The sequence below is a fragment of the Trachemys scripta genome, chromosome 4 (genome assembly GCF_013100865.1).
Source record: "Trachemys scripta elegans isolate TJP31775 chromosome 4, CAS_Tse_1.0, whole genome shotgun sequence".
Lineage (NCBI taxonomy): Eukaryota > Metazoa > Chordata > Testudines > Emydidae > Trachemys > Trachemys scripta.
Window position 1 is genome coordinate 33790547 of NC_048301.1, and position 144179 is coordinate 33934725.

At 42.3% G+C, this 144179-nt stretch overlaps 2 protein-coding genes across 3 annotated transcripts; one reads left to right on the plus strand and one right to left on the minus strand.

Annotated features, from left to right (window-relative positions):
* Positions 1-22290: 22290 nt before the first annotated feature.
* On the minus strand, positions 22291-36259 carry GPR65 (G protein-coupled receptor 65). The gene is made up of 2 exons (XM_034769006.1): positions 36008-36259; positions 22291-23816 (listed from the first exon to the last, which is right to left on the minus strand). The coding sequence occupies exon 2, from the start codon at positions 23672-23674 to the stop codon at positions 22667-22669; it is 1008 nt and encodes a 335-aa protein (XP_034624897.1). The 5' UTR covers positions 23675-23816; positions 36008-36259; the 3' UTR covers positions 22291-22666.
* A 9569-nt stretch (positions 36260-45828) lies between these two features.
* GALC (galactosylceramidase) lies at positions 45829-103498 on the plus strand. Of its 2 annotated transcripts, XM_034769000.1 has the most exons (17): positions 45829-46090; positions 47402-47470; positions 50897-50960; positions 54059-54172; positions 56765-56904; positions 60068-60106; positions 72995-73125; positions 78900-79055; positions 81314-81438; positions 82456-82583; positions 84454-84543; positions 86137-86226; positions 87685-87829; positions 90267-90447; positions 95713-95876; positions 97296-97372; positions 102195-103498. In XM_034769000.1, exons 1-17 carry the CDS (start codon positions 45878-45880, stop codon positions 102336-102338), a joined length of 2070 nt encoding a protein of 689 aa, XP_034624891.1. In that variant the 5' UTR covers positions 45829-45877; the 3' UTR covers positions 102339-103498. The 2 variants fall into 2 exon arrangements, with proteins under 2 accessions (XP_034624891.1, XP_034624893.1); XM_034769002.1 differs by lacking the exons at positions 95713-95876; positions 97296-97372; positions 102195-103498 and adding an exon at positions 93195-93258.
* Positions 103499-144179: the final 40681 nt, after the last annotated feature.

The window sequence follows — 144179 nt, forward strand, 5'->3', positions numbered from 1 at the left end:
GCCTCCAGAGGGAGGTGCGCCGCATCCTGTTTGGGGAGGCTTAGCCTCCCCTGGCCTATTATACCCGCCGCCTATGGGTATGAGGTACAGTAGCCAGGGCTAGTGCCACTTGGAACACGTGCTACAAGCTGCCTTGAGCACGAGATCAGCACACACAAATGCCCTCTTCTGCCCCCCTGCAGAGGCTGTGGCTGCTCGTGTTCCAAGTGGGTGGCAGCACTGGCCACTGTGTTTCACATAAAACTGGCTACCGAGCCCCCTTGAACTGCTATTCTGACATGGCACTGCCATGCTATGAGCTGCATTGAGCATGAGACTGGCACATGTGGATGCCTGGTTCTGCATCCCCACTGTTGGAAAAATCATGGTATTGGGCTAATTTCAGGATTTCTGTGCAGTCCATGAAATCACGATTTCTCATTACTCCATTTGCGAGTACCAAACTCTTCTGACCACACCCAGGTCACTAGTTCTAACCCTTAAAAGGACAGGAAAATATAGTCCTGGCATTCCCCATTCTTCTATCAAAAATAGTTCTCTTTACATTAAAAGACTCTAACGTACATATTCTAACTTATCAATGCTACGTGTGGAGTCTCTTGCCCCATTTATATTATGCATAGAGATCATATCTTTGCAGTGTCAGTATCAGATATTGGAATCTAAGTCATAGTAATGACAAATCCTTATTAAACAAACTTTAAAGTGGCCTTTGATCAGCCAGACCCTGCCCTTTCCCACCTTCTCTGGAGAGGCTCGGAACCATTCTTGTGCTCAGTGAACACAGGGACTATGAGTGTGCCTAGCCCGTGTGCAGGGGCATGAAGGATATGTATGTGGGATTAGGTTTCTTGTGCCCCCCAGATCAGGCTCAAGCATATCTGATCCCCTGTTAATTTGGGGATTTCCATTATTCCAGGGCTTTGGAGCTGTGCTCCGGCTCTGCTCCAGCTCCAGGCAAAAACCTGCAGCTCCACTGCTCTGGAGCTGCTCCGAGTTCCAGCTCCGGGCTCCACTCCAATTCCTGTATTCAAAGTCCCAAATTCAGCGTGTGACTTTCACTCTGATCCAGGCTCCTTAGTTGTGCCTGCTGTGGGGATCAGGCGGGTAAATAATGTGCTCAAAACTGATGTGTTTTTGAAAGGCATTAGAGGAACAGTGGATTGTGCTTTCCTATCAAACAGGAGGAAGGAACGAAATAATTGGCCAGGACCATGCTAAGGACCCTCACTGAGATGTCCTGATTCCTTAGAAGGCTCACGTTGTTACCCCTACAGAGCTCTGTTTGCACAAAGCTGCTCAGTTTCCATAACTTGCAGTGCTGGAAGTGCAAACATCACAGTAGCTCCATGAGATCATAATAAGCTGGGGGTCTCAGGCAGCGGCATGTTTGACTGCAGGCATGTGTCACCATGAAAGGCCAAACAGTCCCTGATTTGCCAAAGAGATACAAAATAGTAGGCTTGAAGTGTTCCTATTGATCATACCTCCTACATGTCTCCAGAAGTCCTGCTTTATGCATTCTTCTGCATTCAAACCAGCCTGCTCACATTTGCTGCTTGCTGAAGTATGGCTGTGAAATCCTTTGAGACGATAAGCATACTGCTGGCATTACTTCTCAGAAAGAGAACGTTTGCTTTTCTTTTCTTTGTTGCAACAAACAGGGCATGCTGACAAAGCCTGAAACAAAATATATATTGAGGTGGAACCAGTGGAAACCGCCCTTCCTTCATGCTCTTGGGGCAATGGGAATTATTACTACTGCTTCTTAGGCTATAGGTGAGGGAATGCTATCTACCATAATAATTCAGTTAAGCACAAAACCAAAAACCTGCAACTCAGTGACATAACTGAGGTGGGCTCCATTGTTCAAGTGTTTATGCAGAAAATAAAAAGAAATAAGAACATACGTACTGCATTTTGACAACTAGTCCATTTCTTGCACCTGCTGTGACCATAAGATATTAAATAATGCATAAGCTTGGAAGGATTGGAGTTTTATTGGTAAATGTTGATTTCACTGTACACCACAAACTGACAAAATATTTCCATTGTTAATAATAGAAATGTACAGATAGGCAAAAATGCTGCTTGAGAACTTTGAGTCAAAAGTCAGTGATTTAGACTTTCAAATCAGGCTTGTTACAAACGGATGAGTGAGTGAAGAGTAAAAACAAGTATGATTTGTTGATTGAAGGATACGTATATTTTGATATGTATTGTTGACAATTTCGGTTTTAATAGTTTATAAAACTTTGCCTTTCTGGATCTCAGTGTCTACTGTCATTAAATAATTGTCTGAGCCCTCCATAATTTCCCACAACTGTGAATATTTCAATAGATAAAAAGCTTAAATAAATGTTGATATTATCCATTGACATTATAAAATAAAAACTGAATTCTGCCCAGACTTAATGCTGCAGTGAACAGGATGTACAAGTGGAAAGCAGCCACGTGTCTTTATGAGAGGGTGTTGCTATAAAGAGAGAGAGAGGGGAAAAGAGAACATTATAAAAACCTAGTTACCTCTGTAGGTATCATGATCTGTTTGCCCTGTATCAAGCAGTGTAATAACACTATTAGATATTTGTCTGCATATTGTTTTGTGCTTTCAAAGTGCTGTTCAAACTTTGACTAATCTTCACACCACTCCTGTGAGATAATTAAGTAAATTATATCTCAGTTTTACTAATGGGGAAACCAAGACCGTTAATCTAATTCTACCCTCATTTACTCCCAAGCAACCCCTTTGACCTCAGTGGCATTGCAAATGTAAAAGCCAGGCCAGAACTTGGCAAAGCCAAGTTAAAATGGGGTTATATTCTGAAAGGGGACTAAAAGTGGAACTGTCTGTCTTTGATAGGGTTATTGTATCTTTTCATGTTCATATTTGCTGACGTAAGTGGGTTTTTTTGTTTTGTTTTGTTTTTTTACTCCTGTTACTGCTGCAAAACCACAGCTATTAGTGAAATAGCTGGAGTTTATTCTGGTTCGTGCAACATCAATACTTGATGACAAAGTTCAAAATGAGGAGAATGGGTTTGCTTGGGTATAAATGAGCGCAACAAATACCTCTCAGAATCTTTCTTACTTGTGTTGATGCGTGAGTCACACAGAATATACTTTGGCTGCAGATCATAAATTTAAGTGTCAGCTACAAGGTCAAATGCAAATAAATTGTGTGGTTAGTAAAAGGCAGTGTAGTCGACAATACTTGAAAAGTGCTAGGTAATGTGTGTTAAAGAGAATACTCACAGATTCCAAGACCAGAAGGGATTATTGTGGATCATGCTGTGTGACCTCCTACATAACACAGATCATAGACCATCCCCAACATAATTCTTAGATATGTCTTTTAAAAAAAGAACACCCAATCTTGATTTTAAAAATTGTAAGTGATGGAGAAGCCATCAAGACTGTTTGGTGATATAGGACAAAACTTCCAGAATGAAGGTTAAATCTGGGTGAGGCCATGGAGGAAGGGAAAGGAGTTAGGAAGGAAGGGCACATAGGATCATAAGGTGACAAGAATGTGAAATGAGCATGTAAGGAGCTATTTATTACTTGTATTTCAGTAGCATCTGGGGCACAGCACAAGGTGCTGTACGGATGCGTAGTAAACAGTCCCTGTTCTGAAGATCTCACAACCTAGTTTATGACAGGACACAACAGGTGGATGGAGCTAGACAAGTTGGTAAGTTGAGGTAATAGTAAAGCAAATAGTCTGTCCTGTACTAAATAGCTCAATATCTCCCTTTCTATGGTTAGCTGGTAGTGCTTTGTAGGTATTATGCCCAAGGTAAGTTTAAAGGAAGAATGTGAAGGCGCATGAGGTAGTGTCTTTGCAGATCTGTCCATTAGATCTGCGGGGCTGTTCTGTACTTCCCTAGATTCTGTTGCCCTCCTCTGTTTCTCCTTTGCTCACAATATGGATTTTCAGTTGAATCAATTATCTTATCTATGGGCCTCAGATACCATGGTAATGAGTGTGATATAATTTGCCTAGATAGAACATTGTGTGGGTTCAAAGCCTCATACCATAAGTAATGCAGTTTATAGACACCCAGACAGGAAATGGGTGGTCACTGCTTTGTTTTAACAGAGATTCCTGTGCAGAATTCAAATGTCATCTAATGTGCTGCTAATATTAGAACAGTCATCCTTGAGACTGGGTGAAGCATCTCTCCCAGGTGATCATGATTCATATGGAATCTGTGCATTGCAAAGTGAATCAACCCATGTGATTCAACAACAGGAGGGACAAAAACTCTGAACACAAAGTAGTTTCACCAATCTCCATAAGTTGTGCAAAACAAAGCCAGTTTTTTAACAGCTAGTTTTTACCAACAAAAGACGATCTTCTTCTCCCTGCCAATTTTCCTTCTCCCTCTCTTTGCACAGAGGAAGAAGCATCCTGTTTTAAATAGGCTGTTATTCCTGCCTGACACAGCACACCTGCAGTTATTCATACTGTGTTTTTCCCTATATAATTATTAACATGATGTAATGACTCAGCTCGATTTCTCTCATTATCTTCTTCGAATGAAAGCCAAATGAACTGGCAGAGAGTTACCAGAGAGCTAAAGTGGTGTGTGAGAGACCACTGAGGTGCCAAAAGGTTATGGTTCTGTTCTACTGAACCTCTGAGTAAATATGTGACAGACATGTTCCAGCAAGTTTGCATCAAGCTGAGTGCCAGGTGACAACTAGCATTTAGAAGTTTAAAGCTTTGCTGAAATAAAAGCGTAACAATAGTTGTGAGCTGGTGGAATGGGTCAGAATTCTTAGTAGCAGCACAAGTGGGGATTAGTATCCAAAGGCCAGATCCACAGCTGTGTAAATTTGCGTAGGGCCAGTGACTTCAGTAGATCTATGCTAAGTTGAGGATGTGGCCCTGAAGCTTTTTTCTCCTGATTCTGAGTGTACCCCAAAGAAGTTACAAAATGAGCCTCTCTGTCCCACACCACCATTCAGGCAGGTTAAACTTCAACTTTCTAGCACCTGGATATTGACCTCTGCCTTCTCTAAAGGCCTCTTTCATGAATGCTTCTACATTGCTTTCTCGGCTTCCTCTCAGTGCCTGTCTGGACCTCCAATCCCCATCTCTCCTTTATTACTCCGCTCTAAACATTTGTGTGAGACTTATGCCAGGAATTAATGTCTTGGAAACCAAGTAGGGCCTGTGCAGACGTGTGGGAGTAGATAGGGTTTCAAGTAAATGAAACAGGATGGGGAGCTCTCACCATATCTGCCGAGGAAGAGGGGGAATAAAGACAAGAAAAGTAGCTTCTGTGGATGGGGAGGGGCCATCATTATTTACATGGGGAAATTGCCCTACAGCTATTTCAGAAGCTCCCCTTGGGGACATGCTGTTACGGAATAAAAGTAACTTTATTGTAGAATAATTACTCTACTCACACAACAGAGTAGCTATTCTGGAATAAACTCACTTTTATTCCATAATAGTGTATCCACACAGGGGAATTATTCCAGAATAGCTAAATTATACCAGACTCACTATAGCAGAAAAGTTATTCCAGAATAGCTGTGCTGGTCAGTTTCCACTGTGTAAACAAGGACTTAGTGTATATCATGAATGGACCATTATACAGTCTTTTGTAGATATTTTTTAACATCATGTTATCCTACAGCAGCTAGATTGATGCAAATTTGTGAAAGAGCCTCCGACCTGGTGTTTGCCAATTAGTTTGTGGATTAATTAGGCTATAATGCAAACATTTGAAACTAATACCATTCATGGTATTACAAAAGTTGCTCCATAGTAAATAAAAGTTTCTTTAATATATTCAGTATTATATTAATTGTAATCCTATTGCATGGGTGAGCAGATCAACATTTTTATTGTCTTCCTGGAAGATGTGGCACTGAATATTAAATGGGAGATTGCACTTGTGGCTTGTTGCTTCTGTAAATGGACTTTTGTCTAAAACACATGATTATCCAATCATTTGAGTAACCACAGCCAGAGACATCTTTAAAATGCAATTAAAAAAAAAAACAGCAACCTTCTAGTCTTCTATAGAAAATTATGGATAAGAAAAATCAGGCCGTGAAACAGTTTAAAGTTCTGCAGCTAAACAATAACATTAACATGAGAGGGGGAAATGGATGTACGTGATATGGTCTGAGAGAAAAATGATTTTGAGTAGACAAGGAGGAACAAAGGAAAAGAAACGTAGCAAGTTTTGACAAAAAGTGACATAAAACTCATACAGCACAATCCAACCTATACTGGAAAATATCTGGATTCAGGTGTCAGGTGAGGACTTTGTCCTCACCCACAACTATTTCACATTTGGGGACAATATATACCTTCAAGTCAGCGGCACTGCTATGGGTACCCGCAAGGCCCCACAGTATGCCAACATTTTTATGGCTGACTTAGAACAATGCTTCCTTAGCTCTCGTCCCCTAACGCCCCTACTCTACTTGCGCTACATTGATGACATCTTCATCATCTGAACCCATGGAAAAGAAGCCCTTGAGGAATTCCACCATGATTTCAATAATTTCCATCCCACTATCAACCTCAGCCTAGATCAATCCACACAAGCGGTCCATTTCCTGGACACTACTGTGCTAATAAGCGATGGTCACATAAATACCACCCTATACCGGAAACCTACTGACTGCTACACTTACCTACATGTCTCCAGCTTCCATTCAGGACACACCACACGATCCATTGTCTACAGCCAAGCCCTAAGATATAACCGCATTTGCTCCAAAGCCTCAGATAGAGACAAGCACCTACAAGATCTCTATCAAGCATTCTTAAAACTACAATACCCACCTGCTGAAGTGAAAAAACAGATTGACAGAGCCAGACGAGTACCCAGAAGTCACCTCCTACAAGACAGGCCCAACAAAGAAAATAACAGAACACCACTAGCTGTCACCTTCAGCCCCCAACTAAAACCTCTCCAGCGCATCATCAGAGATCTACAACCTATCCTGAAAGATGATCCTTTACTCTCACAGATCTTGGGAGACAGACCTGTCCTCGCTTACAGACAACCCCCCAACCTAAAGCAAATACTCACCAGCAACCACACATCACTGAACAAAAATACTGACCCAGGAACCTATCCTTGTAACAAAGCCCAATGCCAACTCTGTCCACATATCTATTCAAGTGACATCATCATAGGACCTAATCACATCAGCCAAACCATCAGGGGCTCATTCACCTGCACATCTACCAATGTGATATATGCCATCATGTGCCAGCAATGCCCCTCTGCCATGTACATTGGCCAAACCGGACAGTCTCTACGCAAAAGAATTAATGGACACAAATCTGACATCAGGAATCGTAATACTCAAAATCCAGTGGGAGAACACTTTAACCTGTCTGGCCATTCAATGACAGACCTGCGGGTGGCTATCTTACAACAGAAAAACTTCAAAAACAGACTCCAATGAGAGACTGCTGAGCTGGAATTGATATGCAAACTAGATCCAATCAACTCAGGATTGAATAAGTACTGGGAATAGCTGAGCCATTACAAACATTGAATCTATCTCCCCTTGTAAGTATTCTCACACTTCTTATCAAACTGTCTGTACTGAGCTATCTTGATTATCATTTCAAAAGTTTTTTTCTCTTACTTAATTGGCCTCTCAGAGTTGGTAAGACAACTCCCACCTGTTCATGCTCTCTGTATGTGTGTATATATATCTCCTCAATATATGTTCCACTCTATATGCATCTGAAGAAGTGGGCTGTAGTCCACGAAAGCTCATGCTCTAATAAATTTGTTAGTCTCTAAGGTGCCACAAGTACTCCTGTTCTTTTTGTGGATTCAGGTGGATTCAAAGGGGCAGATCCTCAGGTGGTGTATGCTGGCATAGCTTGATTGGGAGCTTCCAGAAGTCTCTTGTTAAGATTGAATTGCCAAACTAGAAGGTGGACTGGGATGGTTTGACTGGCCTACTCCCAGGATGAGTAGATGGACATGCATGCTCTGCTTGAGCTACCATGATAAAAATAGCAGTGTAGCCAGGGTAACCTGGGCAGTGGCTCAGATTAGCCACCTGAATTCAAATCTGTCTGAATATGTACTCGGTCAGCTAGCCTGAGCTACCACCCATGCTACCCCAGCTACACTGCAATTTTTAGCATGTTAACTCGAGGAGAGCTAGCGTGTCTGTCTACCCAGAGTAGGTAGCATAGGCCCAGATGCAGTGTAGACATACCCTTGCCGTGTCATTCTGGTACAGATGGAGTAGCCGATAATGTATATAACCTGATGTTAAAATAGGAGCACAATAAAGCTCAGATTCTTTCTTAAGGCATGAGTCTCCACTCCCAATTGGTAAGCGACAGATGTTAATGAAATCCACCACATTGGGTATTCTTCTTGCTTCTTTTTCATATATCCTCAGGCAACATTATATGGAAGAAATACAAGAAGGGGTATTTTTAAAACTAGTCATTTTTATATTTGTTTCCATGTGGCAGCTTACTTTTGCTAAAACCACCTTTTCTACATTACTCATTGGTTTCTTCAGATCAATCTGCTAGGTGAGAGAGAAAAATAAAACACTGATGCCAGGACACACAAGAGAAGCGTGTTACTAGTAGAGATCAACCCATCCCAAGTTACAGTGTTGCAGCCTGATCCGATTTGGCACAGTATCAAACCTTGGAGGTGGTTGTGTTACCCGCAAAAAATTCTCTGTTCCTGACCCACTCTAGAGGCACCCACCTTTACCCAGTTCCTAGGGCACAGGGCATACTCCTCTGCATTGTTTATGGGGTCTTTTACCAGTGAAAGAGCCTTACACAGTAATATCCTACTTAACCTCTATTTATTAACAATCACCAAAACCAGAATGCACACATTACACACCCTGTGCTCACCACTCCCAATAAGACAGATGGACTTTTCTTGATGGCCAGTCAGGATCAGGTCCATCCGGGGGACTCCAGTTTCTGCATGGTGTCATTGGCAGAGTGTTGAGGTCTGGCAGCTCTGATCTTTGGGGCTGAATCCTGGAGTTGGTTCTCAAAGAATCTCCTTTTGGACGCCAGTTTATATAGTGAAACTTGAGGCCTGCTTAGCTATACTTTAACCAATTATTTTACTAACCAGTCCTAACATATTGTAACAAACTTCTCTAACCAATCCTACCCCACCACCTTAATTAATTTACACCTAGCAAAATAAATTAGACAGAAGCAATCAAAGAACCAGACAGAGGCCATACGTACAATAGGGAAGTGGGGACCATAAAGATGAAACAATAAAGAAATGAGGAGTTCACAACCACAACTACTGATAAGTGATTTCTTGCCAGACAGAATGCGATCAAACTAAGTTTTCTTTAACCATCTTAAGATCTGTTTCTTTATCTGGTGATAGTAATGCTGTTAGGACAGGCTCTCCTTTTTTACAGCCTGATATTACATTGTTTTTATGTAATTTAAATGGAAAGTGAGGCTGTGACTTCCTGCTTCTTAGTTCATGGCTGCTGCTCTCTTAATATGGCTGCAGACAAAGGCCTTATCCTTATAGTTGGGCCTGAGGTTTTTGTTAACTTTCGAGCAAAGCCATCTTTAATCTTACCCCTTGATGCCAGCTGTGCAGATGTGTCTAGTCTGTCCCTGTCAAGATAGTGCTGTAGAGCAGGCCAAGGCATTTATTTGCTAAACATGCAGGGTGTGATTCTCCACTGCATTTCCTCTTGTGCAATCACTTAGGCTACGTCTTCACTGGGGGGGAGTCGATTTAAGATACGCAAATTCAGCTACGTGAATAGCATAGCTGAATTTGACCTATCGGAGCCGACTTACCCCGCTGTGAGGACAGCTGCAAATCGACCTCCGCGGCTCCCCCATCAACGGCGCTTACTCCTACCTGCGCTGGTAGAGTACAAGTGTCGATTCGGGGATTGATTGTCGCGTTCCGACGAGACGCGATAATTCGATCCCCGAGAGATTGATTTCTACCCGCCGATCCAGGTGGGTAGTGAAGACGTAGCCTTAGATCTGTGCTAAGGGGGTGTAATAACACCAGTGTGCATGGAGAACGTTTTACATCTACCTAGCCCAGTTCAGAAAGAATGACAGAGGGCAACTGAGAAGGAGAGAAGGAATTTGAGGAAGAGAGAAGGGAAAAAGGAGGGAGTGAATGCCAAGGAGGAGCAAAAAAGAGGAATAAGAAAACAATCAGTAAGTGAAACTGAAGGTTTTCAAAGTGATCTCTTTGATCAGCTTTACTTCTGAAATATTTACAAACATAACAATTCATTTGTGTCATTTGGCTTTCTCTTTTGTCTGAGGTCTATATTGCTAGCATGAACATCACTTCATGAACCTAGTCAGTAACTCCAACTATTGACATTAGAATAGTCACATTCTGGTCTCTTGGCATCATTTCCAGCATACCTGTAGTAATGACAGCACATGGTGCTTTTTCTGTATGTTACCATCTAGTGCAGGGATCGGCAGCCTTTGGCACACGGCTTGCCAGGGTAAGCACCCTGGCAGGCAGGGCCAGTTTGTTTACCTGCTGTGTCCGCAGGTTCGGCCGATCGCGACTCCCAGCGGTTCGCTGTCCCAGGCCAACGGGGGCTGCAGGAAGCGGCGCGGGCCAAGGGATGTGCTGGCCGCCGCTTCCCACCGCCCCCATTGGCCTGGGACGGCAAACCGCGGCCAGTGGGAGCCGTGATCGGCCGAACTTGTAGACGTGGCAGGTAAACAGCCCGGCCCACCAGGGGGCTTACCCTGGCGGGCCGCGGGCCAAAGGTTGCCGATCCCTGGTCTAGTGGCTAGTCCATAGAAGAGATATGGGGCTGGCTACTGCTACTAGCTAGAGGAGTTTCATATATTCATACATTATAAGGCTAGAAGGGAACACTGATGATTTTATCTGACCTCCTATGTAACTCAGGTCACAGAACTTCCCTGAATTAATGTCTTAGCTCAAGGTGCAGAGGCCTGTGCTATTGCAGGTAGGGGACCAGGGTTTTAGTTCCAGTTTGTAGTATATGTGTGAGGTTATATATTAACTCTGTCTGTGCAGCTTGTGTATCTCGTTACAACAGAGTCTGGGAAAAAACTTTTCAGGAAAGATGAATGCTGCCAGACTGGCACCTTATGGACTGTCCTTTGTAAGGAGCAGCATGGAGGTTCCCCCTTGCTCCACCGGCAAAATAAGCTGCTGCAGCCCATTTTCTGGGGCAGCTTACTTTTCCCTCCATATTTACTTTTCCCTCCATGTTTATTGGGGTGGGGAGGAGGAGCAAAGAGGTGAATGTAAGGCTCTTTCCACTCCCTGCCCCTTCAGGCCAACCTGTACCAGCTCAGGACGGAGCCTAAGGCATCACTACTGAATGATGCAACATTCCCTCCTTAATATGAGACAAGGTGCACTGCACCAACAGTATTTCCAGACTCTCCTGTGGTGCAAGAGAGAGGAGTTTGGAATTGCCTTTCACTTCGTTAAGTTAAAAGTTTTTCTGCTGTTACAGTCACGCCATAGTCTTTAAATCTGTGCTAGATGGAGCAAAATTGCCCCCTACTGATCACAGCGTCTCAGTTCACTCATTTAATTCCTTGAGTTGCTGTAGTGTATTTTCAAATACAGAAGAGTACAATGGTCTTTACGTATATATTTGGTGACACCTTTCATAGTCAAAGTATTACATGCTTTGCAATAATGAGTTAGGCATGAAATTTGTTAAAGTGATAGAAATGCAGGTGTTGCCCCTATTAAACAGAAAATGATATGTTATCTCTGTGACAAGGTGGGTGAGGTCATATCTTATTGGACCAACTTCCATTGGTAAGTGAGACAAGCTTCTAAGCCACATGGAGTTTTTCTTCAGGATCTCTTAGATCTATGTCAGTGATTTTCAACCTGTGGTCCGTGGACCTCTGGGGGTCCACAGACTATGTCTAAGATTCCCAAAGGGGTCCACACCTTGATTCACAATTTTTAGGGGTCTGCAAATGAAAAAAAAAAGGTTGAAAACCACTGATCTATGGAATCTATGTTATCTCAAGCAGAGAACGAAGCTACACCATCTCATCCCCTTACAAAAAAGTTTTGGCTCATATGCAGTGTTGCAAATCCAATCATCAGCAATAATATTGGGCTAGTCCATGAAAATTAGGGAGTGACAGTGATAAGCAGTCTAGGAGCTCATTTCATACTGGTGGGCACGGCATAAAACTTTGGAACTGTTACCACCAAGTGGTTGGTGACCTTGGAGGGATCCAAAAGAAATATCAGACCCAAAGCCCTCCACCTCCAAAATGAATAGTTTTCAGTTGCTGCTGGTTTCTAAACTACTGCCCAAATGTACTTGTAACTTTCCACAAAATTAAGCCTTTCTGCCCAGAGTATGAGTTGTTAATTTGGTTATGAAATACATCACCACATTTATTGTTTATACATAGAGCCCTGTGTTGATACAAGAATGTGGATCTGCATCCAATTCACATTTATGATAATTAAAGTGTATCCAACCCATGATCCAACTGCACTCCACCTTTTATATGGATCCACATCCGCACTAGTACCCTTTAGAGCAGCAGTTCTCAACTGGGCATCTGTGGTCCCCTGGGGGGCGTCGAGCCAGTTTCAAGTGGTCTGTGGCCCCGCAGGATAGAAGCCCCGAGCCTCAGTGCCCCCTGCGGAGCTAAAGCCCTGAGCTCTGGCAATCCCACCCATGGGGCTTTGGGCTTTAGCCCCATGGTTGGCACCAGGGCTTGGGGTTCCAGACTTCAGCCATGCGAGGGACACTGGGTTTTAGTTCGGAGGGGGGGATGGGGCTCAGGGCTTCAGCCCTGAGGAGAATACCAGAAGGGGGCACTGGGCTCAGGACTCAAGGCTTTATCCTCGTGCCGGACCTCCTAAAACACGGCCCTCCAGGGGGGCGTGGACCTCCAGTTGAGATCTGCTGCTTTAGAACTCTGCGTGGATAAAAATATGTGGATCTGCATCGGATTGGTGATCCGTAAAGATGGTAAACAAAGAAATGCATTTGCAGATGCAGATATTCCTGGATATAAAGCGGATATCCTTGGATTGGCACAGCTCTATTTATACATGACAAATTCCCGCAATAGCTGCAGATTTCAATGCAACCTAAACTGGAGTTAACAACGAATCCTCCATAATACATTGCAGTATGGTACTACTTCTGTTGTTCCCATAGCAACATATGTACTGGATTGAAATAATTCTGCTGTGCTCTAAAGACCTTTGCAGATTGGGAGGGAAGATTACAGGAGCACATGTCAACATAAATGCTCAGGAAATTGCATATTACATATCTGATGTTTCTGGTGCTATTTCTATAATAACAAAACTTGTTTATCTTTGCAAACAAAATGTGTGAAGAAAAATAAAACTGTGAGAGACAAACAATACAGGTTTGCACTCTCGGCTGAAATGCACCTGGTGAAAAGCTTTCCACATCACCTAAGCCACATGCAAGTCTACTGTCTGCAAGCCATGCAGGGATGGCTTTTTCCCTGTCTGCCAGGGCGGCCACAGAAGTATCAGCATAGGTCTATGGCTTGGCTTCCCAGGCATTTCCCTGTCTACAGCATGAAGTCCTCCTGGGCTAGATGGTTCTCCATTTCCCCTGAACTCTGCCACCTGGGATGGCAATAAAGAACCTCTTTGGAGACCTGTTACAGAGGTGGCAGCAGCTGGAGGGGGTTGGGTCTGAAGGTTGCTTGCACTCTCTGGCATTGGCAGTGTCCATGTTGTTTCAAGTGCCATAGCCTGCGGTGGAGGAAGCTGAGGGGAGGAAGTGGCTGAGCTCCGCAGTCAGGAGCATGTCTAGTGGTGTGGGCTCCAGGGAATTTTCCATCTGGCACGTTGCCCTTCTGGCATCATTCCCCTCATGGAGATTAGGGAGGGGGAGCCACTAGCCCTTGGATTTGGCTTTGTCAACCCTGCCTGCCTCCTTTGTACCATGGGGGTGGGGGTGGGGGTGGGCGGAAGGTGGTGCTACCAAGATGATGCCTGCATCTTACCCAGCAGAGACATCCTCACCAATTCTGACTGGCAACTTTCCTGCCTAGGCGATAGGGGACAAGGGTTATGTCTACACAGAATTTTAAAATGTGGCAGTTAGTCTCAGAGCCTGGGTCTATAGACTCAGGCTCGCAGGACTTGTGCTACTGTACTAAAAACAGCTGTGTTGACGTTCAGGCTTGGGCTGGAGCTCCGGCTATGAAGTCCACCTCCTTCTCCAGGCTTCAGAGCCGGAGCTCCAGCCTGAGCCGCAATGTCTGCGCAGCTGTTTAGTGCCGTAGTGCAAGCCTGAGGCTGTAGACTCAGGCTCTAAGACTCACTGCCATGGGTTGTAAAACACAGTGTAGGCATACACAAGGTGACGTACCCAGATTGGGTTTAGAGAGGGAATTGCACTCTGCCCCCACAGCCAGCTGCGCTCTCCAACAAGGCACTTAATGGTGGGGTAGGGAGCACAGGTGCAGGAGTCGTAGACCGTTCCCTTGGGGGGCACTGCCTTTTCCTGGCCTACCTCTCTCCCTGTAGCCTCCAAGGGCACCAGCTGCTGCAAACACCTCAGAAGGGGAAGCAGAGCTGAAGGGACGATCTCGTCATAACACAAATGCAGCTCTGGGATACGGCTGGGAACTGGACAGACAAACTATTGAGCTGAGCTGACAGTCGGAAATTTGAAATCAAAGGTTGAAATTTTTCTCAGAAAGCTCTGCAGCGAGGAGGAGGTCAGCTTAACCAGCCACCTGCTGCTAGCGAAGCAGCAAGAGCAGGCAGGAGCTTTAGGGAGTGGGGCACTCTTTGCTGCCAGTGACTGACAGGTCGGGCTCTGCCCCAGTGCCAGCTGAAATACCTGTCATAGTGGGTCTGTGGACCTTAACGTGATGAAGAATACTAACATCACAGCTGGTGCTAACTGGCACGCTCACTGGCAGTCTCTGCTGTAAGCCAAGGGGCATGGATGTCACCCTTTCAACTCAGGTGGCAGCACAGGACAGAGACTCATTTGCAAGGCAGTGTGTCAAAGCTTGTGCTCCTGCTACCTTTTCTGGTGCTAAACCTAGCACTCCTGTTTCCAGTGCTGTTAATTCAACCCAGTTCAAAATTAATTTAAACATTAAAGAAAGGGGGGGGAGGTGAATGAGTTTAGACGTTCAAAGCAGTCACTCTACAAACCAACAGATGAGGCAATCAGCCATCAAGCCGCCAAATATTCTTGAGTGAGGGAGAGATGATGTGCCACTTCCTGTCACTAACCACATTTAGGTGGGCTGCAGGAGAGTCATGAAGTCCTGCCTGTTGTTTAAAAAGAAGCTGTTTTCAGCCTTTAAAGGATGTGTTGTCATGATCCTGTCACTGTGTGAAGTGTATTTCTCTGAGAGTTGAAGATGTGCAACTCCTGGTCCCAGACATCAACTAGCTAAGGGGAGAGTGTGTGTGAGAAGGGGAAAGAGGTTCCTGTGGTTTTGGAGGCAAGTTGGATTCCAAATGGCTGAAAGACCTGGCTCCAGCAGGCTGAATGCAATCCCCACCCCCAACACTGCAATTTTGTTTGTATTTGTTCTCCAAGTTCGGGCCCATTATTTGTTAAGAGGGGTTAATTAAATATTTCTTCTCCAGTTTAAATTGCAAGGATGTAGAATGTAGTTGCTCAAAATAGAATTTGAGAAGGAAACTGGCGTTAACCCATCTGCTCTTAAAAAAGCAGTATAGGGTCGTTATTCATCACAAATTAACTTGGTTTTATATCTTATCTGTGAATGTCATATATCTATCATACCTATAGGGCACCAACTTCATCACCAGGCATGCTATATAACCCCCCCACCAACCTCTCTTGGGGTACAAAGCTGCTTAGGTTGCCTTTTCTCTATGTACTTTAGTTTCCACGTGCAATGAGTGTAGTGCTGAGTAAAGTGCTTATATCCATATTAATATGTGATTAGACACTGGGAAATTGCATGTGCTAATTTTCTGTCATTTCAACTTCCTATCCCAGAAACAGTTCAGACCCTTAAAAAAAAAAAGAAGACAAAAAAGAAGACAGTTTTGTCCTTGGATTTTCCAGAAAGTGTTGCTATAGCAATAATTTCTCTCAAAATGCTATATTTAAAGCACCAGCTCCTGTGAGCCACGTCACTCCTTGTGATACACTGATCACCAGCTTCCTTCTGCAGCTCACTTACCCCACTTAAGGAATGTGGAGGGTCACATCTCCTTTCACTGGCCCCATGCCCACAGCCTCCTCTTAACAAAATAAAATGGTTTTCCTTTGAGACTTGTCTTTTTATTATTACTAACTGCTTCACACCTCTTATCCTACATGCTTCCCTTTTATTATTAATTATTCTAATTTGGTTATAATAGTGTAAGGGAGCATGAGGTTGAGGCCGAGCAGTAGTTCATGGACCAGGGTTCTAGCTCCTAGGAACTATGGGCTAGATCCTCGGGTGATAACTTCAATTGAGCTATGTTGATTTACAATGGGAGAAAGTCCAACCTTGTTGTCACTAGCACACTGATTTGTTACACTTGTGTTGTGTTTCTTGTGTAAAATCGGAGATGGATTATTTGATGCATCTTTTCTTTGGTTCTTCCAAAGTCTGAGTCAGGAAGAACAGAGATGGAATCTTTCCCGGTCATTATAAGGCACTGGTTGTAAAATAGCATTGTTTTTATTACATTGGTGGTGTGGGTGTAAAGATTTCCTAAGCTTCATAACACTAGTGAGCTAGTGCATTTGAATAGTAGAGCCGATACGGTATGTTGAAAAAGGTCTGGCATCGAATACTCCTACCTTTGCTTCCTCTTCAAGGTCTACTTGAGAAGGAAGCAGCTGGGTGAGTTGCTGATATCCCCTCAGCAGAACACTAGACAGAAGAAAATCTATGTAAGCAGGGTCTGAATGAGTTTTCCTCTGTCCTCTATTGATGAACTGGGGGGAAAGACACCAAGAGCAGACCATATTTGCATAGACACACCTTCAGAGGTGCTGGAACAATTTGTGTAGCAGGGGTGCTGACAGCCATTGAACCAAAATGTAAACCCTGTATATGATGGAAACCACTTCAAGCCAGAGGATGCAGCAGAACCCCCAGTTCCACCACCTATGAGAACATTTCTCCCTAAATCCAAGACTGAAGTAAATTTTAACCCAAAACAGCCAAAATTGATCATTTTGGCAAAGCAGGTCTGTCTGCTGATCATCTAGCTGCTGGCTGCCTGCCAGTGATGGGGGTGGAGAGGAGGCCTCAGCCTCTGCAGCTCTGGGCTGGTGCCCATCCGCTTCAGGCCTCCCCAGGGGCAGGGCCCGGCTCTCCCTGCTGCTCTGCATAAGTGACGCACTGGGGAAGTCGGTGGCTCCACCCCACCCCTGCAAGGAAACACCTCCTCTCTGCCGCGGGCACCACCAATGCCAGGTGGGTAGGACTGGGTGGGACCCCGGGAGATGGTGCTTGGCAGTGGGAGGGGTCAGTGTGGGGTACTGTGTAGTTATGGTGATGGGGTTGTGGGGAAGAGCACTGGGGGTTGGGGAAGATTGCCGATTTGTAAACAGTGCCCTCATGCTGGGCTGGGTGGAATGGGGCCGCCCCTGCCATGCCCCATTGCCCCTGGCCTGCCCCTTGCTCCGGGGACCGACCTCCCCATGCCATGCTTCATTGCCCCCATGGGAGCCCACAAATATGTTTGGCGCTGGGCCCACAAAAGGTTAATCAGGACCTGTTTCAGAAGTGAGGTGAACCCATGTGAATGCACCACTGAATTCTAGGACTTTTCTGACTGCAACCAATCAACTGTGAATAGTGTGCAGCAGAGGGAAAGGAGCGTGGTGTGTTAAAAGTACATTCATCCATTGGACTTTCACACCATAGAGTGGGAAACTGAGCCAAAGGACTACTGCCCAACGTATTGTGGGGTAGATGTTTACTTGTTTACATACTTTTCAGTCATTTTTGTGATGTTTTCTCAAACTAATCACTTTTAGTATATGTCCTTGCGAGTGGAGAAATATTGCCTCTTGGAGGCACCCAGAGGTGGTGGTTACTATTTCCCAGATTTTGAGGGTAAGGACTCTATCTGGTACTGGTTTGTAATGTTAAGAGGAACCCCTAGATATTGGACCCAGCCCTTGTTGCTGCTGACACTTCCTGGCAGAAGGTGTAATTCTATATGTAACTAACAGTGCCTTGATTACAATGGTAAAGGAGGATGGTAAATGGCAAACACCTATACTGTTTATTTATAATCACAACCACTTCTTTTTTTTCCCTTCATTTTCTTAATTAACACTAACAAATAACAAGCAACATATTCATAAGGGTTTTATTCTTGAAGCTGTAATGAAATTACTAGTTTGCTTCTTGTTCAGTGGAACAAGGAAATAGAATATTTTAACCTTCATACTCAAACCACATTCTTTCCTGTTTCTCAAAAGTCAGATGTGTTTCATGGTGGCTGGAGTTAAAGGAATGCTAATTTTGGAAATGAAAGCTACTGGCCTGATTCATCTCTCATGCACATCAACATAAATCTGGAGTAACTCAACTGAAGTCAAGTATCAGAGAGGTAGCCGTGTTAGTCTGAATCTGTAAAAAGCAACAGAGGGTCCTGGGGCACCTTTGAGACTAACAGAAGTACTGGGAGCATAAGCTTTCATGGGTAAGAACCTCACTTCTTCAGATGCAGGTCTTGCATCTGAAGAAGTGAGGTTCTTACCCACGAAAGCTTATGCTCCCAGTACTTCTGTTAGTCTCAAAGGTGCCACAGGACCCTCTGTTGCTTTCAACTGAAGTCAGTGGCACTACACTGCTGTGAAAGTGACATGAGAGGAGAATCAGGCCCTGTATTCTGGAGAGTGAGCCAGGGGACTTCTATTGTGAAGAATGTTCACAAAATATATTGGTGAAGTCTGAAATGTAACTGGGTCAGCCTCAAGGTGACCTCATTACTTGCATAGGACTTGAGTTATACCTTTATAACTGGGTTTACGGGACAATGATCCTATCCTCAGTTAATTACTGATGTACAAAAATAACTGTTATTGTGCAAACAATGCGACTGCTACTTACACTGAGCTTGCAAGTGCTGTGCAAATATTAATGAATTATTTCTCAGCAGTCACACACCCCATGAGGATTAGCATTCTTATTCTGTAACTTGGGAAACTGAGATGAAGAAAAGTTCAGTTCAGTGACTTACCTGAGACAATACATTATCAATGTCACGTGTGCCAAGGCCATATCCAAGTCTTAAAGAAAGCCGAGATTAGAACTCATACATTTCTCTTTCATTATCCTGTATTCAGCCCACTTCATAGTACTGCCTTATAATTTTATAGGCCTTTTGCCTGTTAGGAGGAATTTCCTTGCTTAGGGCAAAATTCTCCACTTGGGTTTGCACTTGTTCTATGAATGCACTGTCATCAGGAGTCCAATGCAGAATATGCAATAGTAATCTGCAGTATGGGTAAGTATGGTTAAGATAAATGCTTGGAGTTACAAGGATGGACCATTCCATGCTCCTTGGAATGAAGGGAAGTATGAAGGTGGTAGCAATTAGAGAAAGGCTGAGGGAATCCAGGCTTAGATCGTTTGGTCGTAGCACCGTAGTTGCGTTGGTTTGATTTTTCCCACCCTCTTTTTAATATAACACAAGAATTACATTTATAGCAACAGACATGTTATAATGTACTGTCCATCTTAGCATTGCAAAGTGCTTTGGAAAGGTGTGGGGAGAAGCACTTCCCACATTTTATGGATGAGAAAATAGAGACATGAAGATCTTACACTGAGATCTGCAGGGGCAAGCACCTGGGCAGCACCACGCTGAAGTCAGTGGGACTCCATGCAGATGCAGAGGTCCACCTGGGCAGAATTCAAGGTAGGATCAGGACCTTAGTGACTTGCCAAGTGAGAGACTAGAAGGCCAGTAACAGAACCTAAGTCTCCTGAATCCCACTGCAATACTCTATCCATACTGCAACAGATAGAGCACTGCCTTGCTGCCAAGTGAGTATTACAGCTGCGATTTTTTCCTAACCTTTTCCAATATGCACTGAAAGATGTTTACATGTTAAGGTATTGCAGCAAGGCTGTTCTCTTTCTGAGGGCAGCTCACAAAGTTGGCCAGTTATCAAAGAACAGTACTTTTTACTACTGTTATGCTTCCTTGTAGCTGATCTTTTCAGGAGTCAACAGGTTCTGATATTTGTTCAAAACAATGCACATCAATGCTAATACAGTGGAGGTGCTTCCTTTTTTAATTCTTCCAGGGTGATGAAATTTCTCGTTCACTTATGAAATGCATCGTGTTCTCAGGCCAGCATTGAAGCACTTTGATGAAGCAACTGGCAGTGCTGCTTCCTGTGCTGTGCTGTCCTTTCCCTGTCAACAGTAAAATTCAACCCATAACTTAAAAGGTTAAAAGAAAGTAATTTTGGAACAATCACACTGAAATGCAAAAAGAATTTGTGGAACAGATGCTATCATGAAAACCCACTCCTTGGTGCTGCTTTCAGGGGCCCAAGTCCTTCTGATATATAAATATATATAGCAAGGCTTTTTTTTTTTTAATGGAAAACTGGGATTTTGCCTAAATGAAAATTTTTGCAGCAAAATGCTTTCCATACAAATTTTCTCTTTGTTGTTTTTGATGTTGTTGGAAAACCGGATAAATGAAATTTTTCAGCTGAAAAGTGAAGTTTTTGGTTTTTGGGTGACTTTTTCAATGAAACACCTCCTGTTTTCTGAGATGCTCTAAAAATCAGCACCTTTATAGGAGACTCAGCACTACACAGAACCAAACCCATAGTTAGTATCTGTTGCACAGGTTATTGCTAGCTTCAGGTTTTGTTATAGTTTTAATTTTTTTGAACCAGATCAACAGCCCTGAAGACTGGAATGTGGACCAATATCTATTCTCAGTGAACTGGTGTAAATCCAGTTACTCTGGCTTTAGACCATTATAACCAAGAGCAGAATCTGGCCCTGTATTACTTTAACCCCAGGAGAGGCACAGCATGAGGATTAGTAGCTCAAGCTTTCCTACTGCTGTATCCCCATTGCTGTGCCTCTTTGTGTACTGGAGATGTGGGACCACATTTCCACCAGTGGAAACAAGGAATAATTCCAACAGAGTAGTGTGAGGCCCTATGTGTATGTTTCAACCATGGGGAGGCATAGCTCAGTGGTTTGAGCATTGGCCTGCTCAACCCAGGGTTATGAGTTCAATCCTTGTGGGGGGCCACTTAGGGATCTGGGGCAAAATCAGTACTTGGTCCTGCTAATGACGGCAGGGGGCTGGACTTGATGACCTTTCAAGGTCCCTTCCAGCTCTCGGAGATGGGATATCTCCATTAATTAAAACTATTATAACAATAATTAACTTTTAACCATCTGAATCTGGATCTTCCTATTATAATGAAACTATCTCAAAAAGAGAAAGCATATGTATTAACAAAGACAAAAGCAGAGACTTTTTTGGCAAGCCTGTATAAATGTACATAGGTTTAAAACATTCCTGAAGATATTGGGGGGCTCCTAGAAACCTGCTTGTTAAAATTGCACAACCACATTAGAAGGTAGACTAAGATGAGTGCCCCACATAGTCACCCTCTGTCTGACTACTGCAGTATAATTTCAGTCACACTTGTAACATTTATCCCTGTAATTCTTAGGCTCCTTTTGCTTTTGGAATATGGTTTGTATCAAAAGACCAGGTATTTTTAAAAAATCCCATGAGAGGATCCTTCCCCCCACAATCTTCATATGTATATTAAAATTGGAAAGCAAATAGATTCATAACCTTTCTGCCCTCTTCTTTGTGAGCACAGGCATGCCTGATTCAAGGTGTATGGAATAAGATAAGGGGAACAGTTTTGTGGGAGACACTTGTTAAATTATTGGCAGCACAGCACAAGGTAATTGCTGTTTGATTTCCGTATTTGTTTTTCACTGGTTAGAACAGGGATCAACAACCTTTGGCACGTGGCCCGCCATGGTAAGCACCCTGGCGGTCCGGGCTGGTTTGTTTACCTGCTGCATCCACAGGTTCAGCCGATCGCAGCTCCCACTGGCTGCAGTTCACCGCTCCAGGCCAATGGGGGCCGCAGGAAGCGGCGCGGACCGAGGGATGTGCTGGCCACCGCTTCCCGCAGCCCCCATTGGCCTGGAGCGGTGAACCTCAGCCAGTGGGAGCTGCGATTGGCCAAATCTGTGGATGCTGCAAGTAAACAAACCAGCCTGGCCTGCCAGGGTGCTTACCCTGGTGGGCTGCATGCCAAAGGTTGCCAATTCCTGGGTTAGAACAATGACACTAGTCCTGCCTCTCCACTCCAGTTGTATACTGGTGCAACTTCAATGACTTGCTCTGGTCACATAATGAATCCCTATTAGATCCTCCAATAATAGAACCCACGAGTCCTGACTCACATTTACCTCCTTTAGATCACTAGACCACGTACTTGCCCTTGCATGGTATATGTAAAGCAAAAAAATATAATGGCTGAATTTTCCCCTCAGTTACACCCAGGCAACTCCACTGATTTCACATTATTTTGAATACTATACAGCTTCAGTGGTGTTTCTTGGGTGTAAATGAGGAAAGACTTTGGCAGTTCACTATATTGGGCATTTTGGACAAAAGTTCATTTTCACTTAAAGGTCTGTAGATGACTTCAGTGTCACTGCTGTAGTATTCTTTTTCATAATACTAATCATAGTAGCATCTGTTGGCTGCTGTAACTCAGATTGCCGCACACAAAAGCAGCGCTTGAGCATGTTCAGGATATCCGTTCTCCCAGTTTCACTCACAAAGCAGTACAGAATTGGGTCAGCAATACAGTTGAAACTTGTTAAGGCCTGAGTAATTCTATAAGGCTTAAACATATGGATAAAGTTGCCATTGTCTGGCTCATTGATGCTGCGAATCAGCAACACAGCGTGGTAGGGAGTGAAGCAAAAGAAGAAAGTAATGGTGATGCTCAATAGCAGCTTCTTGACTTTCTTTTTTTCTCTATCTTCTGTGGCTTGATTATGCTTCACAGCTTGGTAGATTTTTTGGTAGCAAAACAGCATGATTGCCAAAGGGATCATGTATCCTGAGCATATCCGGAAGATGTTTAGTATGGCTTGCCATTTTTCCAAAGGGTATTTATCATAACATAAGACATGGTCAGTGGAATTGCAAACCTTGTGGAATGTTTCATCCTTCACCAGAATCATACCGTTAAGGCTGGTTTCCAAAACCCAAACAAAGATGCTAACAAGCAAGGCAGATTTTCTTGTGCGCAGGTGTTGGAACTTGAGAGGGTGAACTAATGCCAGGTATCTATCAACGGAGATGCAAGTGAGGAAGGCAGCACTGGTGTAAAAATTCATGTACATAAGGAAGGCAGAAATCCGGCAAAGCAAAGCAGAGAATTGCCAGGTATCTTCATGCCAAGTGTAATCAATCCACAGAGGCAAGGTCAGAGTGTATAGGAGGTCAGCTAGGGATAAACTGAAGAGGTATATAGCTAACTCATTTTTTTTCCTTACTTGTATATAAGATACACAGAGGAATGAACAATTGACAGGAATACTGATCACAATCACAGTGATGTAAACAAATGGAAACAAGTTCTTATCCAGATTGTAATCATCCATGCACTCAGTGCTATTCATTGTCCCCTCCTTAGAACAATCATTGAGTTAATTCCAGCCTGGATACAGAAGAGCAAGCTCTGTAGTCTTATGGATCACTTTCTTCTGCTAATTCCCCAGGGCACAACGACAAGGATCCCATCCACTGCACTGAAATTTCTTTCTGTTGCAAAAAAAAAAAAAAAAAAAAAATTGGTTGATCATTCAGTTAACCTGGTGCGCAAAAATGCAGTGGTCCTTCGAAAGCTCCAAGCCAATGCAGGAGTAAAAGAGCTAGACTCATAAGACTTGATTCTCATAGGGGCCAGTTGCTGCTCCCTGATTCAAAGTTGTCCAGCTTTGGCACAAATAGGGATGTATAGGGGCTGCCCCCAACTTATGCCAGTGGAGGAACAGGCAAAGTGGAGTGCTTCTGTGCAGTGCCCCCTCCTCTCCCTGTCCCACCCGTGCCTCACCCTGTTAATGTCCCTGACACATCTCTTCTTTCCCCTTACACAGAGGATCAAGCTGGTGGCTGACACAGATAGCAGCAGAGCCTCCTGCACCAGCTTCAAACCAGTGGAGAGTTCTTGTACACAGGCGGCATTCTTCACAGGCCTTCTCTGGATACTTTAAAGCTACTCTGTGCTGGCTACACAGCGACATTAAGAAATAACTAACAGACTTGCCATCAGGTCAGTTTCATGACTCAATATAATACCTGTAACTTCAAATAATTAATTCCAAGATCAGAGTCTATGCTGTCCTAATGCACAGGACAATCTCCCAGTTCCCACTCATGAAGCTAGCACCTTCCGCTCTTTCAGATCCCTTCGAAGAGCTCCCTACATGAAGTAAGTTTATTTTCTTATTTAAAAAAGGAAGGATTCCCATTTACTTCAATGGGTTTTGGATCAGGCCCATAGTGAATGTCGTAGCAACATCAAATCAAGCTTGAATTGCTGACAATTTCAAAGACAGATTAGGGTTTTTTTAAAGCTTTAAAGCTGTTCTTAGTGCCATACGCAGTATTACTCTGGGTTAGCAATGTGCTTCTTAATGCTGAGATTCCCACGGTGATGAATTTCTCCAGTTCTCATTTTTATCTTTTTAAAAAATTGTTACTGATATGGCTCATCTGTGTGAGCCAGTCAACCTTCATTTCACTTATTCTCCATGTCTAAAGAGAATGGGCTTGACCTGTCCCCACTAAAGCCCCTTTACACTGCTCAAGGGGTGACCAGGCCCTTAAAGGGGACAGAAAAAGCCTTCTGAATACCCCAGTGCACGGGTGGAACAAGCAGCCCGGCACCACCTCCTCTCAGAGACCCAACATAGGGTTTGACCAAGGAAGTGGCCAAGGGGAAGTAGGGAGTGGCTGGAACACTCTTCACTCTGGCTATTTAGAACTGTGGAAAAGCTCAGTAACTTAATGCAGAGGCTGTTTTGGCACCTAAAGCAACCCCAAATCTGCCCATTTTGCCCCTTACTCTTCTGAGTTGCACATTCTGTCTTGTGCATCCTGAGAGGTGCAGCATGGAACCTGGGCCATTCCTGAGACAATTAGTATAGGAAAGAACCAGTTCTGATGTGTATTTACTGAGTGAACAGGATATGTGCTTTGCAAAAATCAAGAGATCTCATCTTAATTTGTGTAAACTCTCCTTCTTTCCCTTCCTAATGCTTATAACATCTCCTTGTGTCCCAGGCCTAGTCTACACTACAAAGTTAGGTCAGTGTAAGCTACCCTGCATCGACTTACTCGTGCATGTATCTAGACTTAAATTTATCTCCCACTGATGCAGGTGCCTCATTATGCCAACATAGTAACACCAGCTCCCTGAGCAGTGTTGAGCCATGGTTGATGTATGGAGGTGAACACGGAATGAGAGTGGACACCATAGGTGCCGGAGCACCCACAGAGAAAAATTAGTGGGTGCTCTGCACCCACTGGCAGCCAAGCTCCCTCCCAGCGTTTCCCCCTGGCTGCCACCAAACAGCTGTTTGGTGGCGTCCTGGGAGTGGGGGGAGGAGCGGGAACATAGCACGCGCAGGGGAAGAGGCGGGGCCGGGGTGGGGATTTGCAGAAGGGGTTGGAATAGGGACAGGGAGGGGGCGGATTTGGGGCGGGGACTTTGGGGAAGGGGTTGGAATGGGGGCAGGACAGGGGCGGGGCCACATGGAAGGGACCGAATTTGGGCAGGGACTTTGGGGAAGGTGTTGGAATGGGAGTGGGGATGGGGTGGGGCCACATGGAAGGGATGGAGTGGGGGCGGGGCCAGGAGTAGAGGGGGGTCGAGCACCAGGAGAAAGCAGGGAAGTTGACACCTATGGTGGACACTCCGTTACCTTTGTCAACCCTAATTGTCCTCCTGCAGTTATCCCACACTGCCTGACACTGATTGCTGCGGACACACCACTGCTCAGGGGTCGCAGAGACCATAAGTCCCTCACATTTAAAATCTCTGAGAATTTTTGAAATGCCTTTTCCTGGTTGTCCAGCTTGGTGAGCACACCTCTGTCTGTTCTCCAATGTTACGTGCAGCTGCCCAGCTGACCACACTGGCTACACGCTCCAGACATGCTCCGGCCTGAAGTAGACAGGAGATATTGGATCTCTTGGGCTGATGAGGAGAACAGGCTGTGCAGACACAGCTCTGAACCAGCAGTAGCAATGTCAGTATCTATGAGTAGATTGCTGAGGGGATGCAGGAGAAGGGGTATGACAGGGATCAGCAGCAGAGCCACATGAAAGCCAAGGAGTTGTGGCAGGCATATCAGAAGGTCAGGGAGGCCAACAATTGATTCGGCACTGAGCCACAGACCTGCTGCTTTTACAAAGAGCTGCATGCCATACTTGATGGCTACCCCACCACCATCGCACACACCACTGTGAATACCTCCAAGGAGCCTGAGTCACAGGCCTCTGCCATGAACTGTGAAGAAAAGGAGGTAGACAAGGAAGAGGTGTATGGGGGACTGATGAGTGGGGGGTCTACCTGTGCTGCAAGCCAGGAGCTGTTCTTGACTCCACTGCAGTTTAGCCAGTCTCTGCAGTCGAACCTTGGGTAAATAAATCTCCCATTCCAGGTACGGCTCCCACAACTTAGCAGGACTCAGTGATTGACTTTTCATTAATTTACTTGTACTAGAATAGGTAGTGGTACAAAACAGAGGTAGAGTTGCTGTCTGCTTTTCACTCCCTTCTAGAGTTGGGCTGGGGGTGGGAGGGGGTCAACCGTGCAGAGTAGTTTGTTTATGTACACAGGGATGTCCCTTTAATCCTCCTGACAGATCTCCATGAAATTTCCATGAGGGTACAGTGCAATCCCCTTCCAGAGGTTTCTAGGGATGGTGGCTTTATTTTTTCCTCGGAGGTAGAATACTTTCCCATTCCAGTCAGCAATAACTTCGGCAGGCCCTATTGTCTTAAAGAGGCAGCATACGGGCCCAGGCAACTTCGGGACACCACAGCAGCTGTGCTCTTTTTCCTCTTTGTTACCCTCAGGAGTGAAATATCAGCTAAAATCAACACTACCTGTGGAAAATGGTGCCAGCATTCAGTTCCATTGCCCTATACTCATAGTTTCATACCCCTGAGCAATTCCCTACTTGGTTCTCTCACCCCTAGCGGTCATACTCATCATTGCTTGAACTGAGAGTGGCACTGGGCATGAGCACTCCAAAGTAGAAGTGTCAATAAGCACGTCTTGTTTAACCGAAGAGCTCTGACTCTTAAGTTTTTCTTTCCATTCCTACTATACTGACAATGGTACCTCTGTGTTTTATCAGCTGCAGCTGCTGTGGCCTTGAGGGGGACCCTCCACACCAGTGGAAGGACTGACCCAGATAAGGAGAAAAGAGGATATAGGAGGATGTGTTCTGTGAGATCCTGCAACCAAATGCTGGATCAGAACATGAACTGAAGGCCTGGAGGGTCAATATTGCTGACTGTGTGGAGAAAGAAAAAAGTGGACAGCTGAAAGGCCCAGGAGTCCCAGTAGGAAAAGGAGAGGGAGATGCACCAGGACAAAATGAAGCTTCTCCGGCAGCAAACACAAATTCTGCAGACTCACTGTTCAACAATCCTGGGCTAGACTTCCAATGCAGTTTGTGGAGAACTGCAGAACAGCACCTTCCTACACCCCCTCAGCATTCCACATGGCCTCAGGGCCCACACACCTACCCCTACCACTCCACCTTGGGGGAAAGCATGGACAGCTGCAGCAGCATGTACAAATCAACTGTAGCTCTCACAGGTCAGTCTATATCACTACAATGGATATCAGTGTTCCTTCCTCTTGTTTATTTATTAAAGTTCCTAAAAAAATTTAGGTTAAAAAGTATTTACTTGTAACTTCTTCAGATTTTTTGGGAGCTATTTTTGTAAGTAAATAAAAACCTTTTGTTTTGAAAGCAATTAATCTTTATTAGTTTACAACACATGATGTGAAATGCCTGCTGCCAGTGAAAGTAGTGGTCTTGTTCTCACAACCCATAGGATCACAGTGCCAAACAGTGTAGTCATAATAAATGTACACCAAGCACCCCAGCATTAATAGGTGCACTGTCAGTGATACATGCACAGGTGTGCAGAAAGCATCACACAATTTCTACAGCCCCAGGTTGAGCATAGTACACCATAGAACGTTACTGTGGCTTGCTGTGCTCTTTCAAAGCTTTCCTAAGCCATGAGATTGTTTGATAGCCCTTGTGTCTGGCTGTTCAAACTCAGCAGACAACTGCTCCACCTCCATGCCTGCAACAAGTTTTCCCTTTTTGCTTCACAAAATTATGCAGGACCCAGTAGGCAGCTATCCTTATTGGGGTATTTTTGCACTGAGAATAACAGTTGAATGTGCTCTTTCAATCTACCAAAGATTAACTGTGATGCTGCACCTGCTGAGCCTGTAGCTGAATCTTTCCTTGGTGCTGAAGAGGTAGGTAGCGTTGTTCCTAAGAAGGGAGATGAACAGAGGATATTTTCTATGGCTGAACTTTAGAAAATGAAGCACTGCATAGTGATTCTCCCCCTACATCTGAGGCACCAAAAGCTCCAGAGAGTCTTGTTCTGGTGTGAAACTTTCCAAAGTTATATGCTTCTGCCTGGATCATAGAAATCAACAATGGGAAAGACCTGTTAGGTCATATTGGTTCATTCCCAACCAATTATAATAATAATAATTAATGGAGATATCCTATCTCCTAGAACTGGAAGGGACCTTGAAAGGTCATCAAGACCAGCCCCCTGCCTTCACTAGCAGGACCAAGTACTGATTTTGCCCCAGATCCCCAAGTGGCCCCCTCAAGGATTGAACTCACAACTCTGGGTTTAGCAGGCCAATGCTCAAACCACTGAGCTATCCTTCCCCCCAATATGTGAAGGGAAGGTCTTGTGGCTAAATCCCAGGACTAGCTGGTAAAATACTGAGACTGTATTTTCCCTTCTCAGGTGCAGACTTTCTATGTGACTTTGGGCAGACAAGAATCATAACTGGAAGGGACCTCGAGAGGTCATCTAGTAGAGTCTCCTACACTCATGGCAGGACTAAATATTATCTAGACCATCCCTGACAAGTGTTTGTCTAACCTGCTCTTAAAAATCTCCAATGATGGAGATTCCACAACCTCCCTAGGCCATTTATTCCAGTGCTTAACCACTCTGACAGTTGGGAAGTTTTTCCTAATGTTCAGCTTAAACCTCCCTTGCTGCAATTTAAGCCCATTGCTTTGTGTTCTATCCTCAGAGGTTATGTCCCGTCTCAGTCTTCTCTTTTCCAGACTAAACAAATGCAATTTTTTCAATCTTCCCGCATAAGTCATGTTTTCTAGATCTTTAATCATTTTTGTTGCTCTTCTCTGGACTTTCTCCAGTTTGTCCACATCTTTCCTGAAATGTGATGCCCAGAACTGGACACAATACTCCAGTTGAGGCCTAATCAGCGCAGAGTAGAACGGAAGAATTGTGTCTTACTTGCAACATTCCTGCTAATACATCGCAGAATGATGTTCGCTTTTTTTTGCGACAGTGTTACACTGTTGACTCATATTTAGTTTATGGTCCACTCTGACCCCCAGATCCCTTTCCGCATTACTCCTTCCTAGGCAATCATTTCCCATTTTGTATGTGTGCAATTTGTTTCTTCCTAAATGAGGTACTTTGTATTTATTCTTATTGAATTTCATCCTATTAACTTCAGACCATTTCTCCAGTTTGTCCAGATTATTTTGAATTTTAATCCTATCCTCCAAAGCACTTGCAACCTCTCCCAGCTTGGTATTGTCTGCAAACTTCATAAGAATACTCTCTATACCATTATCTAAATCATTGATGAAGATATTGAACAGAACTGATCCCTGCAGGATCCCCTTTCAGCATGACTGTGAATCACTGATAACTACTCTGTGAGTATCAGAAGGGTAGCCATGTTAGTCTGGATCTGTAAAAAGCGATAGAGTCCTGTGGCACCTTATAGACTAACAGACGTGTTGGAGCATAAGCTTTTGTGGGTGAATACAAATTCGTATTCACCCATGAAAGCTTATACTCCAATACGTCTGTTAGTTTATAAAGTGCCACAGGACTCTTTGTCGCTTTTTACTTTCTGAGAACGGTTTTCCAAACCATTTTGCACTCCCCTTATCGTAGTTCCATCTAAGTTGCATTTCCCTAGTTTGTTTATGAGAAGGTCATGCGAGACAGTATCAGAAGCTTTATTAAAGTCAAGATATACCACATCTACCGCTTCCCCCCCATCCTCAAGGCTTGTTACCCTGGCAAAGAAAGCTGTCTTTTTGATTTTTAGATCATTGAAGATCTCCTGATTAAGGAGGCTCCATCTACATTACAAATAACTGTTGTGTCACCCCTCTAATTTCTTGAGCTAGTCAAAGAATAGTTCAATTTTGTAATGTAAGATGGGCCTTTCAACTTCTTGTGCTTCATATTCACCATTTGTGAAATGTTGTGAATGATACCTACGACCTGATAGTGGTGAGGCTCAGTTAGTAGTTATATTGGGAATAGGCTGCCTCTTATCACCCTTTGCCATCCTTCTGGTAAATAATATAAGTAGGGAACATAAGGCTATAGTTTTAGGGTTCAACTAGTAAAAGTATCTAATATCTACTTCTTCCCACCAGCTGGTTGTGAATCCAAATATCTAAATAAGAGTCAAACCCACCAATGAGGCAGATTTCTAAATTTCCTTTCCCTTCAATCCAAATATCAAATGTAGAATTAAACTTGAAAAAACATTATTTTCTACATCCTCATCCTGAATCTGAATACCACAATTTAGAGTTAACCACAAACCTTCTGATTTTCAAAATAAGTTTTCCTGTAAATTTGGCTGTTTGCTGAAGCTGTGTCAAATGCATGGTGCCCCCCCTTTTAAAAATAGGGGTTTAATGTCCCTGCATGGATGCCACGGCTGCTGATTTGAAGTTTCATGTACTAAACTGCACTCTATTCAGTTTGTCAATCTCAGAGGGCTCTGGTCAATAAACCATACTGGGATTTGAACCTGTGGTTGTAAGCAATCTGTAGAATAGTCAGCTTAGAGCTCAGACTTCTAAGCCACAACTTTTGGTCTTTAGTGGTGCTTTTACTTCAAGGTTTGCTAAATAAAGTTCAGGAGATAGCACATTTCAGTTGTAGTGGGGTTTGCTAACTAATACAGAGAAAGGAATGGTTCTCTCTGACTCATCTGTGGTTTTAGTGTCAGACAGTGCGTCAGCAGAAGAGAAGGAGAAGCTTGCTGTGGTATGAGAATGTTAGAGGCCCAATGTGGAAGAACCATGCTACTGTCAAGTACATTGACTGAGGCTACAGCAGTAAAGAACTGTTCCTGTAAGGGGACAGTTAAGGAAGCCAGCTGGGGCACTGGGATTTCTGAGCAGTGTTAGCAATTTCAGCCTATGCTCTATGGACTTTGCATGCATGGGCTAAAGTTTGTGAATTCATCAGACAGAAAACCCAACATCAGATGTGATTAGTCTGAGGTTCACAGTGGGTTTTTCACCCAGCTCTAGCTGTTATTGCACTACTCCCTTTACTATAGGGATACTTTCCCAACTCTAAAGGAGTCAAGTGGCATTCAGCACATCACTTGTCCTTGCCAATGTTTGACTCAAACCAAGGCAACTAATTCCTCATTTCTAGGAGCATGAAATTCACACAAATTGGAAAATGGGGGAAAATTCCTCTTAAAGAAAAGAGACCCCAGCCTGTGGATATTTAATTGAGAGACTGAGATAATTAATTTAAAAAGGAAAATTTAGCAAGAAGAAAGGAGTATTTAGCAAGAGTGAAGGGGAGCTGCCTTCCAGTATTGTTTGCTAAACTGCCTCCCTGGTGAATAGGGCATTTAAATGTAGGCAGAATTATTTCACTTAAAGCACAGAGATCGAACATTTGCAATCTGAGCCTATTTGCAGGTGTTTGGATCCTGGGTTTTGGTCAGGCCCTTTTGTAACAAAGTAAAGTAAACACATGTAGGAAAGCAGGATGAGCAGGAAAATATGCTGCTGTTTCACCCTCCCAACACCTGAGTCACGGCACTCTTCCCTTTCCTGTCATCTACTGTAACTGCTCTCTTGATTCCTCCCAATGTTTACTGTCATACCATTCCCTACTCTTAGACCAGCATCCTGGTTCTCCTCCCATCCTTTCTTCTATAATCTCCTCACTGACCATGAGCCTCCTCCTTGTGCTAAAACTGTTGTCTCATGTATTGTATTTGTCAGACTTAGACTGCAAGATCTTTAGGGCTGGGAACTTGCTTTGCTTTTATTCTGCAAAACACTGTATGCAATAAAGATTAGATTCAGAGACAATTTTGCATGGAAAAAAAAAGATGGAGAGATGAAGCAAGAAAGGTGAAGATTCAGAGGACAAGTGGACTGTCCCTCCCCAGCAATTCTTTATGTCCTTATTTGAATAGGTCACTGTCCGCAAGTGTTCTTTACTAATATCCATCAACAGCTACAACATGTTTCAGCATGAGCTCTTTGACAAAGGAAAGTGCTTGTGCCAGGAGGCAGCTTCTGATCTCCTAAAAAAACCTGTTTTCAGGCCATATTGTTACTATTACTGACATATTGATACTATTTAGGCCCAGTCATGCTTTCAATAGGAGCATCCCATTAGAAGCCTGTCATTCTGTCACTGACTAAACCTGGTGAGTAGCCTGCATTGCATATACTTAAATTTGTAGCTACTTGAAGAGAATCATAACCAGGACTGGCTAAATTCTGCCTTTAGCTATACACTATTTTATTGGCTGGGAAGGGAAGAATTTGGCTACAATGTTTATTTCACCACTTCATGATTCTTGGTTGGAATATTTCATACATAACTCACCTTTTCTGAATGACTGAAATGAATCATTCCTAAAGCCTTCATTCAATAGGTAGTCTATTCTTCTGTTTTGGGGAGTTATAGTTATTGCTTAGAATGATATTGGGTTATAGTTTTGGGAGTTATATCTATTTATTGACCAGACTGTTTAATCTTCTCCATTATAGAATACATATAAATCTAATTTTGAGTTTGCACTTCAAAAAATAACTTTTATAGGACCAGATTTACTCTTAGTTACATTGGAGTAAATCCAGATTTTGGAGTTCTTCCAGCCTCATGTTTGTGTAACTGTGAGAGTAGAATTTAGCCCATCATATCTTACATTCTGGTTTCCAAATTAAATATATCCCTAACATAACACTACATGGGATTAACACATAACACGGGGGGAGGGATAGCTCAGTGGTTTGAGCATTGGCCTGCTAAACCCAGGGTTGTGAGTTCAATCCTTAAGAGGGCCATTTAAGGATCTGGGGCAAAATCAGTACTTGGTCCTGCTAGTGAAGGCAGGGGGCTGGACTCAATGACCTTTCAAGGTCCCTTCCAGTTCTAGGAGATAGGATATCTCCATTAATTTATTTAATTTAACTTTCCGTTCATTTTCTCCTGTCTCCAGTAGTCCAATAGCAACCAATAGTCCTGATTATTTATCAGTCTATTTCTTGATCACTATTTTGCTACTTTCTCCCCACCACTCTAGTATAGTGAACCAGCTGTAGGAATAGACTGGGAAAGTTAAATATGGAATAATAAACTTGGGTAACATCTGGAGAAATGGACTGGGAAATCATATCCTTTTGGGGAAGTATGTAAAGAAGCTAATAAGAACCCTTTCTAATCATTCCAGGAGGAAAGTGCATCTCATCTATGGTATCTCTACAGTTCCCATCACCATAGTATGTGTATTCTGAACACTGCAGTTTAGATCTACAGAGCATTGTCCAGAGAGGACTTTGGAGATTCTCTTTGCACATTACCATTTGAACGCAATAGAATCAGCACCAAAAATATCCTTTGATTTGATCATAAACATGAAATGAAGATTCTAATAACATTCTACCATTTTCTGAAGAGACCTCCTACTTCAATTCAGCGGAAGAAAGTCCCCCCCCCCCAGACTGGAGAATACCTTAGTCTTGGAAATTAGAAAAGCCCAAGCAGAGTCTGACTAATGGTTTTGTGTTATGAACAGTGAGGCTTATGCGCTCATTTCAACAAATCCTATGTTAGCCACTAACAACCAGCTTAATCTCCTTTGAAGCATCTGCAACAAGCACATTTCACCATTCCTACATTTCTAATTCAAAAAGATCCAACTAATTGCTACAAGCAATTTTCAGTATACTGTGCTACGCTGCTGTAAATAAATGGCTCTGCAGGTAAGATAAGCAATTAGAGAACTGTGCTGGAAGATCTGCGAGGGCTGCTGCTGCAGTGGTTCTATGCAAAATAGTAGTAAAGCAGCCGGAAGTTGTTGGTGCAGCTAGTTGACCTGAAATGCCTGTTTCCTATCAGACCCATGTTGAAAATTGTATTGTTTCATGTGCTTAAAATTGAAACCCTCTAACAGTAATACCTCCCAAATCTAGATTTCAATCTGCATTTTGCAAGTGGTCCCTATCTTTAGAATGAGCAGATCCAAAAATTCAAGTCTGAACCTTGACAAAATTTTGGATGTTTGAAGACTGGATTTTTAATTGGATTTTTTATGCTTGAGCCCATATTTACTTAAAATGCATCCTATACTAGTGTGGTATCTTTTGTGCCCCATGTTTTTGTTAAAAAACAAAAACAAAAACACGCATCTTCTTTCATGAATTGTTAAATTATACTCACAACTGTTATAAATGTAGTCTCTTTATTAGGGAGCTAGGGAAGCCTACAAAAGCATTAACTTCTGTTAACTCTGAGATATGCTTACAAGACTATCATAAAGCAATAAAAAAATATCCCAAATATTATTAAAATAAATCAGCTAACACATAAATAACAGAGGTCATTGGTTTGGTAGGATGTAGTTCACACATTTGTCTATTACTATGATTTTGCTATACCTTATATGAAGCACATTTTTGCTATTGCACATTTAGAGAGAAACTATGTGAAATATAATACATATGGTGCTAGAAACATTAATAAACCACTTTCTAGAGCATCTTGTCTTCAGTCTCTCTTGCTTAGTTTGTAAGCTCTTTGAAGCAGAGACTATTTGATTTTTTTGTATTGTACATGGCTGTGCATATTATTGGTGCTAAACAAATAATAAAATAATCAGATGAGCTGCTGAAACTCCTTAGCCATGATGATGCTAAGGAGCAACATAGTAATGGAAACTATACAATAGAACCTCAGAGTTACAAACTGACCAGTCAACCATACATCTCATTTGGAATTGGAATTACACAATCAGGCAGCAGCAGAGACAAACACATGAAAAAAAAGGAAGTACAGCAGAGTACTGTGTTAAATGTAAACTATTAAAAAAGGGAAAGCAGCATTTTTCTTTTGCATAGTAAAGTTTCAAAGCTGTATTAAGTCAATGTTCTTTCAAAAGTTTACAGCTGAACAACCATAACATTTTATTCAAACATTTCAAAGTTGGGAACAACTCCATTCCTGAGGTGTTCGTAACTTGGAGGTTCTACTGTAGTTTATAATCTGAAAACCCATCTGAAAATATTTTCGTTATTCCCCACCTCCTCTACAAAACAATAGAGGCTTTTAACTCAGCCAGTTCTTTAAGAGCAATAAACCATGTCCACCAGGTTGGAGTAGTGTCTTAAATCACCCCATCTTTGGAATGATCCACTCACCCTTCTGCCTCATGCACATGTTGGTACTATAGCATCAGACAATCTCTCTCCACACCCTCACATGCCTCAGTGTTTAGCAGTTCTGTCTGATGTTGTCACCATCACATTCAAGGAGAACCAGAATGAGAATTCTACTAGAGGATAATGCTGCTGATAAAAGTTATGTCCCTGCTAGCTTCTTAGATGTTCTGGACTTACCTGGCAAGCTATGCTTTCCAGTGTTGCAGTTTTTACTGTGATACCATAACTACTGTGAACAGCAGCTGATTTTGAGACAGGAAACTACAGCAAAGACTGTCCCTAAAGAAACAGGAAACTGCAATGCATATATTTAATAGAGAATACACCAATGAGAAAGCAGCTCAATAGGTAGGATTTATGTATTCAGAATTGAAAAACAAATCTGCTTTACTTTTCAGGCACTAATTTTTGTCTTCCACTTTGTCCTATTAATTTTGGTTTGGCAGCAAGAAAGTGGGCAAAATGACTGAATAAGCCAAGGTGCCCAAACTTTGCCCATCTGAGTTCTTACTGAGGATCTGATCCTACTGGCTGAAGTATCAGTAATGCATTTTTTAATTCCAGCCCTTCTCTGGCAACCTCCCATTGAATCAGATGGGAATTGGTCTGAGCAAAGCCAGAGTATAAAGTGGAAAGGATCTAAGGGTTTGGCCCAGCAAGAATCAATTCACTTCAAAAACTGTAAATACAGATTTAAAAAATGTATTTATATTCACCCAGTTACAGGGGCAAGTCATTCAATGGGCATTTTGCTTCAGTAAGGACTACAGGATTTGAGCCACAGCATGAAAGTATAATAGAATATACCTGATATGTAAATATAGTGATCATTTCCTATGAATTGAAACTAGGACCTGCTCCCATTTAAGTTAAAAGGGGGAAGTTCAGGCCCTTTGAATCTTTTAAGAAATAATTCTGGCTTAATGTGACTATTGCACAGTTGGCTAATCTATACAGATCCTCTTTTTTGATGTGGGTAAGACAATTTGGTTTTGCCTACATTAATTCTCATAACATCTGAGTTTGCATGGGAGTGATTCACTTCTGCATTTGGGAAACTGGCACAACTTCACACCAGATTTCTACACACTAGGTAACACAAACAGATGGCCTGTTTGCTGATTCAGGTTAAATACCAGGAGAAATTAAATATAAGTCTTGGTGGCTGTAGCAGGGCAATGACTCACCACCACAGCACCTCCTGCTGGTCATCCTGGGAATTAGCTCTGTCCATTCAGGAGCACCCTCTGTAGACCACTGTTTCACTTGCCATTGGCCCCAGTGTCCTTCTCTTGGGGTTCTGCTGCCTGCAGTACCCCAGTCTCACTGGGTCTCCTCTCCCTAGAGAGCCTCCAACCCTCTATCTCCACCTTGCCTCAATCTTTAGCTACTGCCAGTCACCATCTAGCCCCCACTCACTGCATCAGACTGCAGTATAATTGCCACTCATCATCAACTAGGAGGGTCTGGATCTGCTGCTTTTGCCTACCCTTGGGCTGCCCTTGCAACCCCCATACCCTTCCCAGCCTTTAGCAAGGCCTATAGCCTGGGGATTTTCCAGACCAGAGCTCCCCAACCCTACTCCAGTCTAGGTACCCTGCTCAGCAGCCAGACCTATCCCTCTCAATAGCTAGAGAGAGATGATCAAGCTCTGGCTAGCAGCCCTTTTATAGGGCCAACTGCGGCCTGATTGGGGCATGGCCCCAGCTGAGGCTGCTTCCCCAATCAGACTTTCCCCAGCCACAGCCCTCTCCAGGACTGTTTTTAACCTTTCTGGGCAGGAGCAGGGTGACCACCTAGCTACAGTGGCATATTTCAAAATCTTGAACTAGGATAAACAGCAAATACAGGCTCTGTTGAATCAGAAGACAATGCCGGAGAGCTCTTTTCTGTTTGATTCTAAGTTTTGGATCCTAGTTTCCAGCCAGAATGAGACACAACTTTTTAATATACGGAATTTGCAGTGATGGGCTGGATACATTGAACCTAAAATCACTGAATAGTTTCAGACTGAAGGATGCCTACAAAATGGGGTCCAGACACTGGTCCCCAATATGGCAATTGGGTGGCTTTCTGCAAGCTGGGATGGTGGGCAGATCAGGGCATTATTCTGAAGGAAATTTCAGTCAATCTTTCATTCTGCTCACTGTCAGAAACATTCTCTAGCTTCCAGAGCTTCTGACTCACCTTTCGCCTGCCCATTGTGGACTCAGGAGGAAACTGGAGGAAGCTCAGTTTTTCTGTTGAAGGTTCTCATTGTGCAGTGAGAAAGAAGCAATTTGTTTTTATCATTGTAAAATGTTCAGACTGCTGTTTTTTTCCCCCTTGTATTATGTTGTATATCAGCTACTATTACAAATTTCTTCACTGTGCGCTGATCAGAAAAGGAAGCAGAAAAGGAGATGATGCATCATACACTGTGCAAGAAAACACACTTCTCATAGGTGCCTGCTTGTACCAGGGTTGAATTTGTCCAGTGTCTGTGTCCCAAATTCAAAGAGATGCTGTCACTGTTGGATTGGGCATTTGTCATTGAAAAAGAGAAACTGAAAAGAAAAGAAAAAATTTACTGTGTGTAAAATGCTTTACATAGGAAGTAGATGGCAAGTATTTTGTTTAAAGCTTTAATATTTTTATTTAGTTTGGGATTAATAAGTGCTTCCCTCATTCCTCCCTGGGGTGCATGTACAAAAGCTAAAAGCAACAAATGTAATTTATTGGCAGCACAGGCGCTGACTTTTGTTTTTCCCAGGGGGTGCTCCACCCCTACTCCATGGCTCCACTCCCGCTCAGCCTCTTCCCCCAAGATCCCACCCGCGCTCTGCCTCTTCCCACTCCCCTCTTCCCCCTCCCCCGAGGCCCCTGCGGTCCAACGCTTGCTCCTCTCTGCCCCCTCCCAGTGCCTCCCACCAGCTGCTCGCTGCTCCGCTGGCCATCCTGGGGCCCGCTGAACAGCTGATCTGCGGCCAGCTCCAGGGCCACGGAACTACTGTTGCTGGTGGGTGCTGAGCACCCCCTATTTTTTTTCTGTGGGTGCTTGAGCCCCGGAGCATCCATGGAGCTGGTGCCTATGATTGGCAGAAGACAAGACCAAGATTCTCAACCCAGATTAAGATTCTTCAAATGCTGTCTATAATTGCCTGCACAGGAAGAAGACTTGGATGTCCTGATTCTGCAAGTTGCTTGGCACCCTCAGCTACTGAGAGGTGAGAGGACTCGGCACCTTGCAGGACTGAGACCTGAGTCATGTCCTGAAAATCAACAGATTTGGCCTCTGATTGGCAAATGAGATGATGTTCATTCCAGAGTTGAGGGTCTTCTACTGAGAATAATATGCCTCCACAGATGTATTCATTTAGGTGCTCAGCAAAAATTACCCAACTGACTTCATCTGGCTCATCATGATGGCAAAATATTACTAAGCAGCTCATATAAAAGCATTAGGATGTGACAAGCTATATGGTCTAGTGGATTGAATATGGACTGGAGGTCAGGAAGTCTAATCCCGGCTCTGCCACTGACTCACTTTGTAGCCTTGAACAGTCATTTAACTTCCTTATTGCCTTCTCCCCCTTGTAAAACAGAGCTAATAATACTGGTTTACATATCTCACTGGGGTGTGGGAAGATTAACTAATTAATGTTTGTAATGCTTTGAAAATAAAAAATTGTATACATGAGCTCAGTGTTATTAAGGATGAGCAAACAAACAGGAAACAGTCATCATTTAGACACTACAGTTCTTCAGCAGCATAAGGAGTAGAAGCAGTTGCTAGCGTAAGCTCAGCAACATGCCTTATGTGGATAAATAGATAAGAGCTGGCTTTCTACATCAAGATCTGACCCTGACTAGCTATGTGATCGTGGGCAAGTCCTTTCACCTCTCTGTGCCTCATTTTCTCCATCTGCAAAAGGAGTAACTATTCTAGTAAAGTGCTTTGAGATCAATCGATGAAAAGTCCTATTTACAGATAAGAAGTGTTAGTATTATTTCAGTGCATTAACAATTTGACGACCTTCCCTTTATACAGAATGTTTTATTGGAGTAGGATCTGTGTGGAAAACTTGGCTTGCTTTTATTGAATATTGTTTACTATTTCGGTTATTCATATTTTGTAGGTGCATGGCAGTACAGCAATTAAATATCCTCCAACGTAGATAATAAAAACAGACCCCATGAAGTGAGAACCTTCTCATCCCGCTAGGCACCTCTATACCATACCATACACCACCTAACCCACCATACTCCTTCTTGGAAAAGCCTTGAAAAAAAAGTTTGTTATGTAGTGTACTCTGAAGAAGACAAAATCCAGGTTCTGGCACAGCAAAGTGAGAAGTGTATTCCAGAGCCAAGTATCCTTCGCCAATAAAACCCTGCCACCAGCTCACTACTACTTGCCAGGGGGCGCTATAATCTTGTAGCCTTAGATAGGGCCGTCCTTAGGATTTATGGGACCCTATGCAATATTATTAAACTGGTGCCCCTATGCCTGACGGCAGCCCGGGCTCTGAGCCCGGGGAGGGGGCGGGAGGAACGAGGCAGCAAAAGATACCGAGACGCCCGGCTTGCCTCACGGCAGCGGAGACTCACAGTTCTCCGCAGAGAGCCTCATACCCTCTCCCTCATGCAGAATGTGCAGCGCCGACGCATTCGGCTCTGTGAAAATGGCCTCTGCCTCAGGAGACTGCAGTGTGCACTGGGTGTGCGGGAACCAGCCCACTCTTACCTACTTACATGGGCAGTGGGTGAAGCTGCCATTTGGGGAGGCTAGTTCCCCAGCCCACATGTGGCCCTGCCCATACTCCACCCCTGCTCTGCCCAGGCCCCGCCCTCTCCCCACTGTCTCCCTTCTCTCTTCCCTCCCCCTCCTTGATTGCCCTCTTCCAGCCAAATCCCTGAACCCAAATGAAGAAAATGACATTTGAAAAAAAATACTCTTCTGCAATTTCTTTCTAAAGAAAATGGAGCATGTTTTCCAGTGCATGCCAGAAGGTAAAGACTGAACATGCAGAAGGTACCTAATTAAAAGCACTAAACTTGGGAATAAAAAATGTCAGTCACGGGTTTTTTGATATACCCTGAAATTTGTCAAGAGATTTATTTGCAAAAACTTTGTAGTAAGGGCAAGTCAGTTGTCTTGCTGAATACAACATTAAATATTATAGCATACATGATGCAGCTCTTCTCTGTTTTACATTTTCTTAATCAGTATTTCTAAGCTGATTTTATATTTTAAATGTACTCTTAAACCTTCATAAAGTAATCATTCCAGATTACTACATATTTAACTCACTGAAAACAAAGACATTATTTTAAATTAATCAGTCACAGAGGTTTATGTGTTCATAACAATGTTCATTGGGGAACACGAATTTACTTTGTGTGATTTCCATAACAATAGACATGTTTATGAAATTTCACCAACTTTAAAAAATATGTTTCCAAAGATTTAAGGCATAACAAAGCATTTTATATCTTACTAAGGTACTGATTTTGCTAGAAGGTTCTCTTAAAACTAGTTCATCAAATAGTCAGAAGTAAAGAAAAGGAAACTCGTTTGTCCAGCTATGTGGCAGGAAAGGGGTGTTGTCCCTTTAAGGGCTCTCTTCAACTGGGTCACTACAAAAAATAATTTTCCCTCTGCTGAAACTCACACCTTCTTATCAACTGTTGGAAATGGGCCACCTTGACTGCATTGGCCTCGTTAGCACTACAAAAGTAATTGTCCCTCCCTTGGTATTTATCCCTTCTTGTCAACTGTTGAGAATAGGCCACTTCTACCTTAATTTAATTGTCTCCTTAGCACTAAGAAGAACAGGAGTACTTGTGGCACCTTAGAGACTAACAAAATTTATTAGAGCATAAGCTTTCGTGGACTACAGCCCACTTCTTCGGATGCATATAGAATGGAACATATATTGAGGAGATATATATACACACATACAGAGAGCATAAACAGGTGGGAGTTGTCTTACCAACTCTGAGAGGCCAATTAATTAAGAGAAAAAAAAAAAAAACTTTTGAAGTGCTAATCAAGATAGCCCGGTACAGACAGTTTGATAAGAAGTGTGAGAGTACTTACAAGGGGAGATAGAGTCAATGTTTGTAATGGCTCAGCCATTCCCAGTCCTTATTCAAACCGGAGTTGATTGTGTCTAGTTTGCATATCAATTCTAGCTCAGCAGTCTCTCTTTGGAGTCTGTTTTTGAAGTTTTTCTGTTGTAATATAGCCACCCGCAGGTCTGTCACTGAATGACCAGACAGGTTAAAGTGTTCTCCCACTGGTTTTTGAGTATTTTGATTCCTGATGTCAGATTTGTGTCCATTAATTCTTTTGCGTAGAGACTGTCCGGTTTGGCCAATGTACATGGCAGAGGGGCATTGCTGGCACATGATGGCATATATCACATTGGTAGATGTGCAGGTGAATGAGCCCCTGATGGTTTGGCTGATGTGATTAGGTCCTATGATGATGTCACTTGAATAGATATGTGGACAGAGTTGGCATTGGGCTTTGTTACAAGGATAGGTTCCTGGGTCAGTATTTTTGTTCAGTGATGTGTGGTTGCTGGTGAGTATTTGCTTTAGGTTGGGGGGTTGTCTGTAAGCGAGGACAGGTCTGTCTCCCAAGATCTGTGAGAGTAAAGGATCATCTTTCAGGATAGGTTGTAGATCTCTGATGATGCGCTGGAGAGGTTTTAGTTGGGGGCTGAAGGTGACAGCTAGTGGTGTTCTGTTATTTTCTTTGTTGGGCCTGTCTTGTAGGAGGTGACTTCTGGGCACTCGTCTGACAGTCTCTACGCAAAAGAATTAATGGACACAAATCTGACATCAGGAATCAAAATACTCAAAAACCAGTGGGAGAACACTTTAACCTGTCTGGTCATTCAGTGACAGACCTGCGGGTGGCTATATTACAACAGAAAAACTTCAAAAACAGACTCCAAAGAGAGACTGCTGAGCTAGAATTGATATGCAAACTAGACACAATCAACTCCGGTTTGAATAAGGACTGGGAATGGCTGAGCCATTACAAACATTGACTCTATCTCCCCTTGTAAGTACTCTCACACTTCTTATCAAACTGTCTGTACCGGGCTATCTTGATTAGCACTTCAAAAGTTTTTTTTTTTTTTCTCTTAATTAATTGGCCTCTCAGAGTTGGTAAGACAACTCCCACCTGTTTATGCTCTCTGTATGTGTGTATATATATCTCCTCAATATATGTTCCATTCTATATGCATCCGAAGAAGTGGGCTGTAGTCCACGAAAGCTTATGCTCTAATAAATTTGTTAGTCTCTAAGGTGCCACAAGTACTCCTGTTCTTCTTTTTGCGGATACAGACTAACACGGCTGTTACTCTGAAACCTGTCCTTAGCACTGACCTCCGACTTGGTAAGGCAACTCCCATCTTTTCAGGTGCTAGAATATATATTGTTTACTGTATTTTTCACTCCATGCATCTGATGAAGTGGGTTTTAGCCCACGAAAGCTTATGCCCAAATACATTTATTAGTCTCTAAGGTGCCACAAGTACTCCTCATTGTTTTTGATGAAGATACTGTAAGATGACGGGAGAGAGCTCTCCTGGCAGCTTAGTTATTCCACCTCTGCAAAAGGCAGTAGCTATGTCACCAGCAGCAGCTCTCCCACCAACATAGTGCTGTCTACATGGGGAGGGTTAAGGTTGGTATAACTATGTTCCTTAGGACGTGGATTTTTCATACCTCTGAGCAATGTAGTTATACCGAAGTAAGTGTGTAGTGTAGACCTGGCCTTATACTTTTACACTTGATTGCCAGAGTTCATGCTCCTTTCTATGTTCATGAGTAGAATTTGACTTCCAAAATTTAAAGGATGCCTTTTTGCCTTAGCTGCTGCTTTTACTGTGTTGCATAGCCATGATGGCATTTTTTTAATCTTCTATTTTTTTTATTTGGATTACACATTTCATTTGAGCCTCTACTATGGTGTTTTAAAAAAAATTTTCATGCAGCTTGTAGGCATTTCACTCTTGTGACTGTTCCTTTTAATTTCTGTTGAACCAGCCTCCTCATTTTTGCGTAGTTGCCCTTTTTGAAGTTAACTGCTACTGTGGCTGGCTTCTTTGGTATTCCCCCTACTCCCAGGATGTTAAATTTAATTACATCATGGTCACTATTACCAAGCAGTTCAGCTACGTTCACCTCTTGGACGAGATCCTAGGCACCACTTAGGAATAAATCAAGAAGCGCCTCCATGGGTTCCAGGACTAGTTACTCTAAGAAGCAGTCATTATGTTACATTGGGGTACAGCTGTTGAGGGTAGTTTATTGCTCCAGTGTGAGCATACTTGGCTGCTTGCATCAGTGCTGTCTAGTGTATTTACAATTATATTTTGTGGCAGCACATGGTTTACACCCTAGTGATTTGGGGCTGATATTTCCCCTCCAGCCCCATCCAGCTCTGTGGTGCAATGGTTCACCTCAGACAGCTTCAGCAGGGCTTTGGAAACAGTCCAGTATCAGGTGGTGCAAATACACACAAAATATTAAAACCCCTACAGAGTTGCCAGATTCCAGTTTTCGACTGGAACTCCCAGTTGAACAGGGACCCTGGCGGCTCGGTTAGCACTGCTGACTGGGCCATTATAAGTCCAGTTGGCAGCGCAGAGACTAGCAAGCTCCCTTCCCTCCCAGGAAGCGGTGACTGGTCCTTCCAGTTCCTAGGCAGAGGGGCAGCTACAGGGTCTCCGCGCGCTGCCCCTGCCATGAGTGTCAGGTTCGCAGCTCCCATTGGCTGGGATCCCCTTGACCCCAGCGGGGAGCCCCCTCCTGCACTCTAAACCCCTCACTCCCAGTCCCACCCCAGAGCCTGCACCCTCAGCCGGAGCCCTCATCTGCTCCAACACCCTAACCTCCTGCTCCAGCCTGGAACCCCCTCTTGCACCCTGAATCCCTCATTTCTGGCCCCATCCCTGAATCTGCACCCCCAGCCCAGAGATGGTACTCCTTCCCACAAACCCAACTCCTTGCCTCAGCCCGGAGCTCCCTCCCACACTCCTAACCCTTAGGCCCACCCCTCAGCCTGGACCCCCTCCTGCACACCAAACCCCAGAGCTCGCACCCCAGCCAGAGCCATCACCCCCTCCTGCATCTCAACCCCCTCTCACACTCAGAACCTCTCATTTCTGGCCCCACCCCAGTCCAGAGCTCATACCCGCTCCACAACCACTGGCCTCAGTCCAGAGCCCCCTCCCACACTTCAAATCCCTTGACCCCACCCAGCCCAGCCCCCTCTCCTCCACCGCAGAGTTCGGACCTCCAGCTAGATCCTGCCCCCTCCCTGCACCCCAATCCCTTGCCCCAGCCCAGAGCCCCCTCCCACATGCTGAACCCCTCAACCCCCGCCCCCCCGAGCCCCCTCCTGCACTCCAACCCCCAGCCCCAGCCTGGTGAAAGTGAGTGAGGGTGGGGGAGAGTGAGCTATGGGGGGGAAGGCCTCAGAGAAGGGGCAGGGCCTCGGGGCTGGGGGTAAGGGTGTTAGGTTTTGGGCTGTTCAAACGATTGGCAACGCTAAAGCCAGGCTCCTGGCTCTGGCCCGCTCGCTCTCACTACGTCAGGCTCTGACCCTGAACAGAACTTAATTCCTACCGCCCTCCGTGGCCTGGGTTGAACCTGAGGCTTGACTCCAAGCACCGCCCCCTCTTCCCACGTGTGGCTGGACCCGCGCTTTGCAGCCTCACTCCTGTATCTCCCCCTCTGTACAGCCCTGGCGGAAACCCTTCAGCGCAAAGCTCCGTCCCAAAGCTAATACGGCGCCTGCACTCGCTCTACCGCACTCCCAACATAGCGTCGCAGCGCCATTTTCCTGCCCATACACAACATGGCAGCCACTAGCTTCAGATCACGTTATCACGTGACCTCCGGCCTCCCTCCCCTTTGGGAAGATGGGGGCGGTTCGCCGAGAGGTCTAGCCACTGTCAGGTGACCGCCGGCTGGCGTGGTCATATGACAATGGCTGGCAGATGGTTGTAGCAGAGTTGCTGTAGGAACGGGCTGGCTGCTATGGACGCTGCTGGAGGGAGGCGCGTACGGCGCCCGGGCCCCCCTCGCCGGGCTGGTGCTCCCTGCGGGCGAGTTCTGCTGTGGGGCTGGGCCCTGCTGGGCTGCGCCTGGTGCCCTCGCCCCCCGGGGGCTGCTGCCGCCGGCTACGCGCTGGACGATTCGGGCGGGCTGGGCAGTGAGTTCGACGGCATCGGGGCCGTGAGCGGCGGAGGGGTGAGCGGGGATGGGCAGGGAATGAGGGGGTGAGGTGTGGGGCAGGGGTGGATAGAGAGGGAATAGGGGTGAATGGAGGGCTGGAGGGGCAAGAGGGATGGGGAATTATTGGGTGTGGGGACAGAGGTGGGTGTGAGGGCGGGAGGGAACGAACGAACGAACGGGTGCTGGAGAGAGATCAGACCCTTAGGCAAATTCTGGGTGGCCACCCACTCATTGTGCTTCCGTGTGGGGTGAAGAGAACTGCCCTGTCTCTTGTGCTGTCTGTGCATGAGGCCTGCCCCTCGGATTTGTAATGCAGAGTGAAGGGTTTCATCTAAGGAAAACAAGAAAAATAATAGTGTAGTGAAATTCAGAAGAATGAACATGTGTCCATGTGTGATGGTGCATTGAGGGGAATGGGGTGGGCATATTGTTGCCAGTCAAATTTAGGTGCTAAAAGCATGGCACCAAGTTAGTGTTGGAGGGAGATGAGAAGTTCCCTAAATGTGAGTAGCAGGTCCTGGCTGAGAGTAGCATTTGAGGTTGAGGAACAGTGTGGGAGAGCGCTTCTTGTTCTCCTTTTCCCTCTTGCAAAAAAGATGTGGGATGTGTGTGAGTTGTGGTCTATTTCCAGTTAGGATGATATGAGATTCTAAAGGACAAATGAATCTTTGGTGTAACTCCATTGAAATCTTGGGATTAATTTTATTCTTGACCTACATTTTAAAGAATTCTCTTTATTGTTTTTAAAATATTTAAACCACCAAATGACCAGTAATTTTCCAGGGACTTCTTCCAGTCCAATGATAAGTGTCACGAGCTCCATTCAGGCTCTACTGTGATAGGTAATTAGCACCTCTCTGGAGTTAGCTTGGCCATGTAGTCTGATTTGGGTTTAGGAGGAAGAAAAGCCGGGAAAGCTTTTAGAGGAAAGAAAACCACATTAGTAGGAAATAGGTTTTTGCTTAGGAAAATGTTCCTGTCTCCTCATGCCCATATTGGATCCCATTTTCTCCTCCCACTCCCCAATATATACTTCACAACACCATAGTGCTGCTGCAGAAAGCTGGACAATAGTCATTTGTTAATGTTTTTTTTACTATAAGACAGTAAATTTTGTGTCTTAAAAGGGTGTTGAGTTTTTGTGGTATCTGGCTGGCTGAGTTCCTGCTGACGTGATTCCTTAGTTCTTGGTGGGATTTGACTGTGCTGTTAGTTATATTAGGTGGCTTAGAGCCTTAGATAGGAGGCTCTTTTTATATTATTTTATTTGGATTTAAAATAGTAAAGTAACTGTAAATATGCTCTTTTCCCTTTGTTCTTTTTCAGGCTACCTCTCGACTTCTGGTGAATTACCCAGAGCCTTATCGCTCTCAGATCTTAGATTATCTGTTTATGGTAATAGTTCTATATCAGTAAGACAAATATCTCCAACCTCCTGTAGAGTTTAATGTGTACTCTTATTTTTAATGACAGTTCTCTAAAATGAATCAGATACTTTTAAAAAAGTATAAAACCCCCTTATTTTCTGAAGTATTAGAGGGAGTGCTTAAATAAAATCATGCTGTTAATAATTATAATGATACTTAGGGCCAGATTTGTAAAGGTTCTTAAATACCTAGATGCTTTTGAAAATCCTACTAGGCACCTAAATACCTCTAAAAAATCTGGCCTGTAAGCATTATACAAAGATTAACTAATACTAATTTATTAATTGACCTATAACTGTGATTGCAAACAATACTTTGTTGTCTTTTAGCTGATAAGTAGGGCTTCTGATGTTTGGTTTCTAATTGATAAACACTGACAAAACATTCCCGATATAGAAATATGAAATAGGTGTTTATCCAATAAACTCCAGAAATGGTTTTTTGTCTCTAAGCACTTGTCTACATAGAGAAATAATGCAGACTGTGGGCCTGTGATTTCTAAAGCATGCTAATATGCTGCATGTAAATTGGTACATGTAGAATCTGCTGGTGTGCACTAAAGACTTCCTATTTAACTTTACCATAGTGTGGTCTGAAATAGTCCTATGTGAAAGTGCACTAGGGTACAGTACAAAAATTACTCAGTACAGTATATACAAAGAGAGAGCCCTAAGTATCCTCCCCCTCCCCCCCCGGCCCCCTGGATTTTTGGACGTCTATGTACACCGCAAAAATTGCTAAAAGTAACCATCCCCCCAAAATAAAATGAATAAACCCCAATAAACAGAATTCTTACTGATGATTGATCTAGGAAATCTGTATTCTAATTCTGGCTCTGTTATTGACTGACGTGATTTAACTTTGGGCAAGTCACTTAGGTCCTGATCCTGCAAACACTTAGTATGTGATTGTTTCTTTGCACGTAAATAGTCTTGTTGACTGCAAAGGAACTACTTGTGTGTAAAGTTAAGCATGTTCATTAGTGTTTGCAAGATTAGGTCTTAACCTCAATGAGACCAACTGTCTCTATATGTAAAACAGTAAATACTGGCCCAATTCTGCAGGTTGGTTTGCAATCCTGTCTAAATACAAGATATTATGGTTAAGGCTAAGATTTTTGTCATGGTTATTTTTAGTAAAAGTCACAAACGTGTCACAGGCAATAAACAAAAATTCACAGACGCCGTGACCTATCTGTGACTTTTGCTGCTGCAGCTCCATTTTTTTCCACCACCAACTTGATGGCTGGGAGCTGTGGGGTTCCCACTCCACCCATGGTGGCTGAGAGCTGCAGGGTGACCATATTTCCAAAAGAGACAATGGGACACCCCAGCTGCTCGCCTGAGGCATCCCCCTTGTCCCCGTGTCTCTCTTCCCCCCACCCCCCTTTTGAGGCTGTCGCCCATTACTGGAACCCCAAGGAGGGTCCCCTCAGGAATTTGTCACCTGTGGCTGGAACTTTGCAGGTGGCCCCTTGTTGCTGATGTTGCCTGTGGCTGGAACCCTGCCAGGGCCCCACTGGCTGTCAGCTCCAGACTCCTGCAGACCCTGGGGCTGAAGCTGAGAATGTCAAGGAGGTCTCAGGACCTCCATGACCTAAATGTAGCCTTAATTATGGTTACGAATACAGTAACTTGAACCACTGAGCTATCCCTCACTGTTTGTCCTGTTTGTGTGGTGATAACTTTTCTGGGACCTAAATTTTGAGGCTGAACAATCAACTCTTATTACTCCAAGGTGTGGTAGCTGCCAAGAGTAAACACCCTTGTTAAGTTAAGAGGAAACAACTAATTATACTGAAATGACTAAACAATTTGAGGGTATTTCCTCTTTGATTAGCCTAGATTATGGTTATTACCATCTTGTTATTTCTGTTGGGAGTTTATTTAACTTTGGAAATAGCGATTACTGAGATTCCCTCTTACTGCTATTCTGAAATAGCTAATGATTAAATATTTTGGGATATTGGGCTAGAACTGGAAGGTTTTTTCTTTTTTTTTTTAGTTTAAAGGTGGATAAAGTGAAGGATTGAGGTGGTCATAATTATTGTGGGTAGTAAATCCTGAAGGCAATATTGAATCAGAGTGCAAAAGTATGTATACTTCATGACTTCTGAAAATTACTGTATATTTTAGTTGGCAATTGCAGAGTATCCTTGCTCTCTAGCTTGTTAAGATTGTTCCATTTCAATACAATTAATATCCTAAGGTTTGCCTAGGATGCAAATTTAATTAGTTATGGTTCTGAATTCGTTAGATAATCCAGTAAAACACTTTTATACCAGTAAAGCTGTCCATTTAGAGGTCTGTACCACTTAACTATATCTGCACTGATCTAGTACAGCAGTACCAAAACTGTACAGACGGGCCCTAAGTGCCAGGTAGGAGTAGTAGTTGTGCAATAATAACTTGTGCTGTGCCTTGAGAGGGCAATATGCCACTTTCAAATAGCTGTTCCCTTGGCTTCAGCCCTGTGGAGCATAGTTTCTGTGTTAGAGAGAGAAGTAGCTGTGGAGGTTTTTGATGGGGAGTGGGGAAGAGACATGATGTAGCTGCCTTTGCCTTCTGTGTACTCAGTCATCTGGAAAATGGTCTTTTTTGCCCTTTTTTCACTGAATTTGGGAATGCAGCATATGACCTCTTATATGTAGAAATTACTTTACCCACTACAGAAAATAATCAGTTATGGTTCTGAATTGTTGAGATAAATGAATATAAGCACCTTTATACCAGTAAAACTGTCCATTTAGAAGGGTGTACCACTTTAACTATATCAATGTCTAAACAGGGGTCTCAAACACGCGGGCCGCATGCAGAGTTATTTCCTGTGGCCCACCATAGCTCCCCGGAAAAGGTGTCAGTGATGTGGACCGTGGGCCAATGTACTAGTCCTCATGTGGCCTCCGTGGTAATTTGAGTTTGAGATCCCCAGTCTAAACTGATATAATTACATCAGTACCAACCCTCAAACTTGCAAACTTTTTTAGTTTTTTGAAGGAACATGGTCATTTTGAAATCTAGGCAACTTACAATAGTATTGTCCTACATCAGCCTCTGGACCGCCGTACGCATTTTTTGGCTTTACCTTGACATCTTCCTATTTTGTTAACTTTGCTGTGCTAAAGATCCCAAACAGGGAAACATACTAATAACTACAAGAGAGACCGTGAAACCGACTGGAAACCAATTGCACAAAATAAACAAACTGGAAAAAAGGAATAGATTTTTCCTTCTAATCTTTCACTTGCATTAATCGTAGGTGATTGTAATAATAATGGGTAAAATATTCAGATAGAAATGTGACGAAGTTAATGGTGATGCACTTTTTAGTTGGACATTCTTCTGCTTATAGTGGGAATCTATATTCATTGATATTTTTTTCTCCTTTTTTAAAGCCAAATTTTGGTGCCTCTTTGCATATTCTGAAAGTAGAGATTGGTGGTGATGGACAGTCAACAGGTATGAATTCTTGGGGGACTGGGCTTACTGTTTTTATGCAGATCATTCTTCACTTCAAATGGCGATGCAATAGATGAAATACTACCAGTTTAGTGATAAACATTGTGATTTGTTTCACCTCATTTGAAATAGCAAGACTCTACATGATACACTTGGGACTGCACTGCCATGTCTAAAAATGTTTGCTGCTAGCAGGTTTCTAGTACCATTTCTTGAATTAGTGTGGGAAGGGTCTTTTTTTACAAAAGAACTGTGGTACAGACTGTTACTTAGTATGGGTATGTCTATACTACCCACCAGATCTGCGGGCAGCGATTGATCCAGCGGGGGTCGATTTATCGCATCTAGTTTAGATGCGATAAATTGACTCTCGAGTGCTCTCCCGTCGACTCCTGTACTCCACCGCCATGAGAGGCACAGGCAGAGTTGACGGGAGCAGCAGCAGTCGACTCACCGCAGTGAAGACACCGTGGGGAGTAGGTCTAAGTATATCAACTTCAGCTACGTTATTCATGTAGCTGAAGTTGCGTAGCTTAGATCGATTTCCCTCCCTCTAGTGTAGATCAGGGCTATGGTGTATTCTAGAACAAAATAATATCTGCTCCCAATGGACAGGGAGATCGTGCTAGTGAGATGTATTGTAGGGTTCCAGCCATAATATTGAATAGCTTTAGTGTTTCTCAGGTGTCAGCTCCGCTGTGTGAACTAGATGTAAACCTTACTTAGAACAAGATAGTTCTTTGTTCTGCTTCCTTATTTGGATGTCACACTTGCCTAAGAAAATCAGTTTCTGTGACATAAAGATGAGTGGTGTGTTAATTGGGTTTGATTGATATGAGTATTGTCTGTCTTAATGCTCCATTTTCATACTTTTTGACAGCTCTGGCGAGGTGTGCAAATGCGACTATTACTGACTAGATTCTGGGCATTAAACGTTAATACTCTGGTACCTACAGTCCTGGATGTCTAAAAGTCCACTTTTTTGACAGGAATTAATTGATGTTCAACAGAGATTGTCAGTCAGTACGTTGCTGGCAGAAAAAGTGGACTCGTGCGTGTCCACAGAGAGAGAGAGATATCTATCTATCTATCTATCTCTTCTTGAAAATACTGTACTAACATTATTTAGTCCTGGTAAGTAGTGTCTTGGTTTTCAGATGAGGAAACTGAGGTACAGAGATGAAGGGACTTGCCCTTGGCCTTGGTCTGTGACAGAGCCAGGACTGGAACTCAAGAGTTCTTGGCTCACAGTCTTGTATGTGCTTGCATACTCAGTCTATGTCTAACACACACATCACTGTAGTTTCTGGCCATTCTCTAAAAAATGAGATTTGCTATTATCCCTCTAATGGGGAGAACTATCCTCCCCTATTACTGCCACAATTTTAAAGTGTTCAAATCCTAATGGTTTGCCGATTATCTGACTTGCATTGTTCAGTGATGGTCAGTGTGTAACTGCACAAAACTTGAGTTTATCTTTTGCTAAAACAATTGAATATTATATGGTGAGTCCCAGAACTACTTCCAGCAGTAGAGAAACCCCTCAGTAATACTAGTCCAAATCTTATATGAAAGGGAAACTTTTCATTATTATGATATAGTGTAGTTTTAACTGAACTCTTGGTTTCATAACAAGTTTCCTCCCCATGTGTTTGTTTCTCTTGCCCCCAAGAAGTAAACATGCAGTAATCTGTGCCACACTGCCTGTTGTTTCTCAGCTCAGAGTCCTTCCATGATGGTGAAAATATTTTTTTGTTCTCCTCCTGTTACTATTGTGATAATGTTCATGCTGTGATTCCTTGGCCCAAAATAATATTGAAGATAGACTTAGCATCACAGTAATTGGGGATATAAAAAATCGACTAGATCATCAATCAATCCTTCTGCAAGGATAGGGCATAGTCCCTTTGACAGAAAACATATTCATGTTAAACTGATACTGTACTTGATCATGGTCAACAGACATAGGCTATGTTTACACTTATGCGGCATGTAGAATACAGACGCTGCACGTCACTAGCAGTGTGGATAGTGAACTGTGGCTTTGTAGAGTGTTGCATTACACAATTGAACCCCCAGGGTATATAGTCTACACAGTCAGCTCTGCTTCCCTTATCAACACTACTATTTTCAGCAGTTTAGTGTCTTGCTGCCTCCCCGCTACCTGAGTCTTTCCCTGTCACAGTTAGTCTCCAGCAAGGGAAAATTGTGGGGAAAAGATAATGGCAGCTTTCCCCGCCCTCTTCCTCTCTCCCCCCCCCCCCCCCCGGAGCATTTCCTCACTGCAGTGAAAGGTTCTGGCAGTGGTTAGCCAAAGTCTTTTCCTGCTGCTGGAGTCTTTTGCCATGTGTAGCTACACGCCGCAGTGACAAGTGTGGATGCAGCCTGCCTTTCAGTGCGGTGTGTAGCTACGTGTGTAGTGCCTATACTCTACATCAGTGGTTCTCAAACTAGGGCCGCCGCTTGTTCAGGGAAAGCCCCTCGTGGGCCGGGCCGGTTTGTTTACCTGCCGCATCGCGGTTTGGCCGATCGCGGCCAATGGGGACTGCAGGAAGCGGCGCGGGCCGAGAGAGTTTGGGAACCACTGCTCTACATGCCACTGTACGTATAGCCACAGCCTAACATCTGCACTGCAATCAAAGGTGTAATTGCAACATGTGCAGACGACTTGACTAGCTTTAATTTAGCTAGCATAAGTACCAATAGCAGTGCAGCTGCTGCAGCGTGGGCTGTAGAAGCCCACCCAGGACTCTGGGTACTTACTTAGGCAGCTAGCCCATGGTGCCTGTGGCTTCACTGCTATCGGTACGCGCACTAAATAGATTAAAGCTAGCTGGCATATGTCTACGTGTGCTGCACTCACACCTCTGCTTGCAGAGGTGATGTACTCTAAGAGGGAGGGATGGCTAGTCATTCATGTTGGCTTCCATTGTTCACTTTGCTTTCAAATTTACTTCAAAGAATGCATGAACTGTGCTTGCGGTAATTGCCTAGATATTATGGTGATGAGCAATGTTAAAAAAACCCCTAAGATATATAGGAATTTGTCATGACACAGAAAACAATTTAGTGAAATATCTTTGTTGTTTCCTCTGTAGATGGTACTGAACCCTCCCACATGCACTACGAAAACGATGAGAATTATTTCCGGGGCTATGAGTGGTGGCTAATGAAAGAAGCTAAAAAGAGGAACCCCAACATTAAATTGATTGGTAAGGGCTTGTGTTTTCTCAATGTTCTGTCTTCTGGCTTTCAAACACGATTTCATACCTGGCTCATTCTTAATTGGCTCCTTAGCGTTAATGAAACAAAGTATTCTTTGTCACATTAGCCAGTGTACAGTCAGAGTTCCTCCAATTTGTCTTACCTCTCCTTTTAAAGAATATTATTGTGTGAATTTTGTAAGGTTTTATTGTGACAACGCGTTGTGTTTGGTGTGTGTGTGGTTTTTTTTTTTTTTCCCTCTTCTCCCCAGTGCTGGGTGATATTTATGTTTGGCCTAAATCACTAAACTAAAACAGTCAGTATGAGAGTGTCACACTGTGAGATCCAAAGGCTAGAGACAATACATTCAAGACTAAGAATTCCCCACATTATGCATGCTCATTCTTCCTTTTTCCCAGATACCCTTTTTAGGAGCAATCTTTTCTAATCCTACACACAATAAACTAACTTTTCATATCTTCCAGGACTCTATTTATTTCCTTCAGACTTCTATCAAATGCTTTCAAAAACTAGCTCAAGCAAATGTGCTTTGACTTCTGATTTTTCACCTCAAATGGGTAGACAAGTTCTGTGAGGCCTTTACTGTTCTGTTCAATTTAAGTCAGAGCCCAGTGTCTCCAGCTGTGGAATCTATCTGTTGCCACTGAAATGTGTTCCAAACTAGAAGTTGTCATTTAAACTAAAAAATGGTTTCTGTTCTTTTATGGCTGCAAAGAAAATGTTCCAAACCTGAACTGAACATGAACCAATGCAGTGATTTGGAGTCGGTGTCTGAGTTACCAAGCTCATGTGTAATTCCATAATTCCAAACCCACCTCCCATGTTCCAAATGACTAGAATTCCTTACCGTGTTGCCAAAACCTCCGGCTTCCCCTCTGACATATCTTTAATCCAGTTATAAGATGTTAATTCTTAGTCAGTCTATGGCAATTTGAATATGAGAGACTTAGAGGCAGAGTAAATTAAATTGAATTTAATATCAAAATAATGAAAAACCCTATATTTGTATATAAAAATGAATAATATAATTCAGTAAAAAGCTTCATTGACAAATTTACTGCAGGTTGCTGTGGACTTTCTAATCTACTTAATCAAAGCGCCTATTACAGAATCTTCCTGGAGAGCTGATAGGTCCACCTTGCCACTGCGCCACTATTATGCTCACACCAAAGTTGCCCCTAAAAAGTACAGGAGTAGCTGGAAGAGGAGCTCTCTTTCTCCTCACCAAGGTCCTGTGGCCTCAGGGTCGGCAGAGCTGCCCCCATCACTCGTTGTGGCAGAGCTGTCCCCCCTCCCTCGTTGTAACGAATCCCTAGCTATACCAAACAAATGGCTTGGATCCCCAGGGGTTCATTATAGTGAGAGTGTACTGTAATTTATGTCTCCACTATTTATTTATTCAGTTTATACAGTTTGCCTGTTTGATAAACTCAGTATGAACATTCGTATTGCAATATAAGTATTGCTGAAATAAGATTGCATACACATACACCTAGGAAAATCTCTCTAAGCACAGGTTTACAGCAAGTCTATTGTCTTTAAGTGTTAACATATTTGCTATTTGAATCTTCTTAATGACTGAAATCATTTTGAGTTCTTGGAAACCAATCTCTATGCTATCTCCCTTCTATTTGATCACTGGTTTACTGTCACACCTGTTCTGATACCTTGCTCTCATGCATTTCTTCACCTGCGTAATGACCACACTGCCTTCTCTGCCCCCTGAACCATTTGCATTGTCTTAGAGTTCTGACTGGAAGAGTTGCCTATGTCATGAATTATGCTGTTTTGTAGTTTAGTGTTGCTTAATAGTTTATAGTCAGGAATATTTGGAGAGAACCATCTTTATATATAAAGAATGAGTGAATGATGGAGCTCTTCCTCCCATAGGGAAATTTAACGGTGCATTACTGCAAGGGGCATGAACTAGATTACTGTGGGAGTACCTAGAGTCTACAGACGAAGATCAGAAATCTGTTGTGTTGTATAAACATAGAGTAAAAGACAGTCCCTGTCCTGAAAAGCCCACAGAAACTTTGGAAGCAGAATTTAAATTTTTTTTTTTATATAATCATTAAAAAGAAAACAGACCAGTTATGGTACAAGAATTAAAATAGGACCAAATCCTTGCCTTACTTGAGAGATTAGTCCCATTCACTGCAGTGGGCTAAAAGCCTATGGTGAGCAGGATCAGACTCTTGTGTTGAAGTACAACAAAATGTATTGCTTGATCCTGCAGTTCAAGAATAGTGGGTTTAATTATTATTATTTTTATTTTACTAGATGTAACTCATCATTTGAGCCAGTCAAGCATGATATGTTGGGTAGATGATTGTCATTGCCTAAAGATAGATTCTTAGGTGGAAAGATTTCACTAAGGATGTACAGCTTGTGCTAGATTCTCAGCTAGTGTAAATGAAGCATAATTTCATTGAAGTCAATGGAACTACACTGATTTGTAGTGAGGATCTTTCCTTGCATCTTTCAGTTAATATAGGTGGTGGCTTGCTCTTGTTTCTTACTGATGTATGCAGTGCGCCTAATTAACTATCCTTCTCTTTTGATTTTTCTCTTTGTAGGGTTACCTTGGGCATTTCCTGGATGGATAGGGAGGGGTCAGAACTGGCCCTATAATCATCCGGATGTCACTGTTTACTATATTGTTTCCTGGATTCTAGGTGCCAAGCAGTATCACAATTTGGACATTGATTATATTGGGGTCAGTAAAGTACACATCTCAAATTTCTGTTTGTTTGTTTGTCTGTTTCATAATTGTTCTTTGTTGGTCCCTGATTTTGATTCTCCACTCCCATCTCCCAATCACTCTGTGGGAGCCAGTTAACAAATCATTCCATATCCAGAGCCTTATGTTTGCCTCTGGTTTCTGGTGGAGCAGGCAGAAGTCACATGGGCTGGCTTTGTTGTGCTATTCTTAGGCCTTGGCTACACTTGGGACTTCACAGCGCTGCCGAGGCAGCGCTGTGAAGCGCAAGTGTAGTCGTGCCGCCAGTGCTGCGAGAGAGCTCTTGCAGTGCTGTATGTACTCCACCTCTCCGAGGGGAATAGCTTGCAGCACTGTGAGCGAGCGTGCAGCGCTGCAGGCGCTGATTACACTGGCGCTTTATAGCGCTGCACTCGCTGCGTTCGGGGGGGTGTTTTTTCACACCCCTGAGCGCAGCAAGTTGCAGCGCTGTACACCGCCAGTGTAGCCAAGGCCTTAGTGGATGCAATGCTGATTTTCAGTATTTGAGGGTTCTGTACTCTAAACTGTATAAAATGAATGGCTGACTTTGTCTTGTGCAGTTTGAAGTTCATAGATAGTAACTCAAAATGTATTAAGTGAAGTTTGAGAACTTCCCAAACCTAGGTTATATGACCTATGTCAGGGACCGGCAACCTTTAGCATGCGGCTTACCCTGGGGAGCCCTGTGCCAAAGGTTGCCGATCCCTGACCTATATAATGCAGTAAAAAGCAACAGAGGGTCCTGTGGCACCTTTAAGACTAACAGAAGTATTGGGAGCATAAGCTTTCGTGGGCAAGAACATGCTCCCAATACTTCTGTTAGTCTTAAAGGTGCCACAGGACCCTCTGTTGCTTTTTACAGATTCAGACTAACATGGCTACCCCTCTGATACTATGTAATGCAGTGATATGCTGACAATATTTTGCAAAGGAGCAACAACATACAAGTTCCCCCTTAGCTTGTGATAAACTACGTGATCCTGAGGTGCATGTGTCTGTAAGCAAGTAGAGGGACTGTGCTGTTTATTTTCTTATTTAAACGGATTCTTTCTTATAGCTAGAATGAAAGAAAGTGGCAGATCACCTGAGATCTGGGGACTTTGCCTCTGATTTCAGTGGAATTTCACCCACATGTTACAGGACTGAACTTGGTTCACTGACTATTTTGAAGCTGTAGCACTGTGCTCAATTTGTTAAATATGAAGGGGTGGAAACCTAGTTTGGAATTCTGAAACTGCAGTCCATGGACCCCAGAGTTCACACACACCTTTCAGCAGCACAGAGACAGTGTTATCTGATTTGTTTGCCTCAGCTGGAGGCTATTTCCACTCCTGGATATTGTTAAGTCCTTTCTGCCTGGGTAGATTTTTATATCCCCCATGGTCAGTAAATGAGGATGATATTTCTGAAGGGCAGTTTTATTTCTGTTTTGCCTTTGGAATATTCACTTCCCTGCGAATAGCATGGAGCTCTTGGTGTCTAAATTTCTCATAATTATTTGAGTTATGCTGTGTTTGGCTTCAGCATTATATTATACAGTAAACAATGGCCTTATAAAGTTGATGGAAATATTTCTAAGTGGAAGCTTCATTTCGGTAGACTATATGCTCTTGGTGATATTTTGTTTGGTAGAACCCTTTGGTTATGGTGTCTTAAAAATGGGGAAATAGCGAAGACTGTATTGAGCAAGAGAAACTCATTGCCAGTTAGCTGTTTTAACGGTTTCATAGCCACCTCTTCTTGCAGCAGATGTGGTACAGATTAGATACCATCAATTGTTTTCTTAATATATGAGGAACTTCAGAAGCCTTTTCAATGCATGTGTTTTGATTCATAGATTCATAGATTATAGGACTGGAAGGGACCTCGAGAGGTCATCGAGTCCAGTCCCCTGCCCGCATGGCAGGACCAAATACTGTCTAGACCATCCCTGATAGACATTTATCTAACCTACTCTTAAATATCTCCAGAGACGGAGATTCCACAACCTCCCTAGGCAATTTGTTCCAGTGTTTAACCACCCTGACAGTTAGGAACTTTTTCCTAATGTCCAACCTAGACCTCCCTTGCTGCAGTTTAAACCCATTGTTCCTGGTTCTATCCTTAGAGGCTAAGGTGAACAAGTTCTCTCCCTCCTCCTCATGACACCCTTTTAGATACCTGAAAACTGCTATCATGTCCCCTCTCAGTCTTCTCTTTTCCAAACTAAACAAACCCAGTTCTTTCAGCCTTCCTTCATAGGTCATGTTCTCAAGACCTTTAATCATTCTTGTTGCTCTTCTTTGGACCCTTTCCAATTTCTCGACATCTTTTTTAAAATGCGGTGCCCAGAACTGGACACAATACTCCAGCTGAGGCCTAACCAGAGCAGAGTAGAGCGGAAGAATGACTTCTCGTGTCTTGCTCACAACACACCTGTTAATGCATCCCAGAATCATGTTTGCTTTTTTTGCAACAGCATCACACTGTTGACTCATATTTAGCTTGTGGTCCACTATAACCCCTAGATCCCTTTCTGCCGTACTCCTTCCTAGACAGTCTTTTCCCATTCTGTATGTGTGAAATTGATTTTTCCTTCCTAAGTGGAGCACTTTGCATTTGTCTTTATTAAACTTCATCCTGTTTAACACAGACCATTTCTCCAATTTGTCCAGATCATTTTGAATTATGACCCTGTCCTCCAAAGTAGTTGCAATCCCTCCCAGTTTGGTATCATCCGCAAACTTAATAAGCGTACTTTCTATGCCAATATCTAAGTCGTTGATGAAGATATCGTTGATGGGACTTGTGAAATCAGTCCAGTAACGTTAGAATGTGCAAGTTCAAATCTGCAGTCATAGGCTTGTGTAAATGTAGAAACCTACTAATAGGCAAGTTATTCCTTTTCAGAAGGAAGATAGGTAGTTATGTCTAGGGGCCTTTGAACTTTATTTAAAGCTGCCACCTTTAGAGCCAATAACAAAAGCAAGTGGAGTTGCTCTCTCCTTACACAAGAATCTGAAGCCACAGAATTCAGTTACAATAGTGGCTGTATAATTTTACAGATTAAAACTTTCCTTTTTTGTATTGATGTGATTAATTTTACTCTTTAGACTAATATGTTTATTTTTGAAATTGCTTTTTATGTTCTGTTCTATAGATATGGAATGAAAGGTCATTTAATCGCAAATATATCAAGGTATGTAATGATTTTATCTCTTTCCCATATTAATTGTATGTACAGTGCTACTATATTTTATCAGTATGTGTAAATGACTTTTGAAACTTAGAAATAAAGTGTTTTGGCAGTTGTATGTAGGTTGATCAGCTCTTCTGAATTTGACTGAGTTAGGGTTCAATTCTGCAAGTAGAGCCCTGCGCGGGACTATTTTTTTTAATCCCCCTCCTGTCCCGCCCTGCAATACCCACTCCCACCTGCTCCTGCATTGTTTCTTGTTTATCCTGTTCCCATTTGCAAAAACCTTATATCCCACAAATCCTGCAAGAGACAGATTTCCCCATGTTACACTAAAAAATCCCCCCAAAACCCCACAGTTGGTTTTATATATAAATGGAATTCGGACACAATTTTCACCACTAAAAGAATAAAACAAATCTTGCTTAAACCATGTAAAAAATACTTACTCTTCTGTTAGAAAGAGAGTTGATGTTTATTATATCTCTCACTTACATTTAAGTATTAAAACCTTTATTTAAAAAATATGGCTTTACATTGCTGAAATTCTATTTATGACAAACTGACAAGAGATTTAGTGTGTTTTCTGAAAATTACTGCAGTCTGTTTCCCCTCACCCCCCAATCCCACCTGCAACAAAGTACATTTTTTCTGCTCCCACTATTATGGCAGTGGGTCCTGCGGGATCCCAGTCCTGCTGCAGGGCTCTGCCTGCAAATACACTGCCCACTGAACTCCCATTGTCGCCCATAGTGGTTCCAGGCGTGAAGTGCCTTCAGGGTCAGATCCCTCTCTTCAAATTTAAGTGGCTGAAATAAAATTGCTTTGAAGTCAGGATAGTATCACCTTAAATTGTGGATGGTAATGCTCTCATGTGAGGAAGTTACATATGGAACTCTCATCCCTAATGGAAACTCCAGTAGACACCATTAGGATCCTTCAGGGTGGTCACTTTTGATTTCTGCTGGCTGCTACTGAAGGGCCTGTAGCCCAGTAGACATGTTGCATTGTTCCAAAACCTAGTTGCCAACTGGAACCAGTTGAAAATCTACAGAAATTCCACTGGGAATGATAACATCATCCTTTATCTTATCACCACAGAACTCGTACAAGGTTTTCATTATGGTACCAATTATAAGTTCTTAATGAAATGCAGAGTATATGTTTAATTCTATTTGTCATGGTTGAACTGGAAGTTTTCTCACAAATACCCATGGTACCTTATCAGGGGAACTACATGCCACTTCCAAAGCTAAATTCTGCAAGAGGCCAAACTTCTTCAACACCCATTTAAAATAAAGGGAAGTTAAAGTAGCTCAGCCCTTCACATGACAAGGCCCTGATGGTGACTCAAAACCAAAAATACTTACCGTTGACAGAAGATGTGTAGTAGGGCATGTAACATTAAAGTGGAATTTTATTAAGGCAGGTAAACGGTTTCTACCTTAAATTCAATTCTCTTTTGTTGCATTTTAATCTTTAGGAAATAAAATTTATTTTTCTCTTAAATTTAATACTGGATTGTATTATCTATGGACTGACATTGAATTTTCCATAGAAGTGAACAAGGATTGGATCCCAGACTAGATTACTCTATTAATTATAGAACTGCTATAGAACTTTGTTTGCCATAGAGTTTATAGTTTTTTCTACACATGATTATATTAGAACTGAGTCAAGCCAATAGTTCTAATGTAATTATTGGTAAATCTTAATATTGTTGGGTTTCATTCACTACATTGGGCCTGAACAATTGGATAGATAATTTATTATAGAAACTGTGGGGGATTTTTTAATGTTATTTTTTGACTTCCATATGTCTTAAGAAATTTGCCTGTGTTCATAAAGTTAACACTTATTTCTGTGTTCTTCATGTTCACTTTCTTCTGTTATACAGAAAACATTCCCTTTTTCCCATTCCACCTTTGCTTGCCATACAATTTTAAATCCAAGCAAAGCTAACTTGGCACTTAAGCAATAAAGGCCTCTATACAGCAGTACAGACTTGCAGTCATTGAGGCAGTTTTCTGAGAAAAGCTTTGTGGCCGATTGAATTGTTTGATTTTTAACTTGGCCCAACTACATGTGAGTTCTTCTGAAACTAGATTTTGTTTATCCCATACGCCTATTATTAGAAAAATGCTGTTGGTTTAATCTGAAACCACAGAGTATTTTAGTTAACTAAGTCTAAACCTGGCCCCACTAATAGGATAGATCACTTTAGTCAACATCTCTCTCCTTAAGAAGGAAACCATCTGCTCTTTGCTCAGGAGCTGGGGTTGGCTTAAATAGAGCACTGCTCGCTCTTGAAAACAAAGGGCACGATCCTGCAAAGTGATGAGTGCCATTCACTGCCATTTAATTTAATAGGAGTTGAGGATACTGAACACCTGTTGGGATTAAGTCTTTTGGAACAGTGTCATCCATTGAGGAGGAAGAGGATTTTTTACTGTACCATATACTAGCCTTACATTTGCAGCTCCTTATTGGTTAGTGGATAGGTTCTGGTTGGGTAAAGCTTTCCTTAAACAAATGTGTCTTGTCCCTATATGCTGGATTTTGCCTGATCTGCCGGGAGAGGAGAGGATTTTGTGTCTACTTCCAAGTGGGTATTTAACTCTTATGAAGAGGACATAATCCTACCATGTGCCAGAATAAACTAATACAGCTGCAGTTTAGTTCTGTCACTGTTTCAGTAGCTTGGCTTCCTAGACCCTCCAAGTTTTGGACAAGATTCTGCCAGCCTTGCTCACCTTGAATTGTACCTGACTCAAAATAGTCCTATTAAAGTCCTAAAAGTAAATAAGCTTGGCAGAATCTGTCCCCATGATATGCAGTTGGTATTATCCCTTAAACCAGTGGTCCTCAACCTGTTTATCATTGTGGGCTGCTGGTTGAGAACAATGGCATCCCCCACCCTGAAACTGCCCACAGTCCCCTATGCCCAGCGCCCCTGTCCAGAGCAGGGCCAGGAGTGTAGCCCTGAGCGTGGACCGAACAGCCGGACCCCACTGCCACAATGTGGGGTCGGGACCCACGGCCAGCCAGCAGCCGGGACCCCCAGCAGCTGGGCAAGGAGCGGAGCGCCCAGGGGGCCAGCAGCCAAGACCCGAGAAGGGGGCCCAGGAAAGGAACCTCACCTAAAACCTCGGGCAAATCCCTAGTTCCCAGAGCGCCCCCAACCTATCCACGGACCCACTCTCCTGCCCTCTGCCCCACTGCGGCACTCACTAGCCTCCTGCTGGCAGGAGTGCTGGTGCAGGCTGCAAGACCCTGTCTCCCCTTTAGCAAGACCAGCCAGACCAGAGCAGAAAATTTTAGAATTTTTTTTTAGCGCACAGCTGGGCTGCAGCTGTGGGCTAACTGGGCTGCATGCAGCCCGTGGGCGGTGCGTTGAGAACCACTGCCTTAAACCATAAGTCTTCTTAAGGACCACCTCTATAGTAGGTGGGATTAGCCTGGGACAGTGTTTCCCAAACTTGGGATGCCGCTTGTGTAGGGAAAGCCCCTGGCAGGCCGGGCCAGTTTGTTTACCTGCCGCGTCCACAGGTCTGGCCGATCACGGCTCCCACGATTTGCAGCTCCAGGCCAATGGGAGCTGCTGGAAGCGGCGTTGGGACGAGGGACTGTAACTTATATATTTAAAAAAAAAAAAAAATTAGAGGTTTAACAACCTCTGGGATAAGTAGTTACAAAAAACAGGATTATTGACATATTTTCTGTAAGGAATATATGATATTCACACTAGATGATATCATGTGATACATTATATTTACCATGCTACTTGTTTTGCCCACCATTCTGTGTACCTGATACTTATTCTGATGTTTCAAATCAGCATCTTTGACCTTTAAATTCACACCCACAGCATCTAAGTGGGGAAGTTAAAGCACAGGTTGGTGTGCACTTCTAGTCACATCCCCCTGAGGCTGAACTTCCGGGCATTGTAGACATGTCCTTAAATCAGCTATCATATTTAAAAGTCCAGTTGTCACAGAAATAGTGTTCTTCTGGCTTCACTCCCCTCCTCCTGCTGAAAATAATTACACTACTGAATTGGTAATATTCCATCCTTGCTGAGTTAAGAGGTTTGTGATCTGGTATCTTACAACAACACTTCAGGCCTAGAAATGGAAGTGCTGTATCAATTATTAGAGAAGATTCCTAGTGCTTACGCTAGCCCATGAAAGACCTGACATCTGACTTTTAAATATGTAATGTTATATGTAGTCATTTTCTGTTTCAACTGTGCAGAACTCAGAAGGAATGCAGTTACTAATGGAGTCTGGATTTACATTTGGAGGGATTAAAAACATCGCAATTTTCAAAACGTTTTTTTTCTATAACGTGTAGCACATTCAGGATAGGTGACTGTGTGATATGCTGTTAAAGATTTTTATCGACGTGAACTTGGAATGACCTCCCTTATGGCTTTTGCTCTTCTGAGTAATGCAGCGTCACCTGATTCGTGCAGATAAGACCTCTGTATCACACTATACTCCATGTACTCCACACATTGTGTTGGCCAGGAAAAACTACTATTCTTTTCTTATCTAAAACTAAATACACCTTATCAACAACTTCGGTAAGCTGAGGAATGAATAATTTTAATTAGGAGTGTAAGCTTTAGAATCAGGTTTCTGGCATGAAAACTCCTGATTACAAGTTCAAAATATGCTTTTGGGAAATGTTTTCTACCCTTGAGGAGAAGTCCTATTTTCCATTACATTCTGTAACTTTTCTTGTTTTTTAACCATCTCAGACAGTGTTATAAGACTTGTATCCCTGCTATAGAACTATATAGTATGGTTCAAACAACCTAGAAAAAGGAATTTATTATTTTGTTAAATTCTAGAAGTTACTCTAAAAACCTATGTAAAACCCTGTTGGCTTCACCCCTATTAAATTGCATAGGACTTTTCCATGGGGGTAATATTCATTGAAAACTCATTCAAGGCCTGATCCTGCACCCTTTAAAGTCAATGGGAGTTTTGACATTGACTTCAATGAATGCAGAATTGAGACCATAGTGAGTATGACAGCAGTGTTCAAGAATGATTGACTGGCAGGTTTGAGAATGGTCTTTGGTTTGTCACCTTAGAAATGCCAAACAGACACTGATAGACAGAGATGCTGGAACTAGGGATGTGGAGGTTGCTGCTGCACCCACTGGCTTGAAGTGGTTTCCATTATACACAGCAGGATATACGCTTTGGCGCACAGCCTGTCAGGGAAATCCACTGGTGGGCCAGCATGGTTTGTTTACCTGCAGCGTCTGCAGGTTCGGCCGATCGCAGATCCCACTGGCCGCGGTTCGCTGTTCCAGGCCAATGGGAACTGCAGGAAGCGGTGTGGGCCGAGCAATGTGCTGGCCACCGCTTCCCATAGTCCCCATTGGCCTGGAATGGCAGACCATGCCCAGTGGGAGCTGTGATGGGCTGAACCTGCAGACGCTGCAGGTAAACAAACCGTCCAGGCCTGCCAGTGGATTTCCCTGATGGGCCGCGTGCCAAAGGTTGCTTTCCCTGATATACAGGGTTCAGAGTTTGGTTCAATGGCTCTTGGCACCCCCAATATAAAAAATTGTTTTGGCACCCCTGCTGTTAGAAGTTCTTTGGCATCTGGCAGAGCACCCACCTTGAATTCCTGATCACATGGAAAATACATGACGTGTATGAACTCGCAGTTGTGCTCTTGCCTGTTGAAACACTTACTGGATACATATTATTGTTTTTGGTCTAATATCCTGTGTGTTTGAAACCTTGGTTAGATACAGTGCAGATCAGTTTGATTAGAATTGCTTAATGTTTCATTATGCTCAGTTTTTAGCATGTGAAGTTAGATTAGTTAATTTAACTGAATTACTTCCGTATGTTTAGAAAAGGAGACAGACCCAGAATTTTAGGAAGATTTACTTTGGAATCACTGGCAGAAAGTTATTTTACAGTTGTGTGAATCTGTTTTAGTGAAGGTCACCTGTTCAGTAAACACTGGTCATCCATAATACTGTTTCAAGCTATTGAATGAGTCATGATCTTTCTCACTGATGGACTAGTTACTGATAGTTTTTATATTTTAGGGCTAGTTGCTTATCAGCTATTTGTATTTCTAGGCTTGGATTTCTGTTGCTGTGTTTTTCTGTGTAATCCCAGGAATACTGCAGCTTTTTCTGGGGAGAAAGAAGCAATATTCCCACATACTATTGTCTTACTCCAGTTACTCTCCACTTTACCTGTCCATAAGATTTTGCAAGATATTTTTTAAAGAGCTTATATAAACTAATCTTCAAGTGAGCGAAAGGAGTCTCCCTTGAACCGGTATATGTACTCTTTCTATAGTGCACCTCCATGCCACCTGAGAATGAGGGCACATCTCAGTCCTAAACCTTGTGTTACTAGGCTACTGGGTCAGATCCATAGCTTCTCTAAACCAAAGAAAATAAGTTGTGCAGTTTCTGGCTGAATTGGTAGAACCAAAAGGGAGGATAATTCCACTGTACGATCTTGGTTTAACTGCCACTGGAATATTGTTTGTGGCATGTTCTGGGCATCTCGTTACCAGAAAGCTAGTGACAAACTGAAGAGGGTTTGGAGATGAGCATCAAAAAGTATTAAGATACTGGAGGGATGTTATTTCTATAATAATATTTCTGCTAGCAACTGCAGATAAATGATTGGCGAAGAATCCTGCCCAGAGTACTTTATAGTCTAGCTGAAGGCTTGAGGAGAAGTGAAAAAAGACTAAGCTACTGCAAAGTATCCAAATCCTTAAAATATTGGTAGATGTTAGTATGTTTAAACACTGAGGAGAGAATGGGAGATTACTTAAGTAGGTAACAGAGGATATAAATCACTGGGAATAATGGACTAAAATCCGAGAGAATATAGGCTAAATATTGGGGAAAAACTAATTGATATGTCATTTATTCTGTAGAATAATTTCTTAAAGTGGTAGAAGTACCAACTTTTGAAACATAGTGTATTAGAAAGTGTTCTGTAGGTAGTAATCCTACACTTGTAGGAATACACAGTACAAATCTTTTCCATTTCTAAATTTCAGACTCTGTTTTCTTTATCCAGACCCCAGAATAAGGGCATGAACAGCTTTCATTTCCACATTTATTATGGTGTTTCCAGCTCTAAACTTTATTGTATGATTAACTTACTGCCATCACTGACTCTCTTTAGATAAATTCAAATATCCATGGCAATTAGTATACTGACTCAATACAATCAAGGATCATTGGGCATAGCATACATATTCAGGTGTGTGTGTGTGTGTGTGTGTGTGTGTGTGTGTGTGTCAAGAAATAGTACAAGGCATTGAGGAGACTTTACTACTGGAGAAACATCCATTTGGAGTAATGGTTGTCTGAACTTTGAAGTTAACGATTGTGTTATTATTCACATGTAATTTCCCCTTTTATATGAGAGTCCCTATTGTTGATGTATTTTACTTGGAAAGCAATATTCCCAATATTTTATACTACAGTGTATATAATTACCGTAATCTTTCAGATTTATATTGTCGTGATAGCTGGTTGATGAAAGCTATGCTTCAAGTGTATTATCTCTTAATAAGATACTTTGCCATACTTTGGACAGAGTGGGTTTAAAGAACCTTGGTATCATCGCTGCAGATGGAGATTGGGACATTTCAAGTGACATGATAGGTGATCCCTATCTTGATGATGCTGTTCAGATAGTAGGGTAAATGTGGGAGCAAAAGGGAATTTTAGAGAATGTTGGGGGCCAGCTAACAATTTCCTGCACCTCCTAAAAAGTCAAACTTTTTTTTTAAAAAAGTCTAAATTTGGAGTTTGGGATCCATTCAGATTAAGTTGAATTTGTACTCTTACTTTGTGCTTTGCTAGCTTTACAGCATTCCTTCGATTATCTTCTCACAAGAGGCTGAGCCTTACTTATTTCATCCCATGCTTTGACACTTTGCTCAAATCCCTCCTTAAGTGTGGATAAAAATCAGTGATTTAAAAAAAAAATCAGATTTTTTTAAAATTTTAATTGGGCATTTTTGCTTTTGTTTGTTATTTTTTCTTTTAAAAATAAACCGGTTTAAAATTAAATCTGAATTTAATACAAAATATGTTAAGACCTAAACCAGTGGTTCTCAACCTAATTGTGGGCTGCATCTAATACTAGCTATATGGCCCTGAGGAGGTCATGGGCTGCGGCTCTGTGCCGATCGGGCCGCAAGCAGCCCACAGTTTGAGAACCACTGGCTTAAACTTTATTATAATTTAATTGTAAATGTGAAACATTTTTTGATGAGAAAAGTTTTATGTACCCAAAACATTTAAGATTGTTTTGTTTAATAAAAATAATGTATGTGCTACTTTGTGTGTTTAATTAAATTCCAGGTACCATCCTAATGCAGCTTGACACAAATCATGAGTAAAAAGTTAATTATCCAGTAAATAACAATATATCATTCACCATTTTCTAACCTAATAAATATATACAATTAATAAAGAATATGAAAATATTAAACTACATATTTGCTTAAATAAATATACATAGTTATAGTGTACTTTCTTAGGTAGCAAAAAGATGTGCCAAATCTAGTGTAAATGCTGTATTTACTTGTAAACCAACATATTTTAATGGTTATATTAACCAATGAGTGCACCTTTTTAAAGAAAATAACTGAAGTATGAATGAAAGTTGATTAAAATGGATGATTTAAACCGAGGCTTTCCAGTTGGTGATTTAAATTGCTGATTTAAATTGTCTTGATTTAAATCAATCCACCCTGCTCCTTACTTGCTGCTTGCTTCTGTCAGCTAGCTTGACACCATTCCACTGTTCTTGTTTTCTTGCTGATCTTTGCTTCCTCAACTACTAAATTTTATTAATGCATTTGAAAGGTCTACAATATGTGCACAATGCAAATAAACTTTATCAAGACTTGTTTGCATCTAATACATTCTCCTGACCTTCTACTGTTGTCACTCTTGTCGTTCCCACACCCCTTTTTGTTTCTCATCCCTTGCTGATCTGTGTCTAGGTAAGCTTATCACGACAGGACTGTGTTTCTGTTTTTTCGTGTGCTATGCACATTCTTTAGGATTTAGGGATAACTCTGTTCTTAATTCTTATAACATACATGTACAGCACAGGAGTTACAATTTATAATGCACCATTATAAGAAGAGATCCTGGTAATCAAAACTGAGGTATTGGCACTGTTGGGAAGAAAAGCTTTGTTTTTAGACATGTGCTAGATAGGGACACAGTTGGTGGTATAGACGTGAATGCTATTTCTGGAACACTTAGCTTGTCGAAGGAAAATGAGAGAACCTCAGTGCTATAGTTGTGGGTGAGCATTCTTTAAAGCAGGATTTTATAAAGAAAGTAACGTTCCGACATGTTGAGCTTCTGAATGTTAACTATCTGGGAGATGGTGCTTTAAATATGTAATCTGAGAATATTCAACATAATATTAACATGGAGTTAGTTGTTGCATAGGAAACTTTTGTCCTTATAACTTGTATAGTGTAGGTAAAACTTCTAAATCTAAGCACTGTGACTTGTAAATTATGATATTTTTTTACTTTTAGATGTGACTTTGTTTATGAAACTTTCTGGATTAACACATTTGGAAACTGAAGTCCTCTGTATATCCACAAGATAAGCAGAGACAATACAAGTTTTAGACTATGACCCACCAATAGGCCTAACTCCTGATTGAGGATATATGGAGGGTAGTTCAGTCTTAAGTTTATTAAATGTTTGGCCTCTGTTTGACACTGTCAACAAGAGTGCCAGTAGCGGTGGGTTTTTATGTCCTACAGTCTTCTCAGTGTCTTGTCTTTCAGCTAATCTCTACATCTCTCCCCATGTCCAGTCTCTCTAGCCAAATCTGCTTCATTCTCTGCATTTCTATATTCTTGTTCTTTCCTCTTCTGTCCCCTAAAATCCTTATTATTCCTTAGACATCTTTCACCTTCTGTAATCTCCTCCTCTGACCACCCCTGTTACACAGCCACCTTTCCGTGCTGAAATGGAATAATGGGATCAAATCTATATCCTGTCTTATGTAGGAGGACAGACTAGATGCTTAGAAAGATCACTTCTGGCCTTAAAATCTATGAAATAATTGACCTTTCCAATGCTATGTTGTTTGCTCTGTGAGTTCTTTCACTGCCTTCGCTCACCCTTGAATCAAGCATCTTGTACTTTCCTTCAGGATCCTGTATGAGTCCGTTCTGCCTACACCTCTCGTGTCTCATTCTCAGACCCACTCCCTCTTTTTCTGCTAAGTTTCCCCCCTCCCCTCCACCAGTGCAAGAAGCTGAAGTATATTAGTGTTAGGTTATGTGATGAGGGTCTCACTGTCTTTCTCTGCTCTTGTTGAATGCTAGTGTGGGGATTGAAGTTTAGGACTTTATAGTTGCCATTTAGGTCCCAATGTTACTGAGCTGCTGCCACTCCGTAAATACCAACTTTATCCTTTGGTTGGAGTGGTTTTCTTGATGCACGTAAGTGCAGAATGATGTGACCTATGGTTTTGTCTCCACTTCATACCTTAGATATTCTGCAGAGCTATCCATCTCTAACAGCACATTAAGTCTCTTCTCTTTGGAAAACTTTTATTGTTGAGATGCTTAGTTTTTCATTCAAATTTATAACCCCCCCCCAAAAATGAAAGGTACTTACTATTTTTTCAGCTATCTCCTACAAAATGTCTCATGTTTCAGGCTCAAATTTTTTGCCATGCTTTCGAAAGGGCAAACTCACTCAACAGGACGCCCCTGCTTCATATGCTAATAACACAAATATAAAACGTGGAGGGCATTATAGGATGTCTCATCTGATCCTTATTCTATCAGTAGATACAGTGAGAATAAGAAATGTAGATAAACTTAATTATGTATTTCTGTAACTAAGAGTTAATTTTAAATGTTGCCCATTGGCCAGTGTGAATATGTATGAGGAAATGAAAACTTTTTCAATGACAAGTAATAGCTCTCTTGTCTCCAATCTGATTTTTAAAAAGTGTTGGTTCAAATTATGGTCTGTGATGATCATGGTCTTTAGAAATCCATGCACAATTAAGCCTGCCTCTTAGAAGTCAATGGCAACACCCCATGGTCCTTGGTGTTCTGTAATGATGCTTCAGTTTCTATTCTTCTCTCAGAGGACACAAGTCACCCAATAATCATGGTATGATCTGTCATCAGTGAGAAAAAAGTTGCTGTTGAGGAGAGATTTTAGCTATGATCATAGTAGCGTGGTTTGTTAATGATTGCAATTTAGTGGAAACCAAATGTCTTTGACTCATAATTGAATGGCCCTCCAGGAAACAAGGGAAGCTCTGACTTCTGCTTGTATGAGGTGATGATATGTCCAAGATAGTAGCTTCTTAATAATGATCTCAAAGGCCATGTCTAGTCTGAAGATGTCTAGCTAATTGCCGCCTTGCTTCCTGTGAGGTAGGCAGCTATTACTATCCTGCTACAGTAGGAGAAACTCAGAAGTGAAGTGACTTGCCCAAGATCACGTGCTGAATCATTGGCAGAGCTGGGATAGAACAATGAATTCTTGTTTTCTTTTCTGCCATGCAGCCTTTCCTGTAAATCAGAATTTTCATGTTTGCATAGCTCAAAGAGAACAGAGGCTAGACAGTTCCATCTGGGTTTATTTATATTTTATGCTGAGACATAAAATAATCCAAGTTTGAAGGAAGTCAATTCAGGAGATTGTAGTGTTCAAGATTCTACTTTGCTAGTTTTGTGATGTGCATGAGAAGCAATGATATCACATTATGAGAAAATAAGACCTGAACAGTCAGGAAATCTCAAACTGATATTCTCTGCTGTTAGCTCTGTCCTGTGGTATGCTGGTTCAGATTCTGATCTTTACAAAGAAGGAACTGAACTGAACTGTCTTTGGCCCTCTGCGTGTAGCATTTTCTATTCCTGTTTTTCTTCTCAAACTTCAGTCCTGTCATGATGATTAATATGTACCACAAAATAGATGCTATGCAAAGTGGGTGAACTAATGTTGCAGGAGAAACCTCTGCTTTTAGATTTTCCCTATTTGGGTTTTTGTTTTCTTGACTCTAATATGATGTTAATGGTATTTTGAAGGCAGCAAACTTTACGTGTGTATCATGTAAACAATAGAATGTTCTGGAAAGTGCTTTCTCCTTAGACATCTAAATATGATTTTAACAAATACAGTATTGTCTGAGAGCAGCTTGCTTTGTTTCTGAAACAAAAACTTCCATAAGAGTAATTCCTCACATATCCCCAATGTGGACTGTAAACCTTATCTATGTTCCGTAACTTCAGTTTTAAACCGAAACAGTCAGCTGGAGATGCAGTTGTTCTTCATTGTGTTTTTATTATGAAATATGTGCTTTAATTTCAGAAATGTTGTATACCTTTTGGATCAGACTTGTCCATGCTTTTCTGTATGTATTCCTTGTAACTTCACACCCAGACTATCGAACTGGTGACATTTTGTAAGTCACTGATCTGCAAATAGACTATATCTCATGAAATGTAGTTGGCTTTTCCTTGTCTAACTTTTTCTTTCATACATGCGGAGTGTAGATAATGAGAATCAAATGTTTTTCATTTTCCCAACCTCCCTTATGTACTGTGCAATCTGGGACTAACTGAACTTTAGGGCTTGACAGAAAGTGTTAAAAGAACATTTTGTCCATTTTGATCGCCAGCTTATGGTTGACACTTTTTGCTGAGTATACTCTTGACATAACTGTTCTGTACTGAGGTGTAAGAGGAAGATAATTTTTTTTAAAATTGTAAAATGTTCAATTGGTAACCAAGGAAAACCGCTTTCTGTTCCAAACCTGGATTTGTGCCAGTTTGACACATTTTTTTTTTTCCTCCTTCCACTTAAAAAAGCTATTAAGGTACACCATGGATAAACGAGGTCTGCAGCGGGTGAGGATCATAGCCAGTGATAACATGTGGGAGCCAATTTCCTTTTTCATGATGGTCGATTCTGAGCTCCATAAAGTGGTTGATATCATAGGGTAGGTCGCTTTTTTTCTTTTTTATGAAGCTGCTTTCTTGGTAGCCTGCTCTGATCATGTATTTCCACTGGTTGCTCATATATAACTTCAGAGGTAGCATTTGCTGGGAGCTTTGGCTTTGCTAAGCTCTCACCAAAGGTTTGATACCTTAACCTTTCTTGCTAAATAATGTACTCTGTTGGGTGTAGGGAGGTGATCATTAGAGCTTTGTGTACTACCCTGGTTCCTTTCAAATTTCACCTGAGTTTTCCATCTGAGTGCACTTAGCCTTAAAATCTGCTGACAGTTGCATACCCAATCAATTCAGTCATAGACCCAGGCCCCTTCTCTGACCAGCCCTGTCTATTTTGGGGCATGCTTGGAACTCCTACAGTTGGTGCACAAAACATGCTTTGACACCACCCTCTTGCAAATATTCTGCTATGGCTGGTTTCCCCTAGGGTCTACGCTGGCAAAAACTGTCATAGACCATAGGGTGAATTGAGCCTTATGACTTCATCTGTGATTCAACTAGCAATGCTTGATTCAATTAATCTGCTGAGTCTCGTTACTGATTTAGGTTAGGAAGGCAGGCTTTGTTCATGTGGAGGCCGATATGACCATCGGACGCGTGGACATGTTTTTCTAATTGAGTTTCATTGATCCCAGTCTGGTGTCTCAAAGCAGAAAATTAAAATTAACTACAGACCTGTATTGATTCTCCAACACTGGCAATTTTAAAATCAAGATTAGATGTTTTTCTGAAAGATATGCTCTAGGATAGTTGGGGGACGGGGGAAGTTCTATGGCCGAGGCTGTACAGGCTGTTACACTAGATTATCAGAATGGTCCCTTCTGGCCTTAGTATCTAGGAATCATCTAACAAGTGAAGATGTAAAACTACTGTAAAAAGGGCTAAAATTATCAGCATGTGTTCATCTTACGAGGAACCTCTGGAAGTGCCTTTTCTTTTTAAGCTTGATATTACTGTTGACTTACTCAAGCTGCCATTCCCTGAAGACAAATAATAACTCTGTTTTTAATACAGTGTCTTTGGAAATAAAGGCATCAAATGTTTCTTAGTAGCTATTAATTTAAAATACATTATTGTGAAAGTGTCTATGGGTGGAATTGGCAGCTTGAGACTCATGTTAACAAACCTGTTCTTCTGAAGTATCAGAGGAGAAGCCGTGTTAGTCTGGATCTGTAAAAAGTAACAGAGAGTCCTGTGGCACCTTTAAGACTAAGGGATGTATTGGAGCATAAGCTTTCGTGGGTGAATACCCACGCATGCGTCTGACGAAGTGGGTATTCACCCACAAAAGCTTATGCTCCAATACATCCCTTAGTCTTAAAGGTGCCACAGGACTCTTTGTTGCTGTTCTTCTGAGAGTATATAAGGTTGAATAAATACAGTACATCATTTCAGAAAAGTCTGCTTTCCTAGCCATTCTATCTGAGTTGAGTTAAAATGGATTAGATAATCAAGATGAGAAAGTTGAAGGGTGGTAAGAAGAAAAGAAAAAAAAAAAAAAAAAAAGGCTATTATCCTAGTTAAAACTTAAACTTTCTTATAGGGATGATATTGCATAATTAAGACTTCAAGTTTTGTGCAAATAAGACAATTTTGTAAAGCCTCCTCAGAATAGAATTTTTCAGACCTTTTTTTATGACTTTAAATATTCCCTAGCAATGTTTTGCAGCCTGTATATCACAATATTGTGCTAGTGCATGGAAGTCAAAAAGTAAAATAAGCTAGTCAATTTTCTGTCCAATAGTGAGAAGTGCAAAAGGCAAACAGCATAAATAGTAAATCTGGAAAATCTAGTTTAATTTTTGTTCACTGTAGATTACTGTTAATTCCACCTTCCGTTATGAGATTTGTTTCCTAAAAATTATTTTTTTACCTTGTTGCTCTAACTGGGATTTAATTTAGTTCCCTCATGCAAAACTTCTGCCACTCACTGGACTGTTTTTCTATGGGAGTGCTACTAGTCCATCACCTACTATACAAATATATATTTAATGTTAAAATGCTTGATAATATCTAGACATATATTATAGTAGAATTTAGGTACCTTGGTCATGGATCCAGGACCCCATTGTGCTAGGCACTGTGCAAACACACAGCAAAAAGATTGTCCCAGTGTTTCTTGAAAAATGCAACACTCAGTACATTGCTCCTTCTTGTCTGAAAGATGTTTTTTTTTAAATGGAAGGGGGCAATGAAAATACTACTTAGCCAATGGCTGTGGAATGGAGAATAAATGTCAAAAGCAAGAGCAGTTTCCCTCCTTTATTAAAAACATGATGATGTTAGTATCATTCTGTTTTACTTCTGTATAGCCTTTTCAAAACTCATTCCTTCTGCCAATACTTCATGCTGGCTTGTTAATTTCCCATCGTCCTACATCCTATGTACTGGCCTTGTCCTATCTCTTCCCTCCACATACTTTCAATTTTTTCTACAATGTGTCTGCTAAAATAATATCTTCAGAGGATTCTTACCAACTCTCCCCTTACTGGAATTTTGCAGTGCCTTTTTCTCTTTTGGCATTGAGCTAACAATGCTAATTCTGTGGAACTCCATTCCTGTCTACCTCTCACTACCTGCTCTCCATCCAAGCTTCTCTCTTGTCCCCCATTACCCACTCCTGCTACTATACTTCCTCTTCTTCCATATGTTTGGAGCAGCTTCCCTGTTAAGGTGTCTCTAGTTCTTTGCTGCTGTAAAATAAGTCCTAAAATCTTACCTATTCTGTTAAAGCATCCCAGCTATATATGGATCACTCCTAACTTTAGCCTGTAGGGCTCAAATTCTCTGCTGCCACCCAGAGATGGGGAGAAGCTGAGAAGGAAGAGATACCAGGGAGCCAGTTATGACTTTCTAACACTTTAACCTAGTGGTCCCCAAACTGTGAGGTGTGGCCCCCTGAGAGGGAGCGGGGGCACAGCAGGGCCTGGGCCAGCCTCCCCAAGGATCAGGGAGGAAGCACCACCCAGCCCTGCTTCGCCCTTAGCTCTGCTCTGGCTCCACCTCTGGCCCCAGCCTGGGCCCCTGACCATGGCTTGGCCACGGCTTCCACTCCTGGCCCCTAGCATTGGCCCCCAGCTCCGCTTCCAGCCCTGGCTGTGGCCCCAGCCTCGGCCCCCTACCTGTCTGTGCTCTCCCCCTCCCTCCAGGAGCCGTGGCCGCACTTCTGGCCCCGGGTTGGGGTGTGTGTGTGTGGACACAGGTAAGGTGAGGTGAGACTGTGAAAAGTTTGGAGACCACTGCTTTAACTAGTTTTATACACTCCATAGCACCTAACTCCCACCACACACCGGTCTGCTAGCTAGAGGTAGCTTCAGAGCAGTATGCTGTGGCAGTGTCCCCTGTGTTGGAGCATGCTTGGGGCGTTGGGAGGGGTGGGAAGAGGTGGGGGTGGCATAGGAACCAGCTGTTCTAGCTCTAAGGCTGTTTGGGAATCTACAGAAGAGATGGGAACAGCTTGCTCTGCTGAGGAAGTTGGAAGATGTGAAGAATCTGGCCTTTTGCTCTCTGTGAAAGGAACTTGTTCTGTGGCACAGTGCACCTCTTGCTGTGTGCCATATACCTTATTTGTCAGGTCAGTGTAGCTGAGGTGCTCGGGTGGAAAGGATAACTTAAAAGAAGATTGCAACCCAGTCTAGTGTCCTCATAAGTTTTAAAGTAGTGATGGATTCAGCAGACTGAGGGCATATTGAAGGGCTATTCTGATGGTGAATGCTTATTTGGTGCCATTAGATGTTTAAAAACTGGTGCTTGGCAGTGAGAGTGAATCAGCTAATTACTATAGCTATAAAAAGTCAGCCCATGGGGTAATGAGGCTTGAGCTGTGGCCTACTCTATGTGGAGTCATTTAGGTCTTAATAAAAGAAACCAAAGCAGCTAGAGTACAGGTAGTGTCCGAGGAGCAGAGAGTTCATGATTATTGCTCATTCACTAGCATCTGGGGGGAGGGGAGCAGAATGACCCACTTCTCACTTTTGGTGAGACTGTTCCACTTAAGCACACACTAATGAAACAAAGGGGAGTGGGTGGGGGGGTTGTGTCTGATAGGATGTGGTCTGGAAGTGGAGCAAAGCTGCTCATAAATATGTTCTGAAAATGGTCTTTCTGCCCTTTTTGCAAGACCCAGTTTCAGCTACTTCTTTTTTAACCTTAATCCTTTGGTCATCCCCTCTTCTTAATGCTCTCCTCTCATTCACATTATTTGATTATTCCACCTCTTATTTATTTTCACACACTCTCACACACACACAGAGAGAGAGAGAGAGCTTGGTCTTTGTAGTTAAAACCACTACCCAGACTTGTGTTTTATTACATTGCATTCCTGCATGATCTTGAGCAACTCACTTTGCATCTTTTTTTCCCCTCTTCTGTGAAATGGGGATAGTATCTGCCAGGGGTGCTGAGTAATAATGTTTGTAAAGCATTTTGAGAGCCTTCAAGAGAGAGGGGCATAGAAGTGCACATTTTACTCCCTCTCTGCTTTACATCTGACTCTACAAACTATGCTTTTCATCTAATCACTGAAGCATCAAAGTTAATATTTTAGTCACTTACATTTTTGCTTCCAAACCAAAAAGAGTTGAATGTGTATACAGTAAGCCTAACAACAGAGGGATGAATATTCAACGTATTTATGAGCACTGTATTATGCCTTTATTAGCTTAGTAAAGCTATACGTGAATGAGTACCATATCTGGAGATGGTCCATACTCCTCTTAAAGGAAAACAGATCACTTAGTTGAATTCTTTCTTCTTTGTTTTAGAAATATTATTCCCTTTCCTTGCCCACAAATCAGCAAGGTTCCTCCTGCCTCTATATTAGACTAATATTAAGGACCCTTCTCAGACCTCTATCTATAGAGTTTATGGTTTTGTTTTCAGTGTGTAGTTAAGTTTGCTTCTTTGTTGGTTACTCTATCTGAGGGAAAACTAAAAATGCTCCTTATTGTCTGAAAGAAAGCCTTTGAAACTGTTGTAAGACGAAATTGCGTTAGTGAATCAGTGGTAACCAAACCACTTTGAGCACAAAAGGTCTTCTTTGAGAACAAATATCTCCAATAAGAGTAGGAAAGATCTGGCAAAGAGAAATAAGCAGAACTCCTATCATATTCTATACAGAACCTCAGTTTATTGCAGCTGCTCCAAACTTTCAATGCTTTTTCTTTTGGCTTTAACAATATACTTGCTGAAAATTCAAAGATTTGATCTCTGAGGAAAGAGTATAAGCGTAAGCATAAATAGCTTGGTTAAGTGATGACTAAGGGGAGATCTCACTGTATGTATAGGGCTTTGAAGATACCCAGTGCTAAGCATTATTATTAATCCGTAAGTATGTGAAAGTCATAAAAACCCCGGAGAGGATTTATTTAGGGTGGTACAAGGTGGTATAATTAGCAGCAATGGGCTAAAAGTATGAGGGCACTAGTGCTGAATATCAGGAAAAAATGTGCACCCTGGGATATGGAATAAAAAAGCCTGATTTGCATTTGATATTTAAAACTAGACTTGCTAAAGCATCAGAATACATTGTAAGGAAAAATCGTTCATTGGCACAGATGGGGCTAAATTATTAAATATTCTAGCTCTCTTCTGGATCTAACTAGTACGATTCTCTGGAGTGAAATCCACATATGACTTTTTTTTTTTTTTTTTGGCACCAGTCATTTTGTTTGTACTTTGAGCTAATAATTGAATGTGTCTTGTTCTCCTGCTTTTCTTGTGTTAAGTGCTGTCCTTTTTTTTTTTTTGAAATGCTATCCAGGGCTCATTACCCTGGAACAAAAACAGTGGCTAGTGCCTTAGCAACTCAGAAGAAACTATGGGCTTCAGAAGACTATAGCACTTTCAATGATGAAGTGGGTGCAGGCTGCTGGGCTCGGATCCTGAACCAGAACTATGTGAATGGAAATATGACATCGTAAGTCTTGCATGCAGTCAGTTATTTTCATAACTTCAGCATAGTGTCATGGTTACAAAGCTATCTGTACTTCTCTGGTCTCTTTGAGTGCACCCCTCAGGTGTCAGGCCTTGTGTCTTTACTACTCCTGGCTGGAATTCCACAGTTTGACCACTTTTAGACCAGACTATGGGCCGCGGTATCTGTGTTTCAACCATGATTACCCAGCAGGTCCAGCTGAGTTTGGACAGCTGTGGTTCTTTTCTTTGGGGTCTGACAGTGGTGACAAAACAGCATCCTTAAGAGAAAAGTGTATGTTTTGGAGTAGGAAAACACATGAGAGAGAGAGGAGGATTTTATAGCAACAATCAACACACATCTGTCTGATCTAAAGGCTTACCACCCCCTGATGATAACCTAGGGAGGCCTAACTTGACATACCCCAGCAGGTACCAGCATTTTCATCTGGTTCTGCTGAACAACTCCCCCTTACGCCCCTCCCTAACCCCCCTGAGAGATTTTTCTGTTTTAAATCTGCCACAGTTCTTTTCTTTTAATTTTCTGGTTCCCAGGCCTTTTCCTGTCTTGGCTAGAGGCAGGTGCGAACTGTTTTGTGGAAAAGTCTGTTCTGAAAAACAATAAAACCAAAAAAGTTGGAAATTTCCCACAAAATGAAATTGGGGTGGGGGTGTGTGTGTGTGGATGGAGAAAGAGGTTGGATTGATCAAAAGGCTTTGTTCAGATTTCAACATTTTAAATTAAAAAATGTTTATAATATAAAATATTGAAATGAGAAGGAATCTCAAAATGAAAAATCAATGTTTGGTTCCTAAAATTTCAAAACATTCCATTTTGATGTCAAAATGCTTCATGATTGTTTTTGAAATGGAAATCGGTCAAAATCTACCTTATCCTTTGAAACGATTCAATGTCGATGAATTGGCATGTTCAGACAGTAAAACAATCCACTGGAAGATTCCCAATCTGCTCTAGTCATGGCATGCTCTCTAAAAAGCTATCAAGTGTTTGCTCAGTAGTGTCTTACCTTGAGTCATTCTTTTTCCCTTTCTGCTTGTTTTTTCTTACAGTCCTCTATTAAACTAAACCAACATATTCATACAGTAAACATCCCAATAACCACATCAACACACAATATTCATCAAGTATGACAAGCAGATCCATATCTGGTTTACATTGAATAATAAAACCATGTTGGCCTTTCTACAGAAAACAGGCTAGTATCTAATTTTCTGCATGCCTTTGGACTGAAATTTGCTGTAGTTCCTGTCAGCCAAGTTGGAGCTCTTGAACATTTAAATAGAACAAGTTGTTTAGTGTACAAAGCAAAAAGTTTTCTTCTGAGCATCTTTTTTGTTGACTTTTTAGGACCCCTTTTTAAAAATTCAGGTGCACAGTGGTACACAGTTATAATGACCAATTGTGGGAATTAGGTACTGGCACATACCAGGGGGTACTAAAAGAATAACTATTGTTTGCCCACAGCAGCGACTAGATATGTATGCCATCACAAATGGGGGCTGTAATTTTATACATGCAAATATGCCAATCTGAGAACAAGCTCTCTTGATTTTTGGGTTTCTTTAATTTTTTCAAAAGTAGTTGATCAGACTAATGCTTTTTTGGTGTACTGAGAACTTTTCCTTTAATGACTGAGGTTCCTTGAGAGGACAATGTGGGGTAAAGGTTGCGCTGCTGCTGTCTGTTTTGGGTGGGTAAAAAGAGTTCATTCCACAAGTTACTTCATTTAGCTTTTTTCACTAGTGCTTAAAACCATATTATAGCCTTAAAAGTTCTTCATATATAAACCAAGTGCTTGACTTTTCCTCTTCAAATTTCCCAAAGACCTGATGTGGTGAATTGAGCAAATATCATAAATTGATAAATGGATGCTTTAATTAAGGGCTCTACTGCAAATGAGGTTAGGATGTGCAAGTTGCACATACTAAGGATCTTGCAATACTTTTTAGTCAAGTTAGTCTTGCTAGTCTTCCTAAACTTTCTTTAGGTGCACAAGTATAGAAACACAGATACCTGCAGAGCTGCCACATTCTGTACGTCCCACCACTGAGAGGTGAAAACATTATCTACTATCTGTTCTTATCAACATTGTTTAATATCTGCCAAAGGAAGTAGCTCCATTGGAATGTTTAGTTTATGCAGACACACATGGGTGTTCAATCTCAGCACTATCAGAAATATTTTGTTAAATTCTCTGCACTCAAAACTATTATGACTTTAAAAACAAAACTATTTTACAGCACCATTGCTTGGAATTTGGTGGCTAGTTATTATCAAGTTTTGCCCTTTGGTCGAGATGGATTAATGACCGCGCAAGAGCCATGGAGTGGCTATTATGCAGTGGAAGGTCCCATCTGGATCACAGGTAAATAAAAAGTTCAGATAGACCTATAAAGTATAGACAATACAATACTCTGGGTTGTTTTTGTTATGCTAAATTAAAGTAGTACAAAGTCCCCTATTTTTGGTGTTTAATAATTTTCTTTTATGTTCACTTTTTATTAGATACAGTACTTTTTATTGAACATTTTTACTTTCTTAGCAACTGGAAGACTCTCCCTTAATCATTTTAACTAGAATGGGGGCAGGAAGAAATCCTTACAGGGAATGAGATCTGGGTCTCTGCTCTGACTTGTGCCACACGTACAAGAATCACATCAATGTAGTTCATGGCTCCCATTATTAAAGATCTCTGTTTTCATTGCAAGCGACTGTTTTGGGGTTTTGTAACATTTTTGTGTTCCTTAAAAAAAAAAAAAAAAAAAAAAAAGGGCTTTGAGCTAAAACCTCTGTAAAACCTAGGACTCTGTGCCTGATTTTTATTTTCCATTTTATCTGCAAAATGTCTGGGTACTCAAGTTCTGAGGGGGAGGAAAAGAAAACAGAACTGGAGAACTCTTATGTTCTGTTTGTGATGGTTGAGATTGTAAACCATCACTTTGCACTGTCTATCTAGTATATAAAAATTTATGTATATATGTATCCAGTGGCCACCCTCTGGTCCACCCATAACCTTTCTTGTTTCTGCAGAGTTGGTCACCAGATCAGGTGACCTGCCCCTTCCCCTATGTGGCAGGATCATGTGAAGTTCCCCTATATTGAATCTTCTGCTATTCATCTGCAGACAGAAAAATGTATCATGTATCAAGGGGTTCAGACATAAGAATCAGCTATACCCACCTTCTTGATTCTTTGGTCTCTTTCCAGTTAACTAGCCAGAAGTCGTGCCTTGTAATTTCTATGGAGATTTCTCTCAAAGTAAAGTGTATGGTTGTAAAACCAGTGGCATCAAAGCTACAAAATGGTAGCAAGATGACCTTCCTGGAATGAATGCTGACTTTTTTTTGTTGTTGTTGTTTTGTTTCTTTTCACTATTGCACAGCACACACGACCCAGTTTACCCACCCTGGCTGGCACTACCTGCAGGTGGATGGACATTTAAAAGACGGTGGTAGCTATGTAGCTCTGACCGATGGCCTAGGCAACCTTACTATCATCATTGAAACTATGGTAATGTTCTCCAATAACCAACAAAGCAGTAGAGATTTAGAAGGATTTTTCTGAAAAAAATTGTCTTGCAGAAACTCATTATGTATGTGCCGCTTGCAGCTTTGCCAGGGAGAGCAAATAGAGCTCCTTCTCTTGTCTGCCTGTGCTTGGATGGTACAGCTATGTAGATCTTCCTGGAAATCAGGGTGTGTGTCAGTCTTGTATCGCAGGCTTAACTTGTGACACAGTGCAGTAGAAAACTGTTAGATAAATAAAGAATTTACTACAGTTTTAGCCTTTATAGGCACTTTATTCTTTTACTTCTTAAATCACATTAACAAGTTCAGTATGTAACGAGAGCTTTCCAGCCTTTTTACTGTATAGATACAGTAGCATCTTTGGGCTTTGAAATATTTGTTTCTAATATTTACTCTGCATGTTCTATCATATTTTATAATGTGTGTGGGTTTTTTTTAAACAAGTACTGACGTTCACCAGCCTCTTCAGTGGTGGTTTAAGAGTCAGTACAGTCCTCCTCACCAGTCTCTGGTGATGGGGGTCTTGGAAGATGGTCTTTATTCTCTCCTGCCCTTTGAAATTTGAGCTGTTGATTAGTTGTGGTTGGTCATGGGGAAGGCCCTTCATTTTCAGTTTACTGCCTTTTTTATACTGAAAAATTCCCAGGTTATTCCAGTATTATCTGGCTTTTAGTGATTTTTCTTTCTTTCTTTATTTTTTTCACCTGAATTTTGGATCACGTAAGTACATGAAAATGCTGATTGTGAAGAAAATACAGTATATTATATTAGATAGATGTGTTTGTTAATAAAGTAGTCTATCTATTAAATTAAGTTAATGTAGAAGGGGTGTGTGTGTGTGTGTGTGTGTGTATGTGTATTTAATGTACAGTTCATGAAATAAACCATAGCATTAAACTGCTTTTACTTTCAATACTCTTTTACTTTTCTCTATTTGTTGCTGTTCTGTCCTCCCGTCCCCCAATATTCACCCAGCAAACTGTGTGTAAAGTTAATTTTTGCACTGATTTTTCACCTGTTTTAATTTTGTAATAAACACTGATAAATTCCCAGGAAGATTTACATAAATTAAAAACTGAAAATGAAGGGCCTTGATCATGTGGTATTGTGAGTTCCTTGATTGAGTAGGCATAATATTTTAAAATCAGGCGGAAGGCTTGAATATCCCAGAAAAAGATGAAGCAGGACTAGGGGATGTTAGAATTTTTTAAGCTTTTTTTTTTTTTTTTTTTTTTCTTTCTGGGCCACATGCAGGTCTAAATGTGACTTGGGATTTTTGGGCCCAGTTTGAGATACCTTAAAGGGGTCTGATTTCAGAGAGTTCTGAGCAACCCTTCACCCCTGAAAATCACGCTTGTTTAAGGCTTCTCAAATTGGGTACCCAAAAAGCATCACTTCAGAAAATCTTGGTCATCATTCCTGCAGAAATCAAACTACTGCAAGATTTATTATCTGGATGCAGAGTTCATTTAACTTGGTCTCATCTTCACGCAAATCAATTTTGTGTGTGTTTTAGTCCTACTGGTGAAGGGTGTGATCAGTTCTTTCTCCAGCTCCTTAATTGCCTTAGTTCCAGTAGATTGGCAAGGAGTCCTGGGCACCCTGTCACATTGCTGATTTAAGCAGCATCCCAAATAAAAATATGGTCTGCTGTTCTCTGACTCTAACTTCCATTACCCCCAAAATAGCAGTGAACTTGGAACCAAACCAATTTATCTGATCCCTTTTGTTACCATTTTATTAACGTTTATGGCTTTTGGCTCATACTTGGAGTTCTTGACTCCCATCAAAATTGGCAAATGACTGATTTCAGTGATGTATGTTCGCATCTGTTCCATTCATTTTCTTTCCAGACTTATCGCCACTCTCAGTGTATCAGGCCTCCACTGCTTCCCTTCATTGTGTCACCTCAGAAAGCAACTTTCTACCTCAAAGGATCCTTTGTAAGTAAATATTTGTGTGTATGTATCATATAAATGTATTCAGGGACATCAGGCTGCTGCATATCGTTTGATACATGTACACTGGGCTTATAACAAAATGAGATGTCACTGCGTAATGAACTGGCTTTGTGCATGTGCGTGATGTTGGCTTCTAAAATTGTAGCCACGCAACGGATAAGGGACTGACTATTACTGTAAGCTGAAAGTTCTCCTTTAACTTATGTGGTGGAGGTCTATACTTTGGGGGATGAAAGATGAGCGCTGTCGTTCTCATTCTATAAGGTATATAAGAGACTTACATAATTATTGTATTCACAGAAGAACGATTTGTTACACTATGATCACCTTCACCTACCAAAAACTGATTCCCCCAACTCCAAAAAGCATTCAAAGAATGTTACTGTTTTTTCCTTAATGTTTTCCTGAAAATACTTTTTGGTGGTGTGGAGAGGAGAAATCCACTACTTTCTCCCTCCCTTGTGGGCATGTTTAACACTCACTTAATGGGGACAAATCCTCTTCTGTGAAACAGTTTGTTACCTCCTCCTGTAGCTATTCTGCTGAAAAAGAGAGGCCTATGTTTCAGCTTAAACATTCTGCTCCATGAAAAGGTAGTCTGGAGACCTCTCGGTGGGTGGATGAGTGCAGCTCAGCTGGGAAAAACGTGAGCCATGCTCCAATAGCCACAGTAACTAGTCTTTGTTAAATGGCAGATTTGGGGAGTTACTTATCAGAAGGCAAAAGTGTTTGAACGTTCTTAGGTTTTAATTTCTAGTAGGATTGGTTCCTCTCCCTTCACAGATGTACAGGCTGCTGTGTTGCCGGGGCAAATAGTGCCTCAGTCACCACTGGAATAATGGAATAAAAGACTTACGAGCAGCCTCAATCATTGCTCTTGGAACACAGCCTCCCCTACTGCCCCAAGTGGTACTGCTCTTATGCCATATGACTTGCCAGGAAAATTGTATAAGATATCCTGTAGGAACAGTGTACACACCAGGTCTCTAACTCTAGATTTTTCTCTTGCTAACTTCACTGTGACTAAATTCAAACTCTAGAATTTTGTTGAATGATTGTTTTTAAGTAACAGAATTATAATTGCCCTCACATTCCCAGCACTACAGGATGCATCAGCTGCGTTATTCAGTGGTTCTAATTAGGCCCAGGCACTAGTGATCAAAACTTGTGATCAATTAGTTATCCAGATTGCCTCATTCATTTCATAGAGCTATCTAAGCCCAGTTGCTGGAGGTAGATGTCTGTATCAGAACCTTCATCACAGTTGGCACTAATTGGCCATCTCGTTGGCTTTCTTGATGGAAGCCAAGGATTCAATGGGCTATTAAGAGTGAATTCCCCTCTTCATAAAAGCTGTTCCTGTGTACTGGGGCAGAGACCCACAGATGTGAGGGAATTGTGAGCTGCCACTGCCCATGCTATACCTGTTCTGTGGATAAGCAAATAATGGTTGTCTTTTGGGCTGTCCACCCAACATGTTTCACTAAAACAGACTTAAATGTCTTTAAATCCTCAATATTTCCAAAGAAGAATCTTATGAAAGTGTTTGGTTTTTTTTTTAATGTTTCTTCCTAGCATAAAGTGAAAATCTTGAAAATGTGGTATACTAAGCTTGGCTTCAAATCTGCAAATTCTACCTTATTCCATCCTCTTCCTCCTGTAAAGGTGGGTTTGTTACTTACTGATCACTGTTAATTCTCCTCAAACTAGGGTGACCAAACAGCAAGTGTGAAAAATCGTGACAGAGGGTGGGGGGTAATAGGAGCCTATATAAGAAAAAGTCCCAAATATTGGGACTGTCCCTATAAAATCGGGACATCTGGTCACCCTACCTCAAACCCTTGCCATTTTGTTATTCTGGGTGACTGATGGGCGAGTGGAAGAAAAATCTGGCTTACAGATAAAAATGGTTTTGACACCTCTGATTTGTTCAAAGACTTCTGGCCATTCTGTATTTTATGTACTAGGGGTTTAATCCTATCCAGCTCAGTTGTGGAACGTTACATGTATAGGTGCTAAGTAAAAAAGTGGAATTACTTCAGCTTTACCCCAGTGTGAGAAAAGAATTTGGCTCTTTGGGCTTGACCCCATATGATGTAGGTGTACAGTATTCCTTGTGTAATCATAAAGTGCTGAGCAGGATTCTGAGTTCAAGGGACATTGATACTTTTGTTAGTGAGAGCCCTGCTGCGTGGCTGCCACATCACTCTTTCATGGTAGCTGGAGTGAATCTTGAGAGAGGAGGATGTAGCTAAGTGATTAATTAGCATAATGATATACTCAGAAAGAAACTCTGTTCTTTCCCCTGGTCTTGCCCCTTTTTACCCTGTACACTTGAGCACTGGAGTAGGTGCACAGTGGATCTGAGCCTTTAGTGTTCAGTGCAGCACTTAAACTTGCTTACACCCACCTACGTGTCCCTGACATTTGCATTTGTGCTAGACTGCATCAGTCTTGCACTCTGTTGCTCACGGATTTGCAGAGTCAAGGCCTTATATTTCTCTGGCTGGGACCCCCCACATCCCACCTTCACAGCCTCGACCCAATGTCCTCTTCAGGACCTGCTGCTTCTCTGTGATGATGTTCTCTCCACACATTTAGAAGTAATGTGTGGGAAGAGGGACCCCTGTTGCCAGTGAATCTGTTATATCCCAAGTAATGAGAACATGAGAATACAGAGAAGCTTCTGCAGACTGGGTGCTGATTGCCTCGATAAATACCACTTCTCAAAAAAGCTGTTCTCAATAGTATGTGACCTTGCTTAAATTCTGTTGTAAATGAGTGTTTCCAGATGATCTCTGTTTTGCCAACTGCTGCCTCCCCTCTTCACAGTAAGCTCCCTGGTGTCTTTCATGCTCGGAATGGACAAACAGGGCTCTGCCTCATTAACTTGTTTATAGGTAGTTTGCAGTGATACAGTTAACTGGAGGATGGAGTGAAGTACAGAGTTTGGGGGTAAAGCTCAAAATACCTATAGGGAAATTAGACCTACTGATGCAAGACGGTATGCTCTGGTGTTAACTCTGAAAGTTAAAGGCAATGCTGCATTATTTTGGCACTCGCTGATGTGATCACTTTAGCCGCCTCTTGCATTTCTTTAGCTTGTGCTTTCTTTCATTACAGGTACATGATGGGATGTTCAGCTTAAATCTGGATGTGGATGAAGTCTACACATTAACTACCCTCATGACAGGCCGGAAAGGCACTTACCCAGATCCTCCTCAGTCCAAGCCTTTTCCTTCAAATTACAAGGATGATTTCAACATTCGTAAGTCAACTCTTAATTTCTTAAGGTCTGTGCTGCCTGTGAGAGCAGAAGGGCTATGGTGCTTAGATGAATAATCTGCATTAGTACGGCCTCGTCTACACTAAAATGTTAGGTCGACCCAGTTACATCACTCCAGGGATATGAAAAATCCACACTGTTGAGTGATGTTAAACTGGCCTAATCCCTGGTGTAGACAGCCCTGGGTCAAGGAAGAATTCTTCCTCTGACCTAGCTACTGCCTCTTGGGGGAGGTGGATTACCTACGCCGATGGGAGAACCCCTCTGATCAGCGTAGGTAGTGTCTATACTGAAGTGCTACAGCAGTTGTGCTGCTGTAGCATTTCAAGTGTAGACAAGCCCTTCAGCTGGTCTGTGAGAGAGTGAAATACATCACACATAGTATAGCCTTCTGGATGCTACTGACTGCCCTGGAGTATAAATACTGAATACTTCAAGTGCTGGTTCCTATGTGTATTCCTCTGTGGGTGTGCATGCGCCTGAGACTAGATTTCTAGCAAGCGGTGTCCACTGGTCTGCATCTGCGCAGTTGTTCCCCTTGTGCTCTATACCAAAGAGTTAGCAGTCCCGACTGACGCCTCTCCAGTTCCTTCTTACGACCACATGGCCTGAGTCAGAATCCTGCAGTATCTGGAATTGATCCTCTTTGACATTCTTTCCTGTAAACATTTGTTTTTTATATTGTTAGTTATTGTTAATAGTTTTCATAGTTAAGTAGTTAGTTAATTAGGATCCCTATTCTGGGAAATCTTCCGATTCATTGGTATGGGACTTGGATTATGCCCAGGCTTTAAGAATTGTGTCCCTTGCCCTCCGCTCCTTTTTGATCAGCAATGACCACCAGAGTTGCCTCTGCTGCCTTAGAGACGCTCCTGTCTCCACTAAGTGTGGTATAAGCTGCTCCTTTCCTTGCAGAACATGGCAGGCATGAGAACTCTGGCTTGGGAAGCACCTGCTGGAACATGTTATGAGGCCTCAGTTGGATCCAGGCCTCTGAGACCCATCCTCCTGTACATCAGCCTGAGAGGTTGAGAATTGTGGTTTCTAGCTCGATGTCTGATTCAGGAGCAGTAACAGCTTGAGCGAAGGACCTTTAATAAGAGACACTTCCATAAACATCAGAGTGGATTCCTTCCTAGATCTAAGAGAAGGGATCCCTCCCTGATCATGTCTAGGTTGGATGAGTTTTTTCACCCAGGACACAAGGACTTAGATCCTCGTAAGCTTCATGACCATGATCAAAAGGCACATAAGAGCAAGTCTTCTTCAGCACTGCTCCCCCATCATCTACACCTCTGTATCACTAGCAGAAAGCCCTGAGAGCCAAAATATTGTGAACTGTTGGTACTGGCAATAACCATGCGGTCAGAATTGCTAACACCAGTGATACTATCACAGCCTTGGAAAGAACCATAGATTACTAAGAGCTTTATTATGCAGACTCTGAGGGTGCGGGGCGACAAGACTCCACCATCTAAAGCTCCAATGTCTAACCCCACACCATATTGTATCTTTGTCCTCCTGGACTCGCAATCCCCTTTGTTGTTGGGACTGACCCTCTCCAGCAAGATTCTAATGCCGGTGAGAATCTCGTCTCCCATTCCATTCACTAGCCACAGTTTCCTGACACTGGTACCACCAATGGAACCGGACCCAACCTTATCTTCCAGAGAGTCTAACGTTCCAGTGGAACCATCTTCCTCTCCACTGAGGGAGTTCAGTCTGGACAGAGGATTGAGAGCCTCCTACTTCCAGTCTCATTTGATTAAGTGGGGACACCCCCTTGGACCAATGGTACTCTGCGTCTTAGTGACCATCACAGCCTACTTTCAATCCCTCATATTGACCTTACTGGGGACCATGGGACCCATATACACAAGAACCAGAGTCTGTGTGAGCCGGTAGGGAAATCATACCACCCCTTCCCTCAGGGGATTTGTTGGAGCCTTCCTTACCTATGGAAGAGGAGGAAGATGAACCAGATCCACTGTTACCACTAGTGCTAACCCATTTCTTCCTTGCTCGATGAGGTGATTGCTTCATCCTTGCCTTGTCCTTTAGTCTAGATGACATAAACATTTCTAAAACTACTTCAGAGAGTAGCAGAATAGCTTCAGATCCCCTTAGATGAGGTCTAGGATGTGCAATACAAGCTCTTGGACATTCTATAGCCCAAGGGGTTTAGCCTAATAGCACGCCCAGTCAATGAGGCCATATTGGAACCAGCAAGAACTGTATGGTACAAGTTAGCCACTCTAATTTTGTGCTCCTGTTGATTCTCAAGCACAGATGTGCCGATGGAAGAAATTATAAATATGGAGAATATTTTTTAAAAGAACTTTCTGAAAACCTGAGGCGTGTATGGGAGTAAAAGAAATAAACCTAACCCTCATTGTTGGATTTGTTGTTCTTTGAATAGGTAATCCGCCCTTTAGTGAAGCTCCATATTTTGCTGATCAGACTGGGGTATTCGAGTACTTTGTCAACACTTCTGATCCAGGGGACCACATTTTCACACTCCGCCAGGTGGTGGTTCAGAGACCCATCACCTGGGCTTCTGATGCAGACCAGGCCATCAGCATTATAGGAGGCTTTAAATGGTATGTCGAATCCATTTTAACTAAGCTTTGCAGAATTCAGTTTTTAGGATTTTTTTTTTTGTAGTTTTCATGGATAATATCAATGTTTATTTTTAAGAACTTTATCTATTTAAATTTTCAAGTTGCAGGAAATTATTGGGAGGGTGTCAGACAATTTATTAATAGACTGTGAGACTAAAAAAGGTAAAGCTTTATAACTGTTAAGACAAATTGTCAACAGCACGTGTCAAAATATACAAAGAAATATCCTTAAACTCTTTTAAAAAAAAAAAAAGTCAAGTAGCATTTTTTCTTTGCCTATCTGTAAATTTCAATTATTAATGGAAATATTTTTTTACTGCCCTGTGTGTGCATGGTGAAATCAATGTTTACTGACATTTACTTTTAAAAATTTCATCCTTCCAAGACTAATTTTAACCCAGTATTCCCATGCATGTGGCATCCCATGCCCTCTCACTGGGCAGCTTGTGTCTTGTATTTTCATTCCAAAGCTAATTTGTATCTAGACTAATCCACACGTGGGATAGATTGAGTGTACATATATGTCTTTCTGAATGCCAAGTATTGAATGATTTTGATTTGGAATGCTGAGAAAATTCTAGGCCAAATTAGTGGCAGCTTGTAAACACAAATCTAATTTTAAGGTAGAGGTCAGATTTTTGTGAATCCAGTGCAAATATCTGTCCACGTGTTTGTAACCATGCTGAATAATTCCACTTAAAATCTGTTGCCCAAATGGGGAAGAGTGTATGATGACTTTAAGATGCAAAAGCTTTGGGTCAAGCTTGGCTGTGATCTGTAATGTCAATTCAAATGTTTGATGTTACAGAAATTTGAAAGAGTTCATTTGGTTACATTAGTCTTGTGGTGCCATCTTCTGGCCAGTCCCAAAAATTGCACTGACTTGATCTATAGAGCACATGGAATACTGCAGTTTAGGTAAAGATGGCTATGGATGCGTCAGTGAGGTTAGTCAAAGTACGTTAGTAACCTGATAAACTGGAAGACTCCAGTGAGACTCTACACTTGAGTTGGAGGTCTGTTGGCTTACATGCGATGACTAATTGGAGAAAAGAGGGGATGCAGAATCAAAGTTGTGCAAGGGTTGGGTGGTGTGGAAAATAATTGCAGGCATTTTGAGTTCTCTGTGTTTGTCAGTATCTGTTTATCCCATAGTATTGTCAAAAATGTTCCTCCTCCACATTACTGTTCTGACCTCTCAGATTAGTAGGACCCTTCGTTTTCATTTTTTATTTTATTTAATTTTTCCCAGGAATTTATTGATGTTTGTTATAACAACAAAAGCAGCTGAAAATTGGGTGCAAAAAATATTATTAATTTTTCTGGGTAAATATCAGGGTTCATTTTGGCGAACAGAAGGATGGGGAGGGGGAATATTCAGTAGATTACATTGCATTCCACTCAAAGCATTAGTTTGTTGCAGAACTAAAACAGAACTCAAAGCACAATGCCACCTCTGAGTTTAAGAAAATATATCTCTAATCCCCAAATAAAACTTTTCATTTGAATAAACATACTTTTGTAGACTTAGAACTATCAGCCTATAAATATTTACATTTAATAATTGGGCCCAATATTTTAAATATTTATAAATCCTCGCTGTCTTATGTGAAGTCCTTCAGTGTACTTCCTAGTGTTCTGAAACATTTTGATACAGATTTTCACTGTCTTCTCATTTTAGTGAGTCAAATCTTTACACCATTATCTGCTAACAGCTTGAAATGTGTACATGGTGGGCATGAGACTCGTCAGTATGTTCAGATGTGCACGCACTTCAGAGTTTGTGTGCATACCTGTTTGTTTATTGTGTGCATCTTCTAGACCAATACACAGCCTTACTGCAACAGGCAGCTTTGTATATACACACACAGACTAATGTATTATTGTAATACATATATTTCATACAATGTATTGTATTTTCTTAATTAAACAATTATTTTTTATATTTGAATGATACAAAAATAGAGTGAAATTCGGGGGGGGGGGCTGGAATGCCTTTTTTTTTTCTTTTTTTTTGTTGTTGTAAAACCCTGGATTTTTTTTTTTTTTAAGTTTTTAAACTGAAAACGAAGGAGTTTACAGATTAGCAACCTTGTATTCTCGTGTGTTGAATGTCTGAGCAATTGAATGTTTGCCTGATAATCACTAGTTTTACATATCTGTTGCATCTAATTAGTGCCCCTTTGATTTGCTTGTTTCATTCCCAGTTCAAGTCTAGCCTTAGCCTTGTTGAGGTATTTGTCCTTTGATATTCTCTGTCCTCATCCTTTGCTGTTGAAATGATGAGGTGGAGTGTTGAATCAGCCCATAACCTCATCTTGACCATAGAGTGGGGGATTTATCTACAGCCACCAGTAGATCTATCTCAGTTCTACTTCCAAGTCACTAACTTCTTTTTGTGTTGTCTGTTGTTCCTGGAGTGCTTCCTAATGCCCTGCTTCCCAGCAGCATTCTTTATTTGGTCTAAAGGCCATGCGGACCATTGTGATCCATGGTCCGTGGCAATAGCTTTGGATAGATCTGTGTTTCCTCCTTGCTTTTTGCATGCAGTCTAACTGATGACATGAGAAAAGGGTCTTTGTCTGCTTGGTGTTTTGTACTGTGGGTTTGCACTTCCAATTTCTTGGTACTATTGGCTTTTTGCTGAAGTATTTATAAGTGCTGTTTTTGAATCCTGTATCTAGTGAGTAACTGTATAACTGAGAAACTTATCCATCCTTTAACAGTGTTACAAAAGAGCCAAGCTTCAGACATATCTTCCAGTAGAAGGAGATAAATACATCTGAAGGAATATCTGTTTCTTTTATCAACTGACTTGAGGGGTGAGGCGTACACTAACAAGACTTTCTGAATAGTGGAAGTTTGCTGAATGTGTGGCCTTGAGGCACTATCTCTGTTAATGTCATTTATCTTAAGGCACTTCAGGTTTTAAACATATTGGGTTTTCAAACCGTTTGAGTTTTTTTTTTTTTATGAGCCAGAAAGTATCTTGGTACTGTGTAAAGGTGTAGTGCAATTTACACTGTAAGCTGCTTATCCTTATACTATAACTTCAGAAAAATATACTGCTTTGTAGTACACCCTGGAATACTGGGGCCAGTTCTGGTGCCTACAATTCAAGAAGGATATTGATAAATTGGAGACCTTCAGAGAAGAGCCACAAGAATGAGTAAAGGATTTGAAAACAAGCCTCTTGGTGATAGACTAAAAGAACTCAATTTACTTAGCTTAATATAGAGAGAGGTTAAGGAGTGTCTTAATTAGTCTGTAAGTATCTACATGAAGAACAAATATTTAATAATGGGCTCTTCAGTCTAGCAGGGAAAAGATATAACATGAACCAATAGCTGGAAGTTGAAGCTAGACAAGTTCAGACCAGAAATAAAGGTTGTTTTTGATAGTCAACCATTTGAACAGTTTACCAAGAGTCATGGTGGATTCTCCATCACTGATAATCTTTAAATCAAGGTAGGATGTTTTTCTAAAAGAAATGCTGTAGGAATTTTTGGGGGAAGTTCTGTGGCCTATGTTATACAGCTCAGACTAAGTGATCACAATGGTCAAATGCTTAACTCCCATAGTGCTTTTATCCATAAATCTTAATATTTTGCACAGCTGGGTAAGTGTCGTACCCATTTCACAGCTAGGGAAACTGACACACAGGGAGTTGATGTGACTTACCCCTGATCATACAGTGAGTCTGTTGAGAGTTGAACTTTGGTCTCCTTATACTTGGCTTGTATGAAAAGCTCTGTAGAAATAGAGGTTAATCTTTAATTTTTGTAGTGACAATAAGACCTGAAATATTGGGGTTGATTCCATTCCTCTAGACCAGGGGTCTTAAACATGCGGCCCACAGGGCTATTTCCTGCGGCCCACGCCCGCCCCACCCGGCCTACCTCCAGTCCAGGGGTGGGCAAACTAAACCCACGGGATTGCCCCCCTCGAGCCCTGCGCCGGCTGGCATCACATCCCTGCGGCCAGGGGAGGAGGGGAGAAGCAGAGGGCTCCATCCGTGTGTTGCCCTGGCTTCCAGGCATGCCCCCCTGCAGCTCCCATTGGCCGGAAATGGGGAACCACGGCCAATGGGAGTTTCGGGGGAGGTACCAGGAGGAGCGGCAAGCAGTGTGTGGAGCCCTGCATCCCCACTCCCCCAGGGGCCACAGGGACATGGTTCCAGCTACTTCCCGGAGCGGGGCCGGGGCTGGCAGCCTGCCACCCCGGAGCCTGGAACCCGAAGCCCTCCTTCACCCCGCCCCCCAACTTCCTGCCCTGAGCCCCCTGCTGTACCCCAACACTCTGGTCTAAGCCCCCTGCTGCATCCCACACCCCTGTTGCACCTCAATCCCTGCCCTGAACCCCCTGCTGCATCCCACACCCCTGCTGCACCCCAATCCCCTGCCGCATCCTACACCCCTTCTGCACCTCAACCCCCTGCCCTGAGCCCCCTGCCACATCCCACTCCCCTCCTGCACCCCAATCCCCTGCCCTGAGCCCCCTTCCTGCACCTCAACCCCTAGCCTGAGCCCTCTGCTGCATCCCACACTCCTTCTGCACCCCCAACTCCCTGCCCTGAGCCCCCTGCCGCATCCCACACCCCTCCTGCACCCCCAACTCCCTGCCCTGAGCCCCCCTGCCTGCACCTCAACCCCTGCCCTGAGCCCCCTGCCACATCCCACACCCCTCCTGCACCCCAACTCCCTGCCCTGAGCCCTGTGGTGCACCCCACACCCCTTCTGCACCCTGTGCCCCCTGCTGCACCTCAACTCCCTGCCCTGAGCCCCTGCCACACCCCTCATGCACCCTCTGGGGGCCAGGAGGGGGCAGAGTTGGGGTGGGGACTTCGGGGAAGGGGTTGGAATGGGGGCAGGGAAGGGGTGGGAAGAGGCGGGGCCTCATGGAAGGAGTGGAGTGGGGGCAGGGTTGGGGGCAGCGAGGGGGTGGTGTCAGTTGTGCGGTCCTCAGGCCAATGAACTAGCCCTCAGGTGGCCCTCGTGGTCATTTGAGTTTGAGACCCCTGCTCTAGACTAAGGTTTGAGAGATTTGGTGGAATTTGCCAAAGCTGTGCAGCCCCCATTGAGGATAGCAATTGCAGGACTTAATCTTCATATTAAAAATACTTATTCCTCCAATGTGTGCCATTGAAATGGCCGTCAAGCTATACAGAGAAGACTTAAGGATAGTAGGGAAGCATCTTTATGCTCCTTTCTTTATTCTTTATTAAGTGTTAACTTTCTCTTGCAGGATAAATGTGACGATAACTTGTGATGTCTATATAGAGCGCCTGGGCAACGGTGGTGTGTTCATTGCAGGAAGAGTAAACAATGGCGGGATATATGTTCGACGCAGCAAAGGACTCTTCTTCTGGGTGTTTGCAGATGGCACCTACCGGGTCACTGGTGATCTCTGTAAGTAACTCATTATTAACACACACACCCTTTTAAAGGGCTGACACTTGCTTATATCTAACCTGAAATAAAGCCAACTGGAGGTTTGACGAAAAAGCTAGAGAAAATGCAGGATGCTTAATTTCATAGGTGGCACTTGCATTATAAACCCATTGTCCTGTAATGAGTTGTATCCTTCTTGCAGATAATGCCTGCAGGCTCCTGGACAAGTACATGGCTTCTTTTATTGATGATAGTTATCACTGTCTGTCTGTGCTGTATGCTTAGAATAATTGAAATTAATTGATGTAGCATGCCTTTGTCAAGATGACGTCCATGCAGGTGCTTAAATACCAGGGTGGTGGATGTGATATGAGAATGTAGGTAGATAGCATACAGCAACACTACACAATCAGTTTGATAGGATTTGAGAAGAAATTATACAGCTGAAACAAGGAGAATTTTGGTAGACAAAATGTGGTTCAAACTGGAACTTAGCGAGGTCATTAGATTTAACATCCCTACTCAAGGGGAGAATAATCACTGACGTTCTGTCTACATATGATTAATTAAAGTAGTTTTATTTATCTCACCTAGAAGATATTTCCAGTAAAAGAGTATTTTATCACTTAGCCTTCTTTCCTGTGAGTCAAAACTGAACAGGGGTGCTATCTATTGAATCACTAACACTACTTTCTGTATCGGGGTAGCTGTGTTAGTCTGTATCTACAAAAACAACAAGGAGTCTGGTGGTACCTTAAAGACTAACTGATTTATTTGGGCATAAGCTTTCGTGGGTAACGAAAGCTTATGCCCAAATAAATCGGTTAGTCTTTAAGGTGCCACCAGACTCCTTACTACTTTCTGTAGCACTTGACTGTCTGGTCTCCTATCAAAGTTCTGATCATACCTTACCTGCTCATCTGATCAAATCAAAAGTTTAGACCCATACTGGTATGACAGGTTTTTGTTTAAGAATGTATTAAACCTGATTTTGGCATATACTTAGTACATAAACGAAGAACTGCACTGAGATTGCTCTCTTACTTCAGTGGAATGACCATATTGCTGACAGAACTTTACTATTAACCTGGGTCAAAATCCTACCAGTGAAAGGATCCATATCCTGGGTTCACTCAACTGACTTAAAGTCAACAGAGACAACTGCTCTGTTGCCGACCCTTGTTATTTTGGATGAAACAATGGAAGGACAAATGGTCTGGCTAGCCTAATAGGATGACTTGGTTGTTCTGCTAAGGGCCTGACTTTTTTTCCAGGGATTTGGAGTCTCTCCTCCCTCCACACTTGAGTAGAAGTTGCAGGTTCTCAACACCTCTGAAAATCAGGTGCTAAATATCAAGCCAAGAAAAGGAAGGTCCCTATTATGCCTATGGGATTTGGAATTGTTTGTTATCCACTAATATTGTGTATGTGTTTCAGCTGGAGAGGAAGTCCTTATGAAAGGAATGTCTGGTGTGCGAGCCAGAGTATGGCACACACTCACTCTGAATCTCAAGGTAAGGATGCAAATTAAAAGCCACAAGAATTAACCAAAATATTCTTTGCATAGATCACCTTAAAATACAGCACACGGGCACCCTGGGATATTGACTGTCCAGTAGCAATTGGTGATTGCATCAGTTAGTAATAGTCAAAGTAATGATAATACTTCATGTGTTACATCTTCAAAGAGCTTTACAAACATGAATCCTCACAACACCCTAGTGAAGTGTTAATCCTGTTTTGTAGAAGGTTGAGGCACAGATTGGTCTGACCCAGTATGGCCATTCTTATGTTCACCAAAGGTCCATCAAGCCCGGTATCCTGTCCTCTGACAGTGGTCAATGGCAGGTGCCCCAGAGAGAATGAACAGACAGATTATCATCAAGTGATCCATGCCCTGTCACCCAGTCCCAGCTTCTGGCAAACAGAGGCTAGGGACACCATTCCTGCCCATCCTGGTTAATAGCCATTGATGGACCTGTCTTCCATGAATCTATCTAGCTCCCTTTTGAACCCCGTTATAGTATTGGCCTTCACAAAACACTCTGGCAAGGAGGTCCAGAGGTTGACAGTGCATTGCGTGAAAAAAATACTTTCTTGTGTCTGTTTTAAAGCTGCTACCTATTAATTTCATTTGGTGGTCCCTTGTTCTTGTATTATGAGAAGGAGTAAATAACACTTCCTTATTTACTTTCTCTATACCACTCAGGATTTTATAGACCTCTATCATATCCCCCCTTAGTCACCTCTTTTCCAAGCTGAAAAGTCCCAGTCTTAGGCTACATCCTCACTACGGGGGGGGGGGTGTCGATTTAAGATACGCAAATTCAGCTACACGAATAGCGTAGCTGAATTCGACGTATCAGAGCCGACTTACCCCACTGTGAGGACAATGGCAAATCGACCTCCGCGGCTCCCCTGTTGACGGCGCTTACTCCTACCTCCGCTGGTGGAGTAGAAGCGTCGATTCGCGGATCGATTGTTGCGTCCCCATGAGACGTGATAATTAGATCCCCGAGAGATCGATTTCTACCCGCCGATTCGGGCGGGTAGTGTAGACCTGCCCTTATTAATCTCTCCTCATGCGGAAACCAATCTATACCCCTAATCATTTTTGTTGCCCTTCTCTGAACCTTTTCCAATTCCAATATATCTTTTTTGAGATGGGGCAACCATATCGGCACGCAGTATTCAAGGTGTGGGCGTATCATAGATTTATACAGAGGCAATATGATATTTTCTGTCTTATCTTTCCCTTTCTTGATGATTCCCAACATTCTGTTCACTTTTTTGACTGCCGCTGCACATTGAGTGGATGATTTCAGAGAACTATCCACAATGACTCCAAGATCTTTTTCTTGAGTGGTAACCGCTAATTTAGACCCCATCATTGTATATGTATAGTTAGGATTATGTTTTCCAATGTGCATTACATCTCTACCTCGATATAACATGACCCGATATAACACGAATTCGGATATAATGCGGTAAAGCAGTGCTCTGGGGGGGTGGGGCTGCGCACTCCGGTGGATCAAAGCAAGTTCAATATAACGCGATTTCACCTATAACGTGGTAAGATGTTTTGGCTCCCAAGGACAGTGTTCTATCGAGGTAGAGGTGTATTTTGCATTTATCAACATTAAATTTCATCTGCCATTTTGTTGCCCAGTCACCCAGTTTTGTGAGATCCTTTTTAGATCTTCACAGTCTGCCTAGGACTTAAATGGTGAAATGATCAGTGCAATACCACAGAGGGAGATGTTGGAACATTGGGATTAAACACTGCAGTTTTTAGTTCCCAGGAATGAGCTGTAACACCCCCTAAACTGTGCTTTGCATAAAGTCCTAGTGGAGTTAAAGTAACTTTGTTTTGCTTTCTGGTGATACCGCATTCCACTAGGTATAGAGCTGTAGTCTGCCCTGCTGAATACCACAGGCCTTTATATTTCACCCAGCACCCCTGTATCGAACCCAATAACTTGTGTTTGACTAAAGTATATTTTACAGAGAGGCATCTAGACTTGACTTGAAGACATCAACAGATGCAGTGTTCACCACTTCCCTTGGTAGTTTGTTCTAATGGCTAATCACCCTGGTTTTTGTTGTTTTTAAAAATTCTGCCTAATGTGAATTTTTGTCTGGCGTCAGCTTCCTGCCAGTGGTTCCTTTGTCCACTCAATCGATGAGCCCGTTAGTAATTAGTATATTCTTCCGGTGAAGGTACTTATCCACTACAATCAAGTTACCTCTCAGATCATGTGTATATGGTAAATTAGTGTGTGGCAAAACGGGGTGCAGATCTACAGTGCTACCTGTTATAGTGGGCCCTGCTGCTTTTACTCTTGCTTATTTTAAAATTCTGCAAAATTCTTCATATTTTATTTTGTCAAAATACCTCAAAATAATCATGCCAGTTTCAATTATTTTGGTAATTTATTTCAAATTACCTGTCAGCAAGTGTGTCTAACAATACAGACAACAAAAGAGAGTCAGGAAATGTTTTTTGGCGAATAGATTCTTTACTAGGCAAGTTAATATAGAACTTTGAGTAGTAATTCATTTAAAATACAATACAGAGATGTATTTCCTGCACCCCTGGAAGCAGGGCAAAGGCTTGGGGAAGTCAGGAGTAATGGAGGAGCTGAGGGAGAGGGAAGCAATTGCTGGGAAGGAGCCTGAGAGTGAACCTGGAAAGTTGTTGAATATTGGCACAACATTAGCACTTTCACATTCTTGTGGAATTTCCCTACTTTGCCATGACTTAAACAAATTTAACATCAGTGGGTCAGAAAGCTGTCTTAGGACTTTTGGGCTAATTATGCAGGCCTGCTGATTTTTAAAATGTTTATCCTTAGTGGATATTGTCCAACATCCTCCTCGGTTACAAATAGACTGGAAAGTACATTCTCCTCCTCATATAATAAGAGTACATTGTCACATTTCTTTTTGGGTTTGGAGCAGAAATATTTATTTAAATATGTTGTCTTTTTTCCTGCATCGCTATTAAGAATGTTACCATTTTACGTAGCATACCGTCTCTAGCCATAATTTGGCAGCATTTCTCCATCACCTCCAGGACCACTGTCAGCAACTCCTTAAATATTCATATCTAGCCAGCTTTGTATGGTGTTGACTCATGTAACTAAAAAAGCAGATGTCACATGCTTTTCTGTGAACTTCTAAAACCAGATTTCCTGCCCTTGTGTAAACTTTGCAATCACACCTAGTCTGAGACCAGTTAAGCACAGGCTTGAATTGAGAGAAACCTTTTTTTAAATTGCATACTAAGTCTATGCCCCTAGTTGCCCACATTCCAGCATGTTTGCTGTAAGACTGGCACATTGCTTTGTGGGTGTTCTTGGTTCATCTTAATTTTTTTAGAGTTGGAGAAGAAGGGATTATCTTGGGGTTAAGGCTCTGAACTGGGACTGGAGTGATTTGGGTTCAATTTCCACTCATCCATGGACTGTGTGACTTCAGAGAAGATTCTTAATCTTCATGACCCAGTCCACGTCTGTAAAATGGGGATAATGAAACCTACCTCACAGGGATGTTGAGGGTAAAAATGTGCTATTTGTGAGGTACACAGATATAGGGGTGGTAGAGAGAAGGTTGTCAGTGTCATTTTGGAACTACCTCTAGGACATGTTTCTGTAATTGATAAATATTCCCAGGAAACCTCCTATTTGATGTGATGGTAGAAAAAATGGAGCTCCCTCTAAAGAGTTCTAATAGTGGCCAAAGAGGATAATCCCTGCTGGACCACTCTTTCCTTCTGTTCAGTGTTCCCTCTGCAGCTCTTGCCTTCGGTTATAGCAGCCCTTAGAACAGGGGTCGGCAACCTTTCAGAAGTGGTGTGCCGAGTCTTCATTTATTCATTCTAATTTAAGGTTCCGCGTGCCAGTAATACATTTTAACGTTTGTAGAAGGGCTCTTTCTATAAGTCTATAATATATAACTAAACTATTTTTGTATGTAAAGTAAATAAGGTTTTTAAAACGTTTAAGAAGCTTCATTTAAAATTAAATTAAAATGCAGAGCCCCCCGGACTAGTGGCCAGGACCCAGGGAATCTGAGTGCCACTGAAAATCAGCTCGCATGCCACTTTTGGCACCCATGCCATAGGCTGCCTACCCCTGCCTTAGAAAGTGTAATGTAAACTCTGATATTTGGTGCGTATTTTTGTTTGTTACTGCTATCTAGTGGAAAATAGTAATATTGCTACTTAAAATGTTTACACTGAAAGTTACTTTGTATTAATGGTAATCAAAAGCAGTAAAAATGTATTTTAATTACTCTCGTGAGTGCATACAGTTCTAACTACACTTAAGGAACGGAGCTTTTGATTCCTGTTAACCTTGGAGAGCTAACACAGCTCTGAGAGAGTGAGCTGGATTCTATTCCTCCTTGTGTCTGGCATTTCAGTTAGTTCCATCCATGCAAATCTACTGACGACAATAGGGGTTGCCCAGGGTAGTCTAATGGCAGATTTTGCCTAGCGGAACTCTTACATCGCCAGAAGTAAGAGGAAAACCCAGTTTAACTCTCAAATTCTAGGTTGATTTCGCAAGGTTGGAGCTTAGGGGAAATACATCTCTACATGAAAACTATAAACGTATTTGATTTGGAGTTAACTGAGCTGATAAACATAACACTATGATGCAGTATTTTAGCCGCTATTCAATAGAGAACCGCACTCGAAGCACTATAAAGGGCTAATGTTTTCACAAGTGCCTCCAACATCTTGTAGATGAGATAGGGAAAATCAACCCCTAATGACGAGTGTGTTAAACTGATCACTGGATTTGTTAAACTTTCTTCCCTTTCTTTGGACAGGGTTCTTCTGCCTCAGGATTGCTCAATGGTTATCCTCTCTGGGAGAACGTCACCTTATCTGAGACAAGCCATGGCTGGGCGGCTATTGGAACACGCTCCTTTGAATTCGCACAGTTTGACAATTTTCACGTTGAGGCCAGTTGAGGTTGCTGGCATACTAAGCCAAGCCAGTTGTTTTATTACTACTTTGAATCGGAGCCAGTTCAAACTTTGGAGATAACTTGTAAATACTATTTTGAGGTTGATTTGTTGGCCAGCGTTCTAAATTCCATCCTTATTTATTACTGTTTGTTAGAAATTCACTTGAGTAGGTATGTGTTACACATGCCTGTGACTTAATTAAAAGGATGCTCTGGGATTTTGCCCTTTAATTTTCAGAGATAAGTTTTTGTTTAAGTTAGAGATGGCAAACAGGAGCTATGGATTGAAACTCTCTTGAATATGCCCCAGTTCACTTGTGAGCCATTGAAGAAATTAACGTGCAGTATGTAGAGGACCTCCGAAGCTTCAGTTTTAACACTTACCTGGCTCTGGTGTTTTCCTTTCACCCTCCAACTAAGAATTAAACATCTAAATTTAGTGAACATATTCCTAAAGGGTCACGTTTACTGTTCCCAAATTCCCCTTTCAACAAAGTGCTTAATTCTGTTACAATAGAAAGATGTTTGCCATAGTCTGAGGCTAGGGAATACACAACTGCAAGTGCATTTGAATTACTTCTCCCACTTGTAAATGAGACCTGCAATACCAGCCTTTAGACATATATATTTTGAGGCTGTAATCTGTACATTGGAGTACAAACACAGCTTATGGTTGATTTGGCCATTTAGGAAGTGCCTTATTTTTAAACTACCTCTGTCATTAATGACAAAGTAGCAAATGAGCTATTGTAATACAATCAGCTGTTGATATCCCCACTCCTTTCTGTGCACTATCTTGGTTGCTTTTCCAGGAGGGAGGGGAAAGATGGGTCTCTTAATTTGGTGAGGTGCTTAGATAATATGGTCATGAGCTCTTGAAGTACAGATGAGCAGATTTCCTCTTGAGTTTACACCCAAGACAGCTGTGTCACCCAGCTACTGAATGGTCTCTGATAAGTAAAGACCCCATTCTGAGATGCAGAAATGATCTTTCACTGGATGTTGACAACTGTAAACTTTTCCATTCATGTCAGGGCAGGACTCCGAAGTAGCTAATATGTGAAAAATGTGCTTCTTTTCCTAAAAGGTTTGTCAAGCATCTTCCACTTATGATACGGGACTCTATCCTAAAACAGAGAATAAATTAAGTATAATTATATGTTATAAATCCTCAGGGGGAAAAAAACCCTCTCCATTTTGCTGTCATTCCTTGACTTTCCAAGTCACTGCAACAGCTGCAGAGTTAATTTATTCTTGAATGTATAAGTGAGTCTTGAAGTACAGAGTGAGACTCTCATATATTGCTACTCTAGGTTCTGTAGACTCCTGCATTTTTCTTCCTTTGTTTGTTCGTGTTCTGCTCGGCTCAGTTTGGAAATAATAACTTGGTAGTTCAACGAGATGTATGTCATCTTGTCATGCTAGAAGGGAAAACTTTCCATACCTCCTAATTGATTAATGCTTACCAAATTTCACTGTTTTAATTCAGGAAATCCAGTGAGACAAGAATCTAACTCAAGAGTTGATAACACACTTGAAACCTGGATAAGGACATATTTATTAGGCAATCTTCTATCTTAAGAGATTGCCCCAAAGTATCTCTAAACATACTGAGCACAATTCTGATCCACTTATATTAGAAGACTAATTCTTAAGCAACTGGTTGTTCTGAATGGTTGCTTAAGACAGGTATAATGTAATTACAGGTATTTTGCAGTTTGAAGGTAACGGGATAATGCAGAGCATTTTTCAAATAGCTTTTGGAGAAAGAATTCCATCCTTGCATCCCACTCTAGCAATTATTTTCCTAAGCAATTACTGATGCGTCTTGTGACTATTAGCAAAAGCCTTTATACATAGTCTCATACATTCAATTAACCTTGAAAACAATAAATTTTAAAGTGATTTTTAACTATTGTCATGAGCAGTAAGCAAGTTAGTTTTTATTTGATAAATGAGAGAGAATTTCTAGGCCAATATTTCAGACTGGGGTGGACTAGATTTAGGTGCCTAACTTTATATTTAGATACCTAAATAAGTGGTCTGATTTCCAGAGGGATGTCAGTGGGAGCTGCAGATGTTCAGCACTTCCCAAAGTCAGGCCACTTGTGGGTCCCTAAAGTTTGACACCTATTTGAGGAATGTCTGTAAATGAACAAGTTACAAGAGAAATTTAAATTTGGCAGAACTAGATATCTGTTCGTAATGGGATATTTCTGCAGCAATTCTAGCTAACTCTATTAGCTGCAGGGTGTATATGCGTGGGTGATGGAACAGCACGGATGATGCAATTATTCCAAAGAATACAGTTTTTACATTTTTGCACTAGTTAATTAACCAATTTTACTGTTTTTGCATTATGGACTAAATGTGTTGTACATTATTGGGAGTATAGTTTTTATGTTAACTTATAAAATTAAAGTTATAAGGGATTTAAAATGTTTTAAATTGTGAATACTACGTTTACTGAAGTTTTGTTGTGTAGTCATCTTATACATCTGTAATTCTTTCCCTTTGAATGGACTGTAATGCACTTGGCGATAGCAGATAAGCCGTTAAGTGTTTCAGTAAGGGACAGTTTTACGTGGTTGATTATAAATACTAATGATTCCAAATGAGCAAATAAAACACTTTTAAAAAACCCTTCATTTGTGCAGAGCCATTCTGTAAATGCATCTTGGTATCCTTCAGAGAGAGGACTGATAATCTTTCATTTGTGATTCCTGATAAGGATGCTTGTCATTAGGCTAACTGGTCTGGAAGATTTTGCTACTGCAACTTTGAATGACTTTTAACAGTCTTCATTTACAAAGCTCTCAAGAAGATCCCAATAGCTTAGTGCTTGCAATCCTGATGTGATATTCTTTAAACAGTATTTTTACTTAACTGTGTCTGTTACAGCTGTCCCCGTGCTGGATTCCTTTTTTCCCCTTCCTTTCTGTTTGTGTGCTGAGTGGCCGCCGGCCCCCCGCCCCCAGCCATGGAACAGACTGGCCTTGCTCATGGAAATGGCTTGTGCAGACTGACTGGAGCCATTGCTCTGCCTGAGTTTGCCCTTAAAACCAGACATTTTCTGATCAGACCCCCGGAGAAGGTCCTTGCTTTGCCACCTGGTCTGATCAGCTAGGGAGCTTTGGGGGGGCCCCTCTCCCCACTCTTGTTTGTTTTTGAGCGTACCCCCGTTTTTAAACTCCCCTCCCACGAACAACGAATTTGTGCCTGGAGATCTCCTGATTATTGTAAGCAAATCGAGCCCTCTCTGCGTCCTCTGATGCTGAAACTGCTGTTCCTGCTGCTGCTTCGGGGATTGGTAAGGAAAAACCTCTTGCACACTCCCCTTGTTCTAGCTGCTGGCTTTCTTTCCCCCAGCAGGCAGACCCAAGCTAACTCCTTGGTCTGTATCTGTAATCTGCTTCTAGCTCCGCAGCACCTTTGCTGCTAGAAATAAGCCTGCTTGCAGCCACCGCTAGTTAACCCTCTCCCCCTCCCGCCCCCCCGGAGCTGTATCCTGGGCACACACCACTCTGCCCTCTGGAACTACCCCTAGTATAAGGTGCACCCATTAGGTTAGATTTAGCCTTAGTCTAGATAAATTGTAATTTCATTTTGCATAGTTGTGGTTAAGTTAGGTTTAGAAAATTGCTTGCATTGTACTCTGTAAGTTAGGCTTAAAGAATTGTTGCATTGTGTTTTGTTACTTGCTAATTTGTGTAGTCTTGGTTAAGTTAAATCATAGATAAGATTTTGCTGTGTTCTGTATAATTGTCTCTCTGCTGTTTAAACTTGCAGCCTGTCTGCTCGCTCGTGCTCGCGCGCGCGCTCTCTCTCTCTCAATCCCTTCCCCCACGTGCTCACCCTGCTCCTACTGCTGCCAGATCTCAATTGTATTACTGAAGTCTAGCATAAAACCCCATTGGTTATGCTTTTTCTCTCGAACACCCCTCACATTTTACATTTACACCACTGTGACACATTTTTACCTAAAGTTGTTGGTTATTTAACACATTTTACCCATAACTGTTAGTTGGTTATATGCTGCTGTGACACACCCTTTACATAGAAACTGTTAGCTACCTGTTACATGTATACTTCAGTGTTAATTGGTTACCATCTGTATTGTACCCCACTATTGAAACCCCCTATCCTATTTACTAAAAGAAACCCCTCCCCAATTGTCTACCTTAACAAACCCCATACCCCTTACTATTAAATTTTCCCTGTTTTTGCATTTTCTTAATAAAGTTTATTTTACACCCCACCAGTGCAGTAGTTGTCCCCCAAGATCCCCTACCTGCTGGCAGGGTCAAACTGGAGCAAGGATACACTTTCTGAACCCTTTGCACTTAGCTAAGGGTATGAAGTTTTTTTTTAATGTCCAGTCTTGCAAAATGCAGAGTGTTTTCAAATGTCTTTTGGCTTCATTGGCAGTTGACCACCTTGTAGGATTAGGCTTCAGGTCCATTTATCTACAGATGGGTGACGAGCTATTATAAAGGGCTCAGGTTTTATAGGGTTAAAAGTGACTTTTACCTTCCCTTGAATTCAAATTTAAAAACTAGGTTAAAAACATCAAACTCCAACTTTAAAGGAGAACAGAAATTCCTGGCATGAACAACCATGTAATCTGGGCTGTTTCTGCCCATGTTACGCCACTTGCCATTTAGACTGGTAGCTTACATTTTCAATGCATGCTCTTGCAAATAAAAGGCCTTCAAGTATCTGAGCGTCCCCCACCATCATGGCAAGGGTGCTGCTTGAGCTGCAGCAGAATTGTCTATCACAGGATATAAATAACTTCAATAATGCAAAGGTTGGGTCAGAATAAATCTAGTATAGGTGTATCACCTAGCCCAACAAACCAGCACCTGGTGGGTTATAGGATATGTAGACTGGTGTTGGTTCAGTCATTATAAACCACAGTTGACATTTTCAAAGTAGTCTAGGATGTGTACACACATCTGCTTTGAAAAATCTCAACCAGTGTCTTTTCCATTCTTTGGTGGTCTTCCTAGGATTCTTCAGACATGGTTTCAGGCATCCTCATGCCATCAATACATGAAACTTTTAACTACCAAGGTTGCTTTCTGTTTTGGATGTTGTGAAAGCCAAGACAATAACAGGGTTCAAAAAATAACTAGCTAAATTCATGGAGGATAGGTCCATCAATGGCTGTTAGCCAAGATGGGCAGGGATGGTGTCCCTAGCCTCTGTTTGCCAGAAGCTGGGAATGGGCAACAGGGAATGGATCACTTGATGATTACCTGTTTTGTTCATTCCCTTTGAAGCACCTGTTACTGGCCACTGTCAGAAGACAGGATACTGGGCTAGATGGACCTTTGGTCTGACCAATATGGCCATTCTTACGTTCTTATGTCAAAACCAATTGCAAATGCTTTGGATTAACAGAAGGAGCATGTTTCTTATGAGAACTTAAGCCAATTATCCTAAATACTTGTCAGTGTCCCCTGATTTCTCCCTGTTGCCATGTAAAGAAAAACATCTGCAATTACATTTTCCATTTCTTTTAAAACCACAAAAATTGGCAGGAGAATACAGGCAGGTAGAATATCTGAAACTGCCCTGAACTCATTTTTGAAATTGACTAGATCTCAAGCTGACATTTTCCTTTTAAACTATCAGTTGTATTAATCTACAAACAGGAGAAGCCTGGAAGAAAGTCAAGTGAGAAGCTGTTGTCTATCTCGGATTATATCTTTAATTTCTTTTCTGGGTTACCAGAACCCAAATACAGCTGCCTCAAACTGGCTGGCTTGCTGGAGCTGATGTTGCTATGTAATGTTTTGGTGCTATTGTATAGGTATTCACTAAGCCTTATGAGCACTTCACAAGAATTTGTATCCCAACTATGACTTGCAAATTACATCTACTGCAGGTTAGTGGGGAGTGACTTTCTCCCATGATGGCTTTTCAGTGGCCTATGTGAATGAAGTGTTTAGTTCCAGTCCAGATCCTAAAGGCCACAAAAATGGCCTCAACAGTTATTGCTGCTCTTCAAGGTGGCTAAGGACTTAAAATGCCTAGAAGCCTAATTTATCCTCTTGCTTTTAGGTCTAATCCTCCAGGTCAGAGAGAAGCTACATGTGCCTGTGTGTGTGTGCACACATCTTCACTTCCATTGCCTGAGTTCTATTTGTTCTGTGGTTAGACAGGCTATTAATCTGTAGAGCTGTCAATCCAGCACCTTTCCTGAGTGTGAATTAACACAGAGACAGGACCTGCTTTGGAAAGAAAACAGTTACCACATTTAAAAAGGCTTGCCAGGGTTAGCAAGGCATAACAAAATAGCCCCTTAGTTTACCAATTATTGGGATGCAAGCTTTTTTAAAGCTCCATATAATACATTTTGTTCATACTGAAAAGCATGATGACAATATTACATTACAATTAATGTCCTGACTTGTTAAGAACAGAAAAATAAAATGACAAATGCTTATGTGGCACCACAACAAAGATGAGTTATAGATGTTCAGTTTGGATGCGCTTTGTGTGTGGAGTTGGAAGGTTCAAAAATCATCCTGTACACATCAGCAACACCGACAAATACATTAATATCTAGCAAATTTTGTTTGCTGCTCGACGTGCTCCTTTCATTTCTTAAGCTCCATATTATGCATGCTTTGGTGTCATCCTAATAGTAATGTTCTTGTTTGTAGAATCAATGTGTAAAAGAAGACCAGGAATAATTGCCCCAAGTAAATATTAAGATCCAAACTAAAATTCTTTGAGGATCTGAATGACTTTGAAGCCAGTGTGTAAAACTGCCCCCTATTTGCCATTGTACACCTAAAAGCCGGGTTAAACGCCACTGTAGAAAGTGGAGGGAAAAATCAGCCCAAATGTTTAAAAATGAGTAGCTCTTCTCCTCGCCTTCCCGCCCGACTTTTAGTGTCTTAGATTGCATGACTAATTTACAGCTCCTCTGTGTGGCTCCCCATTTTACAGGGTATAGGGAGTGTACACACCTCCTCTCCCAGTAACCCATAGGACTAAAGTGCAGAGTTGTACAGTGAGTCATTGGCTTGGATTAGAACTAAGGCATGTGGGTTTTCAGAAGCCTGCTGCAAACACTGGTCTGCTGTGATCCTAAGACCATCCCAATGCTAGAGGGAAAGGGGTTCACTGGAATCAGAGTTTCAGCTGGCCTGATCAGTTCAATGTACCCCAATTCACTAATGTCATAATCTGTAGCTAATCAGTGTCATGTAAGGTATCACTGGAAGACCAATAACACACTTATCACTAATATTCTTGCATGGTGTATGTATGGTAATCACCCAAAGGACTGTACAAATGTGAAGGACATATGAGACTAAAATGTTTGAACCAGGCAAGTCTGAGGAGTAGGTAAACAGCTTTTTTTCAGACAAAGGAAAGGCCAATGCCTCCACCCAGGTGCAATCACAGACAATTGGCAATCAGTCAAATGGCCATTCATTGGCATACTGGAGATTGCAGGGAAGAGATCAGCTTGGATTGTATAAAGCACTACTGGGGAAGAAACCGTCATGGAACCGTGTCCATCAGACTTTTTGGTACCATTCCTCACAGCGGGGGCCCTAAACTTTGAAAAGAATGCAGTTCAGAAGTTCACTGGACTATAAAAGAGAGGGGCAAAGAACCCCAAACGATCTTTCACCTAAGATGACAAAAGAACTAAGCATTTTGGACTCTGTGGGAGAACCTGACCAAGGGGGCAATTAGCCTTCTTGATGGAAGGAGGTGTAGTAAGAATCTTACCTTGAACCAAGACTATAGTTTTGGTAAGTCTTAGTCACTAGAAAGCATTTCACACTTCTAATTGTTTCTGAATCCCTTATACTTGAACTCACTTGAAACCTCTCTTTTTACTTGGACACTTCAAGTCCAACCCAGTACTGGGTAGGACTTGAAGTGATTATTAGCTCCAATTAAAGCAACTAAGCTGCTTTGCTTTGTCTCTTTAAAGGAGCAATGGACCTTATTACTTTGAATGTTCCAGGAAAGGGCTGGACATTTCAGGACAGATGATTTTGGGGAAATTCAGGACTGCGGGTATATTGGTGTCACTTGGCTAGTAGCAAGCAAAGCTGGTGGAGACCAGTTGTAGTGTAAAGAGCAAGCTGGTAGAGCCCTGCAGAACCAGGGCTGTTCAACACACAGTGCATACAAGCTGGGAGTGTCCAGAAAAGGAGCTACAACAGCAATGCATTTTAAGGCACTCCAGGTTACAGAACAAGTGGTGATATAACCTCTCTCTGGTCTGGGTTGAACTCCAAAATGTGACAATGTCACTCCTGGAAAGGCTTACTTTAACATGTCAGACTCTAGTGTAGAGCTGGTCAGGAATTTTTTGACAAACGTTTTTTCCACTGGTAAAGGCAGATTATTCAAAACTGAACCCCCACCCCCCAGGAATGTGTCAATTTCAAAAAAGCAAGAGTATTGAAAATGTCAAAACATCTCATTTTTGACTCTCTTGGAATTAAAGGTTTTGATTTTTTGGTCAAAACTATTTTAAATTTAGAACCTTTTTTTTTTAGTTTAAAAAAATTAAACTAAAAGTAAAAAATTGAAACCGTTTCAAAATGATCAATAAAAAACATTTTGATTGACCAGAACTGATTTTTTTTTCTTCAGGTTTTCTGATTATGGATGTGTAGTGTGTTTTTTGAAATTTACTTCCTGTCCCAATTGGGTGGGGAAACCATCTCCCACCCAGCTCTGATCCAGCATTTCTATCTTGCCAGTGTCTTCTATTCTGGGACAGTGGCAGGGCTAGGTGGGGTGGGAAAACACTTGATCAATATCCCTCACATGCTGGAGTTAAGGTTTAAAGTAAATCAACAGTTTTAAGATTCTCAGATGAAAGGCTTTGTGACCCACAGAGTCAATCGAATACATTATTATTATTTGAGTCCGTCTGAAAAGAGCATGCAGCAGTGACAGACAGCAAATCCTATTAAGGATGTCCATTCTCTACTCTACTCTAATATGATTGCTCTCATGGTAAGAGCAATAAATGGCGGGGTTCATGGAGCTGTAAAACAGTGAGAGATCATTCGGGTTTTGTGCTGAGTCCAAGTGAATGCTAATACTTCAGTGTGAGATCTATAAAGCTGCACTGGGGCACACAATGGCTGTGGCTCAAACTGCCTATTTCCTATTCGGTCTGATATTGCTGGCTAATGGCTCAACTTGAATTTTCTTTCGTTCCTCCACTGATGCTTTATCCTAAAATGCTTTTTGCCCATGGTCTATGGACTTCACTCAGCTTAGCAGGACAAAACGAATATATCATCCAATCCACATCCCAGGCAATGTAGAATTATTCCCTGTAGTCTATTTTCAAGTGCCTTGCTTCATCTAGTTTTAAAAGTACCATCTTGATGGGGCTTCCACCTCTTTCCATCATGGGATTATTCTCCAGTTTAGTTTGTCTTGCTACTTGGAATGTTTTGCTAAGGTTCAGCCTAAGTTCTCTCTATCTTAATTACTTCCCATTGCTTCTCATTATACACCTCTGTATCATACCAAACTATCTTCCATTTTGGTGTTTAGAACAGTGAGAGGTTAGGCTAGTGGACAGAGTGCTGGGAGTTGGGGAGAGACCTGGGTTTTAGCCCCACACAGGGACAGAGGTCAGGAAAGGACCTTCTGGGTCATCGAGTCCAGTCCCCTACCATGGCAGGCAATTCCATTATATAATCTCATTCATAAATTTATCAAGCTCCATCTTAAAACTATTTAGGTTGTTTTCCCTGTCTATTCCTATTGGGAGGCTGTTCCAGAACTTCACCCCTCTGATGGTTAGAAACCTAATTTCCAGCCTAAATTTATTTCTGACTAATTTATAACCATTTGTTCTTGTGCCAATGCCGTCCTTTATCTTACATAGCTATTCACCCTCCTTTGTATTTACCTCCCCTGATGTATTTATAAAGAGCCCTGCTCAGCCTTCTTTTTGCTAGACTAACCAAGCCAAGCTCTTCCAGTCGCCTCTTATAAAACAGGTGCTCCAGTCCCCTGCTCATCCCAGTTCTTCTTTGCACCTGTTCCAGTTTGAATTAATTTTTCTTGAACATGGGTGACCAAAACTATACAGTATTCCAGATGGGGTCTTACCAATGCCTTGTGCAATGGCATGAATACTTCTCTCTCTAAGTAAAATGCACTGCCTGATACAACCTAGGATCAATTTTGTCATTTTCTCAGCTGCACACATTGCTTATAGTCCTCCTATGATCAACCCACACACCCAGGGGTCTCTTCTCCTCTGTCACTTCCAACTGATGCGCCCCCAGCTTCTAGCAGAAATTCTTGTTGTTAATCCCTTAGTGCATGGTGTGGCACTTTGTACTATTACATTTAATTCCTATTTCTATTACTCCTGTCCTCAAGGTCATCCAGGTCTTCCTGTGCAATACTCAGATCCTCCTCTCCATTGATGGTACCTCCCAACTTTGTACTGTCAGCAAATTACATTAGTATATTCCTCCTACTTGTGCCTAGGTCATTGGGTTCCAAGTCCAATCCTTGAGGAACTCCACCAGTAACCTCCCTCCAGTCCAATAGCTCTTTTCAGCACAACCTGTTATCTTCTTCTCTGGAGCTGGTTCCTTACCAGCCTTACAATTCCTGGCTCTGCCACTGACCTACTATGTGACCTTGGTCAAGTCACTTCATTTCACCTCTCTATGCCTGTCTCCCCTCTGAGCCTGTCTTGTCTATTTAGATTGTAAGCTTTGGGGCAAGGGCCATCTCTATTATGCTTTTCTACAGTTCCTATCATAGTGAGGCCCTGCTCTCTGTTGGTGTCTGTGTGTGCTACCATAATACAACTAATACTAATTTAAATGTTTGACTCCTTACCTCTTAGACCAGGTTATGTGACACTCTTAACCTTTCCTCAGAAATCACTTCTCCTAGGGCCTGATCATCTGTTACCCCATCCTCTTTTCTGCTCAAACTAATTTTTACCTCCTACCATGTTACTCCCTCCATTCTGAGTAATGGAACCAAATGCTTTGGGCAATGAGGTAGCAAAAAGAGGGAATGACTTTGTACATCTCCTCAGACAGACTCTCCCCATTAGTGTGAAAAACAGTCTACTTCTTATCGCCTTGTCAATGTGTCACATACACACAGATCTTGCATGACAATGTTCTTGGGTTACATTATCCAGATGGAAAAGCAGGCTTCAAGCATCATGCTTCCCCATCTAACCCAGGTAAGATGAACCTTGTGGGCACAATGGATCAAATAACCTTTATTAATATGTAGCTGTTTTCTCTCACCCAGGTCTAGGACCACAGTGAAGGATCTGTTCACAGTCACAATGAAACTAGGACCACAGTGAAGGATCTGTACTTCAGTCACAATGAAACTTCCCCAATTATTTCTGTAGTTCCATGATATATTTATGTTGCCATGAAGATGCAGATGGAACCATCCCAATTACTCCTTGTTTATTGAAGAACTAGGATTATATTGGGTTTATGCAGAATAAACACTCAAGAAAACAGCTTTCAAATAGAACCCATCTAAACAAACCTCTGGGATCACCTTTCTCCCAGAGGAACATCTGACTTCTGCTTGGGACACTGTTGAGGAGGGTACTTAACCATGTCCCTAATTAAGTGTGTAAATAGTCCAGCTGAAGTGAATGTGCTTACATTTAGGCACATGTTTAAGTACATTCTTGAATCAGGGTCAAAATAACTAACAAAGAATAAATGGTCTAAAAATTGTAGAAACTACTTAAGACCTGTCAGATTCATATGAATACGCTCAGCTACTGGCATATCTATCACAAACCACAGGAGACCATGTCTCATCCTCTGTGCTGTTGCACAACTTCTGCTGATCATCCTCTGTTGATTGCATGGCTGATTGCTTGAATCATAGAAGATTAGGGTTGGAAGGTGACCTAGTCCAACCCCCTGCTCAAAGCAGGACCAACACCAAATAAATCATCCCAGCCAGGGCTTTGTCAAGCTGGGCCTTAGAAACCTCTAAGGATGGAGATTTCACCACTTCCCTAGGTAACCCATTCCAATGCTTCACCACCCTCCTAGTGAAATAGTTTTTCCTAATATCCAACCGAGTCCTCCCCCACTGCAACTTGAGACCATTGCTCCTTATTCTTTCATCTGCCACCACTGAGAATGGCCTAGCTCCAGCCTCTTTGGAACCCCCCTTCAGGTAATTGAAGGCTGCTATCAAATCCCTCCTCACTCTTCTCTTCTGCAGACTAACTAACCCAGATCCCTCAGCCTCTCCTCATAAGTGCCCTGGCCACTTATGAGGAGATGTTGCCCTCTGCTGTACTCTGTACGAGAAGTCGGAAATGAGTCAGTGGGGGGGGGGGGGGGGGGGGCAAAACTGGATGCAATAGTCCAGATGTGGCCTCACCATTGCCAAAGAGAGAGGAATAATCACTTTCCTCGATCTGCTGGCAATGCTCCGACTTCTACAGCCCAATATGCCATTAGCCTTCTTGGCAACAAGGGCACACTGTTGACTCATATCCAGCTTCTCGTCCACTGTAATCCCCAAGTCCTTTTCAGCAGAACTGCCGCTTAGCCAATCGGTCCCCAGCCTGTAGCAGTGCATGGGATTCTTCAGTCCTAAGTGCACGACTCTGCACTTGTCCTTGTTGAACCTCATCAAATTTCTTTTGTCCCAATCCTCCAATTTGTCTAGGTCACTCTGGACCCTATCCCTACCCTCCAGCTTATCTACCTCTCCCTCCAGCTTAGTGTCATCCACAAACTTGCTGAGGGCGCAATCTATTTCATCATCCAGATCATTAATGAAGATATTGAACAAAACCGGTGCCAGGACTGACCCCTGGGGCACTGCTTGATACTGGCTGCCAACTAGACATCGAACCGTTGCTCACTACCCGTTGAGCCTGACGATCTAGCCAGCTTGACCACACTTTGGTTCATTATGAAATATGCTTAAGAGACCAAATAACCAATGTCAGTCAGGTTTATTAATATGGTATAAGAAAAAAGTTCTCTACAATACCAGTTTTCAAAGAGCAATCCTGTGTGGCAATGTTACATTCACCGTAGGTAGAAGGTGTGCTCCCTGAATTTGCGTCTCTAAAGCCATCCTTTTATACTCGTGTACCAGTAAAAGGTATTGTATTTGTCATTTGAAACTGGATTTAATTAATCCACTTTTTACCTTGTTTGTTTCTGAAACACCCCTCTTTTTTGTTATGAACTCATGCATTCCAGGTACTAAGGAGCATGAAGTCACCTGCCATATTTCTGTGGGTAATTCCTTTCCTGTTGCCATGAAGAAATGATCATCTCTCTTGACACTGACAGTTCTCCTAGCAACTCAAGCCAAGGCTTACTTCAGCTAATGCAAGGTGTGGTGGGATACTTGGCATAAGTGTACAGGATTGTAACAAAGGTATAGGCCAATCTGGGCTATATAACTACTATAATAATGCTTAATATGTATACTTAAATGCTTAAAATATATATTGTGGGTAGTATTATCAGCATAATAGACACTTGCTAGCATATATATGTATTAGTCAGCTGGTATAATAGTTTCTGGTAAATCCTATATTAACTGGTTTAGTTCCTTCTGCTCAGCCTAGATCATCCTTGATTTTAATTTAAAATTTTTCCTGATGTCCTTTAGGTGACTGTTGTGACACTTCCCAGGGGTGCCTGGGGCACTATGCTACAACCTGCCCTTAGCATGAGAAGTCTTGTCTATGCCTGCGTGGGTCAGCTCCCCAGCTCCAGAAGCAACGGGCAACACAAGCACTCCCTTCTAGACTGCTGCAGGCCCCACCCCCTCCAGGTTAGCGATAGGCGACATCCCCGGAACACTCCGCGCACCTTCCTGGAGTACCCAGCCCCTGTGTCACTTGACGCTTGCATTATTCACAAAAGCCATACTTTCCAGCTCACCAGGTAAACTTCAGATCGCTGCTCTGCTTAACACAGAGCACGTAGATATGTTTGTAGTGAAAACAGGTCAATGCTTATTTAAGAAAGGCTAGAGATTCACGTGATAGCAAGTAGAAGTATTGGAAACGAATGGTTACATATACAATAAAATCATAATACACATTCTAGAACCTAGCCTTAACTAGATACTTTCATGTGTTTATAGAGTAAGGCTCACCCCACAATCCTTCCAGAGTTTTAAAGCCAGTGATCCTCTGTTCATAAGACACACGTTGCTAGTTTGCCTCCTCAGTGAAGGATCCAGGTGTATCTCTGCACCCCCAGATATGCCCCCAAAATCTACTGTCTTTACTCAGAAAGGCTCTCCTCCTGCTGTTTTTTCTTCAAGTAAATTTCCTCTCAAATATTTTCCAAACTCTGTATCTAGACTGTTCTCAGTGGTACCAGATGACAGAACAAGGAGTAATGGTCTCAAGTTGCAGTGGGGGAGGTTTAGGTCGGATATCAGGGGGAAAAAAATTCACTAGGAGGGTGATGAATCACTGGAATGGGTTACCTAGGGAGGTGGTGGAATCGCCTTCCTTAGAGGTTTTTAAGGTCAGGCTTGACAAAGCCCTGGCTGGAATGATTTACTTGAGGGTTGGTCCTGCTTTGAGCAGGGGGTTGGATTAGATGACCTTCTGAGGTCCCTTCCAACCCTGATATTCTATGATTCTATTAGCTTTTGGCTCAGTATGCAAACAGACATACATTGTGAGAGAGACAATGCCCAATATATACAACCAGACAGAGCGATGAGTCTATTACCACTTGTCTTGGATAAGTTCCTTTCAAGCAAGTCATCCCCTGGTTATCTGCCATAAGAACATAATTTTCAGTACAGACTATATACATTTCACCCTGATTATGATGACCAGTGGGCTGCTGGCTCTTGGTAGATACCTCACATGTCAATCTTTAGTTAATTATTATGTAAATATTCAACACAGGGAATCCCTGTAAAATCCTATGCATGTCCTCTGCCAATTGGCACCAGGAAATCCCTGGTTCACAACTGTTCAGCTCAATAGATCTCAACATCAGGAAAATTTTCCTAATATTTATCCTAAATATACTTTTTAAAATTCTTGCTACCATTCTAAAGAATTTCTCTCCATCCAGGCTGTTTACATCTTCCAAACTACAAATATTTATAGAGGTTATTATGTACCCAAATAATTGTTTAGCCAAACTATAAATAGAGACTTTAATGCTTTTTGTCTGTCTTTTAAAAGTTAATCCCTCAGACTCCAGTATTAAAGCTAGTTTACCTTCCCTACACCTGTTAAGTTTAATAGTCACTTTGGGGGGTTTTCCCTTACCACTGTACAGGTAGTGGGACTGAAAAGGTTTTCATTGTAATCCAGCTTTTGTAGTATAAATACAATTAAACTACTAATTGTGAACAAGTGTCAGAGATCCCATGCATAAGAAAATGAGGGTAGCTCAGCTAGTGGGTTATTTATCATAAACCATAGGAGAGTTCGGCTCATCACACAAACTATATGATGCCTACAAGAACAAAATCCTGAGTGCTAGTTTTAAGATATTACATTTACTGTGTGGGATAGAGATCTATTATACATGTCTCTTGCTTTTTGACTGTTCTCTAGAGAACATTGGGAATGACACTTTAAGTGTAAAAATAGATTCTGATCATTTTTATTACTTTCCTTCATTCTCTTCCTCCCCCCATTTAAAAAAAAAATCAACTCCTGGATTTTGGGTCAGCCTTCCCAATATGATCAGGAGTGGGAGGTGTTAATGGTCTCCAAATTATTTTTTCCTTTCCCTTCAGGTTTCTGTTTATCATCTGTCCCTTTACCACCAAAATCTTTTGCAAGCAAATTGTTTAATGCAGCCCGATGCAGGAAAGGTGCTGCCTGGCTTTTATCATTTCAAAGACTGATTACTGCAATTCTCTGCCTGCCAGCTTCCATGATGCCTTTGAAGGCTTCTGCCGGGGGTACTTAGCCATACTAGGTCATCTCAAAAGCGAAACCACTTTGCAGAAGTTTCTTTGGCTTTCATTTAAGTAACATGTTGATTAAATCATTGGTGTGTGTTTGTCTTTTAGTCTTTAGTGGGTATTGATAGGCTATCTGGGTGTTATTACTGACACTGTCACAATTTCCTCATTAGAAAATGGGTACAATAATACAAATGCTGTAGCGATACAAACTTCTCGAGTGGATCTGAAGGATGGCTCTCTCTTTTTCAAGGAGTATGGATACAGTGCTCATGAGGGCCCACTGTGGCCCATAACTGCTGTAGAGTCACAACGGGTCTCCCCAGAGATGGCCCTGGTGTGTCCTCCGGGAACCGCACAAATCCCTGAGAATCTGCCAGGATTCTCTAGGTCTGAAGAAAAGTATCTGGCCAGACTGCAAGCCCTAGATGCTCGGGAGAGCAAAACCAAAGGCCCAGCCAATATGCTCACATCTGAGGCTTTTGAAAAATCACATCACTGGAGTTAAGGAACAAGGATCACATTATTGCTTAGTTACTGGTGCAACTTCCACACTGGCATCCTATTCCCCCATGTAAAGCCTCTTAGCCCTAACTGAAAACGGATAAACAGCAATGCTATTCCAGTTCATTGAGTGTGACTGACACAATATTTGAAAAACACCACTCAACCAAAGCAGTCAAGAGGGCTAGCACATACTTCAGGCTACAAGAAAACCTCATTAAAGCTAGCCTGAGCTGTACTCAGAAAAATCTATAGAGGTATCACAAAGATTGGTTTCCAAATGAAAAATAGAAGGTTGACCGGAACCTTACGACTTTTTATCTTTTGTGACAAGTTCATGAAGACAGAAAAACTTCTGTTTCACCCCAGAGCCACTAGATGGCAGTGTTACCATAACTAAGAAATATTTGGTGTTTTCAGTAGATTAAGAGCCAGTCTCTCTCCGCTGTGAAAATGTTGAACAGATACAGTTTTATTTGTGGGGAAAGATGAGGTTGAAACTATGGAAGACTTCATGCGCACAAAACCTGTTGCTACTCACACAAGGAATATTCATTCACCTCTTACTAATTTTGTATCTGCTCTACACAGATTAAGCTAAACAAAGCAAGTGCTTCATAAAGCATCTGTTACCCACATGGGTTTGTCTGGAGCTATGTAATTTAAAATAAAAAAAACCCAACGCCTCCTACTGTTGCCAGAAGTAGGCAGGTGTAAGTTAGTTGTTGCACAAGTCTCAAAAATCCACCCCCCCCCCTTTTCCTTCCTATTAAGAAATGTATGAGTATTATTTCTAGAGCACCATGCATTTGCATTTTGCTTTAGAGGCAGTTATGAAACATAGTCCCAGCCCTGAAGAGGTTGGCATTGTAAGGCTCTGATCCTCCAAAGGAATCCACTCGCCAAAGACCGATTTACTTTGATGTGACTTTGCAGGAAGGAGAGTCTGCACTTGCATATGCAGTTGTGGGATGGAAGCCCAGATTACACAAAACAATGACCAAGGGCGGCAGGTAAGAGAGAAGGGGGTGTTTTACATAAAATAGGGTCATGAGTTTGCTAGTTCTCAGTGTCTGCATCTGGGTGATTGATTGATTGATTTTTTTTTTTTTTTTTTTTTTTTTGAGAGTGAGATTTCTTTGTGTTTAAATGTTATTTTAACATCTTTGGGACTCGGAGGAGGAGCAAAGTCAGAGAGAGACAAAAGGGATAGGGTTTGATTACAGAGGAAGCGGTTACATGGTCTAACCTGTTTAAGGCACTTCCATATTCAAAGAGGTGGATCTAGACTTAGGGAGTGGCATCGTGGGAGAAAGCATGTACGCAGGTATAGGGCGACGATGTAAAGAGACCCTGAAGAGAAGTGGAATTGGCAGAGTGCAGCATGGGTGAGAGGCAGGAGATGAGAGCTGGGAGTGAAGATTCATGAAGGTGAGGATAAGTTTGAAGAGGATGCAGGGCCAGCAATAGGGCTCAGAGGACAGTCAGAATTACTTAGTCATAGAGGTTGGAGAGGCAGATGGCTCTCATGGTTGGCTGTTCATGCGAGCTTTTGCAGAGAAGGTAGTGTTGGGGGAAGAGGAGGAGGGTAACCTCTTCCAAGTGTGTCAAATCCCTCTGATGATGATGGTGATTTATTTGCATTGCCATGGAGCCTAGGGGGTTGATCTGCTTTGAAGAACTACAGACGTTTGGTTTATAACCTTAATATTGCTCATTTATGTTTTGATGTATTTCCTTGTTGAAATCCCATTGATTTTTATTGGTCTGCTTTTCTAGTTCCTTGAGTATCCTGTACACTTTGGTCATGACCCTTTCCCCTATTGTTTTCCTTTGATTGATTGTACGTGCTCTTCTGCCAGTGTTTCAGATCTTCATATTGCATTTCTCTGCTCTCGTTCCTGGGACTAACTGGACTCTACTGCATAAGGGCTAGAAACCAAAGTTTCCATTAACAGTGAGGTACTGAAATATGAGCATTAAACCTTGATGGCCTTTTCCTTTTACTTACAGTAATCTGAAGGCCAATTGCTTACCAAAAAAAGCTTAGATAAGTGAAGAATACACGGTATGGTGGAAAAGAGATCCCAAGGCAGCACAGGGCCTGTGGAGGACAGCAGTTATTTACAGGCATCTTTGGAGCCAGGTGAGTTATATAGGTTTGCCTCACTAAGCAAGATAACACCAGGATACTGCGCCTGATTACTGCACTGTTTGTGGAGTCAGCACAAGGAGGCAACTTGGCAGCGTGTTTGTGATGGTTTGAGATGCTCTGTGTGGGATTAGTTAGTAAGGGAATTTACTTAAGAAAGAACTTTAGTTCCTGAGCGATAAGACAGAGCCAGGGTGAACTGCTGATCTAAATTAGTGGTTACCAGCAGCTGGTATAGGTAACTGTCCTTGTATTTCTGGCTCCCATTCTATAATGCTGAGCCCCCTTGCCTGGCCCCAGTGCACCACTGCTTCCCTCGTACGATATATAATATAAAGCTAATAGTAAGGCGTTCTGGTAACAGAGCCTCACTACAATCCTGATGCCTAAGAGATTCATACATTACACACAACAGAGAGCACTTAGGGAAAATGCTGTACCAGACATATGACTCGAACCATGCTTTAAAACTTGTCACAGGCAATCTTGAATTAGCAATGAGCTGTACTAGATGAACTTGTTGATTTCCAGAGGTAGCAAGAACCTGCTGCTCCCACTGACTTCGGTAAGCCCTGAACCTGCTTGGGAGGGCTGCTTCAGCACTTCTGGAAATCAGACACTGGGTATCTTCATACGTGCAAGTTTTCTGTTCACGTTCCATTAGTGTTCTGTACCTGTGTGATATGCTTTAGTGAAGTTAGTATCATTACTTGAATTTGTCACTGAGTTCAGTTTAAAGTGGTAGAACATCTGAAGAGTCAGACAACAGAATTGTGCCCTCTTAACATGCTATTCATTGTTAGGTCTCCATTTTACATGCAGGGCCTATTGGTGAGCGGCACCGGGGGGCGTGGTGTCAGACAGCGTGGGGAACAGCTGCCCAGGGAGTTGGGAACCAGCTCAGCTCTTTGAGCAGCTACGTCTGTGTTTATGAAGTCCCAAGTTATAGCATCTGCTGGGAGATGAGTCAGAGCCATGAAATTAGGATACAAAAGTTACCCAAAGTTTGAGGTCATCTGGAGTCAGGGTTTTGGTTTAACTCAGTAGGAAAATATGGTCCAGTTGCAAAGTTTGGATCCAAGAATTTGGTCCAGACTTGTCTCTAGAAAGGAATGGACCAGAATTAGACTCATCTTGTGAAGCTAATTTATTTTTCAAAATAATACTCCCAGAAAACAGCTTAGCCCTCTTGTTACCTAACTCGTGTTGTTCAGACTCTATGTCCATAACTGGATCTAGTACTGCCTTTCTATATAATCTAAGAGTGAAATCCTGGCCACACTGACTTCATTGGAATTTTTGCCATTGACTTCACTGGAGCTGGGATGTCACCTGAGGTATTTATCTTTTACTCACTACCATAGTATGTGACCATCTTCCAAAATTACACCAATCGTTGTGAATGACCTAGAAGCTGGCCTCCGTTTTCTCTTCTCCCTCTAGGGTGACCAGATGTCCCGATTTTATAAGGACAGTCCCGATATTTGGGGCTTTTTCTTATATAGGCTCCTATTACCCCCCACCCTCTGTCCTGATTTTTCACACTTGCTGTCTGGTCACCCTATCTCCCTCTCTTTCCAGTCACAACGAGAATTCTAGGAAGCTTTATTTACTCTTCTTGTCTTTCTCTCCTCCATTGTCAGAGTAGGCAGAGATAATGCTCATTAGTGTAACAGGGACGCTATGGCAGAGCGGTGGGTCTTGCCTATTGCACTGTGGTCATTTTTGGCTCTCATGGGAGGAAGTTCTGAACTCATTTACTCCTTTGTTAATAACAGGCATTTGTTAAACACCATCTTTTGTCCCAGAGCAAATTAACTAAATAAAACACCATGGTGTATTCAAACATGGCCTTTAGGATACTTTATTAAAAACAATAAATCAAGTGCTATGAAGGCTATTATTGAACTGGCTTTTATTGAGTTCTTCCGTTGTTTTTACCATCCTCCTTTAACCCCTCCTCCTACTCCTTTTGCATTTATGATTTTGAAACACGCTACGTCACACAGACCCGCATGGCACTTTAATCTAATGCCACGTTTTCGGGGGTTGTTTGTATCACTGAGAACCATATGATCATTTTATGAGCCTTTTGTTTTAGGGAATTGCGCTCATTGCCTTTATTACTCTGCCACTCTTTCTCTCAAAATCTGGTTATAATTATAAATAGCTTTTGTTAAAAGCGCTAGTGGGAAGACTGAACACCGGTCTGTAGGGAGCCAGGGTGGCTGCCCTCAGAAACTGAGGGTAAAGGGCCGCTCTCTCAGCCTGAGTGGGCGGGGCCAGGCCAAGCTCGCTCCACCCCCCAGAAGGGGAGGGGTGGAACAGGAAGTATAAAGGGCGGGGCCCTTATCTCAGTCAGGGCAGCACCAGGGAGGGAGGCAGACACAGACCATGGGCTGCTCCCTTCAGACCCTGCTGCCACTCCAGGGGAGGCCCTGGACCAGTGGAAACCTCACCTGGAGGAAAGACTGGGGCTGCCAGGACTGCCCGCTGCCGAGTACCCAGAGGAGCTGGAGGAGCCTGAGCCCGAGGGGGAGCTGGAGCTGCCAACAGCGGACTACACCGATGCACTGGCGGGACCAGAGGGATTCAGACGAGCAATCGGGTAGGAAGTAGCCCAGGGACAGGTGAGTCTATATAGCAGAAGGACCCCGCTGACCCAGTGGCGGGACCCTCGTCCTGCCACTGTCAGGGCCCTGGGCTGGAACGCAGTGGTGTAGGGCGGGCCTGCGTTTTCCTACCCAGCCGACCCATGCCGGGACCTTTGCCGGCGCTCCCCTGCCTGAGGGGCGCGCTACGGACCCTTGCCGGCGCTCCCCGGCCTGCGGGGCACGCTACTGACCTTTGCCGGTGCTCCCCTGCCTGAGGAGCGCGCTACATACACTGGCTGGCGTCCTTCCCGCCGCTAATTCCCCAGTGGCAGAGGCATGACCCAGGCTGGCCAGTGACGTCATAGCTCCCCACCGCCCTCTAGCGACACTGATCACACAGTCACAGTTATTTCTCTTAAAATGCTGCAATCTACCTATTGAAAAATATTAGATAAAAAGATAGGTAACCCTGTTGAAAACAAAACCAAACAGCATTTTCTTATTCCTAAATCTGCCTTATGCTTATGCTGGTAGTTAAATGGACAAGGGAAAAACCCCAATGTATTGAAAGCAAAAAAGCCTCTCTCACCTTCACACACCCAGCCCTAAATTCCATAGAAACTTTGCAAACTCTGGAAACCAAACACAATATTTAGATCATACTGATAGATGAGGTTTAACTGATGGGTTGTCTACATTATAAATTGATTTAGATCTCTGGATGGGAGACCGATGCCTGTATATCACCAGCATTAAAATCTTGTCAATATCCATCCCTATCTTCTCACTTTCAGTTTCTTATACTCTCTTTGGATCTTGGATTATAGGTATAAGAAGTCTTTTCTTTCCTAACTATGCCAGTCAGACACTGTTTAAAATTCCAGAGGCCTATCTTTCATATACCATGAGCCTCTGGGAAGTCAATAAATGTCAAAGAAATGTCAGATTATTTATGTATTTATTAGGTTTACGGTGCATTTCTGAGGAGGCCGTGTGGCATTTGGTCATCACATTCTTCGAAGACATAACACAGAGTAACAGCCCTGTAAATACATCAAATGAATTTCAACATTAGCCACAGTACAATAAATCTGGATTGCACTTAAGACATCAGAGTGTTGAAGAAGTCACTTCCCTCTCTGGTGTTTTCCTTTGCCAAACAGTTCTCTCAGCTCTGTACTTTTTTAAAGTGTATATAAGCACCTGTTTAGAGCAAGCAGAAGCCAGACTGGTTTTGGATTTAGCCTATTCATTTCATGGGATCATTTTAATCTGAATTGCTTCCAACTCCTGCAAACTTGTTTGTACCATATGTGAAATAAGGACCATCATAAAGAAGACTTAGTGCTTAGATGTCAATAGAATAATGAAGCCCATTCCAGGGCCTCCAGATAAATGATTTATGGCTATAGCACTGGCAACAGCTTCATTCCAGGATTGCCTAGGCTGTTTGTGAAGGATTTCTCTCCTCACCTTCCATAGTGGTTGCCAAGTAGAGCAAGGTCAGCACAGATTTTGCCCAGCCATAGGCACTGTTGGCTACATTTAAGGCTACGTTTAATTTTTGTGAAATGGAGCTGATTGGAGCCCCCTTCAACTTTAAGAGGGATGTTGAACCTATGGAGCTGAAAGGCATAAGCTTGCAATGCTTCATCATGATCTCAGTGGAAGTCGCATGGAATCTGCAGTCATTGGTAAAGAGAGAACGATGCACATGGGCCATGTTTTAGATTTCTGCTAGCTGAATGTGGCTCATGGATTGCCCTTGAGTTGTCCATGAAATAAACAGTATAATGCCTTTCCTGTGTCAGTGGTGTATGGTATGATATCTTCATAAAAATAATTTCCATAGTTCCTTTAATCCTGGAGTACCTCCACATGCTGTACAAACTGCTATGTTTCTCTGTATACAATAAATACCTTTGTTTTAATGACTAACTAATCAAAACAAGAAAGAACCAAGCTGTGTTGAGCTCTCAGAACAAAATGGCACATAGACTACTCTGAAATTTAAAGATGTGGTGCTCAGGAAACAAAATGCTCACAGTAGCCTAACTACTGTACATCCACCCTATAAACTCTGGGGACAAGAGAGAGACAATTGACAGACAATATAAGTATTGGTAGGAGGAATTCTGGCCAAGGATACCTTTTGATTACACCGTTATTTATAATTAAAAGGAGCCATGTGATCTTTAATATCCATGCAGAGCGACCTTGCTTTTTAATTCCCATCTGAAAGACCTATGTTCAGTATTCTCCCTGGAACTCAGTGCATCTACTGTAGAGGGATGAAAGGTTGGGTTGATGTCTGGATTCATGCCGATGGCTCATTGGAGCTGGACATTTGAAATGTGCTGTGCTTAGACTTCTAAGCCAACTGCTCTGGAATGTAGCATCTGCTGCAACATGATGGTTAAAATGGGGCAAATCATTAATATTTAATGAATTTCAGTTTGTGAGTAATCTGCCAATAGATCCTGTTTTTTATGAATTTGTCCATTTGATCAGACTATGGGTTGCTTGCAAATGTTTCTCTGACTCTTTTTGACTGTTTTTTGTTTGTAATGTGTATTGGCCACCAATTTGCATGATATTGCTGACCAAAACATTTATAGCCTGGAGGAAGGAAATGAAAGAAATTGCAAGATGGTCACAAACATTTCTGGGCACGTATCTTGTGCGAACATTCTCATGCTTTCCACGAATGTTCCTGTGAACAAACAAATCACTAATGACTGCTTATGGAAAGTGAATAAGAAAGGATACTATAATGGAAGTGAACTGTTGATTCTCCATTCAAATGAATGTTCACAAATCCTTTATTGTTACTCTGTATTATTGTTAGATTTACACTCTGATCTGCAACATAACATGACAAGTGAGTAACACAACAAACTTTAAAGAAAGGATGCCATGAGGCAGGACAAAGGTTACAGGAATCAGATCACACAGTTATTCAGTTTTGGTATGTTCACAGCTTGGTGTTTTAATCATTTAATATAGACACGTGTGTGTTTGTGTATAGTCTTATTGCCTGTTACAGTACCAATTTAGCTCTACTGTTGATGAAATCTAAGTTGTTTAAATTATTCCAAGAGATCTGCAGTGGAATTTTTCTCTGGTCAGTGAATAATAATGGTATATCCAGGCTGCCAAGACTATGGTGCCATTTTACAGAAGATAAAGGTGGTTAATAAATAAGCTACTCTGGAGTGTTAGTTTCTGGATAGACAATGTAATCAATTAGGAAAGAAGTTTATTACTGAAAGAGTTTTTATTATGCAGCATTTGTGTCAGCATATTGTTAGAGCCCTGCAAATCTTTGGATATCCGCTTTATATCTGCGGACCATTTTTGCTGATCGCAGATTGGCTGCAGATACAAATTTTGTATCTGTGCCGGGCTCTACATATTGTCATTTTCTGAACCGTATAATAATATTGTATTGTATTTCTATAGAGCTTTTCATCTGAGGAACTCCTCAAAGAACTTTACTAGTATTGATTACTTATCACAATGCCTCTGGGAGACAAAAAGAAATATTCTCATCCCTAGGGGACATTCAATATATCACATAGTGTAAGTGAAGTGATGTGCTCCAAGTCACACTGAAAGTCCTTGGCAGAGCTGAGCAAAGAGAGGAAGTTTGGATTTGTATTTAAGGGACTGGAAAGAGGCATGTTCACATGGAAATGTAGTGCACGGCCAGCTACCTAGGGTGTAAATCTGTAATGCTAACCTGCTGTGCACTGTCACCGTGTGGACCCTGCTACTGGTGCACTAAAAGCTCCATAGCACACTTTGCCATCCTGCTACCACACACTATAAGTTTGCAATGGTCACATGGCCAGCTAGTGTATGGCAGGCTAGTGCACTGTAGATTCACACCCTGGCTTGCCACACACTGTCTGTCTACACAAGCCCTCAGACTTGAGGCATATGGATTCTAGTCCTGGCTTTGAGGCAGACTCTCTGTGTGACCACTTAATCTCTTTGTGCCTCAGTTCTGGGGATAATGATACTTCCTTTTCCCATCCTTTGTCTTGTCTGTTCAGACTGCAAGCTGTTTGTATTGTGCTTAGCACAATGAAGTTGTTAGAGCCTTGGGCCACCACCATAGTACAAGTAACCCAGGTTTTCCTGTTCAACGCCTTTCTCCCACTGGCAATCATAACGTTTTCCCTCTACAGTGCAGCACATACACAATTAAGCCTGGGTTAGGTGATGGATGGCAAATGTGGGTAGCCCACTGTGCAGCAAAGGCCGGGATGGACTAAGGTCTGACTCTAAGGTAATGGTGATGGAATCCATTCAGAGGTTAGAACTGTGAGTTTTCGATTAGCCTGTAGCCACAGCACCTTGAGCTGTAATCTTGTCAGTTTCTATAAGCTGTGTAGGGTGAGGACTGATCAGTACCTGGACAGGAAACCTTTAAGGAAAACTCAAGCTGCTGTAGGTAGCTGAAGTGGGTATTCAGTAAATGTCAGTCTTCCCCCTCACCCAGGGTGAGCCTATACCACAGCATGGCATTAGGGGGTGCTGTGCTGCTAGAAGCACTGCCAGTCAGGTGTGGCATAAAACAGAGGTTCTGACTATTTGTGGTATTAATCTTCCCATGGCTTGTTTTGCACAAGTAGAGATGTTGGCCCTGAATGTCCTGGCTAACTTCCAATCCAATCCATTACAGTATCAAGTATCAGAGGGGTAACCGTGTTAGTCTCTATCTACAAAAACAATGAGGAGTCCGGTGGTACCTTAAAGACTAACAGATTTATTTGGGCATAAGCTTTAGTGGGTAAAAAACCCATGCCCAAATAAATCTGTTAGTCTTTAAGGTGCCACCGGACTCCTCGTTGTCATTACAGTATGGTATTCGGGCAAGGACAAAGCATAGTGCTTCACTTCTTGTTGTAAACTGTTGGGCAGTGTTGCTGTGCACTCTTAAACAGCTGCTGTGTTCCACACCCGAAGTGAGTGTGTTTCATTGATAGGTGAAATTAGTCCTGTTTGTAATAAGCTCTGGGTTTAAATATGTTGCATACAGAAAATGCAGCTTGGTATTGGATTCAATTGAAGAAGCAGCTTGTCTGCCCGACCTCCCCCGTTGTGCAAAGCCTGGCCATTATTGTGCAGGTAATCCAAGAGATGCTGGGAGGACGGAGAAATTATCCCGAACTCCAACCAAGCCGTTCTGTTGTCATAGTATAGCAGCTGCTATAGTGGGAAGGGGACTCTTGTGCTCCCTCTACATGACACAGGAGGGTTGGGCCTGTTGAGCTCCAGAATGGATTCCCCTTTGCTGACCCTTTGTAGCCTGCCTCTCCCATGCAGTGGGCCCATAGCACTTCGGTTGTCTAAGCTTTCTGTGGCTGCTTGGTGGGGGTTAAAAGGCCAGAAGGGACTATTATGAACATCTAGTTTGACCTCCTGTGTAACACAGGCCAGCGAACGCCCCCAAAATCATTTCTAGAGCGTAGCTTTTAGAAAAACATCCAATTGTGATTACAATTTCTCAGTGATGGAGAATCCCGCACTCTCACTGTTAACAATTCATGCTTTATTTCTTGTCTGAATTTGTCTAGCTTCAGCTTCTAGCCACTGCAACAGGTTATATCATTCTCTGCTAGACTGAAGAGCCCATTATTACATATTTCTTCCCCCAAGTTGATACTTAGACTGTGATCAAGAAACCCCTTAACCTTCTCTTTGTTAAACTAAGTAGATTGAGTTCTTTGCATCTATCACTATAAGACATGCTTTCTAATCCTTTAATCATTCTTATGGCTTTTTTGAGCCCTCTCCAGTTTTTCAACATCCTTCTTGCATTGTGGACCCCACAGCTGGGCACACTATTCCAGCAGTGGTCACACCAGTACCAAGGACTGAAGTAAAATAACTTCTGTATTCCTAGTAGAGATTCCCCTGTTTATGCATCCCAGGATTGCATTAGTCCTTTCGGCCACAGTGTCACATTGGGAGCTCATGTTCAGCTGATTATCCTCCACGACTCCCAAATCTTTTTCAGGGTCACTACTTCCCAAAATAGAGCCCCCCATCTTGCAAGTATGGCCTACATTTTTTATTCCTAGATGAATACTTTTACATTATGCGTTTTAAAACAGCTAGTTTGCTTGTACCCAGTTAACCAAGCTATCCAGGTTGCTCTGTAATAGTGACCTGTCCTCATCATTATTTACCACTTGACCAATTTTTGTATCATCTGCAAAATTTATCAGTGATGGATTTGTTTTCTTTCAGGTCATTTATAAATAGCACAGGGCTAAGAATGGATCCCTGTGAGACCCTGCTAGAAACACACCCACTCACTTGATGATTCCCTTTTACAATTACATTTTGAGACCTAGCAGTTAGATTTCTTTTAATCAATTTAATGTGTGACAAGTTAATTTTATATTATTCTAGTTTTTTAAATCAAACTGCTGTGCAGTACCAAGTCAAAGTATGTTATATCAACACTATTACCTTTATCAACCAAACTTATCTCATCAAAAAAGAGTTAGTTAATAGGATCTATTTCCCATAAACCCATGTGTAATGAAGCGAAGACTCTCTGGTGTGGCGCCTCCTGCTGGTCGTCTTGGGAATTAGCTTGATTCCAGCCCAGAGCGCCCTCTGCAGGCTGGTGGCTTGCCTGCCGCTGGCCCGAGGTCCCTCCTGGACCTCGGTGCCCCTTTACCTCGGGGTTCTGTCCCAGCAGTACCCCCATGCTCTGGGTCTTCCCTCCCAGGGGAACTCCCAACCCTGTAAACCCACCTTGCTTCAGTGGCTACTGCCAGTCATCATCTAGCCCCCGCTCATTGGGGCAGACTGCAGTCTATAATGGCCACTCATCATTGGCAAGGGGTTAGGACCAGCTGCATCTGCCTATTCCCAAGTTGCACCTCCCCAGCCCCAATACCTGTGTAGGCTTTCACCAAGGCCTGCAGCCTGGGGATTTACCAGGCTGGAGCTCCCCAGTTCCCTTTGCCCTTCCCCAGCACTGCTCCGCTTCAGGTACTTTGCTCCCAGGCAACTAGCTCTTCCTACTCCAGGGCTGGAGTGAGACTCCTCAGTTCCTGAGTCACAGCCCCTTTATAGGGTCAGCTGTGGACTGATTGGGCTGGCCACACCTGTGGTCAGCTACTTCCTCAGCTGTTTTCACTTTTTCCCAGTTGCAGCTCTCTCCAGGGCTGCTTTCAACCCCTGTTCTGTGGGAGTGGGGCAGCTGCCCCACTACATCATGTTAATTATATCACCCTCTTTTAATTCTTTATTAATCGATTCCCTTCTCAGTTGCTCTATTAGCTTGTCTGAAATTGATGTCACACTGACAGGCCTATAATTACCCAGGTCATCCCATTTATCCTTTTAAAATGTTGGCACAACATTAGTTTTCTTCCAATATTCTGGAGATTCGTTATTGTTGCAAGACTTATTGAAAATCAATATTGATGGACCAGTGAGCTCCTCAGCCAGCTCTTTTAAAACTCTTGTATGCAAGTTATGTGGACCTGCTGATTTTAAAATGTCTAACTTTAATAGTTGCTGTTTAATATCTTCCTGAGATTCTAGATAAATAGAAAGAGTGCTATCATCATATGATGAGACTGCATCATCTATTTTTTCCCTAATACGGAACAGAAATATTTATTCAACACTTCTGTGTTTTCTGCAATATTATTGATAATTCTATCTGGTAATGGACAAATACCAGTGTCAGGATTTGTTATAGATGCATTTTTTATTTTGTATAGCTGCCTTCACTTCCCCTCTAAACCAGGTCGGTTATTTAATGCATATGTCCTCCTTCCTTGGTTGTGGCTTTTTGAGATTCTTGCAAAGTGTTCTTAAACAACTTGCAATTATCATTAACATTTTTCTGATTAAATTATTCTTCCCAGCTCATTTGGCTCATAATTTTTTTTAGCTTTGTGAAACTGGCCCTTTAAAAGAATCAAATATATACATTACTGGTTTGGACTTTATTCTGTTTGCACATTAGAAATGTGATCAAGTCACGGAGACTTTCACTTAAGCCACCATTAATTGTTAGATCTGTGATTAGTTCCTCTTTATCTGTCAAGACTAGATCTAATATTGAATTCCCCTGTGTTGGTTGCAACACTTTTTGAATTAGGAAATTGTCTTCTCTGATGTTTATAAATTGCAAGGACATTTTAGTACAGACAGCATATGTCTCTCAAATTGAAGTCCTCCGTGATCTCGCAGCTTTTTCCTATACATTATAGATAGATGCATAAGGAGCTGATCATCCCGTTCCCTAATGTGGTTTGGTGGTCCATAGCAGACACCAACTAATACCCCATCTTGTGCTTTATGTGGTAGGACATTGATCCATAAGCTTTCAAGATCATTTTCTTCTGAGTTATCAATGAATCAGAAACCGGTAATGCCATTTTTGACATACAGTGTGCATTGACTTCAGAAGTCTATCCAGTCTTAGGGAACGTCTTCACTACCTGCCGGATCGGCGGGAAGCAATCGATCTATTGGGGATCGACTTATTGTGTCTAGTGAAGACGTGATAAAATCGATCCCTGATCGCTCTGCCGTCGACTCCGGAAATCCACCGCGGCAAGAGGCGGAAGCGGAGTCGACAGCGGAGCGGCAGCGGTCGACTCGCCGCCATCTTCACAGCCAGGTAAGTCTACGTAAAATATGCAACTTCAGCTACGCTATTCACGTAGCTGAAGTTGCGTATCTTAGGTCGACCCTCTCCCCCCCCGCCCCCCCCGTAGTGTAGACCTAGCCTTAGTGGCATCTTATATCTTGGCTCTGTGAAGACAGCAGACCATCCTGTTGTCCTCTTGTCCCATGCAGAATGTTCTTTGGATTCTTTTGAATCATCAGCAAAGATCATCTGTCTTCTTTGGATGGCAGGAGAACTCTTTGTGGGCAAGTTTGCTTTTCTTACAGGTTGGGTTGAGCTGAGCTGTCACCCACAGGTGTAGATTTCTCCATTCCCTTGGCCCAGCTGGGTCTTGATAGACCTTATGAAAGAATCGCAGGTATGTTATATTCATGCTTAGTACTATTAGTCTTTGAAATGCACCACATAGTGTGGGTGAACTGGTGCTTATCCATCAGTGTAATGAGTAGTAGTTGGTTCTAGGGATTTGGCATAGTTCTAATTTAAATCTCTTCTTTTCATGCAGTGCAGAACTCCATCCCAACAGACAGGGAAAATGTCTTTGTGAGATCACCGGTGTAGTAGGCAAAACAAGGAGCTTGAACTTAGCATTGAGGATGGAATACCTACGCTGATGGGAAACCAGTCAGGCGATGCACTACCTTTCAGTTATTTACAGCTGTAGGTGCTGAAACCTGCCCATTAACTGTGGCTCTGAACTGCCACATTTGCTATGTGATTATTTACATAAGTTAATTTACACAAGCCTCACAGGCTTGTGAAAAGTTTAGTCAGAAGTTGCTGTCACTGCCTGAAAGTCCCACTGGTTCAACCTAAGGAGGGTCCTCTGCCGGGCTCTGTACCCAGAAATGTCCAGTTCTCACTTTAGTTCTGCATCTATTAAAAAAGCTCTTACTACTAACATTCATTGGCCTAATCCTTATGAAGAGAAACGTCACGTCCTACCCACTCTCCCGCTGACCGTCAAAACTCCTGTTTGACTTCTCCAGTTAATTCCTACTAAGCAGTTCAGGTCATCCTGCTATAGTGTCCCACTCCCTATCTAAACATTCCCCTAGTCTGAGTTCATTATCTTTATTCAGTCTTTCTTTGCAAAATGAGTACATAGGAGCTTGCCTTTATTCCAGATCCTGCACACTAGCTTTATTGATCTAACAGTGATTCTCTTTGCCTTGTGCTTAGTACTCCACTTAGTTAATCCCCATCACTCTTTCAATTCTTTCCTTAACTGCAGTCCTCCCTGAACTAAAGGAGTGTTGTCTAATAACAGCAAGAGACAGGGTGTCAAGACTTCTTGGGCTCTATTAGCCTGGACACTAACTCACTCTGTGACCTTGAGTGCTTCCCTTAACTGCTCAGTTTCCCCATTTATAAAATGGGTCTAATATTTCCTAACCTCAAAAAGGTTTTTTGGAGACTTAATTCATTCCTGATTCAGTTCCTTAGATGAAAGGATATTATTGTTAAATCCCTTTAAAAGTTGGTCCCAGAGCTTCCTCACAACAAAAACAAGCATGACTTTTTTTTATATTTCACCAACTGTAGTAACAACACCCCTGTTAAAATATTTCTTGCTATACAGTACATATGTATTGTCTCCAATTCATTTAAAAATTGCCATTCCTTCCCATAGTGGAAATGCTCTTTCTTTGGGTTGATTATTTTACCTATTGAGTGTGTTATAGATTAACTGAGAGTTTTCCCTTAGCCTTTAAGAGTTGCCTTTTCCTGCTTGCCAGATAGTAACTGGTTGAATTCAAACTCTGTCTTAAATGTCAGGCAAACAGATCTAAACCTTGCATTGCTGCCTTCATGCATGACCTGCTGCCTTTTCCATTCTCCTCTTTATCTAATTCCCAGGCAATAACACTGAAATGTTCAGGGCTGTTGAGCGTGGCTGGTTGTGAACTTTATTTCTCAGTGCCTCTTTGGAGTGCCTTGTGTATAATTGCCTGGCAGGCCAATTGATCATTTTGCTCCTGCGATTTCTGTCTGCAACTGGGACTGCCACTGTGCCTCAGTCGGTGGCCCTTTGTCAAATATGTCATGTGACAATGCAGTGCGTTTCAGAGTTCCTTCTGGAAGGGTCACTTAGGCCTTTTTCTTCATTACTGTTCTCTGAGATGAGCTGGTTTGAACCAGTTGTGGGAGCAGCTAGCAGGAGATGAGTAATAATCCAGCTAGCTGGCAGCCCATTAGCAATTTAACAGTAATAAAGACTTTCCTATTCATGCACCTTGGAGTGTCTGACTCTGATTTAGCTGTCTGGTGGAGTGGCCAACAGGAGAGATTAATATGGAAAGCTTTCACCTTCCCACTCTGCCTTGCCCGCCCAACCCTGCCTCTTGGTTAGAGATCGAACTAGCTCCTTTAGTTCTATAGTAAATATGTTTTGTTAGATGATGACTGATCCCTAGATATTTCAGGATCAGCTGACTACAAGCAGCCAATAAAATGAAATCTAATAAAGGAACCAGAGCCTGTTTAGTGTTTAATGGAGTTATGTAGGCACATCAAAAGAAGGGCTTGATGAACCGATTTGAATAAAGCAAGACCTGCCCTGAGCATTGATCCAGAATTTGCATCAAGCCTGAACTGATTCTTTCCAAGCTTTGCAATAATTGGATTAATTTTTCCCCATTACTTTCATTTCCGTACTGCATCTTCACTCCCGGGTCCTGGCTGGCAGTGGAAGCATCAAACTGTTGCAAAGAAAGCTCGTTCTCATGGTATTGTCGGCCTGTGCAGAAACAGCAACTATTGGAAACTTCCCAACAAATCCTGTTCTTGTGAGATTTCCAGTCCCATTTGGCAGATGCAAAGGGTTATATACATACAATTCAGTAGTGCTTAGAGGCAACAGTGAGTATCTATGCCCTATGTATGCGAGGCACTGTACAAGCAAAAAGGAAAACAATGATCTCTGACTGAGGTAATCACCATCACCTGAGCTTTGACCATTAGTAGTTTGATCTAAGGCTGGTTTAATCCGTTTCTGTGTTGCATTCGCTACACGAGAGAGGATTGAGAACTCCCATACAATTCATTGCCTCTGCCTCTGCAGAACGTCATTTGGGGCTGGATGGTGCATTTTATGCACTGGTCAGAATAAAAGATGGTGTGTAGCTGCGTTGGCCCAGGAGGGAAGCATTACATCTCACTGAGACACAATTCCTCCTGAGAGACTCCAGCAAGGTTGGAGCCAAGTACTGTGATGCACCCCTTTTCCACGGGGCAGCTCCCTCCTTCTATGCGGCCAGCCATCTTCACTGATGAGTGCATCAGAGGTACAGCCGGGGCGCCGCAAACTATATGCCCATTCCCTACCTGCTTGCTTCAGGGGGGAGCAGCTGACATTCAGACCCTGGGCTCTCGATGCTAATCTAAGTAGCCCCAGTACAGTCCCCCAGAGATGAAAATCTTTACTCCCCAGTGTGCCCATGTTAAAGAGAGTCAGTAGCCTTAGTGGTTCATTGTCCAGTCATGCATAGGATTTCCTGCTTCTAATCAGCAGAACGCTTCCTCCTAGCCCGTCCCTTTCTGGACACATGGAATGCAGGTGGTTCTTTTCAGAACTTTCTGCTTGATTGTGTTGTTATAGATGTTCTTCAATCAAATGTGTATTTTTAGCCATGACTATATTTGGTTTGTGCTTTTATGTTGTTCAGAGGTATTTTTAAACTCTGAGCCAGTACTCCTCTGAGCTCATGGGGAGCCAGGCGTGCTGTACCAAAGAGCCATAATTACCAACTGCAAAGCTCAATTGCAGGGGGGAAAAATACCCATCATGTTTCACCTCTGCTCCATCTAATTTGCTTGGTCTGCTGCAGCCTGTATTGTTTTTCTAAGTAAAAGGAAACAATTTGTTTGCTGACAATATGCTGATTTAAATATACCTTTAGGTATAGAATTTCCATAAACCAAGAAACAAACCTGATATATCTGTTTGGCGTTTAATGCTGAAATTTACTAGCTCTCTATATCCGTTGCAGATACAAACACAGTCTTAATTGTTCCATTTTTATTCTCACTGAAAACACAGTAAATCTTAATGGTTGTGCTTCAAACATTAAGAGGGAATGTAGTAGCTGTAGGAAAAAAATATTCAAAGCACATTAAATTAGCAACTGTGTAATAATGTTTTCATGCTGTTCATCAGAATTTATATTGACTTTGAAAGAGTAATTGTCCCAAAGAATTCTTAAAGGGGCTGTCCAGATGGAATCGTTTCTCCACTCAAGGTATTGCCATAATATGTTTTCCCCAGCTCCTTCTCCCCTTCTGAGATTTTCAGAACTGAAAATGAAATTTTTCCATGTTAATTATAGTGCTGGTTGAGAATGCGTTCTGTTGTTTTGGCTACAATACCAGCTCACACTGTTTGTTTACAGCTCTCCAAAAAGCCATTTTAATAAGGTCAGATTTGCAATTTAAATTAACTTTAATATTACTTGCATGCTCCAGCACTATTTATTTATGCAAGGGGTAAACATACTGAAAATTTATAGTTTAAAAAAATACATTCCCTTGTTTTCTTTTCAAAATGGTGCATCTCAGGTAATAAATAGCCATGATTTTTATATAATATATTGCTTTCTGAAATGGAAGACAACTAAAAATAGGGAGATAAATCAGTTATTCAAGCTAAGCATTTGAGCTGAGGGAACAATTCACAACAAACAATTTATTCTGCAAATTGAGCCCTTTTCCCTGCGCTTAAATGTTCTGCAAGGAACCTGCCATTTTAAAATGAATTTGATGACTATTTGGAATTGTCAGACAAATGTTTTGTGTAGACATATGTCTACCTATGGCTTGTTTATGAGCTGATCACTGTGAATGTACTTGGAATCAGATGTTTGAGCTGTATGACTGGACACGTGATATTGTTTCTTTTCTCAGGTTAGAGATCAAAACAAATTTGATTTCATGCCTTCCCATCTCTTTTTCTTTGATAGGTATAAAGCACCTGGCATTATAGCAGCTGTGTGTTAATTTCAGTATTTTCCATAGAAGACACCAATTGCAGATTTTGCACATGAAATTAAATTTTTTTTTGTAATTAAATGAACCTCAGCATTGGGTCAGAAATTTGTCTTTTGCAAACATCCATAGAAACAAAACTCCAGTCACCTGACTTTGCAAACAGCATCTAAATCGGATTGTGAATGCGGTCAAATTATATTCTGTTTAGAAGTCTCTGAAATGTTTGCAAATAATTTTTCTCATCATTTACCAGCTTTACTGAGCAATGTTAATATTTGGCATTGGCATACATAGGTCATACCTAGATTTTGTCAAATATAGGTCATAAGAAGATTTTGACTCCAGGAGCCTTAGCTAAAGGAGTACGGTAGTGGATCCACAAAGCTACTGCGGTGCCTAAATGCCACTTTTAGGCGCCACAGTGATCTACAAAACTCCTGCTCAGCTGCCACCCAATTGTGACACTGAGCATCATTGTGTCTAACTTCTATGCATTCAGAAAATGACTACGATTCATAAAGCCTGAGTTAGGCACCTGGGCTCCTTATACAATGAATGGGGGAGCAATAGGCACATTACACTGTGGTCCAGAAAAGCCAGCATGCTAGGCCTAAACTAGCCAATGGGAAATGCCAATGAGAAGGGGGTGTGCGCTAAGCCCTGCCCCACCTCAACGATTGGCACCGAAGTCTGCACTGCAGGGAGGCACCTATTTCTGCTTGGGATTCTCTGTGACAAACCCTCTCTTAGTGGCAAGCGCCTATGCTGTTAGCAAGGAGCTGGGGGAAAGTGAAGGACGACATCATAACTTTTAGCCCTGTGCTTAGGGTTCCCATCTGGGATATGGGGGACCCCTGGTTCCAATCCCCCTCTGCCTGAGGGGAAGAAGGGATTTGGACAGGGAACAGCCCTCTGAGGTAAATGCCCCCACCACTGGGTGATGGGATTTTCTGCTGCATTGAGTCCCTCTGTCTCTCCTGTTGGAGCTGTTGCACTGTAGGGGGGTCTGGATTCTGGGTCTCCCTCATGCCAGGTGTGTGCTCTAACCACCAGGCTACAGAGTCATTCTCCTGCTTGTGCTTTCTCTCCCTTAGTCATTTGGGGCAGGCAGCATATACCCTGACCACGGTGCTAAAAGTATGAGGGAAGGCCTCTTCCTCCTCCTCCACACCTGCTGGCTTGTGTGAACTTGCCTGCAACGCCTGATCCAGTAGTTACCCTCTGAGCATGCTACCAGATCAGGCCCCGCATGCGACTTAGGCAGAGGACACCTATCATCCCCCATTAGTGGATTGCTCTGGGGCTTCAGTTGGTGCCGGAAGCTCACAGTGAGGCAGCAGCGTGTGTGGTCAGGCAAAAACATAGGCATCAGAAGAACTTAGTTGCCATGTTAGTTTAGGTGACTCCAGGGTTCAGTGGGAGTTTTGTGAATCGCAGTGGTCCCAAAACTGGGATTTAGGGGCCTGGAACATGCACTTAAGCACCTAACTCCTTTTGTGCATTCAGGCCTCAGCACCTAGGTGGCTAAGTTGTTGCCTTTGAGCATGTGCACTGCTGCCTCACTCTAGGCACCAGGACACGTGTTTCCCATCTAATCCCCAGAGCAATTCACAAATCAGGGAAAGGTAGGTGTTCCTCTGCCAAGCTTGCCTGTGGGCTCTGATCTGGTCGTCATGCTCAGAGATTGCCTAGCTCTACACAAAACAGCCAGTAGTGCGATGGGGAAAGAAGTGTCACAATGCCTAGGTTCCTTTGTGGATCCAGGCATAACTCCATTAGCTGGAACCAGTAGTAGGCTGTTGTTCTCTATATGGCACAACCCTGGCGGGGAGATGTGGCAATCCCAAGTGTGTTTCACGTACACGAGGGTCTAGTGCTAGTATATATCAATGTATGCTGATTTCTATCAGCTGAGGATACTAGCTGTAATGTAATTCTAGAGCAGCAGTTCTCAAACTTCACTGCGCCATGACCCACTTCTGAACATAAGAATGTCCATACTAGGTCAGACCAATGGCCCATCTAGCGCAGTATCCTGTCTTCCGACAGTGGCCAATGCCAGGTGCCTCAGAGGGAATGAACAGAATAGGTAATCATCAAAGGATCCATTCCCAGTTTCTGGCAAACTGAGGCTAAGAAAACACTTCAGAGCATGGTTTTGAATCCTTGCCCATCTAGGCTAATAGCCATTGATGGACCCATCCTCCATGAACTTCTCTAGTTCTTTTTTGAACCCTGTTATAGTCTTGACCATAACAACATCCTCTGGCAAAGAGTTCCACAGGTTGACTATGCGTTGTGTGAAGAAATACAACAAAAATGACAACATGACCCCAGATGTGCAGCAGGGCTCAGGCTTCGGCTTCAGACCCACAAAGTCTAATACAGGCCTTGGCGACCCCATTAAAATGGGTTTGGGACCCACTTTGGGGCCCCGACCCACAGTTTGAGAACCACTGGACTAGAGCTGCTGCTGCTGAAGAATATATTTTATATATATGTTTTTTTTTAACTTGTTATAATTTAGTTTTGAATTTAGAGTCAAGGCGAGAGATCAAATTGATAGCTGTGGAGACTGAAGTTATTTATCCATAAAACAGATATAGTACAAGCAATGGCAGTACAAATCACTCTACCAACATGCCTTCCTTCAACTGGAAGGACTACTACTATGGTTGAGATGGTAGTTAAGTCTACATGGCCCCGCAGAGACTGCCAGCAAGGATACCTATCAGTGATTGTGGTTTTGTGCTGAGGACACCTGCCTGCTGAGGTCCCTGACTCCGTATAGGTCATCGTACAGCCAGCAGTTAGGAAGGACTTCTGGGCACTGCTGGGGCTAGATTCTAACTGGGTGACTTATTGGTGAAGTGCCCTGTATTGCATTTCTTGGAATTTAGGCTTTCAAATCCCTATGCCTCATTTCCCCCCATCTTTAGAATGGGGATAATCCTGGTTCCCCCACCTCACAGGATATTCTGAGGCTAAATGAATGAGTGTTTATGAAGTGCTTTGGGATTCTTAGATGGAAGGGGGCTATGGGAGGGCAAATAGGAATTCAAAACAGAGAATGCAGTAAAATTTTAATAGCAATGCCACTGAAACAACACTAGAATCATAGAATATCAGGGTTGGAAGGGACCCTAGGAGGTCATCTAGTCCAACCCCCTGCTCAAAGCAGGACCAATCCCCAACTAAATCATCCCAGCCAGGCTATGGAACTGGAGTTGTTATCTGGTGGAATCTGATTTTGTTGTTGTTGTCTGTGTCTCTGTAGAATATATTTAATACCTTGCTTGTACTTAAGTGGAACATGAGAAGAGAGGTTAATTCCATTCAAAATGTAACATTTGTCAAAAGAATTGAGAGAATTTAACAAATCCCCTGCCTGACTCTTCCTTTAGCACAGCCAGAAGATAGACTTTAAATTATACAAGATTTTGTTAAGTCATTTTGCTTCACTCTTTTAATAAGTCAGAGGGAGATGAGGGTTGGGTCCATAGGTGCTGCAATTGTATATGTACTGATGAAAAGACTTGATATATAAAGGAAGGAGTTAAAATAGGTTCCAGTGGATTTTTAGTGTAGAAATTTGCAATCTAAATATAAAACTAAAAAGACTGCCTGAAACTACTCCTTAATCATCTTTGAAATCGAAATGGGCCATGGCACACAGCTGAGACCCAGATCCAAACTCTTCCAAAGTTTCTGGGGTGTTTGGATCTGAATAGTCAGCTTATGCTAGAGAGAGAGAGATGCACAGTGATAACATTCAGATCAGAGTTTCCCAAGTTCTCTGGTGCTTGGATTTTGAGGTTTTCATTCCAGTCCCCTCTGCTTTTCACATATACTTCCTAAGTCCTCAATTTCTCTGATCAAACCCTTAATGCCACAGTAAAAGGCAGATTGCAGAGCAAATGGTCAAAGCACAATGCAACGGGGGAAATCACAAGAGTGGACCTTTGTTGCATGCTCCAATCCCCACATCTGAGAGCCCAAGCCAGGTGAGTGTTCTAACTACCCTCTTGGGACACCTGCTTACTCTTCCAATAACTTTTCTTTTTGTCCTGTGTTGTGTATAAGTGGTGTCATCATACAGACAATAGTAAGTAGAACTTCTGCACAATAGATTCACAAAAGAACTTAAGCATCTAACTGCCACTTAGGTACCTAAATCATAGAATCAGGCCTCAATGGGAGTCATAGAGCCCCCCTTCAGTTACCCCCAAACTCAGTAGGTATTTAAACTTGTTCAGTACCTAATGTTTCTGCCTCTGAGCGATATATGAACCAGGGGAAGATAGACATTCCTCTGCCAACTGACCTGGGGTTTCTGATCTGGGTAAGCATGCTCTGATCTCACCTATTGGACTGGGCCCCTATAGACAAGTTTATGCTAAATGGCTGGAGGGAGGAGGGGAGAAGAAGAAGCTCCCTCACATTTTATTTAGTTATTCATAGTTGAACAGCTTCAATAGGAGAGACTCAGGGAGCCCCACATCAGAATATCCCATTGCTCAGTGCTTTGGATGGCAAATCCCTGTTCAAATCCTTTCTCCCACCTGAGGTGGAGGGGGGATGGAAAGCAGGGGTCTTCCACAGCCCAGGTGAGCACCCCACCTATTAGGCTATATATTTTAAGGAAGATCCAGGTCTTTCTCGGTCCCACCTGCTGGCTTCTTCCTAAAATGGTATAGGCACCAAATGCCAGGAGTGGGTTTGCAGATGAGAATCCCAAATCCAGGGAGGCACCTGTCTCCAAGAGAGGGGGGGCTGAACAAACAACCTTCATCTTGCCATTTCCCATTAGCTGCTTTAGGCATCGAGCAGCCTAGAATGCCGGCTTTCATGAAGTCCATTCCAAGGCACCTATCTCTCCCCATACATTGTATAGAGAGCCTAGGCGCTTAACCCAGGCTTTGAGAATGCCAGTGGTTTTCTAGGTGCTTAAAAGTTAGATGTGGCAGTGCTCAGTGTCACCACACTTACGTTCCTTTGTGAATCTAGTGTATTAGATTATGCTTTTTTAAAACCTTCCCTGAAACAGTCAGACCTGGACTCCACTGGAGACAAGATACCAGACTTGATAGCCCAGTAGTGTGATTCATGTGGGGAATTTTTCTGTTCCTTAGAAGATGCCCATTCATCTGAAGTTATTTCTTATATTCATGCATCTTGTTTCCCTGTGTCTCACTAGGAGCTATCTTGTCATTGTACAGTAGGCAGGGTAGGGCAGATTGAGTGGCTCTTGCAGGAGCGCTCAAGAAACCTGCTGCCATTGCCTAGTTATTCAGCATCCTCCCATGACAGGAATTACTGAGCTCTCCAAGTTCTGGGACATGCAGAGGATAGTCATTTTTATTCCTCACTCAGTGTGTTCAGTAGCAAAATTGGGGGATGGAAAAATGTGGATCATGGCCCGTGGAGTGGGATTGGAACTCCAGGAGGGCAATCTGCTGCTTGCTAATGGATAGGGCAGGCTGCACAAATCCTGTTTGTCTGAGAGAGATTGTATCTGCCTGTGGCATAATCTCTCTGGTGCTCTTTTTGGGGAAGTGAGCCTTTGCACCATCCCGTACACAGGCCAGCGGTACAAATGCAGGGATCTATCCCATTGCCATGAGTGTAGGACTCCTGTCCAGTCTGATCACTGCCTTGCTGTGAGACTTTGGGCAAATTACTTAATCACAGTGCCTTAAATCCTTCATCTGTAAAAAAGAGGCTAATATTTACCTACTTCAGAGGAAAGAGCTGGGGCTTACTGATTATTTGTAAAGTGCTGTGTGATCCTGTGATGAAAGGTTTATACCAGTAAGCACATTATTACGCTCTGCTCTTCCCCTATTTCATGAATGTTCAGCAATTTGCATAACTGTGCATAAAGTCTTAAACTAGTCACACTTTGGCCCTTTTTTACCTAGCTCTCCCTAGCCACCTATTTATCCACTTGGCATGGCATGCAAGGCACAATGATCAGACACTATAATGAAACAGATGCCAGCTCCAAAAGCAGTTGAGCCAACAGCACTTAGAATAAGTGATTTCCCCAACTTAACAGACTGCTGATAAAAAGGGAAAGACAAATGAAACTCATAATTCCTCTGCCGCTTGCACTCTCTGGTAGTGAGGCATACCAAGTTGTTGAGCAGGATTTGAAATGAACCCCCCCTCATTATTTGTCATAAAAAGCACCAGGTTATAGAAAATAGGGTGAAAGCAACCTTTAAAAATGAAGTGCAACCAAGCACTGCAAATAAATGAGATCGCTCTCCTTGTAGGTTTGTTACTTTTGATCAGGTCTTATGTGATGAGAATTTGAAACTAAATTAAAAAAACTATCTAGTGCAGCAGAAAATGTAAATATAAAAATGTTGTTAAAGCTGTTTCATTACACATTGGTTATCATCCTGGCTGTCATCAGAGCTACTTTCGGAGATAGTCTAGCCCAAATTCTGCATTTCTGGCTTACACAGAAACTTTGTCTCCTATGGGACTGTGCAAAGATTGCAGGATTTAACCTATTGGTTGGTGAACTAATTTTGAATCCACTTGAGCACTTTGGGTTGGAAAGTTTGACTGGACCTGGGACCTCACATTCCATTAAATAGATGAAAAGGAAGAAAGATGGGGAGGGAGAGGGAAATACAATTTCAGATGGCATGAAAAATAGACATGGGGAGTGTGAAAAATGAATACAAGGCAACTGAGCAAAGGAGCAGAGTTAGGGCCAGAGAGCAGAATTCTAATAGAGATCTCTATTGTCCTATCCAGAAATTCCAGTCTAGTTTTGTGGGGTTGTTCTGTCCTTGATAAACAGCACAGCCTCCCCTCTGGCTTATGAAACCTGTTGTAGTTCCAATTCCTGGATACAAAGTTTTGAGACATTGTCTAGTATAAGAAGCCCCCAAAATATTTGGCAAGATACAACTTACTCCATGAAGTTGACCTTTCCCTGTTAGAGATATCATATAGGGAAACATTATAAAA

Excerpts from the sequence above, each read along its gene's own strand:
- GALC (XM_034769000.1), top strand. The coding sequence starts at position 45,878 with ATGGACGCTGCTGGAGGGAGGCGCGTACGGCGCCCGGGCCCCCCTCGC. Across the intron at positions 60,107-72,994 it reads TTAATCGCAAATATATCAAG|CTATTAAGGTACACCATGGA; the intron begins GTATGTAATGAT and ends CACTTAAAAAAG. Across the intron at positions 90,448-95,712 it reads ATTATAGGAGGCTTTAAATG|GATAAATGTGACGATAACTT; the intron begins GTATGTCGAATC and ends TTTCTCTTGCAG.
- GPR65 (XM_034769006.1), bottom strand. The coding sequence starts at position 23,674 with ATGAATAGCACTGAGTGCATGGATGATTACAATCTGGATAAGAACTTG.